This window comes from Lonchura striata, chromosome 2 (genome assembly GCF_046129695.1).
Source record: "Lonchura striata isolate bLonStr1 chromosome 2, bLonStr1.mat, whole genome shotgun sequence".
NCBI classification, from domain to species: domain Eukaryota; kingdom Metazoa; phylum Chordata; class Aves; order Passeriformes; family Estrildidae; genus Lonchura; species Lonchura striata.
In genome coordinates this window covers 91,758,563-91,902,741 of record NC_134604.1, presented here as the reverse complement: position 1 = coordinate 91,902,741, position 144,179 = coordinate 91,758,563, and the positions used below count along the sequence as shown (strand labels likewise).

The window sequence follows — 144,179 nt, the reverse complement described above, 5'->3', positions numbered from 1 at the left end:
TTTTTTCTCCTAGATGAACAAATTTCACAAGTCCATGAGAACACATGATACTGTCAAGCATGCCAGAAGAACTAAGTCAAATCAAGAAGGCACAATGTCCCCCTTGGGAGAACAAGAGGAGGTATGCAGGACACCTGCTTTCACTGCTGTGGTGCATGAGAGCCTGAAGTTGAGGCGATGACCTTTGGGACACCCTGCAAGGTTCAGCTGCTTACCCAGCTCTTCTCTGCAGGTGTGAGGAAGGGTCGTACGAGTTATTGCACGTGTTTTGTTGAAGTTGGTGATTTTTTGGTGTGTGTAGTTCACTCTTTGCTTTCAGATTACAGGTTTCATCATTTATAGCAATTTTTTTTTTCCGTAAGGATAAAAACCAGAAGTATGTTTTATAACTTTTTGACTATTATTCAAAAATTTCTTTTTGTACATACTTCTTAGAAACATGAATAAACTTTTAGAAAAATCTTGATAATATATTGGCATGTAATTTGTAAAATCATAATTAAATTGATATATTTATATTTTTACTAATAACAGAAGTGATTTTAAATAAAAAATAGAGAATTCATTTGTCTGCTATGACTTACACTAATCCATAAGTATTCAAAAATGTCCATAAATTGCAGAAAAATCACAAAGCTTAATAAAAATAAAGACATTAATACAAGTAGTCTAACATAAAAAATGCATTATTTGCTATACACTATATTTTTCCTGGTTTTAAAACATACCATTCAGTCAAGAAGCAAAGTGCATAGTTTAGATGATTAGTTACATACACCAGAGAATGAATATCAAGGTAGAGGGTAAAAGAATATTCATATACTGAATGCTGTTTGGTAGAGAAAACAAAACACAAATGTGTTTGATATTATGGCAAGCTGTTCAGGAGCCTCCAGAGCTCATTACAAGAATGCACTAAACAATAGTTAGCTTCATTTACTCAACAAAACAGAAAACTGACATTAATTTTGGATAGATATTTCTCACTTATACACTTTCATTATTCACTCAACCAGATCATGAATTTTTGAAGGCACAAGCAGATTTAACTTGAACATTTCAAACAGAATTAAATATAGGTGTCACTTAAAGAGTCCTTAAAACATCTTACATCAGTGTAACTGAGATCAATTTTAGGTACAGCTGTCAGCTAAATAAAGGAAACAAAATTATTGAGAGTTTACTTTGTAATTCAGATTCATTTTCTGTTTTGTTGTCATCTGTGCATGATTGCTGCTTCTCTTTTCCAGAATAGTACTGTTCTGTTCCAACATCTTTTGTGCTCTAAGATGCCAACATAGAGCTTCAGAATTTGTTCCAGTAAACAGATTCCTCCAGCTCAATAACACTTCTCTTGGTTTGTTTGATGAGGCCGAGGTCAGGAAACAAAAGGATTTTGTTCTCCAGATACTGGATATTGCGTTGCTAGAGTTGCTTTCAGCAGTCTATCGTGTTCTCCTATTTCAAACTTAGATGAAATAAAAACACTCCCACTGTTGTTCACAGTCACGTCCTCCTCACTTGTGTTCTACAGCACTATTCCCCATAAAATATATTCTTCCTCAATATCACTTTCCAGAAGCTCAGTTTGAGTTTAATAATATTTGAAATAGGATCTATCTGGCCTGTACCAGAGGGGGGAACATAGGTTGTGCACAACTTCAGACCTCGTTTGGTTTTCAGTTGCTTCCTCCCTTTTGTCTAGTGACACACATTTCACAAAGGAATTCAGACACCTCAGACACCTTTTCCACCTGCAGCCTATGAAATTTTAAAGGCACTTTTAGGCTCTTTACTTCCCCTTATCATGGAAATACAAGCCCTCAGGAAAAAAAGAGGAACAGACATACAGGGGGAGAAACTATTTAGCTATCTTACTATAATCTGCCCACATCCAGTGGTATCTGAACTCAGAGTTCCACAGTATGGGCACGTTTCTGATACAGCCCAGACCACACCATGAAGAACCCCCAGTATGTACTTGTTATCTAACTCTTTGTGATGCCTGGTTTACCAAGCTCTTTTTAAAAAAGTATATATCCAGAAGCAATTATTTTAATGCCCTAAGTCTTTACCAAAAGACTGTTGGTATAGATAGAATCACATTTTCATCACAGTGATGCACAAAATTGAACCTATAATAATTTAAAGCAATGTTTTAATAATATTTTCTATACTTAAAAAACATAGCTTAATGATAGCTGAAAAAAACCTACAAAAACACAGTCAAAGGCAACACCACCAATCAAAGCATTTGTACTTTAATTTTTTAAACATTTGACAATGAAGAAACATCACAATTTAATACATAGTTTCTCTTCACAAATACCACCTTCTTTTCCCATTACAGTTGCACAATGGATTACCTGCCTTCTGCAAGTAATCATTTATTTTATTCTTATATCTTTCCTTAAAATTCTTGACAGGAATTCTGTCCAAAGAAGCCTCTGTAGCAATGATGTCAGGTGTAGCTCCGTGCTGAGAGAACTGTGCAGAGAATGCATTGCCATGCACTGAGAGACAGCTGCGTGGGGTTCTCACAGGGGTGGGGCTGCTCTGTCTCTGGACAGGACAGGAGTTATCCCAGGAAGCTTCAGCAGCAGCACTCCCCCTTGCCACAGGCTGCTCACATCCCAAACTGTCAACAGAGCTGAGGACTCTGGACAGCACACTTCCTTCATATTCAACAAGCCTGTCATATATTTGGACAATCTGCTGTGTGTATGTTTCTGCTGCAATTTTCTGTTGTTCATGATGTCATGATAAAACAAATTTAAATGGATAGTTACAATAATCCATTACCATTTATTTCCAGAAATTTTAGCAAATGCATGTTTTTTGCATAGGCTGTTCATAACAAAACAGATTTGTAATCTTCTATTCCCCTGCAGGCACAGACTTTCTGGCTGAAAAACATCTCTGGCTTCCAATTGGAGAAGCAGGCAGAAAAGAGAGGATCATTTTAATTCCCTTTTGTAAAATACTGTGTCCTTGTCTTAGTTTGAGATTGGCAAGATACTTGGGGAATATATCCTTTTAGACATTCATCAGCTTCTCTATCACAAGATTTATGGTCTCTCTTCTTAATCTCTACAATTGAGGTATGTTAATCTTTTACAAAAATCAGTATATAAAAGTGTGGATTGATTAATCAATTAATTTTTCAGAAATCAAAAACCACTACGACAGCTATTTGTCTTTCCCAGACCTTTCTTTTGACACACATGCTAACCCATAGCATAAATCTGTGATCATTCCACATCACTAGAAATGTACCTCTTCTCTTGTGAATTTTCAGACTGTTGTGCTGAATAACATAGGTGTAATGTTATTTTAAGGTCTGAAATTTTCATGTTCTGAATAGCCATTGTGTGCATGCAGGAGAAAAAGCAAAAATACTTACCAGTAAAAATACATTTCATGTAAAAGTTCAGGAGGGAATTATTTCTTCAGATTCTCCCTGTAAAAATAGGAATACATTTTTCTGGATGTGTGTTACTCTATTATTTTAACTATTTGTATATACTTGTTATGTTTCACTATGGACAAAAAATTGAAAGACCTTTAATTACAGACAAACCAGTTTTGATGACTCAGGCACAAGATGAGCAAGTTTATTTACTGCTTGGAGAGCTCCTCATCTGATTCACATAGTTAAGAGCCATCTTTATATAAAGTCCTTGGCCATTTTCCTGGGAATGTACAACTGCTGCCACAAAGACTCTAGCTACATACCACAGAAGTTGATTTTAACATTTTATGGCACTGGGACTCTACCTCATGTTGTTTCACAGTCTACATATAATCCTGAATCAATTCTATGTGCTTCAGCATAGTTTTTATCCCTTATGCAAAGGATGGATATGGGACATTTTGTCTGATTAAAATTCTTCTGTGAACTAGTCCTCCTGAAAGGAATACCTCTTAAGATAGACAAGTGTCCTGGAGTCTCCCCTTGCATTCCTGTCATTACAGATGTTTCTCTTCTGTGGCTTGGCCCTTGCTGCTCACTGACAGTCCTGATTAGGGGCTGGTAGAACAACACCAGACTTGCTCCAAGGACAGCAAAAATGCTTGCAAAACTGATTGTGAATTATATGCTTCCATTTGCAGGGAATTCTTTAGAAAATAACCTTGGAACAAGACATCCAGCATAGTGAAAACAACAACACACAAGTCAAACACATATAAATGTATTTCTGGGATTCTTACAAACTGCTTAGCTGGTAAACTAGTCATGCTTTTGTCTTTTCAGAGCTAAGACAAGATTGGGTGAATACCATTAGGTTTTAACTGAAAAATTAAAAATATTTGAGTAAATCAAGGCATTGCTATGGGTAGACTTTAACTGTCATGAAATGTTGTACAAGTATTTTTTTCCACCATCATGATGAAGGCTGGTGGTGCTAATGGGGTAGGCTATGAGAAGAAAGATTTTAAAGTCCTGTAGCCCATCCCAATAAATCTACCTCTGGCAGATATGAACAGACAATCTCTAACTTAAAGAATTAATAAAGCATGCTGTAAAAATGCATGTGTATTTAAATGCATTCGTTTGCATCTACAAATTGACTAAAGTCAAATAATGATTCGAACTGCCAACAGAAGAACCTTTGCTCAAGTCTCATTTTCAAATACATCTGAAAACAGTCAGTACCAGTTAGGATTTCTTAACTGCCAGGGGTGACAGGTATCTATTATTGATGGAAAAGATGAGCTGCAGCAGAACCATCTCTTAATATGGAAACACTGATCCTCATTCCATTCATTTAGAATGAGAATTGCTCATACAAAATGAAAAGATCCTGCTCCAGCTTCTACAAGTCTGAACTGAATAAAAAGATATTGCACTAAATTAATTTTGAACACCTTCTCATTACTATCATGATAGGATTTTGAAAGAACATATATCTATCCTATGTATTTTGGAAGACAACATATTAAATCCTCTTCTGAACTAAGGATTCCTTCTCATCTTGGCCACATGAACACACACACCCACACTACTCTAGGGCAGTTACATTACTCAGAAATACTTACCTCAGTCTAAAAATACTCACAACAAGCCTATCAGTGAGAATAACTGTATTTTATTACTAGACCCTAGAGGAAAATATAATGCATCTTACACAGTTCTTCTAATCTACCAGTGATTTTAGTTTTCTGTCGTAAAATGTAAGCTAACAATAATTGTTAAATTTGCAATATTTAAGTATTGTACTTCATCAAGGTTAACTCAGCTTAACACCAATACCAATACCTGAATGACCTTATTTAATGTCACTAAATGTGGTGAAAAAAGTTGTCAACTCAGCACAGATTACTTGTAAGACAAGGTGGAAATTCCTCAAAGGACCAGGTTGTTCTTTTCCACTAAAGGAAAAATTCTATCATGGGAGTCAGTACGTACAGGAGTTTCCCCAGGTTAAATACTTCCTACCTTTTTCTGAAGGAAAGCAGAACTGCAGGTTCTAGCTCTCAGTTTCCACAGGAGTCTGTGGAACCCCAGCAAGATTTTATAAGAGCTGGATGTCTTCTTGTTGCTCATCTACTCCTACCTAGAAACATAGTTAAAAGTACTAGCTGTTCACTTTAGATATCTGCATAACTGCATGCCTTTAAAAACTTCTCAGTGTGGAAAATATTTCTAAGGAAAAAAATACCATCATGTAGCAATTTTATAGACTGCTGCCCACTCTGTACCAGGGATAATGTAAAACATATTCTATTTTTCCTTTAAAATCATATTCAAATGATAAAAGTTTAGCCAAATACTGATTAATTCAAGGAGATAATCTGTACTTTGAAAAGCTACATTTAATCACTTGTGCAAATCTTGTCCAGTTGGCCCATCATAGTGTCTTGAGATTCAGTTCTTTATCTAGGATGTGTCAATATATGAGTAGCAAAGCATCCATGCTTCAAAAAAGAAAATCCACATATTCATCTTATAGGATTGTTTGATAGTCTTACAATTCCATATCAGCAAACAGAATGCACATCACTGAATTTACTGAACTGAAATAAAGGGGACCATAGGTGTTACTATGGTAACTCTTGCACTTAAAATTTCTAACAAAGAGGAGAAAACCTCTTCTGGCCCTGTTGTCATAGAAAGTCAACATTTCTTGCACAGGGCTTCTGATCCTGAAAAGTGCTATTTGAGTGCTCAAATTATGTTAATCAAATTTATTCATGTACTAAACAGAGAAAATGTGTAAGAAGGGAAAAGGGAACCATATAATGTGAATATAAAATAATTAACAAGATTAGTGGTGGCTGTCATTAGTAGCAGGTGTTAAATGGTTTCAAGCAGAGCTACATCTTGAACATTTAATTTAATTCCTTCTCTACCTTATATCTATGGTTTCCTATTCACCTTCACTCAAAGGCATTACAAAAGTCAGTACAGATACTTCTGTGATATGGGGTGTATAGAATAGGTATGCTGTTATAACTCTAGCATGATCTGTATTCAACTTTAAATCAAGCTTGCAATCACTTGCACTTAAAGGCCATGTAGATGCGGTGCTTAGGTACATGGTTTAGTCAGGAACTCGGCAGTGCTGAGTTAATGGTTGAAATCCATGAATGTTTTAAAGTGTCCTTTCCAGCCTAAAAGATTCGATGATTCTGTGGCTTGATTACAGCTAGCAGCATTCCAGAGTAGCACAGTCTGACCTCTAAGAGGTGCAAGGATTTACAGAAATTTTCTTGGATTGTGTTACTGTTTAAAATGAGAGAGATTGGAAGAGTTTCTCAGTGCAAGGAAATAAAAGTCACCCTGAGATGTCATGAAGGTGAACTAACTCACAGCATATGTAGAATGCCTGAAATCAGGGAGTAACTTGAAGAGGTGTAAACCAACTTTATGTATGTGACATACAAATATCTACATCATAAACCTGTATGATTTTATGCAGCTCGACACACAACATATATCTGCATGATGCACAGGTAAACAAAATTTATATTAGGAAAGAAGCTAAAGTGGTAAATACCAGCTAAAACAACGGGCAATACACTGACATTTAGCATAACTTAAAATGCAAGACGAAAAAATCTACTTAAAAGGCAGTTAAAGCAGAGCAAATATTTGAAGTTCTGTTCTATACCGTAGTTTCCTTTAAAGGCTTAAATGGATAGTCATATGAATTAGTAGTAAAAATGAGTACTTAGTTAAAATGCACAGTCAAATTTTCTGTTGTCATTGCATCATTATATAAAATGAATTAGCAGGCTCCAAAAGTTTCACAATTTTGGCATAGCTTTCATAATTCCTAGATATTTTTAACTGACACAGATGTCTAGGAAATATTATTTATGCTAGGCAGCAGTTTATTAACTGTAGTGGACAGAATAAAAAACTTGAATAATTTTATTAAAGTTAATTTTTATATTAAAGTATTATTTTTGTTGTCTTTGCCATTGTGTTGTCTTTTCAATATCAAGTTCTAAAAAATATATCCTAAAAAAGAAAAATTTTCTTGTGGATGAGGAATTCAGTCTTTTTATGTTACTAAAAACAATATTCCAAATAACCATGTTTATTTGTCCTTAAAAACCCCACCATTCTCTCAAATGTCAGCATATATTTGATAGTACAGGACTGATCTGACTTTATTGAATAATTGTATTTGATATTAGATACAAAACTTGTTGATATTATTTAACAATAGATGTGATTATTTCTATCTGTTACATATAACATTATATTTTTTCAAATGATAATAATTTTCAAATATTAAGAAAATAACCTTATCCATCTGAACTATGGTTGGTTTCAGCCTTTATAATGGCCCAGATTACACATTCCTATAGGAAGAATATAAATATTCTCTAGTAAAAAAATCACAGTTAATATAAAAGATAAAATCAAGATGCCTTAGTTTAAGAGTCTTTGGGAATTCCCTGTTATGCATATTATAGAGCTCCTACCACATGAAACTGACTTTAAATACAATCTTCAGTGATCTAAATATCTATTGACTTCTTAAGTAAGTAGAAAAATCAGTGCCGACAGCATGAAGTTACTTTGAAAATGGCTTTAACCTATACTTACCCTGGAGGCTTATACCCCTTTGGGATTCAGCTTCTTCTGAAGTAATGCCAGGAATGCAAATATCATAGACTTGGTCTTCTAATATCAGACAGGCAAACAACCCAGGGAATAACAGATTTTTACATATTCCATAAATACATCTCTTCCATAACTGAAGACAGGGAACTCCATGTCCGAGTGTTAAATTAAGACAGTTTCTTCTCCTGTACCAAAATCTGTTAGACTTGATTGTGAGAGCAGGGATGCATTTATGTAAAGGTGGAAAAAATAAAAGTATATTATGAAGGGTTTAAAAGTAACATTTTTCGCTCTCAAAAATTATGGCATCAATAACATCAATATCAACATCAATATCATTAAATGCATTGAGATCAAAGAATGTTGGCCTAAAAAGCTCTGACCAAGGTTACATTTGTTGCACTGAGGAGAGAAGAGGAAAAAAGAGTGTGGCATTCACATACCCTCTGAACAGAGAGACAGCTTTCTCAGGATTTCTCCTGAGAGAAGCAGAGAGAAGAGAATCAAAACAATTCTTATCTCATTTGCTGCTCCCTGTTTGTGCCCATGTAGAATGTGGTATGGAGATTGTTTACCCAAGGTGATTACTTAATTAAATTCTAGTGATACTTGTTTAGATTCATAGACCAATTAGGTCCAACAGCTGTGTCAGGACTCTCAGTAGAGAGTCACGAGTTTTCTAGTTAACTAGTCAGTGATAGTTCTTGTTAGTATAATATAGTATATAAAGAAATTCATTAACTTTCTGAAATCGTTGATGTTCAGAACTCATTCTTCCCAGGCACTGGGGGTCGCTTTTACGATAAAAGAGGAAAAAAAAGCAGCCAGCTGAGGAGCGGAGGGATGTCAGATCATCCGACGTCCCCTGGGCAGCTGGTACGGCCCCCATCCCGCTTTCCCTGCGGGGACCCCCGGCTGCCCTCGGGAGCTGCCCCAGGCCCCGAGACATTCGGTGCTTCTGAGGGCAATGGCAGGCTGCAGGGAGCGCTGAGAGCTCTGTGCGCTCCGCCGTGGGTCCCCTCGGGTCCGCGGACACCGCAGCTGAGGGGAGAGAGCGGAGAGGGCAGGGTCAGTCCGGCCACTGCTGGTCACTCCTCAGGAGAGCCACCACCGCCACAGCCTGCTGGGGTGAGGCTGGGGGAAAGCAGCGTGACAGCAACCAGGTGGGGCCAGAAAGGAAAAGGAAAAGGAAAAGGAAAAGGAAAAGGAAAAGGAAAAGGAAAAGGAAAAGGACTGAGGCTGTGGGACAGCCCAGGACAGGAGCACCCAGCTGGGAGGAAAGGCAGCATCCAACAGGGCCAACAGAAGACCCTCAGTAACAGAGAGGGGAAGGTACCCAAGGTGCTGTGCAACACTGGGGAACACAGATTATGTAAAATAACAGTCTATCTACATATTGCTGCACATTCTAAAGCTTTTTTTTTTTTTTTTTTTGCATTCACCTTACATGATATAAGATATATAAACTAAACTTCATAAAACACCTGTATCATCCTTGATGCACGGAATGCACACATTCCATCACAGTCATCTTTCCATACCCCTCCCAGCCTAAGTCAGAGGCATACCCTCTTTCTGTCTATCTCTGCTAAAACCAGCATAGAATATGTTGGCTGTTTTTCCTGGCCTGAGCAAATTTAGCACCTTTGCTCAGAGGCACAAAGTACATGTAACACCACTCTGTCTCCTCTTTTGTGACACGTCAGTGTTCCTTAATAAAACGGAAGAATTCAAAATAATTTCTGGTTCAATGAAAACAGATGTAAGGAGTTAACAGCCAGTTCAAATGTATTGCTGTATCTCATAGAAGTGTTTTAAATTAATGTACTTCAGAAAAATAAAAAATAATTATGAGTTACTTCAAGATGGATTATTTAAGTGTAAAACATTGGCCTAAGATTGGGCATGACACAGTTTATTTATAATCTGCCTCAAAGACTTCCTCTATAACCTGTAATAATTCATGTAGAGACAAAATCTCAAAGGAGCTCACTGCCTGACTCCCATGGGATCTGGTCTGAATCATACTGCTTATATCTATATTATCCCATAGCACAGAGGGTGGGATAACAGCAAGAATATTTCCTGACAGACTTTTGTTCCCTATTTGCCTCACTCAATAGCTGGTCCATGGCCACCTTGATCAAAGGATGAGGCTGCATGGGCTCCAGAGACGTACAGACCCCAGGTGCCTGTGTGTGCCACATGGGATATAGGGCCACTGCAACTTCCACACCAGTCTCACTCTCCTTGGCTGTCATGTCCATTCTCCATCAGCCACGGGGGACACCCTGTGAGAAGGGCTGTTGCTGAATATTGTCACGGACTCAGCCAGGATGCAGAGGTATCAGCACATCCAGCTGCACTTGGAGTTATGCAGCACTTGGGGTTCCTTCGGTAGGTGTCTACAGTGGAAATGTCTGCATATAGACATGTGTCTACAGGGAAACATGTCAGCCTCCCTGAGCTCTCTGTCTGCAGTGGTTAGGTCTTCATTGATTACAACAGGGTTGATTACAGCACTTTTACACTGTTTTACACTTTGTTTTACACTTAAATAATCCACCTTGAAGTGTCTCATGATTATGTTCACTTTGTTCAGGTGTAGACACTGAAACATAGGTCAAATCATACACCTAGATTTCTTGCCATGGTGTACACTTGCATTTGGAAAATCTGAACTAGAATTGAGACATAAAATAACACACAAAATGCACCACAGATGTGTGTTCTCAGTTCCCTTTGGCAAGCGAGGAGAAAGTACTTCTGCCTCACAGTGCTGTTTTATGACAAAAAAGACAAAATATATTACAGGTGGTAGTACAAAAAAAAAGTGAACTATTAAACTTCCTCCTTATAGATAGAAGGGACAAATATTTTAGGAAGGCATTGAAATTTGTAGCATATTTTCTTAGTCCTTGCACGTTATGTAAAAATTTATATAATGCAGATTTGGATGAAAACTACTGGTTACCATTTATTGATTTTTCCAGTAAAAGCCTATTCTTAGACAGCTGCAGTAGAGCTTGATACAACAGAATCACAGAGTTACAGAATGGGTTTGGTTAGAAGGGACCATAGTGATCAACTGGTCCAACCTCCCTGTTCCAGAAGGATCATCCCAGAGCACATTGTACAGGATTGTGTCCAGGCAGTTATTGAATATTTCCAGTGAGGGAGACTCCATACCTTCTCTGGGCAATCTGTTCCAGTGTTCAGTCACCAGCACAATAAGGAAGTTCCTCCTCATGATCAGGTGGAACTTCTTGTGCCTCAGTTTCTGCCCATTGCCTCTTGTCCCATTGCTTGATAGAAGAGCCTGGTCCATCCTCTTGGCACCCTCCCTTCAGATACTGACAGGCACTGACAAAGTCCCCTCTCAGTCACCTCTTCTCAAGGCTGAACAGTTCCGATGCTCTTCTTGACACTGCTAAGAGAGAAAAAGCTAAGCAGGCTAGCCAGTTTCCATGCATTCTTGATGGTATTTTTAGTATGAGATCATGTGTTAATGCTGGTTAAACCTTTAATTACATCCTTTGGCCCATTTGCTTGTAACAAGATACTGAAGAGAAAGCACTTTTTGTCTATTGTTTTCTTATTTAACACCCACTGGAAGACTCTGAGGTTTAGCATATAGGGTTTTAGGATTTAATGCTTTAAGGTCTTACTTACCCTGTTAGAAATTTAGTGCTGTTTCACTCTTGAAACTGTTCTACCTGTAAACCCGAGAGTATGATCCAAGTTTTTTTCTCAAGACAATGTTTATTAGAAAACTGAAAATCTTGTTAGTTTAGAGGAAACAGTAAGCAAAATACACTATTCTGAGCCCCATATCCCTTGAGGAGGTAGCAAAAAAATGGATATTCTATTACACAGAAATATTTATCTTACTTCTCTGGCTCTTTCTCTTGATGGGCTATCAATTTTATAAAACAGTCTTTAAGGGAATTTTCAGACTTAGTATTCAGATTCCCTAGGACTTCTAGTCTCAACCAAAGGAAAAAGCCTGTGGCCTATAGTATTCAAAGGCCCTTTTATCCCAGTCCTTTATACTCTGAATAATTTTGAAGGTGAATTGTAAAAGACCTCATCACCATATCAAAGATGCCAATCAGAGATTGTTCAGAATTTCACTAATGCAATGTTGACCAAGAGATATCATTTGGGTGAGGAAAAAGTTGTCTGTATTTTTTTAATCACTGTCTTTTGCAGTTTTGCCCATGTCTCCACTTAGGGTCCTCTCTGCCTTTCTGTAAGCTCCAGACAAATCCCCCAGTTTCCCTTCAATAAATGCAAAGGTTTTAGGGGTCCCTTTGATCTTGTCATCACCTGGCTGAACATAAAACAGTGAATGCTTTGGATCCTAATTTACATGTCAGCTATTCTGGCTTGACATACCAGGTAGTATCAAGCTCACTCTGCCTTTGAAGCAGCAGCATTTGATTTTTTTTTTTCATAGTTTAACTAGATATGAACTGACAGATTAAACTTAGCCACAGAAGGGCAATGGCTAGGATATAAATACTTTAGACCTCCTCTGCTTGGTGGAGTGTCTGGTTGATTTGCTTTAAATATTTCTTCAAATGGGACTTGAATTAGTGTGCAGAGGTGTGTCTGGTTTCTTTCTGTGTTATGTTGGTACTTTGCAGGAAATAGAAGATCCTGGTCCTGCTTGTTCAGGCAATCATTTACAGAATTATTCCTTCTGAATTGTCTGTAAGTGAACAGATAAAGAAAAGGAGATATTCTGGCTCTCCTGAGTACTAGGTTAAATACAACTCTACCTCTCCTGAGTACCTGTAGCCTTCACTGGCTACAGTCCATGATTCTCCCTCTGTGTCACACTTCTTCAGGCTGCTGTTCTCACACTCAATCTCAGTGGCTCAGCCTCTCTGTACGTATGTCATTCCTCCAGTTCCCTTTGCTTTGGGTGACAACACAGCAGTGCACACCACCTTCAGCATTTATAAGTAATAGAGCATGGTGGGCAAAGAAGTATGTAACAGAGACAGAATTTAAACTAATGAAGATTTTGCACAGGTCATAGGCATTTTCCCATGTGGGGATCCTTCTGGTCTACATTTTTTCTACCTCTTTCAGACTCTCCTCCTGCTCTGCCTGGGAATCATAATCAGCTTTCTTAGCACATAAACCAATTACCTCCCTATCAATGGAAACCAACAAGCCACTGGAAGAGCATTAACCCACAGTGAGGCTAGTAATTGCATTAGTAGTTTTTTTGGTTTTATTTATTTAAACCAGACATATTTAGTTATGGTAAAGAATACTTGTTAAATTGTTACTCGTTTAGGCCAAACTGCAAAGAGACATAAAAATCTCACGAAATTCCAGGCAGAGATTGTCACCCTGACTTTCTTGAAGACTTTCTGTCCTGTATGATATCAATGGAAAACTATAAAATCATACCCAACGGAGAGAGAAATGATGTCAAAAAGTCACAAAAGTTTAAATTACAGGAAAAAAAAAAAAAAAAAAAAGGAAAACCTCAGTACTATGCAGAACAGTGAAGATACCCTCATTTTGATGGTACTACAAGCATATTTTTAAATTGGTTTCATTAAACTGCAGTTTGTGTGAACAGGCAGAAATTTCTGAACTGAATTCAATGACCTAATTTCAGTCAAATATAGCTGTAACTATATACATGGAGCATAAGCAAAATTTGTGGGTTTGATACATCTGGACTTGTGGACTGAACATGAAACACTACAAAATGCTACCTTGAAGAAAACAGTCCCTTAATAATTATAGAATCATAGAGTCATTTAGGTTGGAAAATACCTTTAAGATCCTTGAGTCCAACCATTAACACACCACTGCCAACTTCACCACTAAGCCATGTCCCAAGTGCCACATCTATATGTCTTTTGAACACCCTGAGCAGCCTGTTCCAGTGCTTGACAACCCTTTTAGTGAAATAATTTTTTCTAACATGCAATCTAAACCCCACACTGGTGCAACTTGAGGGCATTTCCTCTTGTCCTGTCACTGGATGCCTGGCTACAGCCTCCTTTCAGGCATTTGAAGAGAGCAATAATGCTCCCTTCCTGGAGCTTTTTTTTTTCCAGCCAGCTCTCCAAGATGCTCCTCATCAGCCTTGTGTTCCAGACCCTTCCCCCGCTCTGTTGCCCTTCTCTGGACAGGCTCCAGCCCCTCAGTGTCTTTCTTGCAGTGAGTGGCCCAGAACTGAACACAGGATTTGAGGTGTGGCCTCATTGGTGCTGAGCACAGAGGGACAATCACTGCCCAGGTCCTGCTGGACACACTATTGTTGATACAGGCCAGGATGCCTCTGGCCTTCTTGGCCACCTGGGCACTGCTGGCTCATGTTCAGCTGCTGCCACCAGCACCCCCAGGTCCTTTTTCCCTGGGCAGCTTCCCAGGCATGATCTTTTTGTACTGGCAGCAACATGCAGGATTAATAAAATTCCATCAGTATTCCCAGAATATTATCATAGAGCTGACTCTTTCATTTTTTATTTTCCCCAATATATAGATTCATTTTGGCCTCTTCCTTTCACATGAGAATCTTTAGTATCAGATTTTCCAGCACAATCAATCATGACAGCATCCCATAAATCATACTAACACAAAGAATGATTTTTCCAGGGACTGAAGTGCCTACTAGATGCCAGAAAAGTGTTCTTCCCTTCTTATTGTTTCCTTTCATCAGAGATTTACATTTGGTAAGTGATTCTGTAAATCTGGCCAAAAGTTCATTGAGCTTGCATTCCTGGCTCTGTAATGCTCTGTGGAGACAAATTTTTGTTTACAGTCTTTTTCCACAAACAGGACCAAATGGTGTTTTGAGGCATTTCTAGGGTCTCCTTTCTTGTTACTTAACATCCCAGATTATTTTGCTGTTACAAAAGATGACTTTACTGGACAGACTTAGAGAAAACAAGCAATTTTGACATATCTGATTGCCCCTTACTTCCTCTCCCCCTCCCATTTCATTTTACCATTGTAGTTTAGGACAGTCTAAAAATTTCTTCAACTGTTGAACACAAGCTAACAAATAATTAGCATGGTATTTGACATATTCTGCAGCTGCTACAACTGGAGTCCCCTACCTCACCCTTGTCAGGTTGGTGCTGAATCCTACTCTGGAGCAGATCACAACAAAAGTAATCCTGACATCAAATCATGATATTGTTGATACCTACCTATCACAAAGAACACATGTTCTAAATATGACATATAAGTAAAAAGTAAAAAAAAAAAAGTGAAAAATTATGCTGCTTTACAGCTTCTTACCCCTTATCACTAAACCAATGCTAAGTAGCTAAAGTCTGCAAGGATGCACCTCCTGTTTGCAATGTGCTGTGCAGTTCCAGGCTGGGTTTATTTTTAAGATATAATTGTCAAGGGCACAAAAAACTCAAGCATGATAAATCGATTGCCTCATATGTGCCTGCATCAGATGCATGAACAATCCACTCAGGTCTGAGGAGAAAACATGCCAAATTTTCCAGCTTTTAATAAAAGCCTTGGCAGCCTACCAGCATAGGAAGAGTAACATTTAAGCTTATTGAAAAGGGAAAGTATATTTCATCAGAAAGCACGTTTTTAACTTTAGTGGAAAGTTCATTGTCTTCTCCTTTTCCTGACCAACATAACAGGCTACATAAAAAAGAGACATGTTAGGTTTTGTCAGCAGTGACTGAAAGACGTGGAAACCCTGTACAGTGCAGAACATTATGCAGAACCATATCATTAAATCACAAAAGGAAAATTGCTGGAAAAAAGGAAGCACAATTATTTTTTCTCTGCAAAAATAATACTTGAGTAAAAGATGCAATAAGTAGTATCTATTTCAAGTAATGTTTGTGCATTGGAATAAGAGCATCTTTGAATGCGTAATGGAAGTAAGGAGGGTCTCACTATCTGCTCTTTCACATTTTTCCTCCAATTAATATTAAATAAACATCCAGGCTTCTAGACAACGCTTTCTAGTGCATTTCTAAAACATTATATGCATATGCAGCACCTCAGTAGTTCTTTAGGTCTTTGAAGATGACAATAGTTTTATTACTAAATGTTCCTTTCTTGTATTATTTAGTAAAGTTATTTTATAGCATTTTGTTTATGTAATGAACACAAGAATAAACCAAGTCAATACTCATATTTCAAGCAGTTTCCGGTTTCATGCAGTAAAAATGCTCAACCATGCTTTCACTGTAAGAGAGTTTCTTAAAAAAATCCCATCAGAGTACTTCACTGATTCTGACTGAAGTCCAATTACCTATTTACTTTCTGTACAAACACAGCTATATATATCCTGATACCAGAAGATGCACAATTGTGAGATAAAATGTTGTTTGTTTGCTTTTAAAATTTTTCAATGTGTAACATAGTATTCCCACAGCCTTCTTTTTCTCGCTGGGTATGAGACTGAACAGAAAGTCTATGACTTAACAAATGCTTTTATTATCCAGGGTTTCAGTGCCATTAAGAGCTTTTCTAAAAACTACAGAGCTGTAATGGGGCCATCCAAATTCTCTTTAGGCTCACTAGCATAAAGCATACTGGCAGCAGTCTACTCATGGAACTCAGACAACATACGCTGCTTCTTGACTAAAATTAGCTTTTATGTCCCGTAATTGTAACACTTAAGGGATATGTAATACACTGTAGTAATACAGTTTCAGCTTCTGTATTCCAATTCTTTTTTAGCAGCAAGTTCATCTCTACAAATAGTGTGATTCATATGTATCTGCATTGCATCATTCTATATATGTGCTATATATACAAATATGTAATGCATCAGATACCTGGCTATGCATTATTAGAAAGGTGCCATGCCATGATTTTGTATTTCTCTATGTGTGTGTGTGTCTACTCCCTTCACTTCATCCCTCTTCTCTCTGGCTAGCAGTTGCCCAAGACTTGGTCAAATTTTTCATAAGACTTTGTTTGTCTCTTCACTGTCACCACCCCTCAAACTCAAAGCAGCTCTACAGAACTGCAAGAAGCCATTCAGATTCATTCAGTGTGATGCAAATTCATCTGTTAGGAGCAAATTCATCTGTTACTCATGTGCCAGCCCACCAACATCAATGCGACTGCACAGTAGTAAGCAAAGATGGGAAGGCAGCCTAAAGGGTTTCAAGTTTCAAGGAAGGAACCCCTGACTCGTGACCTTAAAAGCATGGAAGCCTTCATAAATCTCTTATCCCTTTACTGGGTTCTTAATATCTTGCCTTTGATGATTAACCTGAACCGTTTTCTCTTTCCAAAGGGGGAGGAAGGGCATAGCAAGGAAGAGTAGAAAAACTGACATTTCCCTTACTCCCCTCTCTAAGCAATATGGAAAACGAAGGCAAAAATTTGAAATTCCTCTTTGCTCATGTGCTTCTCTGTATAGAGAAGGCAAAGTAGTTGCTAATTGTAGAACTCAATTTCAACAGCACTATGAAAACATGAACAAACCCTCCCACATCCAGCTATAAATCAATACCCATTATAGGAATTCATTCTAGAAATGTCACACAGGCACATGCACTCCCCAGTTCAGATGCATCACGGCAGGCCTGTGCCTCCCGGGACAGAACTCCTACTTTATTTGGCTTTCAATCACAGCTCCATCTCCATGTATAGGAAAATTCAGCCACATTGATCTTTCTGCAGTAACACTGAAGATCTTTTGTAATGGTGGCCTAATTTTAGGCAGTAAACTGCCAGTAAACAATTATTTTAGGAAGCAAAGGAAAGAGGAATACTCAAAAAGTCAAATAGTTTTTATTCTCTCCTTTCACCTGGGGATGTTAAAGCACTAGTTGTAGAAGATACCAACCATGCACTTATCACAGCCTGGCCCTTCCTTTCCAGCACCAGCCAGCTTTGCAGAAGCTGTAGCAGCAAAATGGGGCAAAGCAACAGCAGCCTTAACTGTCTTAAAATCAGTCAGGCCGCTGCAGGACTGCCCTAGTTGACATATCTATTTATAGAGTACCAAATAGTGTTGGTGGCACTTACTCATAGTACTTAGCTTACCTCTGATACATCCCTCTTAAATGGTTTCTGGTTGTATTATCTATCTATCTAGTAAGTTCACTACTACTAAACATCAGTTTCCCTGGATTAATTCCTAGCTAAGGATATTTTTTTATGTCCCACATTTCTGGACACAAGAAAGTCAAACCCCCTGTTAGCAGCTTCTGCCTGGGTCCAGCAGAGGCTTTCACCTGTTGACAAGGTGGTAACTGATGTCCCTTGCCAGGACAGCCTACTCCAGCAAACAGGCTTTTCAGGTTAGAACACAAAGCCAGGAAGAGCTTTGGTTTGCCTAACCAGAATTTAGGACCAGTTACATGGAGACATGAGCTTCCTCAGAACAAGCCACCTCAGTCTGCACAGTCTGAACATCTCAGGAAACACTACTGCTTTGCAAACTACAGCCTCTTGGTAAATTCTTTTCCACACCAGCCTTTTCACCCTGTGTAGATGTTGATTCCCTTTCTGCTGTAACTCAGGTGGGCTTGATTTCCCTACTGTGCTGTAAGTCAGGAGGGCTTTCTTTCAGAACTGACAGCATTGGGAAGCATCATAACAAGGCATGGTGCCATCACTACTGTTTATTACTCCTTTTCTATTTAGCACACAATCCTTATTCCCATTACGTGACATAAAGGAAAACACAGAAAAAACCAAACCTGCAGTAGAGCAAAAGTACATTGAGTGTCAGTGGGCAAGCTACTTTCATAGTCACAAAAATCTACCTCCACACTCTCAGCAAGCTACACAAATTTTGTCATGCTTACAAAATTTATGCAGACCAGAGCTAGATGTGCCAATTTCTACATCTGTCTACAGAGAATACCAGCCTCTATAAAATCTGGCTCCCCTTCCTGCTCCCCTCTAGAGGATTTAAATGTGTGGAATGTTAAAGGAGAATACGGAATTGAAACATCTGTAATTACATAAATATAGACATATTTTACAATATGCTGTGCTCTGGAAAAATAAGACAATGAAAATGCTAATACAAGTGTTCTTTTTGCCCTCTTATGCAACAAATTTATATCTTTATGAGGCCTTTTGTAAAGATGTAAAAGTTTGGAATAATACATCTCTGCCAGAAGGAAACATTCTTCTTGGAATTATTGCCTACCAAACTAAAGCAGTTTTTCTTAATATACAAATGTCAATTGTAACAAACTTGTAACAGCAACTGTATTAAAATTACAGGCAAAATCTTACATGAAAAAAGGAGCAATGGCTGTAGCCATTGCATGTTTCACAGCAAGTGACATGATGGAATTGAATGTTGTCAAGGTTGAGAGCTTTTGGGGATCTCACACGCTTCATTGAATCCATCTACAAAATTCTAAGTCTCAGTATGTTCCCTCACAGCAAGATTCCCAGTCCACAAAATGCTCATCATGCCCAGCCTCTGCAGTGCTCAAGGAGATGAAACAGAGCTGCAGTAAGGGAAAACATAGCAGCATCTTATAGAACTACTTCTCAATTGAATAAACTGTCACCATAAAAGCATGGTATATGCTCCTGGCAGATGAAAAAAAACATATATAGATCATTAATACTGAACACAGGGCAAGAAATTACTTTGAAAAAATATATAGGAATACTGATTTTTTTTTCTTTTTTTTTTCTTTTTTTTTTTTTCTTTTTTTTTCTTTTTTTTTTTCTAATCTGAGAGGAAATGGTAATGCTTTTTGGACAATGGAAATGAAAATGAAAGAGGTGCACTCTCTGTCACCTGGGATTTACCTACAGGAAAATAATGGACTATAGCCATCCTACTTCCATCCCTACTGACTGGGGGGTCACCAGGAGGCATGAAGGGGTGAAGAAAGAACCCTATTTTGGATATTCTCCTGCCACCACCACTCCTTTACCACTCCCAGCCCTTGAGCATGCACTTCCAAGAACAACAAAGAGGCAAGGGAAGACAGAACAATGCAAAGGTACACGGGCAGTGGGACAAGTCAGACCTTAGGCTGCAGTGCTGTGTCCCTTTCTTAGGAATTTGTCCTCTAGCTAGCAGTAACTCTCAAACTGGAAAATCTGATGACTGTATGACTGCATCATTGTTATCTAAGTGAAAGGCTCATTTTTGTAGTGTTTAATATTTCTGGTACTTTATGTATTGATTTGCAGTTACTCATGCTTCCTAAATAAACAGTTATAAAACAAATTGAACACAGTCAGGAGAAAAAGCAGATATTCTTGAGAAACCTGAACCACAGCTTTTTTGAAGCCCAGAATGCTGATATTGCTATATTTAGTGTCTTATTTGGTGGGAAAGAGCAAACCACTAAACGATTTCTTCCAGCTTCGATTGAATGCTACATCAAAACAGAAGTAATTTTACAGATGACATTAAAGTAGCCAGAAAGTGATATTGTTATTATTTACTACCCTTTTGGAGAATCAGCTGCTTGCTTTTATGGCTATAAAGTATTTTCAAAAAGTATTTTCTAACCTGGAAGTGCATTATGATAAATGCTAGTTGTACTAACTAGTAATTATCATGGAAAATGACAGGAATTTTCACTTTAAAAAAACTTATCTCTTTTTTTCTTGATACTTGGCGAGGGGTGGGGGGGAGCAGCCTCAAGACATGCAATTTATTTGTAATTTGAGTTTCCTAATGTAGGACTACTATACAGTTAGACTGTCTGATCAGAAATGTGTAAAAGGTGAAACAAAAATGTATGTAAAGGTGGGAACAAGACCTGTGAAGTGCTACCAAAATAAGATTGCAAAATAATGTGCTTGTCCCCTTAAGATACCAAAAATAAACCACAATATTTTGCTTATCTAAATCCTGATGCTGCACTCAGCTCTACAGTCACAGGAGTCTGACTGTGGGGAGTTCTTTGCCGGATCGAAGCACTGAGGTGTAAAATAGAGACATAAGGCAAGACTAACGTTAATGCAAATCCAAAGTGAAGAGAACACAAAGTTCACAAAGCAGCAAGGACAGAATATTATTTACAATACCCATACATTCCAGCACTTTCCTTTCTTCTGTTTATTTGCTGATCATTTGTATATTTTTTCTCTTTGATTGTGCATGGCTGCTGCTAATGAGGTTTGTCACTATTCCAACAACAAATATCTTTGGAGGTACTTGTGTGTGGTGTTTGAATGAGAAAGCAGGTGAGTGAACAAGGAAGCAAATGGGAAATCACATTAGTAACCATAGCAGCCAACAGCAAGACTCTTCTCTTCCCAGGAGAAGCTTTCTCTGGTGGAGGCTGGGCTTCCTGTTAATGAGTTTCATACACTGTTTCACAATGATGGGGCAAGTCTTCCAAGTGGTCCATGCGACTGTTCTGTGTCAGTAGCAAGACCTTCCTGACTCCTGTGCCTTTCCTGATGAGGAGGATTGCTTTGCAGCAGCCAGGAACTGGATCTCTTGCATCAGGTAAAGCAGATGAACAAATCTTGGTTGTAATTGCAGTTGACTGCCTGAGCTGGCAGAAGATGGCAGCCAAATTATTTTAACAGATGTGCATTTGTTTGATTGCATCTGTTTAGAAGGCTCTGTTCTTTTAGAGGATTTTGTTAAGAAACTATTTAACAAAGGTCACCTTTGTTAGCAAGGATGTGGGAATTATATGTTGTCATAATGACAGTGCATTTAACTTTTGACTATAAGAGAAGTTATGCATTATTGCTAGAGGTTAGAAACAGATAGGTCAAAGAGCCAGAAATGTGTCTCTTTTTCACATATATGTTTTCTGGAAAAAAACCCCAAAAACAAAAACCTAGGAGATCTAGACAAAGTCAAGCAAGAGTGATCTTTAATGTCCAGTGTTTATTTGAGTCTCCCTCTGTCCTTTGGGCTACTCTACTTCTACTACAATCATCATCAGAGCAGTTTGATGCTGATCAATTTACTTGCTTTGTCTTCACCTTCAATTTTTTATCTGTCCTGGGCAGGTAAGTTGTCAGAGTACCACTGTAACTGTTAATTATATTATTCTTCAAATTAAGTACATCTGTCAAAAACTCCAGGCAGTGAAATGTTTTCAACATAAAGCATATTTCAGAATTATTGTTGGTATTTCTTTTCACAAACAATATTCAGAAGGATCTGAAAAATTACTATTTCAATAGATCAAAACACAAATATCTGTTCACTAAGGGAATAATTTATCTTTTTAGTACCAATTAACTAATTTAAATATATAGTGACTCAAGAATTAGAAGTTGTTCTTTTCATTATCTTTTCAGAAATATAACAGAGGGAGAGACACAATCAAGAAGTGATATAGGGGAAAAGCCAGGAACACTGCGGGATAAATGATTTCACTCAGAGCACATAGCAGTTTCTCAAGCAGATAAGCTCTACACAATTAACAGCTTTTCAATCTCTGTCATTTCTCACTCCTCACATTATTCTCACACATGCCCAAGTCAACTGTTATCACCTACATATAGTTTTTCCAGGAAGTATTAAATAACTTTGGCCAGAACTACTAGAGGTAAATAGCCACTACCATAATAGAAAGCAGGAATCTAAACAGATGTTAAACAAAAATCTAGAACAAAAACCCTAAAGTCTACCATGTTGTCCAGTTATATTGTATCACCAGCAAGCTTGTGAGAACTTTGGAGCCCAGCTTTAAACTCTGCCTTCCACCCTCCAAAGTCAAGGTGGACTGAACTGCAAAATATCTGTTATTGCCTCAAGAAGAGAATCCAGCATGTAGTGAACTGCTGCCCTTGGATCAGTCTCAACATTTGCACTGCAATGATGAAATCAAGTAACTTAATAAGGGTTGAAAAGTAATAGAAAATACATCTGTACATAAGAAAAGTACATCTTTTGCACACTAACATATTCACCTTGATTTTTAATGCTATTATAGAATGAGTGAGATGTTTCAAGCAGAACTGTACTGACACAGTAAGTAAATCAGGAGGGGTGTGAGATTCTGTGGTAAGTAGTAAGATATAGAGAATGTGGTAATTCAGCTGGGCAGGTAGGAGTATCCTGAAAGGTCAGTAATGGATCACAAGGAATCAATCAGAAGAACAGGAAGGAGAAACAGAGAGCAATGGAACAGGAGGTCAAATCTGCAGTCAGAAAAGACACAAGAAATTTAGAAAATACAGCATACAGGTAATTTTAGGAATTTTTAAAATGAGAAAGGAGGAGTGAAATAAATGTGATGGCATAACTAAAGACAAAGATGATTAGTTTAATAAATTGCTTAAAAGTGAAACATTGCATAATAGGCAGAACAGATCCATGACCAATAAGATCAAGGCTCCTCATCTGGCTTGACTGCTAAGTCACAACGTGACCTTCAGCAGGTCACTTTAGGATAGATCCAATAAAGGACTCAGGCACCTTAAGCCTGACTTAGGCAGATTTGATGTACCTAAGTCAGAAGTGTGACCTCAACACCCTGCTCAGTTGCACACTGACCCTGGAGAAGCTTGTCACTCCAAAAGTCAAATATGTGTGCTGTGCACAAACATGGCTCGGTTGGCAAGGTCCTGTGCTAACCTTCAGTGTCCTACCAGCGCTATCTTCTGCGTTGCACTATTAGGTGCCCTTTTTGTGGAAATATGGGCACAAAGGGCTAATGTAGCATGGGATTTCACCTCAGTATGTGCCCAGAACCCAACCGTGCTCATTTTCTCTCTTTTTCCTGGCAGTGTAGGGAAGGGCAGAAAAATGGCTCAGCACTGCTTGAGCAGCAGCCTGGAAATGGCTGTATCTGTGTGTCCTCTTGCCCTGGACTGAAAGAGTCAGTGAGGACAGGAGCTTTTTGGTCCCCTTTTCACCTCAGGGAATGCAGCCAATGTACACCTATGAAATTTTCCAGGCTCTGGATCTGAGGAAAATACTTCTTGCAGCCTCACTCTGGTTACCTAAGCTGAGGAGACAGCAAGGATTTCAGCAGTATCTCCATGATGGTCATGCTTAGAACTGAACTGTTGTTAACTGTTCCCAGCCCAGCAGGTGAACTTCCTTCCCTTCAGAGATGCTCCATGAGGTGCACCAAGTAATGTGGGCATGGCACAGGGACAACCAATGAAGTGAAAAAACAGACTGCGGCATCTGGATGAAAGAAACTACTGAAAGTATTAAAAGAAAGAAAACTTTAGAAAGCAACTTTCTGCATAATTTGAAAATTTGCTTTCACTCCAAACCCAGGTAAGAAGCAATGCCATTAAAAAGATTGAATAGTGGTACTGTTTGAATAAAAGCTGAATAACTTGAAAAAATATTACAAAATACGAATATTCCCTAAATTCTTTGAAATTAGAATAGCTAGACAGAGAGGTATGCTAAAATGCAATGGAAATAATTTCCTGTTACAGCTTTGCAATCTGTTTGTTTTGAAACAATCATTTTGTGTTCATGAAGTTCTTCCGTAGTTTTTTCTTGATAATAAACTAGTTTCCTGAAGACTGATGACATGCACACATATTATTTTAATATGTAACTGTTCTTGTAAATAAACAGAAAATAAGGAAGTTTTGTGTTAACTCATGCAGAATTGCTAATTTTGAGAAAAAATCCTGTTGTTTCATGGATTTTTTTTTTTTATTTTCACCTTTCAATTTCAGTGATGATTTCTTGAAGCTGAAATGCAAGTATAGAAACCTATGTCACAGAAGTGTTAGGTCTGTAAATAGGAACATGAAAATGGGAGGTGCTGCAAAATGAATATAAATTATTAGTCGTAACAAAGATGAAAACTGATGTTTAGACCAACATCCCTTTAGAGTTTGAACAGCAACATTAGCTTGACCACAGTGCACTTAGTGTGCATTAAATTATACATTTTGCAATCTAACCAGCAATAAAAACTGCTGAATTTATAAAATGCACCTACATTAAAGGTGACCTGTAAAGAAACAGTCATATGTTCTTTCTCTTAGTATTTATGGAATGATCTCAAATAGTTCAATTTCTATTTTTTCTACGTGTTTGTTCTACTAGAAATTTGTGTGTTCTTTGTGGTACAGTATTTGGTGTCCAGAGAGCTATGTAATTGTGACAAAAAAAAAAAAGCCAAAATAAGCAAAATCTTCATTGGTTTAGCCATGAACTAGAAAATAAGGTATAGCTAATGTGATTGCTGCTAAGGAGGGAATGGATTTTCATAAACATCCAATTCAGATTTTGTTAAAATCGACTTTTTTAGTAAAATATTGAATTTTATAAAATTAATAATTTTCAGTTGATTTTGGAGAAAGTATTTGGTTGAGAGCTTTCATTTTATATGAAGTTGTAGAAAGTAACCTGAGACTAGGTAAAAGATTCCTGCAAACTTGAGCGAGTTCCTCGGTGTGAAAAAACAACAGCTGCAGAAAACAAAGGCCTAAATACCTAAAAGGTGTTGTTTTAGGCATCTAGGGGAAAAAAAAAAAGGGGGGGGAACTAATGATGCACTTCTACTTGTCCTTCGTGCGCATTTTTGCCGAGTTCTGCTTATCCCTTCATCACCACGTAATTTCTACTGTTTGCGGGCTGCGATGTTCGGGCTTGTCCCCGCACGGAGGCTTCCCGAGCCGCTCCTGCCGCGCTCCGCGGGCGGGGTCGGTCCCGCCGGTCCCCGCGGCGCTGCGCCCCAGCGCCGCCGCTCCTCGCCGCGGGCCGGGCGGAGCGGGGCTCGCCTCGGCGCAGCCCGTCCGCGGCCGGGCGCAGGAGGCACGCCGGACCGGCACGGCGGGGCAGCGTGCCCGGGAGGCGCCGGGGCGGGCGGGGGTCGGCGCCGTCCCGCCGCGGGCCCCTCCGCCCCGGAAGGGCGCGGCGGCCGGTCCGTCCGCCCGGGGCGCGGCGCAGGTGAGGGCGGGCCGCGGGGATTAGCCGCTACCGCCGCCCGTCGCTGCTCAGCGCTCCCCGTGCCCGCCCAGTGTCGTTCATTGCATCCCTCCATCGCTCCCAGTTTCCTCCCAGTACTCTCAGTATCACTTCGCGGCTCGCCCTAGTGATCCCAGCAACGTTGCCTAGCTCCACCCCCGTCCCCCCACGGTCCCCGCGCCCACAGCGAGGGGGTTAGACCATGATCCATCTTTAAGGTCCCTTCCAACCCAAGCCAATCCATTCTGTAGTTATGAGTACTCGCAGCATCATTCACGGACTCCCCTTAGTGTTCCCAGTTTACTCCCTGGCTTCCACTCCGTGTTCTCCTGCCATCCCAGTTCTCCCAGTATCGGCTCGTGGCTACCCTCAGTGCTCCCACTACCCCCAGTGCCACTCCCTGGCTCTCCACCAGCGCTCCCAGCTCCCTCCCAACGCACCCAGTTTTACTCTCCGGCTTCTCCCTAAGTTTTCCCTTCCCTCCCAGTTTCACTCGCTCCAGTGCTCCCGGCACAATGCGCCGGCTCACGCCGGTGTTCCCAGCCCATTCCCCGCACGGGCAGGTTTCCCGTCCCCTCCCGCCGGGAGCCGGTACCGGCCGCTCCGGGAGCCGCGCGCGGGACGTGCCCGCCCCGCGTGACGTGCGCGCCGCCGGGGCCGCCCGGCGCGATCGGAGCGGCGCGCGCCGGGCGGGGGCCGGGCCGGTACCGGGCGGGCCCGCGCGCGCGCGCGCCGGGAGCGGGGAAGGGCGGGGGGAGCGGCGCGGGGGCGGCCCCGGCCCCGCCCGCCGGATAAAGCCCTGGGCGGCGCGCGCGGCGGGCAGAGCGCTCCCGGCGGCACCGGCCCTCCGCCTGCCCTCGGCGGGACTGCGGTGGCGGCGGCGGTGGTAGCGGCGGGGGGCATGCGGGGCCGTGGGGCGACGCGCCGCAGCGGCGGCGGCGAGCACATGGCATAGCCGGGGGACGGCGGCGAGCGCCGGGCCGGCGTCACAGCCGTCCGGCGGGGCGAGCGCGGCTCTCTGCATGTGGCAAGCGAGGAGGCGAGCCAGGGAGCCCGGCGGCACCGGCGAGCACCAGGCGGCGCGGTCCTGAGCCGCCCGGCCGCCCGCCATGGATTGCAGCCTCCTGCGGACCCTTGTGAGCCGATACGTGAGTACCGCCGGTGCCGCTCGACCCCGGGCGCGGGGGCAGCCGCCGCCGTGGCCTCGGGCTCGCGGGAAGGGCTCGGTCAGGAGTCGGGCGGTCCCGTGACCGGCTCGGCGGCCGGGGAGCCTCGGGGCCGCCGCACGTGATGCCCGGTGCAAGCGGGGATGCAGCGGGAGCGGCGCTGGGTGCCGTGCGCTCCCCGCGGCCCGCCCGCCCCGCGGGACTGCCCTTCGCTGAACCTCGGCGGCTTGACCTGAGTTCAGGGCACTGTAACTCACAGCGTACTGCGATGCCTGGTTAGCAGGGCAGAGAAACCCTCCAGCTCTCCAGGTTTTTTATGGTTTTTTTTTTTTTTTTTTTTAACATATATCTGTTTGCTTTTGGTTTGTTTGTTCCCTTTCTCTTCCCCATGTTGTTTCAGCCAAGCGACTTTTTTTTTTTTTTTTTTTTTTTTGTGGAATTGTCCAGTTTAAGTATACTGACGAATGGTCGGGACGGTCCCAAGTTTTTGTAGGTGTGCGTAGTAAGAATCACACGCCAGGCTTGAGAGTGCCCCGGGAAAAGAGGGCAGACGTGGCTTGTTGGTCAGCGTGTGGAAACCCATCCGCACCGCCCGAGAGAGCAACTCGGCAGCGTTTTACATAGAGTGGGGTACAGGTGTTGGCTGAGGTGTGTCAGCTCCAGTTCCACGGAACCCCTAATAAATGCTCAGGATAATGGTATAAGTAGATCAGCTGGATTCCTGTAAGTGTGGGGACCACCAATACTAGGAAATGGCAGATTTCTGCTTTTGGGCATAGAAATAATTTTTAAAAGATAATGAGAGATAATAGGAATTATCAAATACAAATAGCTTTTCTTCCTATGCAGGAAGTACTTTTGCCTTGGTCAGAGCACTCACGTTTTCTCACTTACAGTAAATACACTTAGTTTTGTGTGTGCGCCAAGAGCTGTGTCCACATAATACAGGCTGAAGTTTGTCTTTTTAAAGTATAAATGAAGAAAAGTAGCAGAGATGAAAATCCATACTGTTTTTTTTCTTCTGATTTACAATGGAGTAGATGTGGGATGAGGGGAGAGTAGAGAGGTGAGTATTAAAAACAGCTATGTGTGTATGGATCTTTAGAAAGTGGTCCTAAGAAAAGGAGTACTCTAAATATTAATGTGTGGCAACAATAATAATGAGTTATAAGAGAAGCAATGGTCTCTATGGATGTAAAGACCAGGTGAGTTGTGGTGAGGTCTCTTTGGAAGGAGGTAGATCACTTTGGGTGCAGAGATCTGTCAGTGCTGGTCTAACTGTTGGGTTTAGTTTAAGATTTCTTTATCTGTATGTGCTCACACCTGGAGCCTGTACAAATGAGTGTTCATTTTGCACAGAGCGAGCACACTTTTAAATTGCTTGTGCATAACATTGTTGATGACCTCTTCCAAGGTAGGCTTAGGCATCAAATATGAAGGAAGTGGGCTTGAGAGCAGCTGCAGTAAAGATACATGAGAAGACAGTATGTTAAAAGCAAGGTGCTTGAGTTGTTGACTGTCACCACCCTCCTGCACTGCTGATAAGACTAACGCAGCAGTCTAAAAGATAAGTGAAATATTATTATATCCCACGTAAAGAAAGCTTCCTATTGCCTTCTGTATTGTGTAGTATGCCGATAGGCTATGCCTAGGTAATTGCCTAGGATGGTCCATACTGCCTTGTGTATTTTCACCTGTTGCTTCTTATTTTGCTTTGCTCAGTGTCTTAACTTTGAAAACTTTGTTCCAGGGAAACGTAATTTTAAGGAAAAAGTGCTGTAAGTAAATTTGTGTTCATTTTAGTGGAGAACATTGAGGTCTGGCAGCCTTACATTTGTGCTGCATGTTTTTTCTTGTCTCTTTCTCTTTTGTATCTCCATGGTTCAACTACTTCTGTACATCTGCAGCAGTGAAAATAAAAAGTACTAGTTTGACTGCTGGGCCTGAAACTGACTGCTCTGCATGAGTAGCAGATGTGTGTGTCAGGTACATCACTCCAGAGTTGTTCACCAAAGCTCTGTGTGCACCAGCCAGGCACACAGATGTAGATGCACTTACCACTTTCCAAACTGCTTTTAATAAGGGAGACAAGGCAGCAATTCTTCTGTGGGAGAGCTGGAGTGGATAGTTACATCTTGTGTTTATTTCAAAGTAAACTCAAGCTTGGGTTTAGTTAAAGTCAATACAAAAACTGTTTTATGATCAGGGTCTTAGAACTGTGAATTTTTGTTCTGTAAGTCTTCTGGACTTGTTCAGTTGAAGGTACTTCCTAGAGGAAGATTATGCTGGATTATGCTGAAAACCTTGGCTGCTGCATCTGGAAATGCTGGGTTAGCTCAGAGCTCTTATGTTATGATCTCAATAAAACAAACAGTTGGGAGTTGTATTAATGGAGACTTCTAATAGGGTAGTTTCTAACAGTTGTAGGGCATAAAGGCATAAATTAAATACTAAATACAAATAAATACAAATTGTTGTGATTGGGAAGTTCCTTCCCATTTCTCTTTGCTGGACAGTTTCTGTCCTGAAGCAGTGCAAAATCAGTGCACATATTTCCAAGGCCCTGTGGAAGACTGTGGAAGAATAGCAGTGACTGGCTGCTGTCAGCTTCCTTCTTAGCACTTTCAGATGTTTTCTGTTTCACCTGCATTGTGTGTCCTTTTTATATCTTTGAGGCATTGAAGAGTTTAGTGATGTGGGTTGAATAAAATATATGTTCAACATACTAGTCATACTGTACTTCATATCTCTTCACCAAGAGATGTTGTAGTCTCTTAGTAAGACAGAGGGAATTGTCTTTATCTTACAGAATTTTTAAATTGACATTCTTTTGTTCTGTCTCTTAAGATCATCCTGCAAATTTTGGGTTCTTTTCACTTTACCTCTTGTTTCCTGTAACCATTCCTGCAGCCATACTCAATTTACAGGACTGATGATGAAAAATAGCTCTTTTACAGAAAAAGTGTTTGTTTCACTGCAATATAGCTGACATGAAGTTTGGTTTTCTAAATCCCTTGGAAGCTGATAAGCAGCATTGTAATTTTCTTATTTGTGTCTATTGAGGTTAATCTCTGTTTTACTGCTTTAGAATGTGTATGATCTATATTCAAGGCATCTTTAAGTAACAAAGTAGAAACACCCTAATATACAGCTTTGCTTCTACATGGAATCAGAGGAACTGGCTAAGTCTTCTACATAAAGATAAATAAGAAATTTTGACACAAAAAATTCATTATTTCCAAATTAATGGAAATAATGGCTGTGTGTGGGTAGTATGAACATTGCTAGGTGAGACTATAGTTTTTGTCACATACCTTATAAAAATAGAACCTTTTTTATAGATGTTACTTTTGCATCAGACAAAATGCTTCGCTGCCTTCTCCTTGGATTCCCCAGAGGATATGCCCTACCCCAGGGAGGGCAGCTGCACAGCCAGAGAATACAAAATTAGCATGGGGTATCCTGTAAGTGTCATGCAGAACCTGCTTAGTAACAAGATAAACTTGTTAGTTTAATATTAAGCAGTACACTATTTAGGGGAAAAAACAAGCATATGATGGCAATTAAAACTGCCTCCATACCAGATTAGCTTCTGTTTTGTAGTTAAATTATTTGAGACACTGTGGATATCATTAGGTGATCTGTTCTGCCTGTAATGCAGCTGCTTTTATCTTCTCTGATCACTTTTTTGCTGGTGATATGACTTCTGAAGTCTGTCCTCATCACAGTTGAAAGTTGGTTAATAATATTTAAGCACATTTTGGTGACATGTTTCACCAAATGAACACTTTCCTTAATAAAACATGGTCATATGTCTTTTGTAGCTGTTCATGGCTGAACATGGATTTGGATATTCCTGAATATTGATGATTTGACTATATCTGGGCAAAGTGGGAAGATGTTGCTCTTCAGCACATGCCTGTTTGGACATTAAATGGTTACTGAACATCTTGCTGCCTATGGTGACAGTCTCTTCTGTGTTTGTAAGACAGCTGGCCCTGGTCACTAAAAGCTCCTGCCCAAGTTGATGGCTTTAGGTTGTACAGTAAATGCTACTGGGTCAGAGGTCTGTATTACTGAAGAGTTTTGCCTTTGTTACGTAGTATATTTAGAGATCTTGCTACTTTACTGCTTCTCCTCTTTCAGGTTCTCTTGTTACTCTAGGATTACAAATCTGCATCTTCAGTATTTATTACCTGCGTAAGTATCTCTAAATGAACGTAGTAGCAGGTAAGATGTGTTTCTAGAAGGAGCAGTGATTTACTACAGCTTTGGTCTCTGGGGAGCTGCTGGCCTATTAGTTGTGCAGGTATTCCTGAAAAATCTCTTTTTTTGGGAGGCTGGAATAAATTGAATTTACAAATGGATGCTCTATTTTTCACATTTGTAGAAATAAGTCAACTTTAATTGTAGTTTGAAAAGACATTTGACTAGCCTAACCAGGAAGTTATGGTAGGGATTTTTAGGAAGTTCCTAACTAAGTTTTGTGACAATCTGTGACTTTTTGTCATTGACTTCGATGACTGTTGCTTTTGATTGGCATTATAATTCTAAACCTGTTTTCTAATTAGATTTCCTAAGTATGTTACTTGTGTATGTAGTCTTAGTAGAAATAAATTAATACTGAACTTGAGTTTATTTATCTAACTTTGATGTAGTAGAGGTTGATAACTGCTTTGATCTGAAAGTTGGTGAAATTGTAAGCCTTGGTACCTTATAGTCCTTTGTGTCTTAAAGGACAATCCATTTGTCAAGTGTTTCAGATCACCTATTGTTTTTAATCTAAATTTAGTTTATTAATTTGAGGTGCTTGGGTCTTGTTTTTGCTTCTGAATTTATTCAGCCTCCTTTGCAGTCTTGCAGATGAATATTAAACTGGTGCTATCTGTTTCTTAGTCAGTGTTCCTGTTAAACAGTTCTTCCTAGGCAAGTAAGTCAAAAGCGTTGTTTTGTTCCTAAGTTCAGAGGTATAATTTAACAAAATCTGAAGCTGTTTTAAGCTGTATATAAACACATTTATATGGCAGTTTGATGGTTGTGTTGAGTGTACAAAAGATGCTCTCTGTAGGATCTGTACATGTATTCATGGCTCAACAATTAGTAACTTGCAGCTCCTAAGGGTTCGTGTCTATTCCTGGTATGTAATCCATTTTTGTTATCTCTTGTGCAAGTCTGTGTGTCATAATGTTGTTTTGAAACTTGAGATGCTTCCCATCTCTCAGCTCTGCTTCACTGCAGGTACCAGTTCTTCCTGCTGTGGAAGGTTCAACAGAGGGCATCAAACAGCACAAGTAACTTTTGAATTCCTGTTTCCCTAAGCACCATTGCTTTGTTATTTGTCTAATTGCCTTTTTCTCTTATTTTTTGGGGGGTGGTTATCTGTATTGGAGTGCTTCCTGCTGACTTTTCAGCAAGTTATTTTAAAAAGGCTAAGTTTCAAAGCTTTACAGAAGTTAATTCTGTTGAATGTGGCTGACAGAATTTGGCACTCCTGCAAATTTAGCTCTTCATACTGGTAGTGAGTCTTGTGTTCACTCTGGTTTGTAATGTACCCTAAGATATTTCAGTATTATCTGATGCTCAAAAAGTGCCCAGATATTCTCCCTTCCCCCCCTTCCCCCATCAATTATTTATTGCTGAAGGGCAATAAACAAGGAGAATTTATTGAGCTCTGATTTTTTCCCCTCCCCCCCACTCCATCAATTAATTAATTTACACAAGAAAAACACAATTTCCTTCTTCTTTTGAGAATAAACAAATGAAAATAGGACATTGCATATGTAAAACAGTTAACTTACAGGAAGTCACTGTACATATGACATGCTGGTTGCTATTGACTACAAAATATTACTCATTTGCACTCATCAGATGTTCTATGATAGTAGAAAACATTGCTTTCGGAGCATCTAAATTGTAGAACTGTTTCAGTGACTGAAAATAGATCAAGAAGCTTTGATCTTTTTTTAGCACCAAAAATCCTGAGATGAGAACTGTCTAACTGCTTTTGTCTCTTGATAACATGTTGTTTGATTTAAAAAAAAGTTTGATATTGTTCTGCTTTTATGCATTTTCTCAAGCACCGAGTATCAGTTCTGCAAGCAGGAAGCCTTTTGAAAATTATTTTTGGGAATGGAAGAGGACGAAGGCCTACATAGCATGTTTATAGCTTAACATCTCTGATCACCATTTCTCATTGATTCTTTTTCTTCTGTCATACAGTACTCAGAAAATGGTGACTGGGCTGGCAAGTGAAGTATTCCACAAACACCATGGCTACTGTTTGTGGTGTTGAGACGGATATAATAAAATTTAGTCCATTTAACTAGGTTTAAGTGTGACTAGAAACCCATTGTGGTTGCTGAGGCGCTGCAGCGGGATTTACGATGGGATGCCTGCTGCATGCCATGTGCATCAGGGAGCAGAAACAAGAGAACTGTTGCAGAGAAGACTGAGCAGATGTTTTAGAACCTGTTATGCAACTGGATTCAACTTTATTGGGTTCTTTGTTTTTTTTCTTAGGCTTTTTTTGGTTGTTGGTGTTTGAGCAAAATATCATGCCTCTCCTCCTAGTCTTTTAAGACAGATGATATTTTTTCCAGAATAATTCTGCTTATTCTAGTGGCTTACCATTACACAGGATAATGTATTATTTTTGTAATTGTTGAGGGACATTTCAGCAGAAGTTCATCCTGAGCTGTGAAGCAAGATGACACTGGAATGCTATTATCTTCTCTGCTATAATTACCATGGCAACAGCTGCAGGTAGACAAGGCAAACCAGGGATTCTTATCCTATATCATATGTACACAAGCTGTTTTTCTTCCCTCTCAGTAATGACTCTGAGAAGCCTGTGGCACAGACTCTTGAGTCATCATTAGAAGTGTTTTATTTTTTTTTTTTAATTTAACTTTGATTTTAATTTTGAAAGTATTGAGTAATTGTGATACTATATTAAAAAGTGCACTCTTTTTAGGAAGAAACTGGCAGGCTAGCTTGGATTGTTCTAGGAGACTGAGGACATGGGCCAGTGGCCCAGTAATTTCTTTTGTTTGGAAGATCACAGAAGACCATAGGCTGATGAATCACCTAGGTACCTATGTGGATCTGGATGTTAATTTCAATGTGCATTCATTCTTTCTTGGGACAGGGATGAGAGTATAGCCCACCTTTCCCATAGCAAGAAGTTGTACTTTAATGCTTCCAGGTAACAAAATTACTGTGTCAGAGGAAGAAAACTGGGTGTGAACAGAAGCTTGTAATGACTGTGTTGTGGGGTTGGTTTTTTTCTCGTTACCTAAGTGTTCTGCATTGCTTCTCCAGATACCACCTATTTCCCTCTTTGTTTCTCTATCTGCATCTATATCCATTCATGTGCAGATGGGTGCACATGTGCTTCCCTAAATTGTGTGCTATTTATTTAGCAATGTTAAAAAATATGCCAAGATTTACCAGGGATACAGATGTGTATTGGTATTAAAAAAAAAAAGGCACTTCATATGAGTTTTTTCTGATTACTAAGGCATATTGGGAAAGTGTGTTTTGGTGTGCTTCTTATTTACATCATCCTTGTTGTTACTACTAGTATGGAAGCTTAAAATTTTGGAGATTTCACAGAAGCATTTTACAATTTTTTTTTTGCCTTTCCCTGTAGACTAATTTCCCTTTTTGAAATAGGAGAATGTTTCCTTCATTAATCATTAAGCTTATCTAGATACAGGTCATGATGAGGGGGGGAATAATGGTTCTTTTTCCTGGTGACACTCGCTAATCTCTTTGCTTCAGTCCAAAGAGGATTTCATCTAACCTATTTTGAATAGAGGATTAAGGACAATTAGGCTCTTCCTCTGCTTCACCATTAAGATGGGATGTTGTGAAATCCTCTGAAAAGAACATCTGCTGATGTGCCATTAAAGTTTTGCAAAATTAATGTTAATAATCAAAATAGTTGTATGCAGAAAACAAACCTTCTGTGTGAAATACTTGTCTGGACATAATTGTATGAATGGACTGGGAAGAGGGAAGGAATACTGAGCTGTTTGCCCAGTAGTTTGTTTTGTTTGTTTGTTTTTTGTCTCTAATGCTTTGAATTTACACTTTGGATTAGACATGCAGATGAACCAAAACAGATTTTTTTTTTTATTTGGATGACATCAGTTACTTGCAGTTCATGCTTAGCATTTTACATAGTTCTTCACTTCTTTTCAAAGTCCTATTAATGAGCTGTTTACACAAATTATTTATGCTAGTTATATTCATTGTAAGTAGCATCTCTTTAGATGAATCTGAATCAGCACTGGCATTTGATGGATAACATGAAACTTCTGTATTTGTTGAGAGGTCATTAGAAAATAAAACTGGAAAATGCTACTGGAACACATACGATGTGCTTAAAACACTATCAGGATTAATGTGAAGGAAAAATGGCTGTGTGTATTTTTTGAGAAGTCTGGCTTACGATTTTATACTGTAAATGATAGAAGTGGTTGCCTTCCATGAAGCATGGATAATACCCTGTGAAGCTACAAAGAAGGTAGAGTGACACTTGCCTCTGAGAAATAGCACTTGCAGTCTTAATTTCATTAATAGCAGTTGTAGGTAGGCTACTGAAACTCATAGATTCTTTAGGTTTATTTCCTGCAGAACACTAGAGAGTTGCATCTAATCCTGGTTTTTGGGATGGTAATATACGTGAAGAAGAGTTGTCGAGAAACTGAAGTCTACTTATTCTTGAGGTGACTATGAGTGGAATAAACTAATTTCTCAGGCTGGTATTATCCATGGTTCAAGAATGAGAGGTGTGTTTGGCTCTGGGATCCCAAAGCTCACTTCAAGAACTGGGTTTCTATTAAAATGTATCTTGTGTCTTTGCCCATGGCTTGGGCTTGAGGTTATAGTAATAGAGGGCATGCCCATTACTGGATGAGTTTTGGGAATGTGGAGGAAATATTGTTGGGAAATTTGACATCTACTTATTCAGTGATTACTTTTTCAGAGGGGGAAAACATTTTTTTAAATTTAACTGCATGAAAGTTCTTAAAAACCAGGCAAGATCAAATGGAAGCTATAAAATGTGCCTGTGTAGGTACACACTTTTATTATGTGAAATACAATATGGATGAAAGAGGCGTATGTATGTACATATTATACATACAATATGTACGTACATGTAGGCTTAAAGCAGTTTATTGAGTGAATCATGGCTAAAGTAAATTTTTATGCTGATATTTATGCAGTAGTGTAGTGTAAGTAAGTTCAGGCTAGATCTTTTGCTTTGGTTGAAAGGCCTCCTTATTATACTCTAAGCAGATTTTGATAGATTAATGTTAGTCCTTTAGTTTAATGCTTAACATTTTTTTCTGTAAACCTAGAATACACTGACATGCTGTTATTTATTGGTGTGTTACAGAACAGCTGTAAATGTCTTTCTATTAAATTGTGTAGTTCCTTTTTCTTTGATTTTTTTTTTTTTGGTGGAATTACACTAACAGTAACCATTATGTTTAGAGTTACCTTAATATTTCATATTCTAGTCTCCTCACCATCAGTATGAACTTTGGAAAGCTTAACTCTGATAAATCAAACTTTTTGCTCACTTAGGCCAAGAAAAAAATAATAAAGTAACCTTAAGTATTAAAAACAATATCAAGTTAATTTAATGTTTAAAATCCAGTATATACATTTAAAAATGTCTTATACTGTTTCTTTTTAATTTAGATTTTAAAATGTCTTATACTGTGTCTTTTTAATTTATATTTAGTGTTTTTTGTCCTTTTTAACCAGAAATTTTTATCAGATTTTCAATTCCTTACTACCTTAAACAAGCAGTTTTCAGAGTTCCCCTTTATTTTTGACTTTACGGTCTTTTTATATTGTTGGTACAACAGATACATAGCTAATTGAATATATGATTGTTGTTAATATCATAGTGGGGTGGATGAGGACACGTGAGTTAAAGCTAGGCTAAGAAATTTATTTAATGATAATTATTGAGCACAACTACTCAATTTTTTCACCTTCTAAGATGAAAAAAAGCAAAACAAAACAAAAAGACAGCACAAAACTAACCCATTGGGTTATTGTAACTTCACCTGCAAATGCTGTGGAATTGTTAATATCTTGAACAATGTTAACTGACTGCTTGCTATTTACAGCTGTCAAGTGACCAGATGGCCTAATTTGGTAGGAGGTGCCTGTGTATTGGGGCTGAGAGGGAAGAAATGAAAAGTGGGAAAAAGCTCTTTGCTTAGTCCAGAATGGCATGATTGCTTTAAGCTGATTCATGAATATGAATGTGTTGACTTCTTGATGCTGTAAGCTTTTCTCTGACATAAGGAGGTTATGTTTCCATACTGGTTGGCTGTAATGATACAGAAGCAATAGGAAAGCTTCGCATGCTTTTGTGAAGCACAGTGAACACGGGCAGGTAAAAAGATATGTTTATAAAGGGCAGTCTGGATTGTGGTTTTGCATGTCCTGCTTCTTTGAGCCCAGGAGGTCTCAAATTTAAAAGGCTTACCTTTTTGTCTTAAAGGAAGGTTCTTAAGCCTCTGACTTATTCCTAAGAAGTGAAGAGGTCACCTTGAGCATTTTTACACGGTTAGTGGTATTTGCTGAAACTTGTTTAAAGACATTTTACGGCAGCAGATATATGAAATAATTTTTTTAAAAAATTACTTGAGGCTAAATTTCTGCTGGGCATGTAGAGTGAAAATATCAGTAGTCCTTTGCTATTTTCTTGCAAATGATAATGTTTTTATGCAGGCATTTGCTTTCTTAAATGTTAAAAATTGTGACAAAAGCCAAACAAAGTTTGCTTGAATTGTGGTAATAGTTGAGTCATTGAGAGAACTGTAAATACTTGCAAACCTTTAAGGCTAGTAAGGCAGTAGTGTTGGCTTTTCTTGCTTTCTCCCTCTGCCCACAGGGCACTTAATTCTGCTTATAATGACTATTTCTTGCAGCAGAATAGCAGCTGCTTGACTATGTGGCTTGTAGCTGATCTTTGACAGTATATGGTAAAGGGGAGAAGTGCTACTGCACTGTCAAATTCATAGTTGTATCTTGGCCATGTGGAGTGGAAAAGGTCTTTCCACTTGGGAAAGGCTACTGTGGACTGGAGCACAGGGAGCTTCCCACCTGGTGCTGGGCACTTAGGTTAGTGCAGGAGTGAAAAAGCGTGCTTGTGGGGCTGCTGGCTGCAGGCAGCTGCATCTTGCCACTTCTTCCTTAAACTGATTAAAGGTGTGATTCCCTTCAGTTTCCTGCAGTATGTGGAAAAGACCAAAGCAGCAGTGGCATATAGCTTCTGGAGTCTTGCTAGAGCTGTCAGAAGGAACGCTGGCTGCACAGACAGGTTTGTGCTTTCTTTTTTCCTCTTGGGATGTGCTGTTGGCTCGTTCATAGAGACATCTGTTTCACTTTGCTGAGTGACAAACCACTGGGCCGCGACTGTGTGTGGGTGCGTTCCTGGAGAGGCGCCTCTGTTCCTCTGGGTTGGAAGCCGAAATGGGTGAAGCAGGAGCAAGTTTTGCTGTGAGGGAAGGAGTGCTGCCAAATGCCAGAGCTGTAGTAGTGCTTCTGACTGGGTGACACCCCCGAGTGCTGACTGATGAGTCAGGGCTGATTTGGCGAGATGCTGACATCCATGGAACACTGCCTTGTTTTGTGAGTAGCAGCTGGCATCAGAAAAGAAGTAATTGGGAGAGGGGTGGGAGCTAACAGTTTGTGTAAATGTCAAGAAGCTTGATGACTTATAGAATGAGGAGAAGTATGTGGGGGACTACATAGTGGAGGGAATGTTACTTAAAATTAAACGATCTGGGAAATAATTCCACCTTTTTCTACCCAGACTAACTCTCTGATGTGCATGCTCTGGCAACACTTGTCATGTGGCTTGACCTTCCTTAAGTTCTAAGTGCAGTGAAAACATAATGATGTGTGGGGGAAATGGAACAGCCCTTAAATGCCTATTGTTTCCTTCTGTGTTTATGAGGACATGTTCTATAGAAAGAAGGATGCCAGTGCAGGAATACTTCAAGATTATGAAAGTCTATAGCACAGGCAGCTGTAGGAAACTGGTATCTTTGGCTTAATGTGAAGACCAGTGTCAAATCCTTAAATCAAGGTTTTCTTTGCATGAAGACAAGGTGCACACAATCTATTTCACTAATGATATTTGGAATGAATTAATTCTGAAAATAATTACTTAAACTCAGCATTGCTAAAACAAGCAACAAAAAAAAAGTTAATATCAGGCTAGTCTGAAAAAGCTTCATGCTTTTAACACTTTCAATAAAAAGTGACAAGATAATGTGGGGAGATCCCTTCTAATCTGCATTGCTCTAATTCTGAAATAAGAACCTAGTGACTTTTGCCTAATTTAAAGGGAAAAATACTCTTGCCTCTTTTGCAGCCATCTTGGTTTTAATCTCTGCATCTATGGTAGGAATAAGACCCTAAAGTTTAAAACTGGCTTTGTGGATAAAGTTGCATAACACCCTTAAGTGATAACCCAGAGGCTCCATAGCACCAATTGGACTGTGTGGTCCATTTGTTAATTTGTGCTTCAAGATCACTACAGCAGAGGTTCACAACAACTTCCCTGTGTTTATCTGCTCAGTGAAAACTACTGTAGGTGGAACTGAGGCTTTCACAGCTGTGCACCTGAGCAGGCTAAAGTATTTCTCCTGGTTCCTATTTTTCTAGTTTAAGAAAAATTATTGCAGTCAGCCTATAGATGATTATTATTATTATCCTTCCCTACTCTCTTTAACCCATGTGCCTATTACAAATCCTTTTTCCTTCAAAAATGGATTTTTCTCAAAGTAGTAAGTGCTAAGCTGTCTGATTCATGTACCTTAATTCAGATGTTCATAATATCTAAGGAAGTCCTAGCCTGAAAAAGGATGGTGGTGAGTAGTTAGGTGGAGAGGGAGCTGTGGATAGGAAACTCTTGGAGAGCTACATGCCTATGACTTAATTTGGAAGCTGCTGTTGTGTAAGTGTGACCTGAGAGGCTGGAAAAGAAAAGCTACTAGACTTTAATTAGTAACAAATAGTGTGAAAATGCTTGTGCCCTTGAGACTTAAGCTGGTCTGTCTCAGCTTTCATGACAAGATCGTTGTCACCATAGAGCACTGATGGGTGCATGTGCTCTGAGGAGTTACTGTGGAGCTCCATTTAGGTGCTGAAGCTACATGTGTTTCATTTTGGGAGTGTGGGAATGGTAAAAAGAAGATAGAAAATAGCATCAGCTCTAGACCCTGTTATAGAGTTAGTTATGCATGCCATTAATGTAGAAGAAATATTGGATCATGGTAATGGGCATGTAGCAGTAAGCTGTTCTTGGATGACTTCTTCCTGGTTTAAGAGATTACAAGTTTTGGAAAGGATCTCAGGCCTTAAATTGAGGAAGAGGTGGTGAAGAGTATTTGACTGTTAGGAAGGAAAATGTGAAAGTAAAACCTCCTTGATCTCAGTGCAGTTGACATATTCTCTTAAAATAATTTGGGTTAATGCAATGGGTTTCTATGCCTGTTTTAAAATATTAGAAGAATGGTAAAAGAATATTCCATGGAAGAGTAGGAGTCCTTGACTGAAAGAGAAACTTGAGCATCCTGACATGATATCATGTGCTTGAAGTCACGTGTTGTAATGTGTCCTTCTGTGGTTTCTGAGCTGGTGGCTGACGGAGAGCAGGCTATAAATACTTCCCTGTTCTCCACTTATGTGGTCAGTTGAAGCTTGATTGAACTTTTATTTAGAACTTGACCACTAAATTGGCAAATTAAGCCAGCTTTCCTGCTTCTGATTGAGTTTTACTCTTAAAAAAAAAAAAAGGCAAAGTGACCCTACCTGCTCCTGCTAAGTGTTTTAAATTGGGATGCACTCTTAGGAGGCACGTTCTAAAAGAGGATCTGAAAGTTCTGTTAGACTATTGCAGGAACAAGGTTTTTCTTCCTCTCTTTGGAAGTAGACTTTGGAAGAATCAATGATATTCCTTTGGAAAGGCTGACCCCAGTACCATCCATTTACATAATGCTTATTTTTATTAGCAAATGTGTTAAAACATCTGGTCTTATTTTGCAGTGTTCATGGATGTTTCCATTAACCTTTAAAATACTAGAGGCATTCCTGAAAAGGGTTAATTCTGAGCCTAAGCTCAGATTAGATCCCAGAAAGTATACAACCCTTGTCTGGAGGGCATCTAACAGCCTCACTTGGCTTGCTAAAGCTCTGTTTGTCCAGTTTTTCTTCCTCTGCAGATGGTTCAGGATGCTGTTTCTCCATGCACTGTGTCAAAATAATGAATTAATCTTTGTCCAGATGCATCCTAGTCTAGTACCTCAATTTCCTTTTGGGGCTGCCTCAGGTAATCTTACTATGGTTCCTGCTTCTTCTGTAAAGGCTTTCTTGAAGGTCTTTTTCTGCTCAGATTTCCTGGTTCATTGTTCCACAGTTATCCTCCTTGAGCCCAGATTGTGCCAGGAGGGTCTCTCTGCAGTTCTTGGCCCACCTTGTCTGTCTCCTTGCATGCATTCCTGTTGAGAAGCTAAAGGAAGGAGCGCAGTGAACTCCAGATGAGTGCTCGTGGCCTCCCCCTTCCACAGTCTGCTCTGGGTCATCTGATCCCCAGCTGACCAGATCAGCTGCTGCACTGTGGGGCCTTACACAGGAAGGATAAGTTGACCCTTGCTTCCTTTGAAGATCCCACTGCTTTGGGCGTTTGGAAAACTACAGCCAACAAAGCCTGCTTTTATCTCCCTCAAACTGAGCTGAAATGTATGACTGAAAGGATTATGCCACACTAGGTTACCAAATATATTTTTGCGTGACACTCTTCCACTAAAAAGAAAAACACAATGATAGCTATCTCCAGTAATGACAGGAGTACCTTCTTTAGTGGACATCAGTGCCAGAACTTTATTTTAGTGCCTTCGAAGTCATTAGTACAGAAAACTGCTGCAGCTGTCTTGGCAGGCTGTGGTAGGAAGAAGTGCAGTTCCTAATTTAGTGTGTATCTGATTGATGCATTTGAAAGTGGCAATTCAGCCTGGCAGTAAAAGAGGATTGAAAGCTGGTGCTGAGCACAGTGGGCTTATGGTAGCTCAGGGCTACTTCATTTTGTACAAAGGGGAAATGTTAGGGTGTTCACCTTGTGCCCTCAGAGAAATGGATTGCAGGATGGTCAGTGTTGCAGCCTGGCTGCTTGTTGCAAGGAGGAGTTGGAAAATAAAGGTATATTTTGAAATAGGTGCCTTGCTGTCTTGAGGCTTTGGAACTTTGACTGTCTTCCTAGCTGTGAAACAAGTTCTGTACCTGGGAGAAACACGTGAAAATGTTCCCAACCACCATTATTTTGATCTGTCCAGGCTGGTTTACATTTTGGGTTATCTAAATAATGATCTGATGCTTAGGCTGGGAAGTTTTTGTGAGGATACTGGTTGATATTGGGTCACTTCAAATAAAATCTGGAAGCTTCTTGTTACAGGCACATGGTTTGCAGGAGCAGTGATACATAAAGCTGTCTGGTAGCAGTTTTATAGAGACAGCAAAAGCCTGAGGGAAGCATGTTCCTTTGGCCTCTTACTAGAGACTCACAGGGAAGAACGGTTGCATTGCAATGTGTGCTGAGGCCTGCCAAACCCCAGGAATTGTGGTTATTGCTGCAGTGCAAGATGCATCTCCTTGATTGCAGTGCATCTGGAAGTCTCAGTGGGATTGCCGAGTCTGATTATTATTCTGTGTGCCTGTTGCCTTGACACATGTCTGTATGGCTATGACCAAGGCAATGGTGAAAAAACTGATTCCATGTAAGCTGAAACCTTCCTTGGGTGACAGGGGATGGACTATTGAGGGAAGTGTTACGTTAAGGCTCCTGCATTCTTCATCTTGGGTTTTTTTTTTTGTAGATGTAACACACCTAGTTCGGGTTGTTAGGTTTGCTACTCTGAACATAGAACTGTTGCTGGCAGAGGAGGATAGATACTTTCATTGCATGCATGGAGTTGGTAAACACTTGTGACCTTTCTAGGTTTGTAATATACACCAGTGGAAAGCTTGGGAAAGCATTGGCTGTCTTATTGCTTCACTAGGAATGTTTTCTTAATTTTTTTTTTTTTCAAACAATGACAAATGTCCATTTTGTGAAAAACTGCTTTAAGGTCAACAATGCATATTGACCTTAAAGCAAAGGGTTAAGCTGTCTCACGAGGCTACTTTTTGTCCTGGAAAGAATCAGCAGTGAAAGTTAGGCTGCCAGCTTTGTTTGCATTTCCCAACTACTGTGCACTTGCCAGCATCTTTTAAATGTTTAAATGTTTTGTATTTTTCTAATGCATAACATTTGTATGCAGTGGTTTTTGTAAGGATGCCAGAACAGCCATATAGTAAATATTTAATAAGAATAGTAAAGATTTCTTGTTCTCAGTGGGCTAAGTTCTGACTAAAGGAAGTGAAATTGCCATTTTAAATTATTTATGAAATACTGAACATAAGGAGATAGGGTTTGTTTGCTTTATTATACGTAGATGGGAGGAGTAAAGGTCTCAGTTTAGTTAAGATATAAATGATGTGGGTGGGTTTTAGGCATGATAAAAACCTAAGTAATCCTACTTTTGTGGCTGTGAGGGATATATTCTCATCCAAGATGGTAGCTGTACAACAGGTTGGATGATAGGAATTCTCCTGTCATTCCATACTTCAGCTAACTCAATTTTTGGAGATCACGCTTTCTAACCCTTTATCTGAAAAGCATGAACTGTTTGTTTGAAAGTCTTAATAATGGAGCTGTCACTTGTGCTAAAAAATTATTTAAGATGGCAGACATGTCTATGAACTCTCATGGGAACATGAATTTCCCTTGTGTTTTACTAGTATTATAAAAGAAATTATTATTGGTGTGTCTGTAACTTCAGTGTAAGAGGAAAGGAAGTGAAGCTTTGAGCATCTAAGGAAACATGCAAGAAGTATTCGTTCCTCTTGTTAAAATGCAAAAGTGACTGGGGAAGAAGTGAAAAGAAGTAGTGAGTTGTTGAAGGTAAAGGAGACTGAAGTAGTTACACAAGGGAAAAAAAAAAAGAAACCAGTGTGGGTATCCCTTCATGCTGAGACATAAGGCTTCACGTGCAAGTCCTTTAGTGTTTAGTCAGTTGAGACACCCTGTATCTATCCCTTCTCCCCTCCCTCATTATCACTGATTTCTGATGTGTGGAATGAGGAATGTTAAAATGGAGAATAAATGTGCAAGTTTCTGAAGATTCTGAAGTGGGCTTTCTTTCAGCATTATCATTTTCACAAGTGTTTGGTTTAATTGTGAATATTTGGTTGTTGGGTTTTTTGTTTGTTTTCCCTGGGGACCACAGCTCTTTTCAGGGATAATAAATATTTATTTCAAAACTGAGTCTGTGCTAATGATGGGAGACATGCACTGAGATGGCCTTTACCCAGCTCACTGCAGACCTTTAAATGTAATGCTGATCTGGTGAGAAGCTCCTGTAGTTTTTAGAGCATTAAAAAAAAAGAATGAGCAAGATTGCCTGGCAAACAAATAAGGGCTGTACATGAGAGGATAATACTTTAAAGTGGAAAGCTCAAATGTGCTTTTTAACATACCTCAACTTTGCAGTTTACTATTGATGTTGGGATTTTTTTACTTCCTATTATTAATTTTATTTTTTGCTTATTATGCCCCAAACAAGAATCTAAGTTGTTTTTTATAAGTTTGAGTGTATCTGTATATAACACATTGTTATATTTAAAAACACATGAGTATGTTTTGCAACTTTGAATATAAATTATCCAAACACATTTCTTTGCAAATGAGGAGATTCAAAGTAGAACCCAAGCTCCATAAAAAACTCAAGTTCCTGTTTTTATTGCATCTTGGTGGGTTTGCAGTTCAGTTCTCTTCCTCTGTTTTCTGCTAAAGTAAACCATTCTGAAGCCCTTAGTGTGTGCTTATATCTGGCTAGCTGTTTTCCACTTCTGTAAAAGGTGAGCTTTCAAAATAGTAGTTCAAGGCACAAACATATTTATGTTAAAATAATGCCACCTCTGAAAAGTTTGATAACTGATTACTCTGTTTTCAGAGCATGTTATTTTTTTAGTTTGGGCAAGATAGAGTAAATCCTTGCTATTGAGAGATGTATTTTTTTAATTTTAGATTATAAGGTGGTCATTATAAATCTTTATAAACATTTATAAATGCTATCAAATATGCTGTTGTAACATTAAAAAGGCTTTAATGATTGGGGTTTTTAAATCAGTAGTGTTTGGCTTAAATCTACTGTGGTTTGCTTTAAAATGTCTTGATATCTTTGGTGGGGGTTGAAGTAGAGCCTGTGGGTTAACTTTCTGCAGTTGTTGTGCATGCTGTATCTTTAATGAAAGACATGCTAGTAGACATGTGCATGTTAATACTAGTGGACCTGGAGACAGTTAATGGGCTTTTTGTGTTCCAAAACATTCTATGAATTAGACATGACAATTTATTTTAAGCTGATTCCTTTTGGGGCAGTAAAGATGTATTTGTATGCTGTGAGTTCATGTATGTGTATACAAACATGGAACTTTTTGTGGGAAAAAAATTGCATACTGTAGATACCAATGATGTAGGTGTTCAGAGGAGAATGTGAGAGCTGTTCAAAGTCTCCATATTCCTCTTCTCAGTAGCCCTTTCCATTTCTCTTATTTGAATTGACCAGTTTTGCTCTGAAATAATTTCTCAGTTTCCCAAATGTTAAAATATTTGGTTTTGTTTTGCATGCATTTTTTAATGTCGCTTCCCATGTCTACTGCAGAAAAAGTAAATGGCTTTAACAAAAGAAACAGCTGGTTTCTCACTCGCATCTGGTTAAATCTACATTTGGGCTTTTCTGCTTCTGTGTCTGTGCTTCTGAGGAACCTGTTTCTTTCCTGGGTTTTGTGCTCAAGAGTCTTTTATAGGCAAATGTTTGCAGTTCTCTGAATTTTGAGACCTTTCCCTGGCTTTTAGCATGCTCTATTAGCTTGGTGCTTTTGTAGCAAGGCTCGTTATTTCCTCCAGTTTGGAGGTAGAGCCTATCTCTTCTGGAGGAGCCTTTCTGGTCAGGACTGCCTCAAAGCCTATTTATCACCTGGTAAACTAACAGCAGAATTAAGCAGAAATTATCTGATTTAAGGTCTTAAGTGGGTTGTTTTTGTGAAAAACATAACTTTGTGTATGCTTGTGATTTTTCAAATTGCCAAAATGAGTTTGCTTGTAGAGAATGAAGTGTTGAAACACTCATGGATGTTGAGCCAAACACAAATCCCACTAGTTTTTATACTTATATGCAGAATAACTTCAGAATATGCTCTTCTTTCAGTGGAAACTTTGGGGGGTTTTTGTTGGGTGTTTGCTTTTTTGTCTGATTGTGATTTTTGTTAGTATGGGTTTTTATGGGTTTTCTTGTGTAAGGAAATGGTAAGAAAAATACAGTGAAATAAAGTACTGTTCTTGTTATGTTTCCCCTCTTCTTATTTTAAGGAGTTAAAATTACCAGCTTAGATAGCTTTCTGATTTAAAAAAGTGTCCTAGAAAGGATAATAAAGTAGATTGTTCCAAAATGGTTACTAATCAGGAAGCCATGCTTTCAAGCTATAAACAGTATTGTCCATTTAGCAAATGCTTTTCTTGTATGTCTTGGTACTCTTGAATATTTTTCTTTGACTAGTTGCAGATGCATGCAGGCTTGTGTTGTCCTTGAGAACTCTGTGTGCTTTCTGTGTTCTAATGTGGGTCATGCATTTACCAGTTCTGACAGAATAAAAACAGTTGTTGTGGAAAAGTAGTAGGTAAGTGAAAACTTACACTTGAGTATGGAAGGGAGCAGGGAGGGAGCCAAACATTAAAAATGGTTCAAAAGAGTAATTTACCAGAGCATATCATGTCATGGTCTTTGACTTCAATTTCATAGTTCACCTATTTAAAATGTTGGAAGAATTAAATACTTGGCAGTGTTAATCAGCTTAAGTGGACATTTAAGAATTAAACCTGAGAGAATGCCCAGTGTCATGGGTTGTTTGTTAGGACCCGTAGTGAGAGGACCTGTTCCCTACATGAAGGGAACTCTTTCTGAAACTCAGGAGTCAGGAGAGTATTGGGGCATCAGGAAGTGTGAGAAACTAAGTGAAGTAAGGATTGTTTTTCTGGTTGTTTCTGCAGAAGTCCCTGAAGGCTTCTGTTGCAGCACAGTTAGTTTGAAGGATGCCTCCCTGATGTAAAGTGTGTTTTGTTCTCTTGATTAGCAATATTGCCATTTACCGCAGTGCTAACATTAGACTCCTCTACTACTACAGCGATATATGATAAAAGCCCAATCAGTAGAAGCAACTGCTCAGATAGTAATGACTCCTTCCTACAGTGCCATATTTATAACATTGATGACCTGGAGTAATGTGATTCTTGGACTGATATATTGCTGCAGTAGAGATGGATGTAAATGAGAAAGGAAGGAAGTGTTGCCTGCATAAAGAAAATATTTTCTAAAATCAATACAAGGTTTCCACTCCTTTGTATTTTCTGAATCTGATTGCATTGTGAACTACTATGTCATTTATTAAGAGGTGTACAGTTGCTGAAGTATGATTCAATAAATTATTTGAGCTTAGAATGGAGCTTTGGTACTTTTCTTGGCAGTTACCGCCCTTTATTGCACTTATGAAAAAAGCCCCCATGTTTTAATCCCTCAAAATGTATTGTGATGGTACATATACATGTTACCCTACTTCTGTGTATTTAAAAAGAAAAAAATCCCTTTTTACTTTTGAGATTTCAGGATGTGCCTCTGATGTAATGTCTGCTTCTTGTGTGTGCATGTTTGAATCGTTCATATTGTAAAGCATCCTATGTACTGCTGTTATGCATTGTGTAAAGCAGCTTCACTCTCTCCATTACTGAGACAGCTTTCTAATGTCCTATGGAATGGCCTTGTCTTTGTGCTCTAGCAGCAATGCTGTCTGTCTGTGAAGCATCCTTCCTTTTAACTGGTGTTACACACTAGCTGAGTCTGCTTCAAGGGAAAAGTGTTGCTCTCATTTCTCCAGTCATTAGGTCTGTTACTGAGAAAGTGGAACTTGACAATCATCTCCCAGTGGCAAGTAAACATTTGTTCTTCGAAATTTCTAGGTCTGTATCTGAGTTGTTCTTTAATTTTGATTTATTTTTTTAGTCTAAGACAAATCTAAGATATCAAAAATTAAGGAAGGATGTTCTGTGGGGTCTAGCATAAGGGTTATATTTCTCAAGAACAGATTTATACTGGTTTAAATTTTGAAAGTAAATGGTAAATCAAAGCTTGAGTTGTTACATGAGGTCATCTGGGCATCTTAGAGATGAAAATGGCATGCAACTAATAGCATACCTTTACTTTCCTACGAGACCTTGAAGAATAGAGTAACTACAAGAATAAAATTGTTAGGTATTTAGGTAGCAATTGTAATTTTGTTACAAAACAAGATCATTAATCTTTATTTTGGCATTCTGATGTGTCAAAATCATAGTCTAAATTGTAAGAAGGCAGCTATTTAGATTTCATGCTGGGTTTGTAGGAGGACCAGCCATTATGTATACAGTTAATATCAGATGAATTAAAGCTTTGTGGAAACAGGCGCTTGGTGCCCCACCCCAGTTCAATATGTAAGCCATTTAATATATTCAAAAATTCTTGTAATTTTGACCATGGGAGATTAGCTAGGTCAATACTGGGCATGCTTGACGACGTAGCAAGGAAGTAAATGCTAGTGGATTGCTTTCTCTGTTTCCAGATCTGGTTGAGCTAGAGGAGTTTCTTTCATATGCAGTGGGTACAGAGTCCTAGATAGGATAAACAACCTAGCTAGGGTCCCAGTGAAAACTAGAATTTGTCTAGTGAATGCTCTCAGTAAGACTAGGCATTCTGATAGAACTGCTAACCTAAAATGGAGGTTTTAATCTTTGAGCACCATCTGTTGTGCAGGGCAGCAGCAGGTGGTCTGTCTATGGAGAGGACTGGTAGAAGTGGCTGGGTGTGCTGCAGGGTGGGTGGAGCTCTGGTGGCAGTGAAAGCACTGTGCAGTTATTTGCCTGCTACCACTTTCTCCCTACCTGATTTCCATTCAGCAGTTATCCAATGTTGGCTTTGAGAAGTCTGTACTTAGAAGACAAGTTAAGAAAAGACATATCTTTGCCTAATGTTGTAAAATTACTTAGTATGTTTAGGCTGAGATCTCAGATCAGTTGCAAGTATCCTCATTTCTCATGTTTGCTACTGTCACTTTCTTTCAAAGGCTCAGACAAGTAACACAGTTTAGGCATAGGATGTCTAACTTTGACTCCCAAGGTTTGCAAAGGTAAGTGATGTGGTACTCTGCTTATTGCACTTGCATCAATGTATTAAAGTTAGTACACCACTCTAATCTCACACATTGTCTGTCTTCAACTGTACTCAGAAACCTGCATGTGATACCTCTTGTGGTTGGTGAGAAGGTAATGCACAGCTTGATTGTAAAGTCATGTGAGAAAAAACTGGTGAAAGCACAGAATGCTTGTATGGAAACTAACTAAGTTCTCCCTTCTTCAAAATCAGGTAGTTGATTTTAACTAACAAATAAAAGCAAATTCAAGCTACTACTTTTTAGCTGTTTTTATTTGGGGGAGCAGCATATCTTTGGGCTTCTGGATTTCCTTAAGACACCTCATGGCTAGGTGAGCACCTGAGTCATCTTATTTGTTGTTTTGATTGTATTGCCTACAGTAAAGGAGACTGCACTGGATGGGGAGCAGTCCTCTGCTTCTTCTGTGTGGGTATTGTGAGTGGTACTCACAGGGCTGGTGAGCAGTCTCTGGCTTTACTTACCTTTTAGATAGTTCTAGACAGACTTTGCTTTTTTTCTTGTGACTGTTCATGATTTCACTAGTTCAAATGGAGGTTTTACGTGTTGGGGCATGCTGGAGTGTGTGTATCACCAGCTATGCTTACAAAGGTGTTTTTCCCATAGAAGAGAGGAGTGAAGACATTGCTTTGAGCAAAGCAGAAACTGGCAGGGTTGAACAGTGTCAGCATAGCAATGAAACTTGTCTAATGTTGAGATTGAGGGTTCTGTTTGATTTTCTTTCTTTACCTTTAGATATTCTAGTATTTATTCTAATTGTAAGAGAGTTGAAATAGAACAAAAATGAAAAACTGTGAAAAAAATACTTCTCTTTAACAGCATATTTATTAAAAGTGGTTTGCTAGTCATGATGATTTTGAAAACAATAATACCAAGAAGTCTCTGAACTCTTGGAATAATTATCATGCTTAAAAAACTAGATAAAGACTCTAATTCTCTGTTCTCCTAGGAGCAATGACTATATAATCTGGCAAAAAATGAGCATACTGTAATCTAATATGTCATTTTTTGGTGTAATAAGAAAGCTATTCCATGCTCTACTTCCTTTCATGCTATTAATAAGAGGCTGCCACATTATATTACTTTGTTTTTAGGCTATGACTTAAATTTTTCACCCTTCAAGCAGGCTAAATTCAGTGATCTGATGCCCACTACATTTGTTTCATACACAAAGTCAGATGAAGTGACAGAATAGCTGCAGGTTATGAAACTTTGACATTTCAAGAGGAGGTAACAAAAGGCATCAGACTTTGACAGCTAGTGAGCTACATCAGAAATGTCTAACAGACTGTAAAGGTTGCACTGTAGTTCAATTTGATGTGTTAATAAATGGAATGCCATTTAATTTGCTGTGTGCTAACATTTTTAATGGAAGCAAATATCTAAATATGTAGAAAGTGTATCCCACCCAGAGAGTATCTGAGCCCAAATCAGGTTGAGACCCTAAGTGAGGATTGCCAGCTGCCATATTCTTGCTGAGCTTTGGGCATTTGTTAGCACCTACTGTCAGTGTAGGTAGCTTTGTCTGCTGTTTTGTTTCAACCAAGTCTGGTTTTCTCAGGACTATTATGATAAGATGTGAGATGATAGCATCATTTAGGCTGGAAAAGATTAGAGTCCAGTGATTGAGTTTACACTGCCAGATCCACTGCTGAACTGTAGTAGTCAGGTTGTATTATTGCCAAGCTGCTAGTAATTTCCAGAGCCCAAGAAGTTCATATAGACCAGTGTGCAGACAGGGTTTCAGTTTGCCAGTGAGAAGGGTTAAGTGATGATAGAACAGGGGAGTTGAAAGAAGTCAATACTGAGCAAAAGACATACTTCACGTGAGCAGCAAACTTTTTAGGCATTCAAATTGTCAGTCTAGTAGTGTCAGAAAAGATGAATGCAGAGTGCTTGGGTATAATGAGCTGGTGGTGATGCTGCAATGGTTCATGAAACGTGTGGCCAAGAAGGGGCTGTCTTAGGGCAGCATTTGAGAAGCAGGATTGCTGTATGATGATGGTGAGCTGTTAGTCCTCCTAGGAACTGGTGAAGAGGCTAAAAGGTTTTTCAGTGGAGAACTACTGGAAAGCATAGGAATGAGCAGTGAATGGGGAGGTGAATTAAAAATGCAATGATTGCCTTTTAGTCCCTGGGATTGGAGATGCACTCTGCCTGTTGTCAAAATCTGTAATGAAATTTAAAAACTGTCCTAGCTTTATTGAAATTAATTTTTTATCATTCCTTAAAATGAAAGCTGTAGAAGAAAAGGGTTTTTTTGATATTATTTCACTGAATGATCAAAGGCCAAGGAAAATACTTCTGTCCCTTTTTTCTTCTTGCCTCTTTTCTGAATTTTAATTGTCAAATTAAGTCCACTTGAGTGGTATAAAAATGGTGTCTAAAACCAAACAAATCAATAAAGCATGGCATCTTGTATGCCTTTTTCAAAAGGCACACAGCATTTTAGTAAAGGTAATAGACTGAAATAACTATTTTAAAATGAGCTTGCTCATAGTAGAAGTGTTTTGAGACCTTTGATGGAAGAGATAAGAAAAGAGACTACAGTATCTGGGTGTGAATATGTAGGAATTGAATTAGATTAGTTGCTTTAGTAGAAAGATGCTGTATGATTAAGGAAAATGGGACAAAAGATAGATTAGTTTAAATGGATTGAAATATGTGTTAAGATGAGAAGGGGGTTAATATGTTTGCTATTTTGTTGACTGATAGTGTAGCTGTGCTGTTTAGGCACATACTCAGAACACTGACAATTAGAAAAATGCTGGAAGGCATGAAAAAAGAACAAAAGGAAGAAGTTTTGGTAAAAGTAGTACAGCTGAATTACTTAGGAGGAGGAACAAATCTTACTACTGAATGTAATGGAGACAACACTTATTTCAGCTGTCAAGGATGGCTTTTGATCATCTACCTTGATGTGCAAAGAGGAAATGTTTATCTTAGGCAATGCAGGAAGTCCGATTTGAGATGTTACTTGGCAGTTACCTTGAAAAAATTACCTGTGTTGTACTGGTATATGGCATTCCCGTATGAACAAAAATACTCCCAAATTTTTAATAAGCCTTATTCTTCTTTTTCCCAAAACCTAAGTCAAAGCTCATTGTCAGTGAGGCCAAGTAAGAAGAAATGAAGAGGTGAGCTGTGAAGGTAAGTCTTGCATGTAAAGACAACAGATTGGAGACTTGGAAGTTACACATGAAGAAATAAAAAAAACCTAAACCCAACAGGCTAAATAAAATGAAAAAAGACCTGATGGTGGTAATCTTTCAAAGAGAAGAACTGTTTGAAAAATGACAGGTTTAAAATTAAAACCCAAGATAATTACTGACATCACAGACAATGGGCAGAATGTGAAGAAGGCTGTGGTCTGTTCAGTGGCCAGCACATCAGGGAATTCTTACAGAAGGTGCTATTAGAGCAGACAAGCCACAGGAGTTTTTTGCAGAAGTATTCATTGTTAGAAGACTGTACATGAATTCTCAGACTGAAGAATTTCTTACAGATCTTTTTAATTAATGTGTTGAGTGGAAATCAGTATAAATTTATAGGACATAATGCAAAACAGTTAAAATTTACTCAAGGTGTAAAATACCTCAGACATGTGTCTAGTTTTTTTTGTCAGAAGTATGTAGTCTATGAGTTACAACAGGCTGTGTGTACCAGAGGAATGGAAGCTGCAAATGTGATACCACAGTGACCTAGGAAAGAAGTAGAACTGAGTGCTTCAAGAAGGTAGAATACCATAAAAAAAAATTTAACACAGCAAGTTAAAAAAAATATGGCCTTTTTTAGGTAGAAGTCATATATCATGAAGCAGTTAGAATCCTTGGAGGGTGCAGGGAGGGAGAGGAATAAGTATGTGGCTGGTATAATGCACTTCGATTTATAAAAAGCATTTGACAAGACCTCCTGCCAAAGGCTTTTAAAGGAAATCAGCTTCTGTGGATTAAGAGGAACCACCTCCTGTTGTATTAATAACTGGCCAGAAGATGAGAAAAATGTAAGACTAAATGATCAATTTCCACAGAAGTCTTTCCAATGGGATCTTCAAGGATATGTGCCCTCAGCAAATTCATGAATATTCTAGACAAAAGAACAAAGTGTCCTGACATTCAGCTAGGAATGCAAAATCACACAATCTGAATCTCGCAAAATTAATTGTGAGATGCTCCAGAAGAATTTCAAAATAGACAGATAGTGAACAATAAATAGCTGCTGGGGTTCCATATCTGCTAATTGTAATGTGATGTCTACTGCAGGAGGAAGATGAAAACAATTCTGTTTTCATGTCTGCTTTAACAGAATCCTAGTTAGTTGTCAGCCTTTGGCAGAAATGTTATTGGGTTTTGGGCAATTCTTTCAAGATACAAACAGTGAAGGCAGAAGGGTTTAGGAAAGGAATAGGAAGTAGAACAGAAAAGATAATTATTGTTCTTCCTTGGTGTGCTGTATGCTGTTTCAATCTTTGGTTCCTGTCCATGAGTAAAACTAGTAATGGTGATTGGGGTAATCACTGTGGCCTGGCTTCTGTTTGAGCGAAGGCTAAACAGGATTGAGCAGTAAAAGGAAAGTTTGTGGCTTAAAATTAAGCATGAGGTTCTTCTGGGAAAAGGGACCCAAAGTATATGTAGGATATGTCTCTGCTTTTTTTTTTTTTTTCCTTTCTCTAGAAAGAGTCCCATGACTTTATTGCAAGATAGTTTCCATTATATGGATTACTGTATGATACTAAAAGATGCTTTGCGGGAGATTTTATAGAGAAGGTCACAGAAGACCTTAGACAAGAGTCTTGATCAGTTTAAGAATGAATGCTAAATATAAAAAAATCAGCGCAAATATAGCTGACTTTTCAAGGCTGTCATGTAGAGTGTCTGTATTTCTGCTGTCTGAGTGATTGTGTCCTGTGTAAAACTTAGGAAATTTGGGTTTCTATTAACTACCTATGGGAATACAAATGTGGACTAACTTGGGCACGTGAACTTTGCAACCAGAAAACCAAGATTCTTAATAGAGTTATTAATCACCTATAGCCCTGATTATCTACTTCAGGAGAAACAGTAGTGAAAATTCTTTAAAACAAGAGCAACTTTAATTTAGACACCTTCCTCCAGGCCCAAAGTAGCAGCTCTGGTCTCCTCTTCGGAGACCTTGGTGAGTGTTTCTGGGTCAGGTTGATGGCTAAAGCACTGCTGTTTTGTGAAGAATGCAGGTGTTACAAATTCAGTTGCGAAAATATTCCTGTGTGTCACCCTGAGTGAGTCACCTAATGGACTAGCAGAATAGTTGCCTCCCTGTCATCTGTGGTGGTTGATGACCACCTACTTAAATTGCTGTCAGGTATTATGGGTTATGGGTAGTAGAAGAAAACAGCTGATCATCCAATGTAAGCTGCCAGGACTAATTTTCATTTTAAATTTGATGTGAAGGACTGAGGTTATTAACCCTTCCTTTAATTTCCCCAAATTGCTAATAGAAATTTCTGAACAGTTTTTAATGAAGTGTATAAAGGGAGATAAAATGGGAGTCACTTTTAAGTGGGGGGAAAAAAAAATGCTCTGAACTAAGTTTTGCTTTGTCAGAAAGTCTGGCTAAAACATGATACTGGTTTTGCACAGGAGTAGTTGGTGATGGGTTTTTTGGTTGCTAAAATTTATGCTGAGATGCATACTACAGAATTGCAAATGGAAATTGATACAAATTGAGATTTTATTTAAATTTCTGAGCTATAAATTGTATCACAAGAGAACTGCTTTTGAAAGATTGTGAGTTTTATCCTCAAAATCTGTGGGGAAAAAAAAATAGTAGCTGAGACTTCCGGTATGCTTGAATCTACTAGAACTGAAGATCATCTGAAATTCCATATAGAATAAATCACTTAGCAATAAAACATGGATTTTTGATTTTACATTTTTAAAAAAAAGTATATTTTTTTGACGTCATTAAATCGGATGTCTGTTTAATGCTGCAAGCCTGTTTTTTTTCTCTTAAATTTTTTGTTGAACACAGGGAATAGTCAAATTTTTTATATGGAGATGAGAATTGACTATCTTCTCCTCTTAATGACTGATGCACTGGACTCTATATCTTAATAGTGGAAGTCACCTAAATATTAAACAAGCTAAAAATACAGCTGTCTCAAGTAAAATTTTTTTTGTGAACTCTTGAAGATTTTTCTATATAAAGAAAGCAGCTTTTATAAAAGCCTATCAAATATTTCCTGTTGGTAGTCATGATTGGACTTTGGGGGCATTTTGAAGAATAGTACTGCCACAGCACTGCTCTTAAGCCTTTGAATGTATAGCATTTCTTCAAGGCTTTCTGTAGAAAGGAATTTTTAAACTCCAGTTTAAAACAGTCTAGTCCATACCAGATCCAGATTTTTTTGGAAAAAAATGAAGTTTTGCATTCTTAGTCCTGGTTGTTTTTATAGCGTAAAAGATTTATGTGATTTCCAGGTGTAAGTTCAAGAGCTCATTGTTATTCTGCAGTTACAACTTCAAAAATTATTCTTATTGGAAGATTTTATCAGTTTGTGCAAGAATTCATTTGGAAATAAGCTATGACAGGATTAGGTCTGCAGCAGGAAGGAACAGGTTCTCCTTTAGGGACTATGACTGTTGGAGATAATATCTCTAAAGATAAAAATATTTGACTTCATTTGCAATTTGTATGCACATGCCAGTCTTGTCTCTAGGCAAAATACTTCATGTAATCAACCCCTGATAATTCTTCATTTTTTGGAAATGCCCAAATCTGTTTAAATACTTAGAATTCATATTGTTTTATTTGCTAAGCTGACAGTATACTGAAACATGACCACTAAATTACTTCTGTTCATTTTGTCTATCTTTTTTTTTTGTGGTTTACCATTTACACACTAAGCTACTTAAGCCCTTTTTATATTTAAGTATTGTTAAACCAGTTAATGCTGTTTAATGTGGGTCACCCAGCTAAAATGATGTATACTACTCAATTATCTGAACAGAAGGAATAATATGAAGAGGAGAAGACTGATAAGCTTCCTGAAAAGTAGGGGTTTGCCAGTTTTTCTTTTCCCAATATTTGGGATTTTTTTTCCTGAAGACGTTGCATACATTGAACAGTTGAGATTTAAACCTAAAATATCTTCCTGAAAGGACAAGGTTCAGACTTGTCTCTTTTTCTTTTCATGACTAAGTCTTGATGATTCTGTCAAGTTTAGGTGGCTCTATTATTAGAGGAAGGAGATTTGTGTGATGTTTTGCTCATTCCAGTGCAGCAGAAATTGTCTGGAGAATTGTGTAGTTCATTGAAGGATTAGTATTTCCCAGTTAGAGAATATTGTCTTAAAGCTAAAATCACTATTCTCTAAGGTGTGGAAAGAACATAGTTTCAGATTATTTGGGGAACTTCTAGGGCCTATTTTTAAAATTAAGATACAGAAACACATCTGTGTGAGTGGATTGCAGTATTTGTATCAGTGCTTATGAAAGAAAAAGCTCTTCAATTGCAGTAAAAATCATGTTGCATGCTTTTTTCCACAAAACAGAAAATGTGTGTGGAAAATGACAGATAATCTTAGATGCTTGTGAAGTATGAAATAAATACCTTATATGTGTATTGAGTGTCAATGCTGCTTAGTAATTTGCTAGTAGAGCACATCTTTCTGAAATGTATTTCTGTCAGGAATAGAATGGCTTCTCTATTTGTGTTGTGTATGCTCCCTTTTGAATGTGGAATCATATTTACCAGGAACTTCATTTTAGTGACATTGAAGTGTGTCAGATTTATTTCAGAAGAAACATGTTTCTTCATAAGACTTCTGCCTATTTGCTGTTTTCATTTTCATGACTCCTCTTTTCCTTCAGTAATTTTTCCCCCTCTTCATTCCAGCCTACCTTGCTTCTTGTACTCAGTTATATGGTGCTGTCTTGCAGGTATTACTGTAGTCTGGAAGGGCTCAGGAATTGCATCGAAAATGAGAATATACTGATCTGCTCAGGGCACACTTCACCTCTTGAGATTATTCTCTTCTTTGATATTAATTCTTTTGTCTTTCTACACATGATGCATTTTTGTTCCTGTGCCTGTGCTAGCCTAGTTTTTTTGCTCAGAATGTATTTTGTTGAAAGTGAATTTGAATGTCACATCTATTTCTTCTTGTTTCAGAAGAGTGAAATTCTTGCCTCTGCCTATCTCTGGTGAACAGTCATGTCTGAAGAGTGTTTTACAGTGCTAATAATATCAGGCAGGATTTCCTGAACTTTGTCTCAGTTGAGTACTAAATCAAGTTCTGTAGAAATGTGTTGAGATAATTTTTATATTTATTGCCATGTCCTCACAGTAAATTGTGTGGTTTTGCTGTCTTCCCAGCTGCTTTTGTCATGTGTTAGTACTATGTCAGGAGTCTGGGTGCCTTACACACAGGTGTTTGTGTTTGCAGTTCAGATAGAGTTTAAAACCTCATTTATTCTTAAAGACAAATTCTGACACATCTGCTTTACAGAAACAGTGTACAGTCAACCTCATGTTGGGTAATCCTTTGGTGTAAACTCATATTTCTTCATCTTCTGTCTCTTTGGTCCCCTCATTTCTGATGACCCAAGAGTTGTCTGCCTTTCAGTGCTGAACACAGTTCAGCTTTGGCAGTATGGGGCTCATTATGCCCAGGGAGCCATCAAGGATGCCTACCTGTGATTCTGTTAGCAATAACCAAGTATGGTTCTGAAGTTTAGGGATCACTGATATGATCCCTAAACTTCAGCTCTTGCTGCTTGCAGCCACTAGATAGCTGGTGTTTGGTCTGTGAGTCAAATACTGTTAGAAGCCCTGAAACAACTCAGTGTGGTATTTAGTGCTGTGGTTTGGTTGACAAGATGGTGATCAAAGGTTCTCGATTTTGATCTTGGACATCCTTTCCAGCCATATGGATTCTGTTATTCAAAACCAGCTGTAAGTATTTCTAGCACATTGGTTATATCTCTTGCTTACAGTTAGGCCATTATTATAGTGGGGACTTTTGTGGGAAGTTGAATATGTTAATATTGCATGACAACTCCACAGAATAATATTTATGGGTCTTTCCAAGGCTAAAGTAGATGGCTTTCCATTAGCCATAGCTTAAAAAGTTTAGACAGCTGTGCCAGTTTTTTTGCTGAGGTTTCCTTCACCAGAATGACCTGTTATACTTAAAAAATTCAGTTAGTGCAGCACATACAAAGTGCCTCCAAGAAGTACCATCACCTTCTGAGACAGAAGATACTTCTATGGAATTGCTCTCAGCTGCTTCTTCCTTATCTGTATCTTCAGGCAGCAGCTGTGTAGTCAGAAGCAAGATCCCTTTGTCTGTGCTGACACTATGACATAATGTTGACTTGATCATACTGAAGTGAGGACAGAAATTGCTTCATTTACCTGTGTTGCAGGCTATGAATGCTGTTAACAGGAAATTAGGAGGGAAGAACAGGTTGCCTTACAGACAGTGATTGATTGCATGTTGCTTTTAGTTTGTCACCTTTTTAGACCTAAATATGTTTTGTAGAAATCTTATTGCAAAACTAAGGTAATTACAGTGTAAGTGTAATTATGGAAGATGTTTATGAGACTTCTGACATAAGTCATTCCCATATAATACTATGGGGATACTCCCAGTTTCAGGCATTGTTTTCTTGGGCAGGTACCTTATGGACAGGTTTTTGTTTAAGCAAACAACAGCCATGCCACTTGGACTTGATTTTTTAACTTTGGGCTCTGTTGTTCGGTTAAATGCTGCCTCTTATCCAGGAATGTAATATCTATAAAAAGGTTAAATTTAACTGTGGTGGCTCTTATCCCAATGGAGTATTCTCAATGGTAGGCAGTGATATTTTAATGATTGTAGTTATTGTGCTGCAGGTTGAAGGCTTGAACATTTTAGGATTGTACTATTCTCTTAATGTATTTTGCTGGTTTTCTTTTCAAAGCTGATCCATAGCAATTAGAACAGGTTATCCTATTTCTTAGTGTTGAGGTTTTGTTAATGTACGTATAGTGATCTTCAGCTTTGAGACTACAGTCTGCTGGCCTTAGATAATTGAAATAAGCAGTCTGAGTTTCTTCCATTTGTTTGACACCTGCATTAGTTTTCAGTTCTGACTGTTGCCAGTTCTGTTGACTGCATAATACATATATCCAATAAATACACATGTATAGTAGTAATCTGTCTTGTCATGTTTGCCAGCAGAAAGGTTTCTGCGGTAGAAGAACATTTTAAATATACACTAGATAAGCAATTGTTATGGTTGTTAGAAGCTTTCTAGTAGAAGAGACAATGTTTTTCTAAGCCCTGTAAATACTCTGTATAGACTTAGTAAAATAAAGTCTCATTATTTCAAGTGAGTATGTTTCTGTAGTGAAAAATATTTTAGGACTTAACATTTTTCAGTAGCATGTTAACACATTTAACAGAGGAAGAAATATGCAGATTGGTGGTGACTTAAAAAAATTCTCAGTGAGAGATCATGTTTTTGTGAGCAAATGATGAGCAGTACCTTCCCTCTCCCAGATGACTTTTGGCTTTTATTATTTCATATAAAATTTCATACTCCAGGCAGCATTTGTTATCAATTTACCAAGCTGAAGAGTTGTTAGAACTTTACACGTTGGGAAGTTTTTCTTACCCCTCTTCCAAAAATGCCCTCTACAAACAACCAAAATTCCACTACTTTGTAATCTTCATTTTCAGTCAAACTTTACAGACAATTGGTGCATATCTCTTCATAAACCAATCATTTGTTTAGTACTGATTCCTTTTTATTAATGTGTATTTTAGAGGAAAACACTTTTCACACTTAAATGCCATGGATTCCTAGGTTTTCCTAGACAAAGTTAGTTTCTTCTCATCACAAAGACTCTCTGATTATTGACATAGACCTGCTGTGTGCCTGGTTTGATTTAGATTGATCTTTTTTAAAAGGAAGGACAGAACAGTACTTTTTTTTTTTAGATGCCATCCATGCCCTGTAAAATATTATCAGTACACTTCTTTCTTTACAGGCCCATCTTCTGGCCCTCTCCCAGCTGATGAGCTGCCAGTTTATAGCCACAGCTTTTGCTTTTAGTCCTTAGAAGTGCTTCAGCTTATACTCTGTATGATTAAATTTTACTGCTTTATTTATTACAGTTTTCAAGGTGTTTTAGTACAATACCTCAGTCCTCTTTTGGTGTCCATCTTTGTGTTGTCATCAAAATTTACCACTGTTCTGTAAAACATTCTTGTGGTTGTTTCTGTGCAATGGTGTGGGTGATCCTCACTTCACCCAGGCCTTAGTCCTGTTTAGCACCGAGCTGTAGGTGTGCCAGGCTGCCTGCTTGCTGTGCTGTGTCATCCAGACACATTGCAGCTTCCATGCTTTCATTATCTGGCACTTCCCCACAAAAAAGCAGATTTGTTGTTCTACTCTGAATTTTATTTGGTTCTCTATAGTACTGTGCAGGGCAATGGAATCATAAAATGGTTTAGGTTGAAAATGACATCTAAGATCGTAAAATCCAACACTAACCCAGCACTGCATGATATTGTATATATGTCTTTCTTTTGTTCTGGTTCAAAGAAAAAGATAACAGACTTGAGAATCTCTGTTTGAGGAATATAAACACCACCCTGCCTGCACACACACATTCCCCTACACACCAGCCCATGTAACATGCTTAATCATTTTTTGGGGGACTGTTAGAGAAGTAACACATTGAGCTGCAGTGCTGTGTGTAGTCCTGCTGGGCTGGTCTTGGACCTAGCTCATGATTGTGATATTCTTTAATAAAGAATAGCCTAAAAGCTACTTTTGTCTTGACTTGCACTGATCTCAGTTGGGAAGGTTCTCAAGGTAAGGTGTGTTTATGACCAGACTTTTTTGCTCTTTCTGTTAGAATTGCATGTCAGCAAAGAACAGGATGAGCCAGCTTACTTTCAAGAGCACAGTGTGAGACTTGATTTTTTCAGTGGAAGACTTTTGTCAGTATGAATGCAAGACAATAGAAAGCAACTTTTCATAGCTGAAGTGGGTAATATAAGTAGTGGAATAGTAGAGAAGGATCTTGTTAAAATGTTGATACATTGAAGGGGAAAAGACTTCTCATGTGTGGCAGCCTTGAGAGAACAAAACTTAGAGATGGAACTACAAGAAGTGTTTAACTATCTTGTCATATGTCTTACAAAAGAAGCTGTTTTTCTGTTAGATTATGGTGTTAACTTTATTTCCCCCTACCATGTATCCAGGCTATGGCAATGTAAACTGTGTTAAAGGTGGAACAAGAGACACATTGCATAAGAGGATGCTGCTTGTTATATTATGTCTGGGTGACTTAACAGCTTATGCTACGACTTACTTTTCCTTCATGGAAGAGGAACCATTTTAATTAATCAAAGCATTTTCTTCTAGAATAATTCTGCATAATTCCCACCATAGTTGTTTAGATCATGTTATTTTGAATACAGTTAAGAATAAAGCTATACAGGGAATTCAAACCCTGATTTTTTTTAACTTGACAGTGTGTAGCACTATATTTAATATGATACTCTGATTCAAGTTGTCCTTTGTGATGCCTAGAGTAAAACCTACAGTATTAGCAGTTTGCAGATCAGTAGATTGCTTTTTTCTTTTTGCAGATTTTTTTAAGGCTTTCATATTAGTGGCTATTAGTTGATATCTTGTTTGTTCCAGCAAGTAAATCTTATTTCTGTAACATTTGGTGCATTGTTAACTTCTAATCTCTTATTAGCAGAACACAGAAACTGAAGTTTAATTCCCAGTACTTTGCTTTCCCAAGAAGAAAAAAGCCAGCATAGTCCCATAGCAAAGCATTTTTATTTTGTTCATGTCAACATAGAGTGAAGGGGTAGAAACGTTTTTAGTTTTTGAAATGGAGCAATATTTAGGAAATACTATATACACAATAAATTAACACTGCATGTATCTTGAAATAGGAAGTCTCGTGCCTTTTGGACTCCTAAGGCAAGCTACAGTGTTGTGAGTGAAGGATGGTAGGGCATTGGATGGTAGCAAAGCTTCTCAGAAAGAACGTTGCTTTTTTTATAGTATCATTGCAAATATATGAAAGTTAATTGCTGCAGTGTAAAAAGTTTTGGTTATGGGCTATGTCTTTACTGCTTCAGAGTTAGTAGTTTAGCTGTTGAGGGAGGGAGGAATTTATTCATGTATATAGAAAGAAAAATATCTGAGATGCAGATTGCTTTATATCGGTATGGGTAGGGAGGGCTAGGCACAAGAGAATCTTACAGGTTTTTTTTTTTTGCTTGTTTATGCCATGTTTAAATGAAGATTGTTATAGTTAGGAGTAACCATGTGTTATGTAGAGAGAAGTAATGACGAAGGGAAGTTAATGTGGTAATTGTTTATTTTACGTAAGCAAATTGAGATGAGTAAGATTTCTGAAGGCCTTAAGTACCTGACTTTGAGAGTGAAGTAGTTTTGCTGATTGGTATGTGTCCTAGATAAAAGGAAGTGGTAAAATAAAGTGGTTGTCAAGTCACTGTTTATCCTAAAATTACTTGATTGTTGTCTGTTTAGCTTATTGACTTAGATGTGGCATGAAAAACATATCAGTTACATGGATTGTTTTATGCCTTTGATGTGCAGTGGAGTTGCCTTTGCAGATTTGATTTGTGGAAATGGTATTACATAGGTAAGTCATTCTCATGACTTCTGATCCAGGGGGGAATGAGAAATAATATTGTCATGAACTGGCTTTATAATAATTTTCACTGAAGAACAGTATCAGATTTAATTTTGTCAGTAGTATATAGATTCCTAGTAGGAATCCTAGGAGTCAGAAGTGATGCTGATAAGTGGAAGGTAAACATTTCTTCTGTGCTTGAGGCTTTTTGTGCCTTGGGCTTTGTTGTTGCTCTTTTTCAGCTTACAGGAACAAGCCAAATGCAAGGACTTGGGGAAGCATGACCTAACATGCCCTTCCACCTATGTATGGTAGGTCTTTATTCTCAATGGGTCATGAAGAAGATTACCCACATTTTGTCAACTTCAAATGTGTTCGTTATGCCTAATGTGTTCAGAACATTCAAGCCTTTACATAAAAATAGATGCATTGAGCAGACAGGATTTACCAGGCAGCATAAGACATAGCTTAACAAAATCCATCACCCTTCTGAATTTACAAGGTTAGCAGTGTTTTTGTAGAAATCTGTGACCACATGATCTTTCCCCCTTTGCCTTTTTCTGATGGATTTCTGTTTATGCTTGAAAGGTGGATATTGAAGGTCTTCTGACCTTGGAAACTGATCTACTTGAATTCTTTAGAGCCTGAACTCAGGAACGTTTAGATCCTGCTCTGAGGTTTACTTTTGCAGCATGTGTAGTTCTTTTACTGTTTGTTTTTTTTTTTTTTTTAACTTTTCATTTCGCTTCAGTTGATTGTTTGGTTTTATATTGAAGGAAGCATTTGTAATAGGCTGAGCTGAACAAGTTATTTTTTGTTTTAAATGCCAGAAACTGACATGCAGTCTTGGTTCTTGGCTGTGTCTGGGAGTGGGAGAAACACAGGAAAGTTCACTTTGGCAGATCTAAGTGATGATGAAATTGATGAATTTTTTCCTAGGATTAAAGCAAGGTACTATATGTTTGCCACTCCCACAGCTCAGAATTGATGTTTAAATGATTGTAGAAAACACCTGTAAAGAATTACCTTGTGTACTGGTGTCATTTTTAGCAAACTGAAATACCTTATAGTGCCTTTTTTTCTGAAAGGAAAAAGCAACAGCTTGCATGTGAAAGCACCTTTGTTATCGCATTTGGCCCACAAGACACAGTGCTGACGTGTAATCCTGGGATATTGGTATTGAATGTCATTCTAGGGATGTTTAAAGAAAAAGCTGAACATTTTTAGAGAGCTGGAACAATGCAAGTGTCAGGACAGGATGTGAGTTTTAAAATGTTGCAAAATAGAAGTCTCCTAATTGATATTTCAATTTTGGGTCTTGGAAAAGTAGTAATAATCTCTTTAAAACAACCTCACATAACTTCAATTTGATCTGATTGGCATCACTGGAAGTAATGGTAACTAGAGCTGTGATCTGCTCTCTTACTGACATACAGGAGAATGGGAAAAATAAAGTAATAGATTTGATGTGTATTGACGTACTACTTGCTGTAACTTGAAGGAAAAGTATGGGCCTTGTCATTTATTTATCAATTCCAAGGAATCGCCAGGGTTATTTCTTTTCTTAGTCTAAGCCTTGTTCTATAACCTAGAGAATTTTTGAACTAAGATGATGGGACAATCCAATACATTACATCATTTGACTGAATTTAATGTGAGCTCCCTGGAGTGGAGCTTCTTAAATCAATAGCATTAGAGCCACTCATTTTTAAAGGAAATGGCACGAACCAATAATGACAAGCTAGCAATAAAAGTGGAATAGCCTTTTTGGAGGCATTTCAAAAGAATAAGCATGTTCTTAGATCTTCTGATGTGTGATAATTTCATAGACACTGCAACTACTTATCTAATGTTGAAGAGACCAAATCAGAAAGCTGTCCGTATGTTGGCTCTGTATAAAATGGGAGAGATACAAGATTCTTGCAATATGATCAAAGATGCTATCCACAGTGAGATGCATAGTACTTTAAAGTAACATGCAGTTCCAGACCACCTTCAAGCCTTAATCAATGACGTTCATTAGCTTGTGGAAATTAGAGTACCAGTACAAACAAAAAATGTAGTTGAAGACTAGTGTAAAGAAGTTTTAAAAGGCTGTGAGTACAGGTTAAATGTATTGCTTTAAAAATATAAACCAAATTGTACAGTTGTCAGTTGACTTAACTGTGACTCTTCTTAAAGGAAAGGACTTTTGAAGTATAGTAGTTTCTGATTTTTCCCCAGTTTTATGATAGAAAATAAAAAATGGTTAAATCAATGCAACTGCTAGTATTGGCATTGTCTTTTTCAAGTGCTGAGAAGGGGCTGCATCTTTTTACAGGACTGATAGTTTAACTGATGCAGCGGTGTGAACTAATCCACAGTATCAAAAAGCTTGGAACCGAAAACACTAATAGGAGGTTAACAACATAGCAGTAAGGGCATAGATTGCGTTTTGTCTACCCTGTGTAACTTTGTATAAACTCAGTTTTAACAAAATGCATAATTTAGAGCAAATAGGGTTCCAGAGATTGTCATACTAGGAATTATATGTGGGAAAATACCTGTCTTCAGAACAGAAGATCAGAATAGCAAAGGAGAAGATACTTCTGTGTCTTTCAGCAGCAAGAGGTTGATGTGGCAATCATTCTACAAGAGTGCATTCCCAGTGCAAATCAGTATTTTTTGTACAGGTTGTCTCACTGGGATTTTTTTGGTGCTTCTCTAAATGAGATGTTCTCAGGTAGATGACTATCTCCATGCCTATAAATAAAGTTTGAAATTAATTCTCTTCAGTGGTATTTTTTTTTAGAAATTCTTTGTTTGCTTTCACAGCTTCTTATGGAGATGTGGCAAAGAAGCTTTCTTCTTGATATTAAGCTTAATCTTACAAAGTATGGAATAAGCAGCTTGATTTGTGTTGCTCAACCCTTCTGGTGGTGATGGCAGCACCATGTGGGTATTAGCTACAGAAGGGCCACTAAGATGGCTCTACTGTAACAGGCATTTGTGCTGAAGATGGAGTTTTTCCATTTATTTTATTTTTCCCTGTAAGACTTTATGAAATGAATGTGCCTGTACACACTGGCGTCTGTCACATGTTTGAAACAATGGTGACTAAGTTACTCATGTGCTTGGGGCTGCCAAACAAGGATTAGATCCTCTGTAAGTGGGGTCAAGGCCAGGGTTTCAGCAGACTCTGCCAAGTCATGGCATTCTGGCACTGTAAAGCAGTGACCATTGTGGTGGCCCTGGGGACTGGAAACTTCAGTGATGTTCCATTTTTGTCTGTCAGGCCAGACTTTAGGGGCACTTGCGTTGCTAAACAGGGCCACTGTGTGAGTATGGCAGGGTTTGTTTTGCTATAGACTTTCAAAATAAGTTGTTTAGAAAAATATGTTCAGCATAAGGAAATTGAGTATCATATGAATCAAATTCCTTCAACCTCATGTGTACACTTGAAAAGCTTCTGTCAGTGGTGCGTGAATGCTTAGAGGGTGCGGATGGTCCCTTGTGAGTGGGCCTTGAGCGGGGGCTGCGCAGCCATTGCGGACGAGCCATAGCCGCTGTGTCCGCAGGCAGCGCTGGTGCTGGGCACAGCCTGGCCGCTCCCGGCCGCGGCCGGCCCCGGGAGCCTCCTGCGCAGGGCCGGGCAGGGCCGGGGCTCCGGCACTGCGTTTCCAGCGCGGCTCTGCCTTCCCTGGTGCTGCCGCGGGGCCGGGCCTTGCGGGGCGCCGAGGGCCGGCCGCCCCGCCATGGCCGGCGGGCCCCGCCGAGCCCCGTGCCTGGAGCTCCATCCCCAGGTGCGTGCATCCCGCTCCCGGCCTCCCTCCGCCAGTGCCCCAGGGTGGTCCTTGTTCCCGCTCCTTTGGCCTGTACGGACCTCGTGCTCCTTCCCGTTTTACAGTTCTCTTTCCTTAACAGCCCCTGTCATCTGGAATTATTTTAATTTTAGGTTGTAAGTACAATAGAGCATTATGGAGTTCAGTGTCTTTACAAATTGCAAAGGTTTTCCCCCTCTTAAGTAAGTCTAACCCCTTTGGTATATACCCCTCTTGCTGGCTATTCACCTATTTTACCAGACCAGTCTTCAGTGTAATTTGCTTAATAAATCCCATTGTGAATAAGTAAGAAAGAAATAGGAAGTGTAGGTATTTCCTGGAGGGCCGGACAGGGTCATGATGTGGCCCTTGGTGTCCTTTCCTCTCTAGGATCTATCTGAGGTACACCAAGCTTGTACCTCATAAGACATCAGGACAAAACCATATTTTTTTCATGAGTATTCCTAACTATTAAATATTTCCTAAATATAATGCTCTATTAAGCTTTATAATATTTAAAAATGCCTAGACTTTCACAGTGGAGACATCAATGATGATGTTGATACTAAGGTGAGGGATTAAAAGGAAACAAAACCGAAACAGAATTATTTAAGAGGTGGAATTTGGTTGTGTTTTACCTATAAGGTTTCCAGGCAACATGACATTTGAGGAAAATCCTTTTTTATGTGTCCAGTTTCATATCTGTGGGGATGTAGAAACAAAGCACAAAAATATTTATAAGTAATGTTTCACTTACTACAAATAAGTATGTAAAATTAAAATGGAAACATTAGGAGTAGGCAGATTACTATACACCACTAAGAACAAAACTAGTATGCTATTTATTTCTTTTTCTGGTATTGTAAGACATTGTAAGAAATCTGGCTTTTTATTGCTCTCTCTCCAACACTGAAACAGTGTCTAAGAATTAGAAGAATTACCTTATACTGATTAAATTGACAGAAGCATAGAAATGAGTATTTCTTGCCACAGAACCATAGTCAGCTGAAGCAATGCACATTCCATATAACGGATAACCAAAAGCAAGTTGCTTCACAGTGTTGACACTAGTAAAGTTCATATGCCGTCTCCAAATCTAGATCTGATTTTTAGACATGTTCTGTGTTTCTGTATTATGTTAAAAAACGACCTTCAAAGTATTTGTTCTCTTCACTCCAAAGAGTGAATTTGAATATAATTGTTGCTGTGTATTAAATCTGATTGTCACTCTTGTGACCAGTGACAGGACTCGAGGAAAGAGTATGAAGCTGAGTCAAGGGAGGCTTAGGTTGGATATCGGGAAAAGGTTCTTCATCCAGAACATGGTTGGGCACTAAAATAGGCTCCCCAGGGAAGTGGTCACAACATCAAGCATTACAGAGTTCAAGAAGTGTTTGGACAATGCTCTCAGGCACAGGATGAGACTGTTGGGGTGACCTGACCAGGGCCAGGAGTTGGACTCCATCCTGATGGGTCCTTTCTAACTTGATGTATTCAATGATTCTGTGATTCTGCTAGTATTTAAAGTATGGAGACCTTTAAAATGGTCAGCTGCATATAGCAACAAGGAGTGGGAGAATTGCTTGCTTAAGCATTAATTGGAAGGAATAAGTACTTCTTAGATGATGGAAGTTTTCCAGCAAAAGTTGCTTTATGGCTCCTTGTCCCTCCCATCTCCATGGTCTAGCTCACTTCCCTTTGCACACACACACAAAAACACTTTCTAAAGTTCATTGTGTTTCAGTTCTGTGAGCAAATGCAGAACAGTTCTCAGAGTGTGATACTGTAGGGTTTTTTTCTGCAATAAGGCAAAGTAGAAAATGTGATTGTAATCTCTGTGCTCTCAGTAGAGCTGAAGCAAGCAGCTTCATAAGTTGGACACAAGGCTGTTGTAAAGACACTGTATTATTTTGGAATAGTCTTGAGTGAAACACTAATTAATTACCAAATACTGAAATCAAGATTTTCTAAACCAGCTAAGTTTGTTACTAAATTTACAGACTTATAGCAAGGTGTCTTGTGAAAATAATTACTATTAAGGAAATCCTAAGCAGCTTACAAAGAATATTACTACTGTTCTTACAGGGACACTAGATCACTGTAACTTTTATATTTGTGAGTTAGCAAGCCTTTCTTTTCACAATAGCTTCATTGGAATGAGGGAAAACATGCAATTTATTGTTTTGTTTTTCTTCCCCATTAACACTGCAATGTTAGCATTACTTGTTACAAGGACACACTTTTGGTTTTATGTAGAGCTGAGGCATCATTTTATGGTCTTTTTATAGAGGATATGGGAGAGATGATATAGGTTCCAGTACAGATGATTTAACATAAGTACTCAGGTTTTATAGTACTTGCTTTGTTTTTACTCAAGATTTCAACTAATACATACAAATAAAATGGTTTTGGCTGTTTGTACCTTTGGATTAGAGCTTAGTACTATGGGTCAAGAGAGGATGCTGTGTATGTGCAAATGAAATCTGAATTTGTTTCTGGGAAGTATTTTTCTAGCATTTTAAGATTATTTGGAGGTGTAGTTTTCTGACAGGACTTTTTTGTAAGACTTCAACTCTTTTCATTTGAAAGGATTTATGTTAGGTGCAAATATATTTCAACATAGCTTCTATGCTTGTACTCTTTCTGTAAATATCAAAATTTACCCAAATTGCAAATTAAACCATTATCTGTTTAATAGCTTCCTGCTAGTGTCCTTGCAAAAGCATCTGGAGGTTTTATTTCTAGAAGCTTGCAATAGAATTCAGTTTTCTTCCTTCTGTAGTGTTATATCTTCACTGAAAAAAAGAAACCCAAACAACAAAGATAACACAAACAACAAAACCCCCTCATTTAAACCCCAGTGTCCTGGACTATTTGAATATTGTTCATAATAAGTTTCCTTAAAATTTATAAGCTTTCTTAACAATAGCAGATTGAACTCACTTGTGATGAATCTGGTGAATAATATCCTTACTCCTTGCATGTGCTAGAACTTGTGTGAACATTGCTTTCCTTCTAATGGTGGGTCCAGTGCCATTTCCACCTCACAGTGATGAGAGATGGCTCAGCTGAAGCAAAATGTTCCAGCTGCCACCAGATAGCCTCTTGCATAAGCACATAATCAACTTACATTAAGAAACAAAGTAAGTCATTATCTTCTCTTATCAGAACACTTGCTCCATTTGAATTCAATGTACAGTGTATAATTGACCTCTTGGGAGCCATTTGTACTAGGAAAAAGACTAACAGATTAACTAGTAGACTCACAATCTTGCTCTGCACTAGATCTGCAACAGCTGTTTGCTTTCTGGGGTGTTCTTGTTAGATATAGCAGCTGATGCGGCTACTGTGGCAAGGCCTCAGATGCAGTCATATTCTAAATGTAAAATAAATGTGAAAATATTTTCTGCTTTCCTTCATTTTAGTCATAGCTGCTTATTTATAAGAAAAAATGTTGAGTTTACATTTCTGTTTGTACTGTGATGATTCAAGTGGGGGTCTATGGCTGGTATTCCCTCTGTCTTTATTAAATGTGGTTCTGTTTTATTTCTAAGGAATTGTCTAATAGAATGCCTCCTAAAAACAAGAATGATTAATTATTTCTAGATGGCAAAAGTAAATTACTTTCCCCTCCTGAAATTCTCTTACTTAGGGATTGTATCTTCTTACATTTAGAGGAGGGGGGAAAGTAGGAAAGTATTAGGAAGTAGACAGAAATAACTCGTGTAAGACATTGTACTACCAGGGCACTGCCAAGGATTACTTACCTCATTTGTAGTAATACTCCTTGGGCTATTACCTGAAGTTTTATTTTTGGTACTATCCTTTTGGTATCTTGCCTACAGGACAGCTGATCCTGCCTGTAGGATAAATGTTCTGAAGAGTGCCCCATGTCATGAGAACACGTTTGGAAATGTGGATTTTACAAAACTGGTCATGTTCTGTTTTGCAGAGATCAAACATGCCTCATTCTTAGGAGTCTGTATTTCTCTCTATGGGTGAAGTAGGATTTCTAGAATCCTGTTATTTTACTGCATTTTGAGGGGGGAATAAAGAAGTTAATCTAGAACAAGGATTTCTGATTTGATTTAGGGATTGCCTTTGGCTTTCAACATTTTTAAAGGTTTAAGGTAAATTGCCTAATAGAATAAATTCTTGAATGATTAGACTTTTGTTTACAAGCACAGTTGTGACTGAAATTGGCCTGGTAATCGATAAACTCATGTTAGCTGGTTTAGAGATTAAAATCACTGAATTCTAGGCATTTGTCTTTCAGTTTATGCAACATGTGGAAGTCGTTTCATTTAAACCTCTGCTCAGAATATGTGCAATTTCATGGTTCATTGAACTTTGAAGTCAGTCAAATCTGATTCAGACTTCCTTATTTGTAGATAATATCAAATTATTACAAATTACAGAACTGCTGTGTACTTTTGAAAGAAGCAATATTTGGAATATATGTTCCAGTATAATAACAGTATTGTTATTATAGTATAGTATTGGATATTCACTTTATAATTTATTCTTATTTCTTCCACACAGATGTAGAAAACCCTGACAAGTTAGTTCAATAGTCCTTTTCCTAACCCAATTTTGCAGCAACTGAGAATTTTCAGTTTGGGGTTTTTTTCACTTGGACTGATTACAGAAATTTCTAGTCCAACAGGAAAAGACAGATGAAGGGCCATGCTGTTTTCTGGGAATGAGTTTTATTAAGCATGAAAGCTGAAACTTTAAAAGAACATTTGTCTATTGGACTGTTTTCAAAAAGAGAACAAGGGGAAATCTATTAAAAATATTTTCTTTGCTGTTGTAGTAATTCCATTCCTTAAGTATATTTGAAACAAAAAACATTGTTAGCAATGTGCTTTTTATGATTATCTAGTTATTTCACTTCACAGGTTCTGCCTGTCATACACAGCAGATGAAGATAGATAATCCTGATTATTCTGGTTCAGTAGTTTTTTCATACTTGTTCAGTTGAAATAATGTCTCTCAGGTGTTAGTTTTCTATTAAAAGGTGAATTGTTAATTTCTTGTTTTTTTCCCCCTAAGATAATCTGTCATACAGGCTATCTAGAAGCTGGGTATATTCACCTTGGTTTCTGAAGGAGCTGTAGTGCCTGTGATGCCCTTAGGTATCTGTATGCTTTTTTAAACTTGCTAAATAGAGGTCTTTCCTGTCAGCCTGTACTGGGAGTTTATCTCTGTTTGCATTTCCCAAAATGTGGGGTATAGAGATTCCTTTTATTGAGGAGAAAATGCAGTTAGGTTCTTTTCTTGTTTTGTTTTCCTTTGTTTATTATTGCAAAGAGAAGGAATGGCAGATCCACCTTTGAAGTCTGAGAAACATTTATTAAGGAAGATTATTAAAGATGTAAGCTGATGTTGTGGAGTATGTTTCTCTAGGGAAAAAAAAATATTTTTTTTTTCTTAGGTTCTAGAATCCTGAGAGAATTTTATGGCAAAAAGCAACTATCCCATCACGAGTTGTTTTTAGGGGTTTGATGTATTGTAACCACTTGCCTCCATCCCTCCCCACACCAAAGAAGTCACAGCAGTAAATCAAAGCCTAAATGTCAGTGACTTCTCTTACATTTTTATGTATGCCTTTGCTGCTGCATAGAAACCACTATCATCAAAAGGTTGTTAAACCTCTTCTCTGTATCACTGAATGACAGACATGTGGAGGTTGAGATTACACTTATCATCTCATCCCAGACAAACCTGCATAACCTCCTTTGCCTTTATTATCAAAATCATTGCTAGTCAGAATATATTAATCTCAGCCTACAGTACAGTTCTAGACTTGATAGAAAAATCATTATTTAAAAATATCTTTCCTTTTCTGCATGAAGGACACAGAACAGTTTTGATATGTTGAAGTGCAACGTGTGCATTTTGCCTACCACATATAAATAAAAGGGGTGTTGATCACTGAAAACTTACAATAACGTCCCCACAGATTGTATAATTATACTCATACAAGTCTCATAGTAACATTTTAAAGTAGTAAATAGCTACAGTTCTGCTAAAATAAAACAATTTGAACCATCTTTGCTTCTGACCAAGAGATGGTCTTTCATACTGTGCTTAGTATACTGGAGCTTGACTTAGATGTGTTGGGTGTAGTGTGTTGACCTTGTTTTGAGTTCTCTGGCTATTATTAATGCTTTTATTAGTAGTATTTTACAAGTATGAAATGTTTACTCAGGGTGGCTGTTCATTGTAGATCAATTTGTAGTACCTTACAGGTGACTGGCTATATGCTGAAAAAGTGTTTTATTTAAATGTTCCTCACCTTTGCTGTATCACAAATTTCATCTGAATTATTAATTATATCTTGGATTAAAATTCACTGTCTCCACTGAACTGTTTTAGATGATAAAAACTGAAAGTCTGTCCTTGAGTTCTGGTGTCCTGCCTGTTCAGGGATTAATTAGATACTGGAGTTTTTCTGACTTCAGTTCCCGAAGGGTTTAGTTACAAATATTCATTTTCACTGTTTTAAATGCTAAACATTCACTATTTTGATTTCTCAAGTTTGTGTTTTAATTGTTTGTGTAACTGAATTCTAGGCTTTTTATATATTTTTTTACTAGTAATTGGCAACTAGCTTCTAACTAAGCAGCCAGTATTGTAATATTTTTTTAAATGTTATGTATATCTTATTCTGTATGTGACTATAACAAAGGGGAATAGCTCTAATGTAAAATAATGGTTTTGTATGAATATCTAACTTCTAAAACACAGAACACTAATAGCAAATGCTAATAAAGTTTATTTTTTGTAAATATTTGACTGATTACTGTAGAAGTTCTTAAAGTCTTTTGATGTTTGTAAAAGTACAGAGTTGTGAAATATTTATTGTACTTTAGATTGTTCAGTTGCCAGTCTTTAAATCCATTCTTTGAGAGTAAAAGTAAATGTTAAAAAGCTCACTGCATCAAAAGAGTTGTAAAGAAATGTTTAATCTTAATGGAATTCACATTCTTTAAGTGCAGTGAAAACAAAAGGGGTTCTAAAATCTTGTGGTTATTGGTGTCATAAACTTCTTACGCATCATAAGTAGATCTACTCATTCTCCTGATATGAACACTCAAAGCTACTGAATGTACTTTGTCATTTTATAAGTTTAAAATTCTTGTCTTTCACCAAGACAAGAAATCAGAAGTCAGTAGCTTTATCTGAAGTCATATTTATGATCCTGATGCCTGCTAATTTTGGAAAATGTAAAAGATCTTCACTATTACACATGAAGATTGAATGTGGCATTTCATCAGCAACACCTATGTGTTAGTAGGTAAAACTGTAAAATAGAGTTGGTGACCTCTAACCTGAATCAACATACGGCTTTTTCACCTGAAATGCTTCCACATGTTGCATTGCTTTGCAATATAGGAAGAAGTAATAGCTTAAAATTTTATATTTCTTGAATGTTTCAGAGCTGTACTTGAATACTAGTGTGTATGAAAGAATTAGGAGTATGTCGAATGTGTTTCAAATAGCTCCAAATAAATGTTTCATCAGCCTTATAGCCATTTGTAATTAGGATCCTTCCTTCTATCAAAGTATCTGTGTGTTCACCAAGCTGAATTTGCATAATACCAGATTTAGTGCTGATGTGTAACAAAAAGCATGGAAATGAAGGAAAATGCTAGGTAATACTACATAGTTAGTCCCATTATGCTGAACACCCAAGTTATTTTTGAACTTTAAGTTCAAGAATTCTTTAAGTTCAAGAATTCTTCAAGATGAAGTATAGGGGTGCTGGGGTTATATTGTGATTCTTCAAATAGTGCTCAAAACCAATTGCATGCGAGAGAGAGAATTGCATGTTTCACTGCACAGGGAGCATGGCAAAATATAATTACTCAAAGTAGGAAATCTGGCTATTAGTATTGTCATTTTTACTTATTCCAGGCCTTCCAGGCTGTTGATAAATTTACCAGTAATGCAGGCAATTGTACTGTACCTGTTTACTTCTATAGATAGTTCTGTAGACTAATGTAGTCTGACCTTTGGGGGAGTAAGTTCAGGACCAACTTACATGAGCAAGACCTTTGAAAAGTGGGCAGAACATTACACCTGTCAATTTTACTGAGGATTTAGGTTTCTCCTTATAAATGTGGAAAACTAACAGGTAGCAATTGCTTTAGTAGTACAGCGTTCAATAGCACCCACGTGGTAGTTTTTTGTTCTCAGTTTTGTCTTGGATTATTTGCTTCTGATAAGGTTGCAGCCTTACCTCAAGTATGTGTGGTAGCATAGCTACAGATATAAACCAGGGTACCTTTTTTTTAAAGTAGTCTTTGTGTAGCAAAGACAACCCCAAAAAGGTGTTAGTCATTGTTCGTTGAGAAACTGTAGTTGAGTATCAAATAAGTATAAATAATTAGATATGTAAAAGCATATAGAGATAGGAGTTTACAGTAAATATTTTGCTGATTCTCCAGTATAAATATGTAACAAGCTTTAGGTTGTTATGGATGGAACAGTTTGTGTAATAACATTTGGACATTCTTCGGTCACTGACTTGGTGGCCTGCAAGAGCAGCATCTTACAAGCTGTTCGTTTTGTGGCATTGTCTTGGTTTGAAAAGATGGGCCTCTGCTGAGGAAGTCAGGAGCTGCAAATATATAGGAATAGGAAATAGGAATAACAGTTCTTTACTAGGAAAATTAAAAATACAAATGCAATAGTACAAAAAAAAGAAAACAAACCACTGACAGAGTCAGAATATGACCTGACGCCATGTGGGTCAGGGTGTTGGTAGCAGTCCCAATTCAATGGTGGCTGCAGTCCTCCTGCAGTGACAGGTGTGGTTCTGTGGTCTGTTTTTCCTCTGAATGTCCAGTGGTGGTGTAGGTGGGCCTGGTCTTCCCCTGGGAATCCAGTGGGAAAAGGCTGCTGTGGTGTTCCACATGACACATTATATCCAGCTAGGAATGCTTGGCTTCTCTCCCTGGATGGAGCATCTCTCAATGGGATGATGTAATTTTATCAGTAGTGCATGATGCTCAGTGGCCCTTTAACAGGTATCTCCTGGAGGAGGAGGATTGGTTTGTGGGAGATAAAGAAAACTGCCCAATTAACAGAACTGCCCCACCTCCAACAGATGGCAAATAGAATACACACATCTTACAACCCAGGACACACATCATTATATAATACAAGAAGATTGCCCCACCTTCTGTCTGCTAGAATCATAGCTTCACTAGATCAGTATCCACTTAGGAATGAAAATAATTTTGGAGTCTGGCAGGCACTGACCATTTAGATAGATAGTAGTTGCTACTTGGCAGTGAACTTGTTTTACAGATTTAATGTGATGATAAGGGTTAATAATGGGGGGAGGTATTTTCTTGACATCAAAACTACTTTATGTTTTTGTAGTAAAAGTAGGAATAGAGGTCTGTTGCTCAGCTGTGTGTCATTAGACCCCAGAGTGCAATAGCTAACTATACTTTTCATTATTTCACTCAATTTTTATTTGAACAATTTAAAGATCAGCAAACATGTAGATGAGGCATTTTCACAGCCCTTGTACTAAGTATAAAGAAGAATGCAGAAGTCCATATATTTTAATTATCTTTGTCCTGGAATTCAGATGGCAAATTTGACACTTCCCCTTTTGTTTGCTAAAATCCTAGTGGAAGGTGCTGTTACTCTGGCCAGTTCTGATCATGTCTGATGGTGGTTTACTTTTCTAAATATAAAGCATATTTTTAGGATACATTCACTTTTGAATAATCTGAAGCTCCTGTAAGAATACTGTTTAGGAATGGATTTTGTTGCATCTAATCTTGTAAATCTTGCTAATGCATACTGCATATGTTATTCCTTGGAAAAAATTCATAACAGGTATTCTTGCTTGATTTTTCTTAATAATTTAGTTACTGAATTTAAAAGAAGAGTTATTTTTAAACGACATAACTAGTGTGGCATATCTATAGATTTATTACTTAATTTTAAATGAATGAAAATAATCTGCTGCTTGCTTCCGTCCATCCTCCTGTTTCTTTAGAATCTGTAAATATAATGTAAAAAAAAATTCCTTTTCCTGCCCTGAAAATTTTGATAGCTTTAGATTCTTTTTCTTGTTGAATTACTGGAAACAGAAGTAATTGGCAACTAAGAATAAGAAAAATCTCTGCCTTCTAAAGTACCTGTACAATTCTTTTGGAAATATCTTTGTGGATACTCTGAGTGAGTGGCACTGCATATAGATCTTGGTGTACTTCGGTTGCCTTAAAAAAATGAAATTGCTCTTCTTTTACAGCTTTTCTTGGCACCTAAGGAAGCTGTAAATTTCCTCTGCAAACCTCAATTTCAGCTGTTGGTCTGGAGCTACATAGGAATAAACTTGATTTTTATTTAAGTGCTAAGGCTGTGAAATATCCTGTGTCTTATGTGACACTTTCCCTTCTAGTTTCTCTTACCACTGCACTTTACAGTGTAGGTTTTTTCCTCATTTGCCTTTCTAATTGCAAGTGAGACCCTTGAAAGGATTTCCATGTAGAGGCAGTCCTTGACTGGATGTGGGCAGAGGAGCAGGAGGCACACGGTGTCCCTGTCCCACTAGCAACAAGGGCAGAATGTTTCAAAAATGCTACATTGACAGGAAGGAAAAGTGTAGCAAAAAGCATTCCAGATGCCCAGTAATTCACATACATCACAGATCTACTTTCTTACCATTGTTGCAGTGATTCCATTAAACTACATGAAGATTGCATATAAGGATGGAATAGGGGGCTTTTCTTTCTACCAGTTTTATTGTTACTTTTCATGGAAATAAACAGGGAAGCTAAAGATTCCCTTGAAGAGAAAACACACACATGAGAAATAGCTATACCTAACTGGCCAGCTCATGTGATACAACTGGAATATAGTTTTATTAGGATAGCTTCAGAAATGTTTTACACTAAGTATGATGCTTAGGCATGAACTGGAAGGCTGAAATAAAATTTGTATTAAAGACACGTAGAAGTGTTTGGTGTTTTACAGAAACTGTAACATTTGCTGTTGTGACAATGTCCATTCTTACAGCTGTGAATTACAGAACTTTGCTTCATTTTGTCATCATACTTTCCCATTTCCTCTTCAAAAATGTCACAAAATATTTTTTCAGGCTACTGCTATAAACCATTTCCCCTTCTGTCTGCGTGCACAAGACCCTTGCAGGAGGTGGAAAGATCGATCAGAAAACCAGGATGCACCAAGTAGTAAAGAATATGGCTTGGTTGGGAAACTTGTGGGCCTGGCACCATTTTCTGTAATGAAGAGGTACCTGTCTTTGCTTCTAATCACACCTTTCCCTGAGAGTCATAAATAAAATAATCTATTTGCTGGTAAAGAATGTTAATACCTTTCTTTTCCTTCTGCATACACTTACATCCAATACTCTGACTTGTAGGCAATTGATTGGAGAGAGTTTTGATTTCAAATAGTGTTTCTGACAAATACCATCAACCAAGGATTTAAAATTCATTTGCTGAAATGAAATGCAGTAATATTCTGTGGCAACAGATCCCATTATGTTTGACCCATAGGAAGTGTGTTAATTAGTCATAGAAGTTTCTGGGAGAGAGTAGTTCTGGGGCTTTTTTTGTTTGGGTTGTTTTTTTTGTTGTTTGTTTGTTTGGGTTTTTTGTTTTTGTTTGGTTTTTGTGGTTGCATCTGAAGAGCTGCAATTTGGTATTCCATTAAATTAGTTCTTTAATGGCATATGTCCATGACTTGTAGGTTGATGAAGTAATTTACTTTCTGTTTACAATGTCTCATATTGAGGTAGTCCTTTTTCAGAATATAAAACCTGATAGGGTATTTACCTGGTAATTATATGAATTTTTATTTGTGCTATTCTATATTCCTACAAAACATAACCTGAACAGCTTTCAATTTTATAGTCTTCATTCTGAGCTTGGCAAATTCATACGAAGGGCTGGTATAATGCTGTGCACAAAATGTAGAGCTTAAGTGCTCTCGCTATAGGTATTTGTGAGTTGGCCTATCATTTGAAATCTAAGATCCTCTAAATGGATGAGAATACATACTTACAAGTTAGAGATTTTTTTTTTTTGCAAAAGTGGACTATTTAAAAGATTAATTTATTTTACTGGTTTTCAACTTTAGGAAATGCAGATTAGTTAAAAATTATTATTTCTTTAGATGGCTTTTTGTTATCTGTAGATCAGCTTGGCCCTTAAAAGGTGTGGATTTGGAAAGATGTAAAAGTCTGCACTCTGCCATTGTTTGCAAAAGGAGATGGCTGCACCTATTCCTGCAGAATGGTGTCAAGTGTAAAAGAGCAGATACTCAGAACATTTCAAACGAAGACAAAAGATGTGATTATATGATTTCATGGTTTGGTAAACAGTCCATTTTAAGGATGGTTTCCTTACAGTATTAGAAAGGAAAACAACTTTTTTTTCTCTGAAGTGAATTACAGCTTTGAGATACTGAAGTTGCTTTTCTTCACTGAATGAAAAATTGGAAACTGAGAGCCTTTAGTGCAGAGTTGTTGTAATGCGTGAATGTTTTTTTCACACTGTACACTATTAGCTCTTCCTGTAGATTCTGAGTGATAATGGCTTGTCAGTATCTGTTATCCTAAAATTCCAAAGTGGTTGAGCAGCTGTATGTTCGGTGTGCAGTTTTAACAGTGGTGCTAATTGCTTAATTGGCATCAAATATTCGTGATTCAGTAAAACACCAGGCTGTTAGGAAAGCCTGCCTCTATTGGTGTAAAATACTTCTGTGTGGAGGAAAGGAGTCACAGCCTGGGTGAACAAGACTATCTGATGCTGAGAATTTGTTGCTGTCGAATCTGTGGTTAGAGTGAACTATCCCTTTTAATCAAAAAGCATTTAGAAAAAAGTGGAAGATATTTTTCAATGAAATGTACTTTGAACTTGGCCGGGGCAGATTGACTGAGTTTTAAGCTGTGCCTAGTGCATATTAACTTATTTGAGTAGTGTTTGTATTTATATTATTTGGAGGGAAAATAAAATATTGAACTGAAGATTGTTGCTGGTAATTATGCCTGAGTTAATAGTTCAAGTGGAAGTCAAGAAATGTCATTCAGTGTTTCCGCTGATTTCAAAATCGTACATTAAATCTCTTTACTAAACACATGTGGAAAGACTTGGAATCTTTTCAAAGTCAGTTACTTTTCCAGCAATTAGCTATCATCCTTTTGCTGTCACCCCTTGAATACCAAGCCCCTTGTCTTTTCAGGCAATACATTTGTTTAAATTAAATCTAGATAAAAATTACCAAAGTAGCATGAAGGTGAAGCTCATGCTAGTTTGTTTGATCTTTTTAAATCAGAAAAAAATAAGCTACAGAAATACTTAAACTCTTAAGGTAAAGTCCTATTAACTGTCTCTGTCTCTATGCCTTCGTCTTGCTGGTCTTTGCTTTCATGGTTGCTGACACTGCTTGAAAGAGTAAAAGCTATGTAACATTTCATTGATGTGCCAATAAAACTAGGTCTCAGTACACTGAACTTTACACTATAGATAGAAGCAGATAATGCTAAGGTATATTTATGGTTTCTTGGACATATTCTTAATGGGCTCAAGCAATGGAATTTAAAAGAAGTTTTCATTGTTCTGGCAGTGGCATCAGACTGCTTATTTCAGTGACTCTGATGTCATTCTGTAAGTAGCAATACCAGAACACTAAAAGAACTTTCAGATCAGGGTGTTTGGCTTTGGAGGTTGGCATTACAGGACATTCAGTTGCTGTAGTTTTTCTCTACGTAGCCCATGTCCTGACTTAGAGTGCTGATTTTCTAAAAGTATCTTTTTCTGTTTCACACAAGTGTTGCCATATTGAGCAGTGCATGTGACTATGTGCGTTGCGCCTCACTGGCAAAGAGAGCCTTACTCTCTTCCATGCTTAGTTTTTTTACTCTGAGCAGTTCTTGAATTAGGTTGGTGAAGTGCATTTATTTTCTATAACCTATTAACATAGTGAAAAATAAAAAATGTTCCGTGCTAGCAGATATTTTAAGTTAGATGTGGTTTTATAAATTTGTGGTAAATTTATCAATCTGTGATAAAAACAGATTAAATTAAGCTAATAGAAGAGATTGCCATTGTTTTATATTCATGCTTAAAGCAATGCCTTGCTTTAGGGACACAAATTCCAGAGTGTTTGACTTACTTAGCGTTGACACAGTACTCCAGGGCTATCAGACCTGTAAATACTGGCAGTAATGGCAGGAGAGTGCTGTTTAGAGCTCTATCTTCCCAGGTTCAGTTCATAGGTAATTTTGGAGGCCTGTTTTGACTGAATTGTGATGAGGACTCAATGTATCCAGTAAAGCTTCGAAAAGTGCTTTTTTGAGCTAAAAGTGTTATCAAGCTGACTTGGACTGGTTCATAATAATTGTGAGATAAATTGTCAAGTTGGGCCTCTGCAGAGGAAAGTAGAAGCTGATGGATTTCATCTTGGTTTTTAAAGTTTATGTGGCATTCCCATTAGCTGTTTAGGTAATAATCTCTGAACTTAGCCACTTCACTTATCAGGAGTAATCTTTGTGCTGCATTTATGTCTGGAATGCATTCATGTCCCTCACAATGAAAAATGAAAAAATATTGTACAATTTGATCTATTATACAGGAATAGCTCACATTCCCTTGTATTTCTATGAGTATTAAGTGGCGCAAGTGTCAGTAGATAATTTGTGTGCATTGTACATTTAGTGTACTGACAAGATAAAAGAAGTATTATGTACTGATAAAATGGTAAAAGATACCATGTTTTGTTATTGGCATAGAAGTAAGGTGGAGTATGGAAACATTGTCATGCTTTACTTCCTTCCAAAATGTTTGGCTTGCTCAAAGAATGTTACCTGGCCTTCAGGAGTGGGCTGAATGACACTTGAGTTTTTGACAAGTCCACTTGGTGGTAAGGGAGAAGTTGTCTGACTGGAAAATCAATGCAATTTTTATAGCAACCTATGTCCTAGTTTCGAGTCCGTGCTAGCTGCGGCATGGGAGAAATGTCTGTGCACTCCCACTGAGGCAGGGGCAGGTGCAGGGCTTAGCATAAGCCCTGACTGGACTATTGGTGTGTCTTATGAAGGGCTGTCATTTTTACTTCCTTTATGAACAACTTCATATAATGTATTAAGTGACTCTTTCCAATTATTGCAAGTTGAATAAAACATAAGCAAGATGTGGGGTTTACTTTTGGCTTTAGTTTTATGCCTAGTATTACAGTTTTGTCCTTCGGTATCTTCTGAACATAATACCTTCATTTTTCTGTCATGTGTAAGAATCAAGTAATGATTTTGGGTCCTTTGTGTCTGCTTCTAGTATCTACTTCAGGGACGGCAGAAGTTGCTTTTCTTTAATCCTCTACTTCACTTTACATTTTACTTGATGACTTCTACTCAGCTATTTTGTGGTTAATAGTCTGTGTCCAATAGATTTTCTTTTTATATTTTTGATGTTCTCTCCAATCTCGAGAAAGTCATGCACATCACAGAGATAATTGTTTTATTAGCTTAACTGCTTCAAAACTGCAGAGTATTGCAAGATTTTGTATGTCTATTCCCAATAAATTATGTAGAAAGTGATCTTTGGCTGTGTTGCACTTAAGGGCAGTGGAAAAATCACTTAGATGTGAATTGATGAAGAAAGTGTTGGGGTACATGTTTTTTAAGTTTGAGAACTAAATTTTGTTTTAGGCTTAATAGCCAAATGTGTACTAGTAAAGTAAATGGACCTATAACTATTGGCATTAAGACTAGCTAGAAAAGAAGGAACCATGTCTTTATGATAAAATTCTGTCAAGAACTGCGCAGGTACATCCAGCTGCTATGGGGAATGATGCTTTGGCTGTGGGTACTACCAAAGTCACACTATTTGTTTGGTGTTAGTTTGCTCAGTGTCAGTCTTACAGTTCACCTCTAGAGGCAGACAAGCACCGGTGCCCAGGAGCACTTTCAGGACATACTTAATGTACTAAATACATGTAGCTGTTGAGGATGCAGAAAAGAAGCTTCTGCCTAATATGCTTAATGAAAGAATTTATAAATGCATCAGTGCAATATAAAGCAGAGGTTTTGAAACTTATGACGTATTTAAATTAATCCAGATTTGACCATATGATGATGTTTAAGTTGCTGATGCGTGGGCTTCTACAAGTTTTAGGAATGTATTCTGTGCTTCAAAAATGTTTTTCATAAGGTAGGTGTGAACTAGACTGTTGATTAAAGGATGGTCATTTTATAATCCATGCCCTCCCCCAAATTACTACTTATAAATTTAAAAAATTGGTTATTTTGGTTTCGTGTAAATACTTTTTTGTGATGATTTGTACTATTTTACAGTTAAAAGAACACAGAAATAGTAATTTTGGGGAGGCTATAGATGTGGTGGAGTTTGATGCAAATGCGAAAGTTTAGCACACCTACTTTTTTTCCTGCAGTTTTCATAGAAGAGGAAGTGCTCTGAGTTGACAAGCTGAGGTCTTTTTCTGGCAACCAAAGAGTCTCTTAAGCTTGTTCATGTGTGGAGAAATGATTTCTATTAGTATTTCAGGAGAACAAAGTTTCATTTTGCTGCAAATGAAGTTTTGACTCATGGCTGGCTAGTCTCAAAAATGTGAAGAATTTGTCATATATTAAAATTTTGTAATTAGCACAGATTTTTATTAGTGGGGAAAAGAGTAACAGACATGAATATGTACTACATACGTGATTTGACTGAGAGTCTTAAACCATTCACCCTTTCTTTAAGTTATAAACAAAAAAGAGCAGTGATTTTCATGGATGCTCTTTCATTGTGTTGTGGGAAAGTGATGTGCAGTTAAAACAGTTTTCACATTTGGCTTTAGATGTTTTGGTGATCTTGAGCTGATACAGAAAAGTGTGAGGGGTCACGTGCTGCTGGCTGTGTATGTGTTGATGGTCAGGCATGTGATTAGTTAATTCAGTGTGTGACTCATGTTACTGCAGAAATACTGAGTGAACTGACACAATAACTCTTTTTTTCTCCTGTAGTGTGCTGGAGAAGAGAATTGGGTGGACAGTCGGACTATTTATGTTGGGCATCGTGAACCACCTCCGGGTGCCGAAGCATACATTCCACAGAGATTTCCAGATAATAGAATAGTCTCATCAAAGGTATCAATACTTTCTTTCATTCATTTAGATAAATCAGCTGAAGTTATTATTTGTTTATTTTTTTCAAGATTTTCCCTAGGCTTCCTGTATATTTTTCCTTTCTACAACCAGTAAAGGTAAAATGAAGGTATCTCAGATTTCCTCTAGAGAAACTTAATTGCTAATTTGTCTCTAAAATGAATAGAAATAGAAAAATTTCTCCCATGTTTACTGTAGTACCTAGTATTGTACAGTCTTTGAGTAATAATGAGCTTTTCAACAAAGAAAAAAACAATTTTCATTTGAGGCAATCCTGGAGAAAATAAAATCTTCCTAAAGAAAGATTGCATTCTTTGTACTCGAAAACAATACCTCAAAGTACTAGAGATAATTTAATTAGTTGAGCACTTAAATTCATCATACTCTCTCTACCCAAAGTGTCATTCCCTTCAAAAGCTTCTGCTGTTCCTGTGGGATTTTGTCAACAATCTTCGTTATTCACATGAAAGTGCATCACAGTCTTTGTAGTGTAATAAAGTTGTGCTGTTCAGAAATCTTCTAGTTGTCCTTTACATCAACTAGTAAGTTTTGACTTCCATAAGCTCCAGCAGCTTTTTGTGAGCAGTTGGGATGTTGGTGCTTTCTAGCTGGCTTTCTTTAGCCAAAGGCTTTTACTGTGGTGGCATGGAAATTTGAATGCTTTGCAGCTGATATATGGCTAGTAACTCAAGAATTCCCAAGTTTGCAATATACATAGATTTTAATCTTCATGAGCTCACACCTTTAGCTAATACAAAATAATCAATTGAAAATATCTCTTCTACTGAGAATTTATTTTTGATTAGTGTCTCAAATCCTCAGCCATTTTAAGAGCCTTTGTAGCATTGTGATCTCAAGGAACTGAGTGATTACCCTCATGGACCTGAACACTTGCCAGCCATTAATATAATGAAAGCCAGACTTTTCACAAATGGTGTGTCGGCTCTCATGTGAGATTTTCTATTTGCTACCTTCTTACCATACTTCATTCAAAGAAAGTGTACTAAGAAGCAGCATAGTATTTAAGCATATTTTATTAGATAGAATACTTGAAAGGTCAGCATTATGTACAAATGAAGTACAGTCAGACTGGTACAGTGCAAAATCCTATGCTCTATGCATTGCTTTGTATTGCCTTTTGAATTATGGAAGAGTAAACATATTTAATGCAAGTTTTTGTACTTCTGTGACTTTTTTAAAAATCTCATTTGAGATGTATGTAAATAAAGCCATTGAAGTTACTGCTGATAGTTTTATTGAAATAAAAACATCCTGTTCAACCATGTTGTGGCATATTAAATTGGTGGAAGTTACCAGCTGCTTTGCTTTGCAGAGGGAGATTTTTAAAGTATGACTTAAACATGTGTTGAACTAGGGAATCCCTGCCAGCAATTAGTAAACATATATGACTTCAACCAGTTCAGGACACAGACTTTGCTATCTTTTTATTTGGATATAAGGTATATTCAGTTAAATATTTTAAATGTTAAACTATTTAGCTGTGAACTGTACCTGTAAATAGCCTTTCATAAAAAAAAAAGTATTAGTGGAAATACGTATTATATATACAAGATGTTTCTCAGTTTTTCTGTTCATTGGTGAAAATCAAATTTCACAAAGTTGTTTATCTCATTTAAAAAATAAAATGTAGGTTGTCTTTGTGGAAGTAAATACAGTAGTATTTCAGGAGGGAACAGAATTCATGTAAATGCTTTATAATATTAAACAGTTCCTTATACTGCTGAAAGCTGTCTTGATGACTACTGCCTGTATATGAGAACTTCCTATGCTGTCCCTTTCAAATGAACTCTCCTATTCCCACGCTCCATCCCAGACAGCCTGAATAAGCACCATTGTGATTTGACTAGCATTCATTCTGGTTCTGTATGCTGCTTCCTCTTACCCTTTCACCCATCCTTGTCCCTTTCTTGCTTATGTACCTCTGAGGTGCACTATTACAGTGTAGGGAATGCAAACATTTAATTCCTACTAAATGCTCAAATGTGCAAAATTAAGATGGCAAATCCGTAATTGTTAGAGTAGAGTAAAGGTACGTGCTCACAAGCTCACTATATAATGTTACCTCAACCGTAAAGGATACTTCCTTCGTGTTTCATCAGCAAGACAGACAGTAACTTTCAGCTGGGCTTTTATAGGTGTTTAGTGCTTATGTAAGAAGATACATGATTGTTCTTCAAGGATGAGGAACTCTACACTTCCAAGTACAGACTTTACTAATTTAAGACAAACTGAGTTTCTAAAAAGGGTAGTTGAAAAGCATGAGAAAATGGCATCAATTTGTCTGTGTGCTGCTTTAATAAAAATGTCATGTCATAATGTCCTGAAAAAGACATCACCTTGCAGTAATGTGAACTTTAGACTTTACTGGTCCTTCCAAAGGTACACTTTGCTATGCTTCACCAGAGGATTCCTGGTGTCAGCAAGGTAATACTTTGATTCAAGTGCAGAGGGACAGTTCATGTACATTGCAGTGTAACTGTGGAATGTGGTTAATGCTCTCTGTCTGCTTAATGATACATTCCTGATTGTGAAAAGTGATACGGGGACAGACCTTGGCTAGACAAAAGTGTTCTATTTGATGTGTTAATTCAATTATGATATTAACAATATATTGCAAAAGGTATGTTGAAGTAGTAAAAGAAAGAAACTCATGTCTTTCGGATTGTGTGTGAAGTTCCTTTTACCTTCTAGAGACAGTGACCTTTATAACATGTATCCTTTTCTTGATTTAACTTTTAGCTAATTCAGCTGCCTTGGGTGTTGGCCTTTGAAATGACTGTTATGTGCCCTTGATTGAATTTATCACGACAGTGCTGTGGCATGGAAAAATATCAGCTGGTAGAAAAATCCCAGTGTTTCAAATGTGGAAGAAAGAAAATAATTGACTGAGCAGGGAGGTGGCTTGCCTTTTCCTGAAAAAAATTATACGCCTTTTGATACTATTTACTTTTTGGTGGAACTTCCAAATTAAAAGGAAACTAAGTTAAACTAGGCAGCCACAGCAGCTATCAAATCTTAGTGAGAAACCTCTTTTCCTTCTGAAACAGGATTTTGCTTTTTGAAAAGACTGATAATTATAAAATAACTTTTTAGTACAAAACTTCAACTTCCTTACTGGGTATATAATTTTGTATTTAGTAGTCTTTGATGAATTTCTCCTTTGTGAATTCCTTCAATACCTTTTAAGCCCATGTAAATTTTAGAATAAAGAACAAGTTCAACTGTAGAAATATTTGCCAAAAGAAATGATGAGCCTTTATTTTAAAAGTTCCTGCTAATTTAAGTTAGTCATTGTCAGATTCAAGGATTCAGAATACAGTTATCCCCTGTTTATGATTGTATTTCTGTTGGTAGTCTTCCACCATATTTCCTTTCCAGGAGGAATAGCCTGAACCTGTCCAGTAATTGTTTATGTGAAAGATGCTTCATGCCTTTGCTCAGGTTTGGTCTGTCCCTTTTCCCAAACCATTGGAACCATACACAGATCATCCTGTACATAGGAAACTATGGATTTATGTAGTGGTATGATGATGTTTTTATCTTGTTATTCATTTAACATTTTTCAATATCCAAATTCCCTTTTCCTGAAGTTAATGTAATACTTTCCTAGAATTGCTGTACTTCAAGGAGCTAATTTGTTGACAAAGTAGGGATTTGCACTGTTCTACTGGAATACTGGAATCAATGAATTGAAGACTGATTTGATGTGCATGTTTCTCTTGAACAGAGGGGAAAGTTGTACTGAAAATAACATCTTTTTTTGAAGCAACAACATGGAGTTCATAGGAACATGTTTAAAAAAAAATGCCCCCCCCCCCCAAAAAAAAAAAAAAAAAAAAAAAAAAAAAAAGGAAAAAAAAACCATAAAGAACCACAAGAAAGAGCCGAAGATTTCAAAAATTCCTGGATAGGAGTAACCTGATTAATGAGAGCCAAGAGAATTTCCTGTGGGTCAGAGACACCTGGCAAAATTAGAAAATTCACTAAGTTTAGGCAGGAGAATAGATTTCCCTCTCCTCCCCATCCCCATATCACCCATAGGGGAAGTTGGGTTAAGGACACTTACAAAGGCTTTTAGCCTTCATTTCAGTCTGTAGGTAATCAACACACAGTATTTTGCTTCGGTGGTCCTGTCCAGCTGCAGACTTTTACTGTCATAATTTAATAAAGAGAAATTTTACAGCTACAGAACTCACTTATGCCTGGGTCACCAACATAGCTGGAGGCAGCAGGGCTTATGCTCCTGTTGGATGATACTGAAGGGTAGTGGGGATGACTCTGCTGTGAAATGGAAGATTGACTCTACAGTGGATGCTGAACTATTACTTGAAGAATTTGCCCTAAAGAGGTGCCGCTCTAATTAAATTATACATGAAATTACAAAGTGCTGATTTGTGCTGTAGCTTTATTTCCTGTTCTTATAGAAAAGGAATCAGATGAACTCAGGTGGAAGAACAGGACCACTGTTATTTCCTACTTTGTAATTCTGTGTGCTATATTCATGGATCAAAAGTGATCCTGGTTTTGTTGCACAAATAATGCAGTCTTCAGTGGTTTGTTTCTTTAGGATTTTTCATTAAATGCTAACCCAAACATTGATTTCTGTGATAATGGCCTGAGACAATAATGCTGTGTGTTGGGAATCCTATACATTGCAAGGGAAACCTTAGCTACCTTCAGTGCAAATCTGATTGAGATGACTCACAATTAATTGTAGTGACTAATAGTTTAATAAAGTTAGGTAATTCTGACATGTTTCAGTGGATGTTGTTGAAATATTCCTTTCTTTCAGCAGAAATTCATGCCCACGTGCTGTACCTCTTTCCTGCGGCACTCGCTTATAGTGCTATTATAGACTCACAAAGACTGGGTCTGCTCTGATTTCTCATTTTGTTGCTGCATTTAGAAAAAATGTTAATCCTGAAGCTTAAGGAAATATTAAACCACCTCTATCAAGATAAGCCACTTGGAACCCAGCAGAAACCTAGGGTGTCCCACACTTTCCAAGGTGATGCTTTATAACTGGAAGCCTTTGGCCTCTCTAAGGTCCATGACATAGCAGTTTCAAAATGAGGAGTTCAAAGACAGCCCTGAGCAATGATAGTTGAAAGCCAGAAAAGTATCTAAAGCCCGTAGTGGAAAGAGGCATAATCATGTGTTTGTGAAGTTGATAAATGATTGTGTAGCATACCCTGGGAAAGCAGAGAGGGTGGGTAGACAGAAATGTGTATGGGACAGGGACATGTTGTGTGTGCAGCTGTAGCACAGAGCTCTCAATTTCTGCCTGGGTAATCCCCTGACTCCCAGCTACACTGGGGGAAGCAGGAGGTCAGATCCCACGTTGCAAGGGCTAAAGGGTCAGGTGTGCCCAGCCCTGCCAAACACTGAGCAGGGCAGGAGCTGTTAGAGATGAAAAGAGTAAATGAACTTGGCTGGCAGTAAAGCTTAAATGCCTCTGAATCAATTGGACTCTCCACGAGGCCAGTTGAGGGATCTCAGAACCTGAGCTGTGATGGGAGTGAATGAGTGTACACTTCTCACTTCTTCCAGGCACAATAATACAATTTCCTTCTGTGCCTATAGAGAGCAAGGAAAAGCTCTTCTTTGCTCTTGATGATCCTGCTCAGCGTGGGATTTCCAGGTCAGAGGTTCTCTGCAACCTCCCTTGTGTTCCCAGGAGAAGCCATTTACCCTTCTCATGACTCAGTCCAGAGTTATTAGCAGTATTTTATCTTCTGCTGGTACTGCCCCTAACAGAGCTTTTTAAGTTTTTGTATCCGTGTGGAGTGTTCATGTAGCAAAAGAGAAGCAGAAGAAGGAAGGAAAACTACAGGTCCAAACCTCACACCAAGGAAGACAGGTGTAATTCTTCTCTTTACAAGTGAGAAAGTGAAGCTTGCTTGCTCTCACATGCTCTTCTGTTTCCCTTGTATTCTCTGTACTTCTGACTTCAGTCAGGCATCCTTGCTGTAAGGTTTTTATTTTTTAAAATTATAATTACATAATTACAGATGGTGGGGGATTTCTTTGTCAGAGGAGTTCCTGGAGTTAATAGCCTCTATTTGATAAGTCTGAAAGTTGCTGAAGAGAGACTACTAAAGATACACTTTTTTGTAATAATAGAAATCCTGTTTTTTCAGCAACTGTTTTTAAGGAATCCTATGCCAAAATATGTATGTTCATTCATCAAGTGTGCCATTTGATCTAACTTCCCCAAATCAGTTTCATTTTTGCTCTTTCTCTGAACGTACTGGTGGTTATTACTCACTTGTAAAAGCTCTACATGTAGCTGAGCTTTCACTGATCCTTGTGTTGTGAATAACATTGTAATATGGAGAAACTGGAGTCCCTCCTGCAGTGGAGTGATAAACACTGTGCAGCTGGTGCATATGTTAATACTAATGTTAAAATATTATTGTCTCTTTCTGCATTCATTCCATATTGTCATAAATATGGCACAACACTTTTCAAAATGTTCCAGTTCTGTTGAGTAGCATATAAGCACAGAAGTCTGATTTTTTTTTTTGCTTCAAGTCAAAGTCTTCATATTAGTTTCATACATTAAAGAACATAGATCAGTTCTGCTATAAACTTCCTCTATGTTTATAAGCAAGTCACTTGAGTTAGACAAGGCATACTCTCAATTCACTTCTTAGTATTTCAGATAATTACCGATTTCCTATTTTTTATACCCATTTTTATACCAGTTTTTATACCCAGTAATTTTCTGTACCAATTCTCTATATAGATAAACAAATCATGTTTAAAAAAGGTAATATTTTTATAAATAAAATTAGCTTTAAAGAAACTGTGAAACTTTTGATCAGACCTTTTCCAGTTTTTCTATTGAAGAGGGCTACCTATATATATAGAATATATGTGATATTTATGTCATTTTAGTAACATAATACTTTATAAGGTGGTGTTATATGTAAAGTGTTATGTTCAGTACCTCAAAGGAGAAGGTACAAAAAAGCTGGAGAGGGACTTTTTACAAGGGTGTTAAGTGAAAGGACGAGGGAGAAGGGCTTGAAGCTTAATAGAGGGTTGGTTTAGATTTCCCTTGAGGATGGTGAGGCACTGGAACAGGTGATCCAGAGAAGTTGTAGATGCTGCATCTCTGGAATTGTTCAAGGTTGGTTTGGATGGGGCTTGGAGCAACCTGGTCAAGTGGCAGGTGTCCCTGCCCATGGCAGGGTGGTTAGGACTAGGTACTTGAGAAGATCTTGAATGTCCTTTTCCACCCAAACCATCCTATGGTATGCACATGTGCCTGCAATCTAGTTTGCAGCTTTAAGAATGCATTGTTTCTTGGTAATTGATATAAAAATGCATTCATTAAAAATACTGACGTAACCAGGGACAGAAATGAATGCAAAATCAGCTTTTTTCTATACTACTCTGATTTTCTTGTCCTTGGGATGGATTTTGTTTTGTGGAAAGGATGAGACTCACTGTAGGAAGATGTGTATGAAGGAGGGCTAAACCAATATAGTAGCTGTTTTTATTGTAGTAGTTCTAAATATTTACAAGAAACAGTCAAAAAGCTTGAGTGAAAAGAGTGAAGTTAGGGTGTGTTAGAAGAGAGGTGGTGACTATTTAAAACAAATAATTTGTAAGAAACTGAGGTGTTGACAAAACTCAGTACAAAGTGTTTTTTCTTACAGCTTCAGCTTTTGATGTAGAGTGATTACTTAAGAAACTTGTTTTACTTAAGAAAATACCTACCTCTTAGGGTGGAAAGAGAAGCTTGAAATATGAGCCAAAATTCTGGCATGTGGATACCAAATGAAAAGGTCAAAATTCAGTGTCAAGAACACTATATTTTACATTTTAGAATTTGTGTGACTGGCTTTGGAGGTGTTGTAGCTGAAAGCAAGATGGTATCAGTAAAGAGCAAGAGGGAGCCAGGGGCATGGGCGGGAATACTGTGGACTTGCTCATGAGTGCAGAAATACACCAGCACTGCAGGTGCTACTGCATGATGCTGTTGAGGCAGGACAGGAGCAAAAAGACTCTGACTCCAAAGGCTGTGAGAGTAAAACTCCGATTTTATTCAAAAATGCATCTCTCTTTATACAGAGCTTCGTGCAGACCAACTCCATTGGTCCTGAAGTGAAAACAACCACACCATTGGTGCAGAGTGCTTGACGCACAGTGATAGAACTTAACTATAAACAATGTGAAGACGAGAGATAAAAGATTATTTATGTTCTTCTCCAACTCTTTCCCAGGCTTCTGCCTGGTTAGAAACTCTCCGTTTCTCTCTTTGACTGAATCTTAGACCCATAACTGCAATTATAAATGGGAAGAAAATCTACTTGAGTGATGCTGTTTTGAGGCCAAGTTTATCTTACAGACTTTTGCACAGTGTTTCAGATGCATCTGTTGGGTCTATGTGTTGTTCTTTTGGCTGGATGCATAATTACTACTACTTTGTGTCTGATGTGTTACCTCCCATATGCAAAAAGCACCCTCGTGCTCTGGCCTCTAGGTCTTTTGTGGCATTTGGAAAAGATGAATTAATTAATCTCCAACTTGAAAGCTTATCTAAATAGTGTGTAACTGGATAAACTTATATCCTTCAAGTGAATTATAGCGAAAAAAAAAGGTTGTTAAATATATGTAAGCTACTTTTCAAGAGTTTACAAAGAGTATGACTAGAAATTATCTGAAGAAGAGAGATGATAGTACTAACTCTCAGCACAGTAATTCAGTGAATTTAATATGGTCAATTTTAATGACTTTCCTTTAAAAATTTTTGTTCTACTCCTGTCTAACCAGGGTAGAGAAACTGCCTTGAATGCAGCATCATGAGATAAATCTTGTTCTGAGTGGCAGCCCCTTGGTTGCTTCTCTGAGGAGTGATTATGTTGATTAAACATTACTTGCCCATTTGTAGATACTGCTCTGAGCTACTGATGGCTTGGGTAGGGGAAGGTCTGTCTAGACATCTTAGTGTTCTTTCTTGCCTAAACTGCAAAAATCATTACTTCTCTCTTAAAGATGAATAGGCAGTATAAAGACATACTTAATATGCTTGAAATGAAGAGTTGTAAAGTGCTAAAAATTAGTCAGATTGAAAATAAAGTTTTAAGGAGTAGTCTGTATTAAATAAACATCCATTTAATGAAGCACTTTTCAACCATAAAAGTGATTTGTTCCCATGTTATTCACTTTTTATTCACCTAAGAGAGTTGCTGATCAAAGGTAGAGCTGTGGTAGACCACAGCTTGGCAGGGAAAGGAGTGAACTAAGGCTGGAATATGAGGAGGATTGGATACTAAGGGTAAAGGTGAGCAGCCTTTTTGTGGATTGTTGTTTTTATTGATTTATTTGATTCCTCAATCAGATATTTTAGGTATCTAGTCCAACAATAAAATGCTCTTACCAGGCATTTAGTCAAAGAACCCTCTAGGAGATTTAAAGTAGAAGTTATTACATAAGAGATTACATGTTTATTTAATGTATGGTGATCTGGGGGGCTTGTGTAAATCATTGAACCTTTAATGGTCAGCCCTTTACCATGGAAAAAATAGTATTTCTATCAAAAGAGCTAAAAAGAAAAATGGAAACAAATGTTTTTCACTTTCCTTTCCCAGCAGGCAGAGAGTCTTAAAAAATAAATGGATAAAATTAGAAAATAAAGATAACTTACCTGATAATGATGAAAATATGCAATTATTGTAATTGAATAGAATCCGTATGGTTGTCTATCATAATAGCAGTTTTGAATGATCAGCATTGTTGTACAAGGAAAAATAACCAAGTGTAAGTCATTCTCTTTGAAAATTCCACGTAGCTGGATAATGAGTAGCATTCCTGTCTGATGAAAAGTGTTCTGATTGCAAGACTCAAACACTTGATTTTCTAGCTGTTGCATGTCTGCCTGCCTGAGTTTTGGCTTTCTCACAGATGATTTAATACTGAACTAGCTATTATGCAGGATTAAGTGGTAGCTTGGGGCATATTGAGGATAGGTATTGATTTTTGGCACATGACAGAAGAAGAACATTTCGTACCTACACATGTTCAGGCTTTAACACCCAGGAAGTACAATGATTGCTCTATGTAACAGGGTTTCATACACATTTAAAGCATAGTTCTCATGGATACTTTTTGTCTCCAGATGTAATAGGAGTGCTTTCCTTCTGGAGCTCTGTCTTTGCCTTCAGGGCCAAATTCAGAAGATGTCTAGCTCTTGGAATAATTTGGTTATCAGCATGTATAAGTGCAATCTGCCAAGAGGAGACAAGGCACATTTGTAACAGAGCAAATAAATTTGGATAAGCTTCTTTCCCCATCTTGTTAGAAATGAAGGTTTTATTGGACTTGTCATTTTATTATGTGTCAAGGGATAATTTGGATAATAAGATGATACAGTGTTAGTTTTCTCAAGTTATTTTTCAAACTTTTTTACACAATTTTAGCTGACATTTTTTTACATGTGTTCCAATAAGCAATCCTGGCAAAGTTTTGCTGGAGCTATGGAGTGAGCTGTGTAAAAAGAGTGCAGGGCAGGGGATGGGGATTAGATGATGTTAAGGTCCTTTATCACTTTTACATGACTTTTTAAATTTGAAGTTTTTACATTTTCTATTTGCAGCTTTATGTACAGTTTCTTATGTCATTTTACAATACTTACGGTAATTTGTAAGATCAGTGCAGAAATATGCAGTCACTTACTCTTACTCACCACTGTAGTTTATCTTGAGGAATATTTTTGTGTCCCTGCCAAGGAACAAAAGAGCTGACAGCATTTATTTGGTTGTCTTGCTATTACTGTGTAGTTAACTCTGCCTGCCACCTATCTCGAGTTATGAACACAACATAAAAGTGAATTAAAAGTGCTCTTTGAAATTACTAAGGTGCTTTTAAAATCCATTAACAGCTTTAAATAAACCATTCCATAACTAACGAACTCTGGATGCTAACTCTGGACAAGCATTGGTACTAGATAAAAATTATTACAGTCTCTAGTACAAAGATTATTGCAGTTCAGGAAAACAATACTATTCTAAGAATACATGGTTGTCAATTAAGATTCAAATTCAGTAAGTTACTAAACTAAGTAACAAAAACACTGCTACTTCTTGTTTAGTTTAATCTTGAAATATGAATTATAAAATTGAATGTGAATAGTATTTTCTTCATAAACGCTCATAATCTGTGCATTTGTTTTCAGTACACGTTTTGGAACTTTATACCAAAAAATTTGTTTGAGCAATTCAGAAGAATAGCTAACTTCTATTTTCTCATCATTTTCCTTGTTCAGGTAAGCTATCCCCATTTCCCAGATAGTTCTGTGCTCTTTCTGAAATAGGGAGAAGTTGAAAAAGGTTTTAAAATTACCTGATTTTGATGACCATGGAGGTAAATGGTTGTGCCTAGAAACCTTTTTTACACTGATGATGTGATAAAAGAGGTTTTATTTAATTTCCAGGTTGTCAGTGTGAATTTAATGTGAAGAGAATTTGACAGCTGCACTAGTTGCACATCAAAACCTATGTCTTGAAAAAATTTTAAAGAATGTCTGTAATTTTTATTTTGTAATAAACATCCAGATCAGTAAAACTGTTACTATAAATTGTGTTGATGACAAAGTTTTCTTTGTTTTGCAAAAATTTGATATTTTATAACAATATAACGTCTCGATCACAGTTGTCCAACTATACTGTGATCAAAGCCTATGAGAACTGAAATAATAGGTACTGATATGATGCTTGCTTAGTGAGATACACAAATACTTGTTTTTGAAATGAGTTCCACAAATACCTAGTGTGCTGCTTTATAGGTGTCTTAGTTCTGAACCTGTCACAGTCACTTATTGTGTTAAATAATACAAATTTTACTAAGTGAAAAGCTGCATTACTTTGCAGACCAGATTCTGTAGAAGAAAAGCAATGCAGATTCCCAGCACAACTTAGATTTTGTCATTTGCACTCCCTCCGTGAATTCTGCCTCTTTGTTTATATTTGCAGAAGCCCCACTTCAATAATTCGGAATTTACTCTTTGTGTGCAAAAGAACAGCTCTATTTTATAACATGTAAAGCCAGTGCCATGCTAATTTCTAGTGGTGCTCCATAATTTTGCTTCTGAAGCTGCAGCTTTCCAGTCTAATACTGCCTTGAAGTCTTGCACGCAAATATTTTTACAAGGCATTAACATCTGATATTAATGTGATCTAACTACAATATTTTATCTTCTTATAGAATCCAGTTTTCAAATTTTTATCAGTATAGTACACATTCTTAAAGTTGTATTGAAATACTGTTTTTTTCAATTAAAATTCTTTGATGTCCTGTAACACATTCATGAAATTGCTTGAAAGATCTTACTTGAAAGATTGACTGCTTACATTCACAAAAATATAACCAGAAAATACTCATTCTTTTTGTTGCAGTTAATTATTGATACACCTACTAGTCCAGTTACAAGTGGACTTCCACTTCTGTTTGTTATTACTGTCACAGCTATCAAACAGGTGAGTAATGTAATGAGCAGAAGTAAAACTAAAGAGAGAGTTGGGTCAGTTTGGGTTTGCTGTCCAAGCAATGCCCCCTCCCGGCCTCTTACCCACCACAGCCTGCTGGTCTGCTGTGGGAGAAGGTTGAAGAGAAAGCCTTGATGCTGACACTCTTCAGTAGTAGCCAAAACACTGGGGTGTAACCAAGACTGGTTTAGCCCCAAGTACAAAGCATAGCGGCACGGGACTGTTCTGAAGAAAGTTAACTCCACCCCAGATGGACACAGAACAGATTTGGTTGTCCCTTAACAGATACCTTTCTACCTTCACAGTCTTTATGCTAAATGCAGACTCCATGAGTCTTCAAAGAAGCTATGGAGAGTTGCATTTCTCTTTCTTTACAATTATGAATAGTGGTAACTGTTCATAATTGAGTATATTCTATGCTTAAATTCAGCACTTCTTGGCGAGCAAAAATTGTGATACATGCAAGAGCTAGTATTTTAGTGTGGCTTTCCCACTCTTAAGATCTTAAATGTTACACTTAGCAGTCCTACTGTTAATAGTGACCTACCAAAGCTGGAGTTTATATGTCTGGTACTACAGTTCTGTGTAATTCCTTGATTTTTCTTCCCAACAACTTGCGTACATTTTGGGACCTTCTTGAGGAGCTGTACCAACCCCTGCAATTATATTACACTAAAGTTATAAAGTCTCTGTGAGTTCCCAGATTATTTTTGAGAGCATCCATGGTAGTGATGCTTTTGTTCCGCATTGAATTTTCAAATGCACTCAAGAGAGTTAGATCTAAAAATGCTTCCGACTACAAATCCATATTTTCCTTCTCTTAACCACTGATTGCTTTGTCAGTCCCAAACTTCGTCTTATGGCTGGGCCTTTTCAAAAGAAAGTTGTAGATTGCCTATCCTTTAGTTTGTCTACTTGTATAAACCACAAATTCCATAGGGTAATTGAGCACTAACAATAGGGTACTCTGCAAAGTTTACTGAAACAAAATTCTTCACAATATTCTTCTATATTGTATATAGAGTTAAAAGATTTGGCTTAATTGTATGACAGTCATCAAATATGGCAACATTTTGTCATGTCATATCTGCCATCTTACAGGATAAAGTCCCATTCTTCCAAAATATATTGCCTACACTACCACTTTCTTGACAACTGCTTTTATAAGTACTGTGCACTTACTCGAGTCAATAGAGCATGAACAAGAGATGATCACTTAAATACCAGAAGCTGTTTTGCACTTTTGAAGCCCTTATTTATCCAAATAAGGGTTTTTTTGACTAATTGTAATAATGAATGCTCTTTTTCATAGATATACAGTACAACTCTAGTGCTAACATGGATCACATTTTCACTTGTTCTAGTGAGAATATTTTTCCCTTACAATGATCCAAGGATAATTCTTAAAATTCTTCTTACAAGCTAGAGATATTCTGTGTCTTTGTAACCAAACGTGCACCATTGCATTTCACTCTTTTCTAGGGCTATGAAGATTGGCTGCGACATAAAGCCGACAATGCAATAAATCAATGCCCTGTTCATTTCATTCAGCATGGTAAACTGGTTAGAAAGCAAAGCCGAAAATTAAGAGTAAGTAACTATGACTTAACAGATTTTGAGAGTCAGACTTTACTTCACCCTTCTTGTACACTTCACATTTGCTATTTCAAGAAGTTATACAGAAATGTAGTAGGATGATATAGCATTTATTGCATTTAATGATTAGATCTACTGTATACTAATTTTTCATTTTATGTCTCTGAATAAAATACTTCTATAAAATTAAACTCCTAATGAGTTATACTGTCTAATGAGATTAGATAAATCTCATTTATTAACATCATTCTAAAATTTTATTTTTAGATGTTACAACTGCTGTTTTTTATCAGGCTGTTTTGCTTAACTGGAATTAACTAACTCCTTCTGTAAATGTTAATTTCATTTTCTGTTTTTAACTTGGAATTTTTGTCATGACTTATCTTTTCTCTATTTTCTGTCCACTATGATTATCACAGAATCATAGGATGCTTTGGGCTGGTAGGGACCTTAAAGATCACCTGCCATAGGCAGGGACACCTTGCACTAGACCAGGTTGTTCAGGGCCTTATTTAACCAGGCCTTGAATGCTCTCTGGGAAGGGGTATAATTACTATTATGCACATTAATAATTTACTTAAGCCAGATTGTGACAGTCAGTGCTATGTATAGAGACACATGCATACATAAAGACAAAATACATTCTAAATATTTTCTCAAAACCCATCAAATCACAATAGCTTCATCAACCTTGTGGGTGCTGCTACATTCCCTTTTTGGTGTATTTTCAGAAAATTATTTTTTCTTGCTTTTGTTTTTTTTTGTTTTTGTTTTTTTTGTGAGCAGATTAACTTCTTAACATTATTTTCTTTAGAACTCAGAAAATTTGATAGATATTTGTTTGGATTTTTTTTAGTTTCAGTATATTTGTTTGGATGTCTTTTTCTGCTCTGCTGTTTTTGGGCATAAGTATATGAACAGTGTTCACAGCCTTTCTGCTGTGACCTTCCATTTGCATGAGATAGCTTCTGCCTAGGGCTTCCTGGTAATAAAAAAAATTAGGACATCACATGCTTGAGAATGCCAGGTGTATTAACTAACCAGTTAAATATTCCAAAGAAAAATATTCAAGTACCATGTAACTGGATTTTGAATTTTATTGGTTAATCTGTCCCTCCTATTTTCTTAATTTCTCCCCTGTTTATTGTATTTCAGAAGGTCTATAGAAGGGGTATCTGTGTGTATTTATAAATGGGTGAAATTCTCAGATCTATTATATGAGAAAACAGACTAGGTTTTAAAAAGTAGACCCCTCTGCACCTAAAGCTTGAGAACGCTTTATTAAACAAGGAAAAAAATAATTGCTAAAAAATGGAGTTCTTTTTCACACAATCAGAGAATGGTGGAGGTTGGCACTGACAGTGGTGTTACTTTATTTTACTGGAGGATTTCTGCTCCAGCCCCCAGCTTCAGCAGGGCCACCAAGAGCTGTTTGCTCAGGACCCTGTCTAGACATGTTTCAAGTCTCTCCAAGGATGGGGACTCCACTGCCTTCCTTGGGCAGCTTTCCCAGTGCTCAGTCAGCAGCGCGATGAAAATGAGCTGGAGCCTCCCACATTTCAAGGTTGTGCCTACTGCCTCAGGTCCTGTCACTTTCCAGCAGAAAGAACTTGTCTCTGTCCCCTTTGCATCCTTAGCTGACATAGTGGCAAATACTGGAACAGCTTTTAAATTGTATTAAGATGCTATGTACTAGTACTTTGGTTTGGATTGAGGAAAATGAGAATTTCATACCTGATTGTTGCAGATATGCTTAGAGTTTGTGTTCTCCTGTGCCATGTGTACAATCTGCACTTTTTCATTGCTACTGGTTAAGAAAAAAAAGCCTTTTTCATATCTACAATTAAATAAATCTCTTTTTAAATAATTACTCTAAAATTTTATTTTTAGATGTTACTATTGCGATTTTTATCAGGCTGTTTTGCCTAACTGCAATTAAATGACTCCTGCGAACTGCTAAAGATAGTGGAATTTATCTTTATAAGGCTATCACAAGCAATGATTAAGCTGAGTCCTATTATAAGAAATTATGACATAAAAGTACATTGAACAGGTATTGACCTACATGAAAAATTGCAAAAAATATGTATTTTCGATGAGATTTTTATTAAAACCCTAATACTCATAGAACATGGAGTATGTCTTTGCCACTTGTTAAATCTTCAAAAATGTAGGAAACCTAATTTTTCTTGAATATTTTGAATTTGTAATTGGTTGGCTGTTCTGTAGCAACATTCTAACATGCTGGAAAATATCATCTGTGTTTCCATGAATAAAAATTATTTTACTCACCTTGAAACATGGATAAAAATAGGATGGACTTCTAGTCAAAAATTCTGCTAATAATGTATCCTGTTTTCATCAGCAGATTAAATTGTTGGCTTTTTCAGCTGTGTCTAAGGGCAGCTCATATCTCCTGGTGTTTTTGAAACAGTTTTGTTCTATTTAGTTTTAAAACAAGTAAAATATTTTCCATCTCTCAAATAATGTTGGAAAACTTAATAAGACAGTACCTGTAGGGTGGTTGTCCTGAGGGGAAAGCCAGAAGCAGTTGATCTCGTTCATTCCACAAAGTATAATTCAGTTTTCCAGAGATATCTCCATAGTTTCTTACTCTTGTGATAAAATCCTAGTGTAAATAAAAATTACTGAATTTTCAAAATAGTTGTATTAATAAATCTGAAATTCTGGCTGCTACATATGTGCATTTTATTTTCCTGTGTTTTTTTCTTAGGTTGGAGATATTGTAATGGTAAAAGAAGATGAAAAATTCCCATGTGATTTAATATTCCTATCAAGTAGTAGAGGAGATGGAACATGTTTTGTTACAACAACTAGTTTGGATGGTGAATCCAGTCACAAAGTAATTAAATGTTCTACATTTTTATTCTAAGGCAAAGTTTGCTTTTAATTTTATATGCAGATCGCAATATGATTTCATGCCTGTATGTGTAACCAAGTATACTAATTTGTGTGATTCATATTTCACCATCTGACTTAATTTCTCTAAAAGCAATATTATTTTATGAGAAGTTTTAAGACATTTATTTATGATTTTGTTTGTGTCCACTATAGGCATGCAGATTACATTGGTAATACACAAATGTTTTGTATGTATATGGTTTCATGGTGACCTGATTTATGAGTACAATGCAAGGTACTTCCACATAAGTGTAGAATCATTTAAAAAAATGGTTGAAAAGGACAATGTAAGAAGATGCCCAAATAGGAGCATTTATAGATGCTTCTTAGTTAAATTATGAGCTCTTACATAAAAGTTAGTAAATTTCATGCTGAACTGCATTGTATGTACAGCTTAATGTCTTGTGTATCTGTTATTTATTTTATTTACATGTTTTTATTGATTTCAGACTTACTATGCTGTTCAAGACACAAAGGCATTTCACAATGAGCAGGAAATCGATGCACTACATGCTACCATTGAATGTGAACAACCTCAGCCTGACCTTTATAAGTAAGACAATAATTCTTACCTGTTTCATTTAAGGTACCTGAGCAATAAATAAAAAAAAAATCATAATGAAAGGATACTGGCTGCATCTTTCTGGTTAGAGTGAGCCCCAGAGTGAGCTTGAAGTCAGGTAGGTCTTCCATCCATACTCCTTTAGTGCAGGTAGCTCCCCAGGTGTGCTCTGGGGTAGTGATTTCCAAAGGGAGATGATACAAAGCAGTCCACTGAGGAACATGGTGAAAATTTTAAAACTTAATTTTCTTTTTTTTTTTTTAATACAAAAGTAAGAAAGAAGTTAAGATCTACTAATACCTAGTATACTTCTTGATATTGGCACCCATACCCTCTCTGTATGTCACATACAATTTGTGAGGTTCTCCAGAGGAAGAGTGTGTTCTACATTATGGAGAAATTGCCTGTGGCACTCAGTCCTTTGCTTTCAGCATATTGCAAAGTATTGTCATTTATGTGTATCCAGTTAAATGGATTTACAAATTATATTATCTAGTTTTAAGTAAAATAACACTCACACAATGCTGAAGTGGCTTAAAAAGACTCTTGCAAAGATATTGCAAATTGAAGATAATCGTAACATTCTAGCACAAATGAACAGTAAGTAAATGGCAAGCACTTCTAGTCCTGGTAAAGGACTTCATCAGTCACATTACAAAGTAAAACCACTGTCTATCTGATCAGATCTGACAGGATGTCAGCCAGAAAAAAATTCAATTTTGTCAAGACTATTTGAAATACAGATTTTCGTCTGCTGTTGTTAACTGCGAGCCTCATATCATAGGCTTTGAAATACCAGCTAATGGCAGCATGAAGTCACCATGATTAGGAAAACACTTTAATGCAGAACATGAAGAAAAATGTTTACAATTGTATAAAGTCATACAATACTCAGTATTTTACAAAAGAGCTGTACATAATTCCACTAAACCTAATGAGAAATGCTGAGAAGCCCCTTTTGAGGATTCTTTCTTAATAGTAATATAAGAAGTCCTATACCATTAAGAGAACACTTGTTTTTTCTGCCACACTAAAAAAAAAAAGCTGAAATAATACACTGAAAACAATATGATGTTAAGCTAAAATGCACTCTTTTGAGAGCAAATACTGTTGGAAGATGCAGAAGAAACATTGCTTGTTTCTGAGGTGTGAAGGCATCTCTTTTCTGTGATCTTGGTGATTAAGAAGCTGGTTAGAAATCTGCTTGAGAACAGGTTCTTTAGAGTATCAAGTCCATCACTTGCTTGATCCTTCTTTTAAATACTTGTGAATATTTAAAATATTCTCTAAGTGAATGACTGCAGGTTGAAACTCATGCTATTATAGATGGTGAAATTCTTTGGGACAGCTCTTGAGACAATGAAAATGTTTATTGGTAGTCAGCTTGTATCTCTGCTGATTCTTACTTAAAACTTTACTTTTCAACAAAATCTTTTTTTCTAAAGGCACAAGGTTATTTTGAATCATGATGCATCATAACCAACTGTACATTCTTGTCTTCAGATGTGGCCCTACCATGTTGTATGTTCTCTAAGCAGACAGGTTACCACTCCTATGAGCCTCAGAGGTTCCATTTTGGGGTAACAGGCCCACCAGCTCCCCAGTTTCCTCTGAGAACCCTAATGTCCAGCTTAATCCCCCTTGCATTAAATTGTCCACTTGGACTGTTGTATTGCAAATACAGTGTACTGAGTCTGGCTGGAATGAAGTCAGTTCTCTTCATAGCAGCCAGTGTAGTGTTGTTGCTCTGAGACTAAAACAGCATTAATTACACACCATGGTTTTAGCTATTGTTGCCAAATGTTGACAGTGTCAAACTTTTTGTTCCTCATTTTGCCCCTCCAGCAAATGCGCTGGGGATTGGCAAGAGGCTTGGGATGGACACAGCAAGGATGGCTGACCTCTGTTGACCAGAGGGTCTGTGCCATATAGTGTCATGCTCAGCAATAGAACCAGGGGCAGGGGCAGTCTTACAAAGCAGCTGTTGCTTGGAGACTGGCTGGACATTGGCAGGCTCATGGGAGGTGGGGAGTGATTGCCGTTGTGTCACTTGTTTTTTTCCCTTCACTTACTAAACTGTCAAGATCTTGCTTTTGCTCTTCTAGTTCTCTTCCCTGTCCTGCTGGGGAGGGAAGGAGCCAGGGGCTGATGGCTTAGCTGCTATCCAGGGTCAAGCCACCATATACAGATAAAATGTACTGACAGATACTAAGAGGAAGAATTACTTACTGGCTCTCTGCTTTGGTTTGCTTTGGTTTTAATTTAGCTGTAGGCTTTAGATGTTGTAAAAGATAGTAATTGCACTGACTTACCTCAGGTAGTTTAGGGAATAAGACTTTTTATTTCTTGTTCATGGGTTTACTTAGAAGATTTATCCCTAATTTTTACACTTCTTTATTTGCAAAATTTTTGTCAAGTTACCATTCTGTGTATTTTTGTATTTACATGTTTTAAGTGTATATCTATATGTATCTCTTATGTTCTTTTTCATGTTCTGGATAATTGGAGCCTGATCAGTATGTATCTCTGTGATACATACTTTCCAGAAAATATTTCTTAAATAATCTATTAGCAGTATTGTTAAACTACTTGTATATTTCCCTTTCAGATTTGTTGGTCGAATAAATGTTTACCATGATAGGAATGAGCCTATTGCAAGGTGGGGAAATCCAGAGTTTCTACACATTTAAATATTTCACAGTTCAATAAGTATTAATAATGAGAATTACCTTTAGGTTTGCCAACATTGTGCTGCTATGTTTTAATGATAAAATACTTTTCTCTTAGAAAATTCCAGACTGCTATTTCATAAATAATTGATATTTCATCTTACTCATATTTCTCTGTAGTGTTTTAATGTCTTTATTCAACTTTATTCAAAATTTTATCTGCAATGTATTTAGTTTGTAAATGATATTGCTAGGATTTTGACAGCACTTGTACAATACTGCCCCATTAGTTGGAGATCTTGGTAGTGCACTAAACAATATAAACAGTATCACTTGTGTATTTCATTTTTCTTAAATTTTGAAGGGTTTGAAAATGTCAGATAATTTTTTAAATAAATTTTCAAAGTATGTTTTGTATTTCTGTGTAAAATGTCCATAGTGCTGTGTGTTCAAGGAAGGCAACATCAAATTTGCTGTACCTGATTTTGTTCCGATTCTTGCCACAAAGAGGCAAAGCAATAGGAGGAAAAAGCTGCTTGCTGAGGGGATATCCGAGGTCCCAGCACGTGGGGAGTTAGGCAGGGCAGTGCTGGCTAAGTGCCTTCCTGACCTCAGTGTGTCTGTAGATACATTATTTTCTGTCACCATCTGCTATGAAAACTGTCGATTGATTTGGGTCATTTGTGTAACACTGTTCCACTAGTCTTGAAAGTAGTTTTGAGTTTTACATCAGAATTGTGGCCCTGTTTATTTGGAGTTTCTTGATTTTTTTGGTTTTTTTTTTTTTTTTGTTTGGTTTTGTTTTTTTTTTTTTGGAGTTTCATACCACAAGTGCACTTGGAATAACATTGGAAAACTCTGAATGTACCTCTTGATTTGATTTTTAATTGCTGTATGGATAGAATCTGACAATTCTGCATGTGGTCTCTGTAAAGTAGTCCTTGGCTTTGAACTTATATGATGATTAGTGTACATTTCATGTTCCTAAATATTATTTAAACTTCATTGAGGTCCTTACATTAATTCCTGTACCCTTCAATAAATTATTTTACCTATATTTATTAGCATTTAAAAAATGTTTACAGCACGTATCAAGAATATCTTGTATGCCATTCAAAATAAAATGGAGGAGTATATTGTCCTTAAGAAGTTCTATTGTACAGGACACTATAGTTTATATAAGCCTAAAAAATAACAGAATTAATATTTCTAAAAATAAGTACTGTGCAAATAGGATGTTGAGTCTTTATTTGGGTACCTACATATGTGGGGTTTAGGTGCATTGGTTTAAGACTTGAATTGTGAGATTGTGAGCTTAATTTTAGGCATCTGTTTATCTATTTTTAATTTTCACTTTAAAATTTTAAATATGCCTTGTAATTTGTTAAAATAAAAGCATTTTAGTAAAACTAATTTCCTGTTTTATGTGACTTCCACTAAGGTCTGATGGTTTCCTCTAAATGTTTAAATTTTGTAATACTTACCTTTTGCAGGCCGTTAGGATCTGAAAATCTGCTTCTTAGAGGAGCCACTTTAAAGAACACAGAAAAAATCTTTGGTAAATATTTCTATTGACTATTTTAATGGAACCTGAAATAATAAGCAAGCATCAAACAAGGTTACAAGCTCACAGTTACTACTGGGCTTATGATTTCTACTAAGTCACTTGTTTTACAACTTTTTAATGATGTTTAAAATTGTTACATAGAAACACTTTAGCAATTGGAAACTGTGACTGGAATGGAATGTAAATGCTGCTTAAAATTTCAAAGTACCAAGATAATAAAGCCATTTCTAATTTTGGGTTGTCATCCAAACCTGTGGTTTCTTTCTTCAGACTAAAGAATTAAAGAAATGACAGAATATAATAATCTAATGAATTGTGCTCTTTTAAAGTTAACTGCACTGTGCAACCTTTAGTAAAACAAGTTGTCTAATTTCAGGTGTTGCTATCTACACTGGCATGGAAACTAAGATGGCATTAAATTACCAGTCAAAATCACAGAAGCGATCTGCTGTAGAGAAGTAAAATTTATAATACTTATTTTGGGGTTTGAAAGCTCAGATTTAAATGGTGCAAATCAGGTGGTTTTTTTTTGTCTCTGAAAGTGGATGTTTCATTGATTTAAATGAAAGAAAATAGGTACAGGGACTTAAAATTTGCTTATTTTAAAATAATATTTTACTTATAATGCAAGTCATATAACACCATATAAGTGAGGTTCTTAATACCAAAGTATTCCTGTTAGATGTTCAAAAAATAAAGCCATTTTGATTTTATGCTTAGCTCTTTAATATATGGTGTTTTGTTGTTCCGTAAGACTTTTCTTTCACTGTTTAGAGTACATTTATTGACAGTTTTCCAAGGCTGTGTTTTTTATTATCCTCGACTTCAATGCTTTTAATTGCAATTAAGTTTTGAATTCAGTAAAAATAACTTCTCTAATGCACTTCACTTTGGATCAGCTGCTTGTAACAGTGCTTGTCTGTGGCACGTTTTCCATGGTTTAGCTAAAATTAACAAGTTCCATACAGATACATATGATGGGAAAGTGTGACAATGCTATCCTTACTATTCTCTATCCCTACTCTGCTATCTGAAATCATCAGCTCTGAGTTGGGTGTCCAGCCTTGTGAAAAACAAGATGTCATGGTCTGAGGCAAGAGGCACTGACCAGCTGACAGCCTTTCTCTTACACAGTGACTGAGCAATGATGATGTGTCCCTTTCTATTGTTATTGGTGTATAACCCATGGCTTTTCGTTCATGCTCATCATTAATGAAAATAGAATCTTAAATGCAAAGTGTTCTTGCTCTTTTTTTAGATCTGCCTAGAGTTAAAACATAAAAGCGACGTAGCAAAATGTTTGGTTTTGCTTTTTTCTTTCTATGAAAGTACTTCTGTGAGTGAACTTACAATGATTCAGCAAAGTGGCATGAAAAGGTCTGCAGATTAAAGCCCCGTTATTCTGTTACGATTCTATCTGTACTGTTGTTTTCACTAATATATTATTTTTGGTTATTTGTCACACACATTTTGGAAACAACTATAAAAACAGAAAAATAGAAATTAAAAAAAGGAAATAATGTCCGTAATTTTTTTTCCTAATTGGAAAAGCACTTTGGAAGAGTTATTTAACATCTTAGCACTCGTAGCAAGTACCAGACTGATGTATAACACTGAGTATAACATTTTCTAATAAACTCTGTAGTTTATATGCTAATGGAATTCTTTTTTTGCCCTTTTTTTTTTTTTTTTTAGATCAATGAATGTATTTCTTGTTGTATACCTCTGTATTCTCGTCAGTAAAGCACTAATAAATACTGTTCTGAAGTATGCCTGGCAGAGTGAACCATTTCGTGATGAGCCATGGTACAATCAGAAAACAGAGCCTGAAAAGAAAAGAAATTTGGTATGGAAATAAATTATAATACCAAGAAAGTTTCCCTAAACCCTTAATCTGTAGAGATTCTGCTGAAAAGTGTATACAGCCTGCTTACGTACCAGTCGTGTTTTTTTGCTGACAGTGGTGATAGTGTATTTGTAGAAAGCTTGTATGTTACATTTTTGCCTTTTAAGTTGTACGTGTGAATTTAACTGATGAGAAAATGTCTGGTTTAATATAAAAAGCTTCATGAAAGTGTTGTGGAGCTGCCTATTATTTATATAAATTGCTAAAGAATTGACCTCTTGCTGAGAAATACAAGGGCTGGAAGGAATCCCACAGCTATTGGCAGTCCTGTAAGAGACATCTTCAAAATAATCTGCTGTGGGAATCTCCATAAACATGTCCCTCAAAGCTTAGCTTCATATTTCTCTGTTATGAGCACTCAAGGCATCAGAGAGCATCAGTCACCAATGCCAGATGTTCTTACAGGAACACGGACATTGTCCTGAATGGATACCCAGAGGATCCAAAGCAGTGAGCTGAGCCCTCCCCTACAGAAAGCACAACATTTATTTCACTAAATCCTCCTAGTCAGACTAGGGGAAAATTTGCTTCCTTACCCTAAATGCATGAGGAGCACATGCTAGGCAGGCATTCTAGGATTCTCATTACCACCAGTAGCACTGTCTCAACCTCCTCAGTGGGTTGACTGTAGCTCCACCTAGTCTCCACCACTGAAAAATTGAGCCAGGTTATGTGCACATATTCTGCTTATGCTGAGAGAGGGAAAGGAAACCCTTTATTTATTTATGAAATGCTGCCTGAAAGTTACGTAATTTGATAATCCTTAAAAGAGTTGCTGTGGAACAATTTTTAGTAATTTTTGAGTGTACATGTTAATGTTTTCCTTGTTCCCCAAAAAGTCTTCACCATGCTCATTAGTTGCTCTAGAACTTTACAACAATGCTATGTAACAGTATTCTACACCTGTATAACTTTAAAGAAAAATGCAAATTTCAAAGGAAAAGCTCTATTTCATGCTATTTGTGATGTTATAAATCATGAAGGTTTATATCCTCTGCTGAGCTATGAAAGGTGTTGCTTACTGTTCAAAAGTTATTTGACAAAAACCAACTTATAAATACTTGTAGTGATCATGCACTCTTTAATGGTACATGAAAAATTAATATTTCCATCTTGTTTCTTTGTCAGTTTCTTCAAGCTTTTACAGACTTCCTTGCATTCATGGTTCTTTTCAACTACATTATTCCTGTATCCATGTATGTCACTGTGGAAATGCAGAAATTTCTTGGTTCTTATTTCATTGCATGGGATGAGGAAATGTTTGATGAGGGTACTGGTGAAGGACCACTGGTGAACACTTCTGATCTCAATGAGGAGTTGGGACAGGTAAATTTCATTGAATTATACTTTTTTTCCAACTGTTTCTACTGTAAGTTTTTATTTTTAAATTGTTACTTCAAGGTTTTTTAGTTTTGTTTTATTTTGGAGATTTTTGCAGCTACATGTGCATTTTCTTTAGTGCTAATTAATTTTAAAAATAAAATGAGATACTTTTATTTTCAGAATCAAAAATTCTGATTTCATACCCAGTCAGTGAAATTCAATTAGTACTACTGTAGTATTAAGGGATAAACGCTTCCTCTCTATTGATTATAGAGGGAAATATATAAACATCTAGCTTCCTTAGATTAAAATTTAGATGCAAAAAAACCCAAACCCTTCTTGTTAGTCTCCAGACACAAGTTTCATCCATTAAAATGATCAGTTGTCATCTGTTCTGTGTTAGGAAAATTATCGCCTTGAGACAGGTACAGATAAATTTTGTTTGAGAAAATACTTAAGATCTCAGTTAAAATGTTTTCGTAGGTTTTTCAAATAAATATGATGCTGTATTTCTCTCTTTTTTTAGTCAGACTTGGAATAAATGTTTTAAGGATTCATATCTATTTGGATTAAGGGTGGTACCAGGTAGTTCATTATTATGGCAAAGAATTGACATTGTCTCCAAGAATTACAGTGAATTACAGCCTGGGTGAGCAGACAGTGAGGTAGATTGAACAGGGGGTGAACAGCTGGGCTCAGAGGGTGGTGGTCAGCAGTGCACACTGGGGGTCAGTACCGCCTCCCATCCTGATCAGGAATGATTTGGATGGCTGGGGGCCATCCAGCTGGAAAACCTACGAGTCCTGATGGAAATCAAGTTCAACATGAGGCAGCTGTGTGTCCTTATGGCAAAGAGGACCAGGGGTATCTTGGGCTGCTTTAGGCAAAGTGTTGCCAAGAGGTCAGGGGAGGTGATCCTAGCCCTCTCCAGGCCTCACCTGGAGTGCTGTGTCCAGCTCTGGGCTCCCCAGTACTGCCACATGGGCATACTGGAGGGAGCCCAGTGAATGGGTGCAAAGACAGCTTAGGGATATGGCTCATGCAGAGACAGGTAGAGGCAGCTGGGCCTGTCCTGCCTGGAGGAAAGAAGGTTCAGAGAAGATCTTACCAATGTATACAAATATTGAACAGGAGAGTACTAAGAGGATAGAGCCAAGATTTTCTCAGTGGTGACCAGAGACAGTGGACGCAACCTGAAACTGGAGGGTCTGTCTGAACATGAGGAAACACTGTGACAAAGCAACACACTGAATGACTTGATTGATAGCATTTTGTAAATTTTATGATGAAACCGAATGTAGGGGTTGAGATGAAAAGAATCTTGGAAAGTTTATTGCAGATAAAAAGCCACGGGAAAATTTGGCATTTGCCTTTTCAGATTAGTGCAGATGATAAAAGTCAGTCTCAGTGGAAAGTGTGCATAATTAATGATGTTTTTGAAGACTGAGCAAAAATATATTTGGTTTTTGTTTTGCACAGTGTACTACAAAAATGGCAAAGTTTGATAAACAATCTGATGGAGTCTAAATAATAGCTTTATTTTCAGTGTTTACTTCCTTAAGTTACTTCATTTTCTTAGTTTATCAAATATGATATGCAGTATGTATACAATACCTATATCCAGGATCCAAAATTGAGCCAATCTAGTTCTTCTAGTTGATAGTTCAGATTTTGGTTTTAGTTTTAATGTTGTTAGACTTAAGCACTGGGGCTCATTGTAAAAGATAAAGTTAATGAAAAGTTCAATATTGAGACAAAATGAGTGTTTCCAGGGCAATTATGGTGCCCAGGCGTATAACTGTATGTGTCCACAATCCTGATTTAAACTAAGGTTATTGTAGTGGGGAATTCTGATACTACCCTAAAGACTGTTCTGATAGTAACTGATCCACATCCAAGCATGTGCATTAAATAATAATCTCTTGGAAATGAAATTTGTATGCATTTTGTTTCTATAAATACCTGTCTTGCAGCAAGAAAGACATTAAGAACTTAGAGAAGAGTGGAAGTAGGTTAAACACATCATTTACATGCATTATGAGGCTAAAGATCACATTATTTGATACTCTTGTAGGATAAAATCTTTCTATGAAGATAACTGCCAAAAGAAAGTGTTGTCATCCTTTTCTGAAAGAGCATCAGGATTTTCAAAGGAAGGTGTAGCCCACTAATAAACTGAGTTTTGTTCAGAGATGTTGGAAAATCTCTTTTCACATTCCTGCTGTTTTTATTTTGTGCTCATTTGCAGATTGAGTATGTCTTCACAGATAAAACAGGAACATTAACTGAGAATAATATGGAATTTGTAGAATGTTGCATTGAAGGGCATGTTTATATACCACATGTTATCTGCAATGGACAAATCCTCCACGATTGTACAGGCATTGATATGATTGATTCATCTCCAGGAGGTAGTGGAAAGGTATGCTAACTCTTTCTGTGTTCTTGGTTTTTTACAGTGAAATGTGAAAATTGAGCTGTACTGATGAAGGGAATATTTGAAATTCAACATTATTGAATTTTACTAAATAAAGTAGATAACTGCATAGACATTTTCATTTCCTAGTTAAGAGTGAGATTTAAAGGCTTAATGGGTAGTTTCTCATTTTAATGCAGTTGCAAAGCTGAGTTGAACACTAAATATAGAAGTTTCTCTGGTTAATAGCTATATAGAGAGATAACTGGTTTCCATTTACCTTTAGCTACACCAGAGAAAGCAAGACAAGAAAATCCTCAAAGGGGAAAATAGGGCCTAGTGCTATCACTTATTTAGTCATCACTGAGTGAAAATGTGGCCAGAGAATGGTTTATGATCAAATTAAATTACCTTAAAATGTGACTTAATTTAGCCACATCTGAAGTGTGCTACCTACAGCATGTATGTATGGTGGATATTTGAAAGTTGAAAATTAGTTGAAAGTTTGGGAGTCTTCCCATGCCAACAGGTGAACAGAGTGTATATGGGCAGGATAATCACAGCCAAAGTACAATGTATTTTTTATTACATCATTATAGTATCATATTCACACTCACCTCACGGTGACAAAATGAGGTCTCTTAAAATATGTTGGTGTAATTCAGCAGCCTTATGTCTCTCACCCGTGGCCCTCAAAATGTGGTCCTGCAGTATGCCGAGTTTTTATCTTGGAATCACAATGGCGTAGACAGTTTGTATGTAACAGCACAGAAGAATAGGTTTCAGGCACAAAGATAAAGATATAACACAGAGAGGTATCCATGAAATAGAAATCTCTTTCTGGTGCCAGGAGCTGTCATTACCATACCATCTGAAATTTTATAGGAAGTGGTTGGCTGGAGCTGCCAAAGTATGTACCCTTCAGTAATTTATTTAGTTCCGAGGGGTGTTCAAGCTGCTCAAGAGATTGAAATCTGTAAGCCCTGCTAAGACCTGTGTTCCAGGTACTACATCCTTCTGTCTGAACTCAGGACTTCTAAATGATATCTGAGCTAGTATTTAATGAATGCAAATTGTTAAAGTTTAAGCAAAAGTAAAGAAAAAACACCTTGAGCTGCATCTAGGCATCCATAGAAGATGGGCTGGGGTTTTTTTGCATCATTAGCTTGACTGAGAATGCAATCCTAAGGGTACAAACAGCTGTGACACAATTGTGTGGTTACTACAGGGAAAGACCTGGCTCCCCCTCAAGGAGCCTGCATTTGTCTGATTAATAATCAGCAGTAATCAGTGATATTGATCACCTCCCAGAAGAAGAGTTTTCAAGTGATAGCATGTAATGACAACCATTCCTTTTATTTTTCAGGAGAGAGAGGAACTGTTTTTCCGAGCTATTTGTCTTTGCCACACTGTTCAGGTAAAGGATGATGATAGCGTAGATGGTTTGAAGAAAAACCAGGTACCAAGAAGACCTTGTATATATATATCATCATCACCTGATGAAGTTGCTTTAGTCGAAGGAATACAGAGGTATGTGTGTACTTAGGTATTATATTTTTCTAAACTACAGATATAATCACTAAAACTCAAATTTGTTTTCAGAACAAAAATTGTTATAGCAAACAGCAAGTAGTCTACAGCTGATCGCTTTATTAACATGAATTCATCAATATTCATAGCCTAAAATCAACTAAAAACAGTTTGAGATTTTGGTGTTCATTTGTTGTGGGCTCAGTCTTAAATCCTTATGACAGTGCTTAGACTGGATGATTATATATTTGTTGCATTCATTCTCTTATTCTGTGTTTCATTTTACAGACTTGGTTACACCTATTTAAGGCTGAAAGACAATTATATGGAGATCTTAAATCGGGAAAATAACATAGAAAAGTGAGTGGTTAAAATATAGCAAAATAGACTGAGTTTTTGTTCATGTGCTTAATAAACCATTGTTTCCCTACAGATGAATTTTTAAGTCAGGAAAGCTAGGAACCTTGTGTTTTAGTAAGAAATAAAGAAAATATAGTAACTTTAATTACTTTCACTTTTTTTCACATTATATGCAGTATAAAATACTGATATGACAATGAAGGTGTGGTGTGGGATTTATGACCTAATCTAATAGCTCCTGATGGTTTTATATATTCTTAATAGAAATTGCTGTGTACCCAATTTGCTGTTCACAGATAATCCATGGAATTTAGAGGAGGGTAATATCTGTAGAATAAATTTGGTCAATAATATGAGTCAAAATTTCAGTAATACTGAAATAGTACACTGTTCTGGGGTATGTACATACCCTTGAAAATTTACCTTACATTTCTCTATGTATCTGCTGTTAAAGTCTGTGGTATAACCATATCTTCCTGCTTGGGTTCTCTGCTAACTGTATAGGGACTCTTAGACACAAATATAGGAACCCTGGTGTTACTTTACCCCCTTTAGGATAATATGGAGACTTTTTAGGCTCATCTCATAAGAACTGGAGTCAGTATTGTTTGGTGACTCAGAAGAAATCACTGTAATCACTGAGAATTTTCTCCCAAATGCGTCACAGTTTGTAGACATGGGCCTGATGCAGCTTTGCACAGTTCTGACATCTAGGGTGTTAAAAGGACTTAGGACTGAAGGATCTAATTAAACAAGCAGATTTGGACGGAGACAAATCCTGAAAAAGTTGGGATTAATGATTTGGATAGCTTACATTTGCACTGGAAAAGAGAGGCTCTCTTAAATTAATGGAAATAGATAAGAGAGTAAATGATAGAAGTATACAAACTGATGAAACCAAAACTGCAACAAGAGCTTGTGCTCATTTTTCCTCTTAAAAAGGAAAGGAACATGTGATAAAATCAAATAATAGAAATAATAGCAAGTGTAAAACCAGTATAAAGAAATATTTTTCCTTTTATTTGAATAAAGCATCTATCAACATTTGAGCAAGACTATGGAATTAGATCATCACTTTTGGTAGATTAGGAATGATAAAAACTAGAAAAATATAGAATAACGACGAGTATAAGCATGCTTTTCAAGTTCTAAGGCTATGTCTAAGTATTATACATAGAAAATTTATAATCAGTACAGTGCTCTCCTGCAAGGTTTCTAGTCTTCTACTTAAATTAGAGTGACTATGTCTGAAGATACAAGTTCTGTTTCAAGTAACTAGGAGCTAAGGGCTTTCCTTTCTTATTATTTGCAACCTGCTGTTTCATTCTGTGCTAGTTCCATATTCCATGGAACTCAACATAATCTTCCATGTTAGAAGAAATGTTTAATTTATATGCTTGAAGTCACAATAACCAATGTAGGAATCAGAAAAAAACAGAGTTGTGTAAAAAATAGTTTTGTTTTTGTTTCAGATTTGAATTATTGGAGGTTCTCAGTTTTAATTCTGTGTTCTATTTCTGTTTCAGGTTTGAATTATTAGAGGTTTTCAGTTTTGATTCTGTGAGACGGCGAATGAGTGTAATTGTTAAATCTTCAGCAGGTAAGGCTGTCGCATTCTGTTCAATTTTTTTGTCTCACTTGAATTTGTTTCAGATTTATCAGAGTTAAGCATTAAACCCAGTCTGTATGCCTTTCTTTATAAAATAAGGGACCAGGTACTAGCATGAGTACAAATACTACAAAAAAGTTGGAAGAAAACATTTAGAAGACTTATTAATTTGGATGTTTTTTGAAGAAAGTATATTTAGTTATTTTGAATTCCATATGTTGTCTCTTTTAGGGGATATATTTCTGTTTTGTAAGGGAGCAGATTCCTCCATATTTCCTAGAGTTAAAGAAGGTAAAATTGAGCAAGTACGATCCCGAGTACAGCGCAATGCAGTGGTAAGATTCCATTTTATTGATCTGTTCACATGATATCAGTGTCCAAAAGAAATTAAGTGTTCTGACCTCCTGCTTTTTCTGCTAACAGATATGTTTTTATAGGCACCAAGGTTATTCTATGTCAAGGTTCACTCAGGCTTTGTGACTAGCAGGCTGTGTAACTCCCTTACTTGCATCTGTCTTCCATCTCATCCTCCAAATGTCAGTTGTGGTGCAGTATGAATACATTAGATGTGCACAACTGTATGCTAAACCAGAGGTCATCAGTTAGCTCATTAGCAGGCAATTTCACAAGTGTGGTTTGAATTAATTTTTGAATAGAAGAAAAGTGAAAAAGAGTAAATCTCTGTAAAAACTATAGCTAGTTTCATACCCCAGCCTTAGCAACTGTGATTTGCTACATTTGCTGTACAAGTTTTGGGGAGACAGTGCAGTGATCAGCAATATCTTATATTTTTTGCTTGCTAAAAATCAGCTATGTAACTGGCTGATAATCTTCAAAAGAAATTTAGAACTTAGTTTTACCTGAAGGTAGTATTTGGAGTGGTCAATTATTGAATTTTGTTGTATCTGAAAATATGCAGAACTCATTGCAATGCAGGACAACTGCCAGTCTTACATAGAATATAATTTGCCGGCATCCAGTACTCAAACTGAAAACAAAGTGTTATTACAGATATGTGAGAAAAAAACCCTACAGTGTCACCTGCTTTTTTTTTGAAGCAAAAAGCTCTCAAAGTGCTTTACTAAGCTTCATTATATGGAACTATCTGATTACAAGTGAAAGAGGCTAATGAAATTGAAAAATATTTGCATATCAAATCCATTCAGTATCTGTCAAGGAAAAAAATCCAGACCAGCACCTATTTATTAATCCTGCATAATTGGAAATAAGACTGGCTCCTACACACAGAAGCCTCTCAAAGAAAATGCTTGGCACCTGCTTTTATAAATTTCAAGAGGCAGGGAGATATTTTAATAATTGTCCTTCTTGGTTTGGTAATAAGTAACTATACAAAGACCTACTGCATAAATTAAAGTTAAGGAAGCTGAAGTGCCAGTTAAATGGTGTTGTGAGAAGCAATATATAACTGAGGTGGCAAAACTTTACTGTGTTTTTTCCCACCTTACACAATCTATATACTCCCTTTCTTATTCATCACTCAGTCCAGAAGTTTGATGCAGTCTGAAACACCCACAGCTAAATTCTAGTTTTCACTTGACTGAAATGGTACAGTTGGATTTTCACTTTCAGTTCTGTTTGTGACGTTTGGTCACAGTCTGTGGATCTGTTGCAACACAGCATCAAAATCAGACTGTGTAGAGCTACTATTTATATTACTATTATTTATTCTGACTCATCCTGCCTAATTGTACACATAGGGAAGGAAACCTTTACCTTGACTTTGCCTTCTCTTGTAATCTCATATATCCAGTTGAATCACTAAGCTGTTTATCTTCTGGGAGATTGAGATTGGTCCATCAGGTTGTAACTGCTTTTAGAGTAAAACATAATTAAGCTGAACCATATCCTAGTCAATACTATACTATATTAGTTTATACTTATTCACTTCATGATGTTCCTTTTTCAAATCCTCCAGCATAAACACCAGAAAGAAGTCTAAGAAGAGTTTTGTAAAATGCATTTTATTTCTTTAGGAGGGACTGCGAACGTTGTGTGTTGCATATAAGAAGCTCACAGCAGAAGAATATAGCAATGTACAGAAGCTGCTTCAGAGTGCAAAGTTGGCCCTTCAGGAGCGGGATAAGAAATTGGCAGAAGTGTATGAGAAGATAGAAAGAGATTTTATATTACTTGGTGCTACAGCTGTTGAAGATCGGTTAGTTAGTACATTTCTTAGTTTCTTTTCTTCAGTGATGATGATAAACTAATTGAAGACTTCCTCTGCATTAGAGATTTTTTTGGGAAACCCCTTATTTTAATTGATTCCACACCCTTGGCTTACTAAAATTACACATGGTAACTTTATAACTTAGTAAGCAAGTAATAATAGTTACGTGTACAAAATCATTGTATTTGAACCATGTAATTTCTTGATCAAGATACAGGCAAAAGTTTCAGAGGAAAGGACTACAAAATGGGTATTGAGGAAATGAAGGAAGAACCTTTAGGTCTTGAAAAGATTCAAAAACATATACTAGTCCCCTAAACATTTTTGGAGTCATACTTAGGGGAAAATTTTTAGATCTGATAACTTCTATTGAAACTTTTTATTTGTTTATGAAAATCTTGCAATAAAGACCTTTCTCATTCCCAAGCAATCCATAAATGTATATTGTCAATTGACTTCACAGACTACAAGAAAAAGCTGCTGACACTATTGAAGCACTCCAGAAAGCAGGAATTAAAGTTTGGGTTCTGACAGGAGACAAAATGGAGACTGCTGCTGCTACTTGCTACGCTTGTAAACTTTTCCGAAGAAATACACAAATACTTGAGCTAACCACAAAGAAAATTGAGGAACAGAGTTTACACGATGTGCTTTTTGACCTAAACAAAACTGTCATAAGACAAAATGGCAGCTTAACCAGGGATACCTTCTCAGGGTAAGGAAAAAGTTGGATTTTCAGGCCAGAAATGGGCTTCTGGGCATTTTGCAAACAGTGAAATTACGACCAATTACCTTAAAAACAGCAGTGTATTTCAGCTTCTGTTGCTAACATGTAAATTATTGTATGGAAATTAAGTATACACTTGTTTAGATAAATTTAGGGTTTCAGTCATGGTTCTTTATCTCACTTCTGGTACTAGTTTTACTTTTAAAAGAATAATCCCATCTGATACTGTAATAATTTTTGCACCGTAAAACCATTCGCAATGACTTAACAAGCATTTGTGATACTACTGTAGCAGAAATTTTCTATAACTCTCTCTTACAGCTTAAATCTCTGAAACAGATAATTTTGCATAGCTCTCCTTACAATTTATACCCCACTGGTCTAATCAAGAACATTTGTATATTCATTTAAATAAGTAATTTTTCTCCATGTCATCTGTACTATTTTGTTTAAGTACCACAGGCCTTAGAAGGTGTGGTCAAACATGTTTGCTTAACTTTTTGTGCAATGGCAATTTTCTACATGTTAAAACTCTTAGGATTTTTTTTGCCTTTATCTCGAGAGCTAGAGAATGGTACTAAGATAGTAAAAGCAGGAACCTGCCTGTATGTTCAAATAATTCAGGCTAAAAATATTTCACTATAATGCACCAAATATTCAGAACCAAAATTCATTGTTTGAACTTTGTAATGATACTTTTTCATTTGATATCATTGTACACCAGTGGCATTGCCCTATTTTTGCCAATGCTAACAAAGTGGAGAAAATATCTGGGAGCTGTTACTAAATGTAGTTTACAGAATTTTACTTGTCAAAAATATCTTCTGTTCTAGTAAAAAATGATGGAGATGCTTCAAATACATAATAATAAATATGGTGGTTTTCTCACAAACACTGGTCTTGGAGAAACCATGGTTGTTCAAACACTATGCACAGTAGTGTGTAACCTTGGAACACTGCAAAGAGAGTAAAAATAAACCTCAGTGTACATTTATACAACATTCAGTGCTTGACCAGGAGCCTGAGGCTGCTGTGAAATGCAGGCAGATGCAAGGAATAACTTGTCTGGATGCTGCAGAAAATGGTTCTTGCAGTCCAGACCATCTTATCTTCCCCATTATTCAGTGTATGATAAAGAATAAATTACTTTCTGTAGCTGTGGTTACACTTCTAGCAATGCTCAAATTACTACATGTATACTGCTAATAGATTTTTATGTGCGAGAATATATTGTAATATTATAGGAAACATAAATAATGATTTTTAATTTAGTATTATAAATAAACCAATATTTGACTTAGGCACTACTCTAAAGGCAAATACCCATACTCTAGATGTAGACAATGGCTTTTGCCATGTGGGAAAACAGGTTTCTTTCAGGCATTTCCTTCAATGCACAATATACTTCTGTAAAAATAAAACTAATTCCTCATCAGAGTACCAAAGGCCTTTCCCTTTAACTTATTTTTCCTCTGTGTTATGGAATGTGCTGCAAAATTAACTTTATTCCTGCCACTTGGTTTACCTCACTGCACTTCTTGGAACCTTTTCAAACCAAACTGAAAATTCATTAATTACAGACTCATACATACCAGTGAAGTCACTGAGGTATCAGATTTATGTATTCAAACTGGTGAAGTACTGAATTTTCAACATAATCCAGAATTTTAAGATGTTGTAAATACTAGTTTGATACAAGGAATTTCTTAATGTATTATCTTTACAGTATTCTATACTTATTATTTTTTCATTAATTTATTTTCACATAACTCTTATTGCCAGATTTAAACGTGTCTGAGAATTTTATAGTGACACTTAGTTTATATTTTATCCCTGAACAGACTTTCATCTGATACGCAAGATTATGGTTTAATTATTGATGGAGCAGCATTATCATTAATAATGAAACCAAGACATGATGGGAGCTCTGGTAACTACAGAGACATCTTTCTTAATATTTGCAGAAACTGCACTGCAGTGTTATGCTGTCGAATGGCACCTCTGCAAAAAGCACAGGTTTGTGTTTAGTTTCATAATGACTTGCTAGCTATGCACATATGTAAATATTGAAGGTTAATCCTCTATATGACTTACTATGATAACTTAAGATGCTACCATTCACTTTTTTATCTTCTAAAATGGAGAAAGTAAAAAAAAAAAAATGAAAGGAGAGGGGAGACTTTCTGCTGGTAAGCAATTTAGATAATGGTATTGCTAAAACAGGATCCAGCTGTGCACCTGAATTTGGTTTAGGTACATACTATTCAAATTTTATGGTTGGTATATGCTAACATGAACTTGTTTAATAAATGAACTAACTGCTCTCTTTTTTACCTAACAAGCTTTGTATGGTCTACTCTTTTAACACTACAAGAACCTGTGTTACATATTACTGCAGAGTGATAGTTTTTCTCTGTTTTTAACATAAGTGGAAAGCCAAGAAGGATCCAGACAAAAAGTGTGTGCATTACCATTTTTAAGTATACTTGACTGTTGCATTTGTTGCTTGTGTCAAGTGAAAATAGATCCTTTCATTACTGAAGCCTCTCAAGATACCTGAAGAACTTTTAAAGGAAGTACTGGAATATGCATTCCTTTTTTCTTTCAGTTTGTCATGTCTTTTTCTCAGTGTCGTAGGTACAGCATATGTAACCCTTATTCACATTAACAGTTGTATTTAGCCAGCACTATAACTATCTGGAAGTGTGTAGAAGTTTTTAGTTGCAGCTGACTCAGTTACCATATTTACAGAGGTGATAATTTGTAATGGAGAGATTTGAAGTCAAATTTTTGGGCAGTTTATATGTCAATAGATTTATAGGTATACAGAGTCCAATATATTTTCTTAAACATAGGAAAAAAGTTCAACACAGATAAGAAAGCAGAAGTTTTAATCTTTCATTTCAGGATTTCTTTGAAATGGTGCATTCTGTCTCTGGAACCCTCTTAATTTATTGATGCACTGACACGGCATTAAGCAATCTCAACATCTTCCATTATTCAGCTCTTCCTTCTTCCTGTCTCATCTCTCTCAAAGTAGTTCAGAAGTATTTTAAAAATGTTTGGAACAAATACTTTGTAGCATGAAGGAACTGTGATCTTTATGCATAGTTGTTACATTGAGAAATGTTGCTTTTGTGTTCCTTCAGAGAATTTCTTATAAAACTGTCCTGGTAAATCTTTTTTCCAGATTGTAAAGTTGATTAAATTATCAAAAGAACATCCTATCACATTAGCAATTGGTGATGGAGCAAATGATGTCAGTATGATTCTAGAAGCACATGTTGGTATAGGTAAGTCTGCTCCTTAGTATATTATTTCAAGTGAAATGACAAAACCCATATATTTCTTAAAAATAGGCAATCTCAAAGAATCAGGTTATATGTATTATAAATGACTTTTAGTGTATTTAGCCTAGGAATTGTATGAGATATAGTTGTGATCTCCCATTACCTCAGTATCATTGCATTATTATATAATTTGGTAATTAATTATATCTTTTTAATAGTTCTTTAGTTATTAAATAGCTTCATCTCTTTTGTTTTTTAAAGGAATCATTGGCAGAGAAGGTCGCCAAGCAGCAAGAAACAGTGACTATGCAATACCTAAATTTAAACATTTGAAAAAAATGTTGCTTGTTCATGGGCATTTTTATTACATTAGGATATCTGAACTTGTGCAATACTTCTTTTATAAGGTAGGATAATGCTTATTCCAATTACATAAACCTCAAAAACTTAAATGGTAATATCTGACTATATACAATTTCTGCAGCTAATGGTACAAACCAGCAACAATTCCATAAAGAGATTTTCTTGAATACCAGATGCAGTGCTGAAATGGGATTATTCATTTTATTCTGAACATGAAGTGAAATAGCTTTTATATAGATAGATTCTGTAATAGATGTTACATTTAAAACCAAAAATTGTAACTTATTTTTTCATATCCTATAAATTCTGGCTCAGACTGGTCTATTTCCAGTATCTTCCAGGTTGTCTCTATAGTGAACTTCTAAATCACATTGATAATGGTATTTGAGAACTTAGACATCACTGCAAATTAAGTTATGCTAAATTCATTAGGATAGTGTAGGTGGAGAAAGTTCATAGTTTTGTTCTTTATAAGTGTTGGCACCCAATCCAAGTTCTTTTGCTAAGCAATGGAAGATTATAGAAAGGAGCTGTCGCAGGGTAATTCAGGGTTCTAGTGTTCAACTATAGGTATAATTGGGAGAGGATGGCATTTGGGGTTACAACTGGAAACATCTTACAGCTGCTTTGCTGGAAGCCATGCTAACCAGAGTATCCATGCTTGCTTATCATGGTTTATCTCCTCCTTTGGATTGTCCCTTTTTTGCTTTGCTTTAACTGAACTGTATTCCTGGATCCCAAATTTCACTGCCCTTGAATTTTCAAACTATAGCCTTATATGATTGTTTTGAAAATATTTTAAGTGGGCTTTTTTCTAACAGTACTACTACAAGATGTGACTATTGGGGTTTAATATATGTAGTTTTATCTATTGTTCCTGCAATGCTCACTATTGTTAGTGATACAAAACTGTGATATACATATCTATAGCATTGTATATAAATTAGTGCATTTTGCTTGACAACAGTGACTTTGTTTTTCAGAATGTCTGCTTCATTTTTCCTCAGTTTTTATATCAGTTCTTCTGTGGGTTTTCTCAACAGGTTAGTTGTTCTTCATCAATATCATGTTATCTATTTTGCTTTTTTTGTAACAAAAATAAATGATCTTTCTGAGAATTTAGTGTTAATTTACAAAGAGGAACATCACTTTTGGTTCATATGGTATTAAGTGGCAATTATATTTAAGTTACAGAAGTTAGTTTTATGAATTATCACAAAAGCAATGTTAAAGTCAAGGAATACAGAAATACAATATTTGGAAATGGCAGTGCAAAGTGAAATGTCTGTGGGAAGCATACAGTCAGTCAGATTTAGGCCTTCTGGACATTAAGCAACGAAATCCTGAAAAATGAGTAATTGAAACAGTTGTTCATTTTTAGAATCAAGAATGAAAATGAGAAAATAAACTAGCCTTCTCTAGCATGAACAGCTATGAATTACAAATTTCAAATGAATAGCAGCATTCAATTAGTTGAAAAGAAAATATAAAAACTAAAAAATAGAGAAAAAGTGAACTGTTGGTCAGCAGAGAAGTGCTGTCACTCAGGAGATGACCCAGTATTTGCCTTCCTTAATTTTTCTTTATTTTCTCTTCTCCCTTGCTCTCATCTAATTTGTGTCAAAAAGATCTACCTCTTCTTGCTTCTGAATGAGGGTGCAAAAAACAAAGGAATGAATGACTGAATTTAGACAAAAAGGATTTATGTTTTCAGTATTAAATTAAGTAAGAGTTGGATTTAATTGGGAGAAAATAGTACTATTGCTTTGAATTTGTTGAAAGAAAGCCCCGGTACACTGATGATACATATGTGAAAAAGCATCTCAGTGAGAAGAAGAATCAAAGACACATTGGGATGTTTCATCTTTGCTTTTTTCGTAACAAAGAAAGGATCTTCCTGAGCTTGGGAAGCTCATTGCAGTCATACACAGCTGAAAAACCTCTGGAGGGGTCTTGCTTCTTCTCTGAATATCTCCATATTTTATAGACAGTGAGGAAATAAAAGGGAAGTGAGATACATGGATGTTGTGTCAGAGAAGAATTTCTTCTTCCAAAGGAATGCACTCTTCAGTTTGGGTACTTTGGAGTTGGTATTACAGCTGAAACAATAGGTGGGGCCAGTATGTGGACCAGACTGGTCCATGAAATGGATTTTTCTGCTGATCTTTTTCCTCCAGGTAAATGTAATACAAGTGGAAAGTTGTGTCCTGTATCAGTTAGCAGCTGTTCAGGGGTATTTGCTTCCATTCTGAAGGAATATAACTTTGGTTGCCTGCAGGAGTTCATGTATTCATTTTAAATCAAGTCTCGTGCAGAGGATTTAATTTGAAAGTAAGGTTTAATTTAAAATTAAAAGTAGTTGATCTAATTCTTTTCCATCTACAGACTTTATATGATACTGCGTATCTAACACTGTACAATATCAGCTTCACCTCCCTTCCTATCCTCGTGTATGGTCTAATGGAACAACATGTCAGTCCAGACACACTCAAGAGAGAGCCTTCCCTGTACAGGTAAAATTAAAACACTGTACCCCAAGTTTGACTGTTCAGTTGTGGGATCTGTGTCTGTTACAGTGGAAGTCCTCAGGATTTCTGTACCACAAGGATACATCAACATCAGATACACTGCAACTGAAGGGCTGAAGACCATGTGCATGGCCTACAAAGTACAGTAGATAAACATGTATTTTTATATGCACATTTACAAACCACACCATGCATTTGCTGCAAAGGGAGTGAGAGCAAAATAGAAATTACTGTTTAGAAAAATCACATTAGGAGATTTATTTTAGTACTCTCTGTTTCCTCCAACCATGGGGAAGAAACATGGGGAACCAAAGTATTTTTTAAAAAGAACGCATGCTGGTTTTTTCTATATGCATGTTTTATTCTGAAAGAAAAGATGACTGAGTGTTAAGAGAGTATCAGAGGATATATTCTGTGTGGTGTCCAGCATTGTCCTCTGCATTGTTGACTCACTTCTGTGCATTGGAATTGACTTCTTTAGGTTTTTAGCCATTTGAAATACAGTTCATGCCAATTAACTGCATTTGGCCATCTAAATTAGGACCAGTGTCCAGTTTAGATCCTTGTAGCTGCAAAGCCAGTACATTTCAGGGAGGGATAACAGTAGATAATCAAAGGAAAAACATTCTTTGAAAGAAGTAATACTAGCTGCCCAAATGTTAATCAATGTAGTGGTATGTTTTTACCAGTAAATTGAAGAAGAATACAAGAGATTAATGTTGAGTTTTAACAGTAATATTTTTATTTTCTCTTTGATGTTTTGAATGTTTTTGATTTAGAAATGGTAATTCAGAAGCCTTTTTTTGGTTTATGAACGCTAGCAGAGCTTATTTGTCAGAAACTTCTGGGTTTTGATACCTAACAGAGCTTATTGCTAAGCTGTTTTGGGCAATAGTAATTGTCCTGGGCCAGGTGAGGCTATTGTTGACCACATATGGGTTTGCAGTCTGAATTGTTAATCTCTGGGGAGAAATTACTTCATATGGTCATCAGACAGTCTTTATAAAATTAATATGGTGGAAGCACTGGTTGATAGTAAATGTTTCTGTAACTCAGGGTTTTCATTTAGCCGTGTCCTGATTTACTCTGCGTTCTGTACTCTATGCCAAGTTGATACATACTCATTCTGTGGAGAAAAACTCAAGCTGTAACATTTAAATTTTTTTTGTAGTAAGAAAATACATGTTAGTAAGGAGTTCTGTTGTTGACAAATCCCTGTATGTGTGGAAAAACATTCAAGAAACTGTATTTGACCTGAAGCTTCAAGCCAAGTGCAAACCCCTTGTTTCACATTCCACATAAAATTCATGTTTTATTTTGTTGCAGTAGTCTGTATATAAGTATCCTAGGAGAAATAAAGCAATGTCTCCAGAGACCTCTAGTGTTTCCATTTAATATCTGCAGTGGATCATGACATACACAGCAAGCACTGGAAAAGAGATACCTTCTCTAAAAAGATTGAAAACTAAGTGGGTACAGCAAAGCCATTGTTGAAATAAGCAGAATTACAGGGAGCAGTAAAAAGGGTTTAGTAAGAATTAAATAAAAATACATAAAGAGGGCATTTTGAGGAAAAAGTTAGATTTTAAGTGGTAGGCAGTTGAAATGTGGTGGCTTTCAGGAAACAATATGAATTATCTCATTTATCTGGGATGTTCAAACCTGCTGATAACAAGTATACGTTTCTTGTTTCACACAGAGATGTTGCCAAGAATGCTTTGCTGCGCTGGCGTGCATTTATTTATTGGACATTCCTAGGAGTGTTTGATGCTGTGGTATTTTTCTTTGGTGCCTATTTATTGTTAGACAACACAGTTGTGACCAGCAATGGACAGGTTAGTGTTGGATTTCATCAGTCAGTGGTAATTTTTTTTTTAATGCCAATTGCAAAATTAACATTTTCACATTTAAAATTAAAAAATTTGTTTTCTTCAATATTTCATGCAAGATGATAACTTTTTTATGAGTTACTGTGAGATAGATGGGTTATCTGTTTAATAAAATCTGAACTATGCAATAAAACATACTGTGTATTAGTAAGCAGAGACATAGGATTGGACACTAATTAGTTTTTATATTTCATCTTTTTGTCACAAAATTAAATTTAGCATTTATATAATGCAGAACTGTATTTTAAACACATCATAATTGCTAACTAGAGTGATCATCTCTTCTATCAATATATAGCATAGATTCCATGTATTACTTCTGAATTTATACAGTAACTTTTCAGTTTCATACTTAACATGCATCTGATGAATATCTGTTTAACATATCAAAAGACTCTCAGTAGAGTCATTATGAATGATCATAAAAGATCTTAAATATAACAAGCTTTTTCATAGTTTAATTATTTTTTACATATAGCAGCTTAAAATAATTTCTCTCTACTTGCTTTGCAGTCACATGAATGCAAATTTTATGAACTTTTGCATTTTATTTATTTTATCCATTGATATTTTGGTCTATTTTATTTGTGTGCTTTTTTTCTTTTTGCTACTTGCTTCTCTTCCTATCCTCAGCTAATGACAACCAGCACTCACATGGTAAGACTATTGTGGATTTGTCATGATATCCATTTCATCTTTCACTGTTCTTAAATTAAACTGTTAAAGAGCAGTAAAAATATCATTTAAGCCTACAGGTAGAAATGTTCTTTATAGCTAGTCTCTAAGTACTTAAAAGGAACATTATACAAAGTATATTGAGGTATATGAGGTGTGGTAAAGAGCCATGAACTTTAAAAAAGCTTTTTGCTTCCTTGCATTTTGTTACTCTGTTGTATGCTTTTCTGTAACCTACATTTTTGTTGCTGACTCTGCTACGGAAATTTTTTACAGAAGTTTATGCTATAATATGCTTTAATGGTTTTAGAAAACGTCCTCAAAGTGAGAGAGAAAATAAACACAAACACAATTTTGTTGCCTGTATGCAGCATGCACATTTGCTAGAAATGCAGTGTTCACATATAATTAAAAACCACTTTTGTGACATCTGTCAAGGAAATGACCTTCTAGTGTGAGAGAGAACTCTAGTTAAAAAGTGTTTTTCCTAAGAACACAGTGAACTTCCACTAGACAGAACTGTACACTGCACTATAGCTTTTTTTGGTACCATTGTGCTCTCTGTTGGATGTCCAAAATTCTTCATCACCATATACTTTTGGTGCTGATAATTAGAGTTACCATACCTTTACCAATTTTGTAAACCGTTTCTATTGCAAATATTCTGACTCAGTTCCTTTCTGAAATTCTAGTCATCTTCCATTGCACACATTCAATCTAATTCTAAGGCTCTAAAGCCAGATTAATGTCTAATTCTTAAAATTTCAGATGTTGAAGTCTACAACTAGATACCCATGTTAACACTTAAAGATAATATGTTGCTTGAGGGGACATTCTGAGTCTTGAATATCTGTGATAGAAAATTTGTTACTATTTTGAGGTGCATACCTATGTTTATGTATAAAACTTGAGAGATATTAAGCTGCAATTTTAGATTTAAAGGCTTGAAAATTTCAAGTGTTCAGGAACAGTCAGAGACACTTACATGAGTTTATACACACATGAATGCTAATAGGTGTTGATAGTTATTTCCCAGTTATTTTCCCTTTTATCTGGAAAAAGTTAGTGAAGTATTTGAAGGTTTGAAAGGTTTGCTACTGCAAGATGTTATTATTGAACAGGTGAAAGGTAGAAAGCAGTAAAAAAACATAAAAGAGCTGACAGTGACACTAATGCCATGAGTGATACGTAGTAATACAAGTCAGGTTCCAGATTGTTAAAATGGGTACTGAAGCAAAAATTTGATTTTTTTCCCCCACAAATGAACTAATCGCTATAATTGCAAAACTAATAAAAAATTGCCAAAGTCAAGATCTTTCCCATACATTGATGCCTATCAGACTAAAATGATTGTACCATTAAGCTTGCTTCCAAACACAATTTCCCCCCAAAATGTTTTGCAGTATTTAGAAATTAGTTTGAAACTATTTGCTTCCTGTTGTGTGATATTACTAGAATAATGGAAAAAATGTACTTCTAGTTATTGAGATCTACTTCATAAATGCCTCCCTTACTCATTTTCTGGTAAGCAAAACTAAGATGCCAAAGATTTATCTCCTATAAATTTTTATTAATTTGTGATAATGATTTGTGTGTAAGATGTTCCACTATGGATAGGACATCATGCTCGGTTGCAAAAACATGCAGTTAGAAATCAGATAAAGAAGAAAGGGAGGCATTGTAGAAGTCACTGCAAATTGCAAATATCATCTTAATTTACCCATATAATAAAATGTACTTCCTGGGTGATTTTCTATTTTTTTTTTTCTTCACATTTGATACAGAGTATATTAAATGCAATTAATTTAATATAGTTGACAGAGACTAAGTTAAAAGGAATAACTGAGTGAGAAATACAAAACACAGGAAGGAAGATAGGTGAGCAGAATGCTGAACAGGAGCATGGAAGATCAACAAATACAGTCACAGTAGGAGGAAGGAAAGTCTTGGATAGTCTAGGAGTGGAACATAGAAAAAATACTTACAAAACTAGATGTTAACAAACAGACTTACAAAAGAATGATTCATTGCCTGAAGGCATGAGTAGTATCTTGAGACATTCAAACCTAAAAAGACATCGGGAATTTTTGTAACTCACACCTTCCTATACTACTTTGCTTACTTTTCTCTGTGCCAAAGTAGCAGCTTTATGGATCTTGTCCCTGTGCTGGAACCTTACTTTCTGAGTCAGTAAGATAGGTGGATAAGGGGTTTGGTTGCAGACCAATGCTTTCTATCTAGCCTAACAAACAGATAGGGGAAGGTTGTTTCAAATTCTTTATTTCATCTAGCAGCTTTTATTGCAAATATGGATAAATTGTTCAGTGTGCAGAAACTTAAACTGACAGTAGGCTCTCTGAGACATGCTACATATGACATGAGAATATTGTAAAATTTATCTGCAAGAAGAAAGCTGGTAAACGGCATGATTAGAAGTTGCTGATCCAGATTCCTGTCTGGTGTTAACTGCACAGGTTTTTATAGAGCACAGAAAATATAATGACGGCATGAGCCTGTATTACATATCAAAGTAAAAGATCAAAATGCTAAAGGTTTTCTAGATTTTATCTAGTATTCAATAGACTCACAGTAAGTAGTTTTAAAATAGTGAAATAATTACTGAGAATAATGAATCTTTTGGCCAGTCATCTGTTTATTATAATTTTTTTCCATTCCCAGTTGATTGCATTATCTTAGCCTAGCTTCCTACTGATTTATGTCCTGTGTCTGGCTGTGGTCTTCACTCTGAATTTTTCACACAGAGCATATTTGATCGTCTTTCCACATGGATACACTGCCATGTAATACTGGATGAGCTCATACGGAAAAGTATAGAGTGGACATAATCCACTTCAACTCACTGCTCTGTGCAGGGATAATTCAAATCAATTTGCTGAAGGCTTTGTCTAGTCTTTTTCAGTTTTTCAGTATTTCTGAAGATGCAGATTCCATTCCAGGGCAACCTATTCCAGTGTTCTTCTGTCTTCATGGTGGAAAAAATTATCACAATACCTAAGCAGAATATTTATTCTTGTTGAAGAGGAATTTGTTCCTGTTCTTCATCTTTATAGTTCTTCAGACATTTGTGGGAAGCTGCTAGATTGTTTCTCAACCTTCCCTTCACCAGATTAAACTCCTCCACCCCTCTTTGCAGAAGAGCTATAGGCTGCTAAACACATTGGTTGCCTGTCACCGATCATTTCCTATTTTTTTCACATCACTTATGAACTGAGGGGCCCAAAACTGAGCACAGTGTTCCAGGTTCAACCTCACTGTAGCTGAGTAGGTGGTAATAATAAACTTTCTTCAGTGGCCATGTTCCTTCCAGTTGCTGTGCAGTTTACCTTATGTATAGAGAGAGCACAGTATAGGCTTGTATTCAGCCTGTAGTCCACATAACCCCACTGTAACTTCCTTTTCAGCACGGCCATTGCACAGCCAGTTACTACTCTATCTTAGGTGCAAATCTTTGTACTTCTCCTTATTTAATTCCATAAGGTATCTGTTGGCCTGCTTCTCAAATCAGCAGAGGTCTCTCTGGATTGAAACTGTCATTCATTATTGCGCTGTTCTCTATTTTTATACCACCTGGTAGTTTGCTCATGATATTCTGTCACCATCCAGCTACTGACAGGTATATTCTACTATTTCCAGCCCAGTCACTGTTCCTAGTGTGGTTGACTGATTACCAGAAACCAAACATCCATCAAGGACTTTTGAGTCCAGTGATTCAACCTGTTTTGAACTCTAGTAATAGTCCATTTAGCCAACCCCTGCTTTGTTATTGTCCAAGTGTCAAATAACTTGTTAAATTCAAAATATATTGTACCCACTGCTTTTCCTTCTTAAAAACAACTCAAGCTGTTGAGTTGCCTGAGGTCCCACACTGTTGCCTGCTCCTTTCCTTCCCAAGCTTTGCTGCTAAGTGCAAGGAGCAGGTTTGTTAGTGAAGACTATTATCCAGAGTATTGAGTAATTGAGCATTTTCTTTGAAACCTTCCACTAGATTGTCTTACCACTCCATCGGCAGACTTGCATTCTTTCTTTGAAGCAAGGATAGCTGTAAATATCTTTTTTGTTTCCCTCTACTCTTGATTTTTATTAGGAAATATATGTGTGAACTTGAAGTTCAGAACAGAGCATTGGTTGTGGTCTTTTTCTATCTGAAATCTGAGGTGTGTACACACAGCAAGAAACCAGAGCACTGTGCACTGGATAGATCATGTAGGAATTCAGTTTTTGCTCAAGTGTCAGATCATGATACAAAGCAATACTAAGTTTTAAGATGTTTACTCTGAACAATTCACAACATAGTGGACAGTATTGCCTACAACTGCTTTGGACCATTTTTTCTAGGTATTTGGAACTTGGACCTTTGGAACAGTGGTGTTTACTGTGCTTGTATTCACTGTTACATTTAAGGTAAGGTATGCTGTATTTTATCCACTGAAACGTTCTTAAAACTTGTTTTTTAATTGTTGCTTATTTATATTTGTTTCTTTATATCGCCATGCATTATTTTATTACTTAAAATAGAGAGTTTTCTATCTGTGCCTTCTTAACTGTGCTCAAACATGAAAGATGTTTTTAACTACTTCTATGTAGAATTCTTTCCTATTTTCAAATGTTATAATTCTGTTTTATCTCCTGTGGGAATTCCTGTTGCAGCTAGATAGTAATAACATCATATAATATTTTTTTTTTCAGCTTGCAATAGATACACACTATTGGACGTGGATAAATCACTTTGTGATCTGGGGATCATTGGTATTCTACATTGTCTTTTCTCTGCTCTGGGGAGGAATTATTTGGTATGAACCCTAGTATTAATTGCATTGCAGAAGTTGTTTCAGAAACATAAAGTTTTTATATTGCATCTTTTTGTCACAAAATTAATTTTAGCATTTATATAATGCAGAACTCTATTTTAAACACATCATAATTGCTAACTAGAGTGATCATCTCTTCTATCAATGAATGTCTGCTCAAATCTTCTTGAAGAATGCAAGGAGAATATCAGACCCCAGGCTACCACTGGGTTTTGTCTTGGTAGTGTCAGTTAAAAGCAGCCCAAGGGTTGGTTCAAGGATCTGGCATTGTCTTTCTCAGTCAAAATGTCACAGAATAGGTCATGTCTGTGTAATAGCTGACTGTCCACCTATCTGCTGGGCTTGTGTTGGAAGCTATTTGTAGCAGTCAGAGCTAGAGACAGGGAGCAGAACTCAATATCAAATTCATCTGGATATCCAAGAGTCCTTTGTTTGAGCTCATTGTTTTGCCTCCTTACTTAGCAAAGTGGAGTTACTGTAGGTGTCTGATGACCTACATGTTGGTAAGAAGCTTTGTAGGAATTAGTGTAATTCTTGTGCATAGCCAATTTAAAGTGTTGACGGGAATTGCTGTTAAAAATTCTGTGTACTTGAAACCGAAATTTTTGGAAAGGAAATCAAGTTGGAACAAGTTCAGTTCCTTACTGCGCCTGATTGCCCTCAGGAGCTAGAAATTTTGTTTCACACTTGCAGAGATCTCAGTTACAAGGCCATCTTTTTAACTACTGCTGGAGCCATTCTACTTTGCATTCACAATATTTTGAGAGATTAAGAAGGAGGGGGCTAACTATTGGTTGGTGATTAAGATGCCATTTAATTTAGAGAAAGGATTTGTATTTAGCATGTCTTTTGCACATGAGTAACTACCTCTGAACTGCTTGGATATTATGCTGCCTCTTCTTTTTTCTAGTAAGATCAGATCTCAGTTTCTTCAGCATCAGTTTGCAGAAGTGACATTTTCCCAGATAATGTTTTCAAACCAGCCTTGCTGTGTATTAGAGATGTGACTGTGTGATTATAAAAATGTATTTCAGCTTAGTTACCTTTTTAGTATGCAAATACTATCAAATTTTGAAAACTGTCAGGAAACTGCCCTACTGGTTTTACACTGCAGTGTTGCTGCAAACTGTCCTTTGATCTTGTCTCTCAGTGATTATGGCCTCTGGTTCCCAGTACCATACAATGGTGGCATTTTCATGTCATCCAACTGCATGGGATGCAGGGAAATCAGGAAGAGAAGGTATTAATAGTATGGTTAGATAAGTATGTGGTGAATAGGATGGGGAGCATAACATGAAAGTATTAGAGATACTTATGGGAGCCTGAGAGGTATGGAAATAAGTGTGATTAACAAGCATTAGTCTGAGGATACATACAAAGGACTGTGTCTTAGCAAAGACCAGGGGAATGGTGGGTGGGACAGTAAGAAGAAAGATGGAAAATACCTGGGGCAAGATAAGGTTGGAAGAGCATAAACACATTAAGAATGAACTTAATTTATGTTTGCAAGGGGGAGACACTATGGCAGGGAGGGGACAGCATGATCTTTCCTGCAGTCTGGAAGACAAAAGGAAGGTAGTTATCTCCAGATGGTGCATGGTTAGCACCAGCTCCATTTGAGAACACTGGGATGGATGAACCCCCACAAACTGGGAAACAGAACCTGAAGTATTTCACCATTGGCATAATTCTTGTATTTAATACTATCAGCCTTTTCTTTTGTGTATTGAAGTGGAATAATTGTTTTATCTTTTTTTCCTCCCAGGCCTTTTCTCAATTATCAGAGGATGTATTATGTGTTCATGCAAATGCTGTCCAGTGGTCCTGCGTGGCTGGGTATAATTCTGCTCATAACTGTCAGCCTTCTTCCAGATGTTCTGAAGAAGGTCTTATGCAGGGAGTTGTGGCCTACAGCAACAGAAAGAATCCAGGTAAATAATCTTTTTCATTGTGAAGTTTAGGTTTTCTTTGTATTACAAGTGTCTAATCACCTAGGCCAAGGTCAGAGATGAGATTAAACCAGAAGTTCCTCAGGTGAAAGATGCTGCCTGTTATTTACATGGTGGCATTAACCTGAATCCTGGGGCATCACTTGTGCCTCCATACTAGCAGCCACAGGGAAGTCAGCTGATGAGGGTGGTGGGAGACAGTTACATGGCTCAACATGATTTCTGATTTGAGGAGATAAGAAGGGCAAGGGGATTGGGATCTCCATAAGGGTAGATAAGAGGCATTTACATCTGATAACATGCTGATGCCTGTTACGGAAACACATGTATTAAATCTTACTTATATCCTATTAATAATTTTTTCTATTTTATATTTTGACTTATATTTTGCCTGTTCTGATCCATTATTTATACATAAATGTTCCTTTCTGTGCCCTTGGGAAGAGGATTTTAAAATTCATTCTCTCCTTTCATCTGATAAGGAGAAATGACTGTGTAAATACAGGCCAGCTCTTCTAAGGCTGAAGAGGAAGCCATGTTCTGTGGGAACCATGGTGCTATGCTGGGGACATGAACAGAAAATGTTTTCTGTATTTTAATCCAAATAAACTTTTATATATTATGTATGTTAGATGCGAAGGAGAATAGAGGTGTGCTGAATTTTAAACTTAATGTTACTGCCCTTGCCCTTTTCAGCCCATGAGCTGCCACCAGTAGGTTAAAATAATGAGTTATTAACAACAAAATGGACTAGGTAGCTTTTTGATCTTTAATTGTTAAGGTACTTTGCATTAAGAGGAAAGGAATAAAGGAACTTTGCTACCAAGGAAAATAAAATATTCCTGTGGCAAATGTAAAACCCTCTGCCACTGTTTTGTATTCCTACAATGTATGGGTGTAATAATGCCTTACTTCAGGAAAGAATAAAGAATAGCAGGAAAGCATTCCCTAGCAGATCAGTACTTAACATTTTTTCATTCAGAGATCTTAGATGTCATATGTACTACTTGTAAAAGGAGTTTACCTCAGTATAGATGCTGAATAGTTAATTTAAAAGTCTAAAGAGAGAGAATGAGCAAGGGTTAAGGTTAAGAAACAAGCTAGTAAATAAAAACACCTAACAAAGGTTTTATAGCATTTCTTACAGACATTGTGCATTAGTACTGGAAAATGAATCAGTAGTAAAGCAGACTTTGGGCTTAACACTGACGATATTAATTTTTAATATTTAGTCAAAGATCTGTGATTTTTAACCAGTTAAATTGCTTGTGTTTCTTCTTCCCTCTCTTTGTTTCTTCCTGTCTTCCAATCCCTTTGTCTAAATAACTGCTACCTTACTTTAAACATAAATGATGTGCTCGGTTGCTTCCTACAATCTTCTGGGGAAATCAGACTAAACATCAGTGCCTTTCTGTTGAGCAGTCCACCATCTTTATGCTTTCTCAGACTTCAAGCAGTCTAAGTTTCTAATGGAACAAAAGGTGACCTTTTTTCTGCCTTTCTGCATGCTTGGCCATTTCATTCAAAGGACTTCATAAAGTTTATCATCAGAAGTTATTTACCATACTCATTATCTCCATTTGTGATTCATATCAACTGTATTTTGAGGAATACTATTTAGTACCATTTTTTTCCTTCTATGTATCTCAAAGATTGTATGAATTGTTGTCATAGTCCATCACTGTCACTATCAATTTTTGTCACTGTTCTTGTTGCGTTTCACAGAATGTTTTTGCCTCGGGATTCTACAATTCTTATATCCCTGTTTTAATCATTGGTCTTGTCTTTAAACGAATGCATGTTATGTTTCCATTGTACCTAAATAAGTAGGATAGTGGCCACACAAACAAGTGATAATTCTAATTAGGCTGATGTTGCTAGTATCATACAGAAAATGTGGTACTGGAAAACACTTTAGCAGTCTTTGGAATATATTAATGTATCTTCATCTTTTTTCTTTTTCAAGCATGCATTTTGAAACTGAGCTTTCCGTATGTTCCCTTTTATGAAATTGTGTGCTCTTTCCAGAAAGAAAACAATACAAGGTCTTAAAGTTTGACATTATTTAATGTAAAAGTAGAAGAAATGATAGTAAATCTTGTTTCCCCTACAGTCTGAAAGAAAGCTGTTTTTTACTTAATATTCAGAGACACTTGGTTTCCATTTCAGATTTTATATCTTTTTTTCTTAAGTGGTTAAGTTAAAATATGTATTTCCTCGTTCATTCCCCCTCAGAAATCCATAGTCAATAAAATTTACTGTAATCAGAGGGAAAATAGTTTTTTTCACTATCAACAGTTGTGACTAAAATTGTGTCTTAGTGTCTTAGGATTGGTTTGAACTGAGCTTATAAGTACTTTTCAATGCATTGCATTCCTAAAAGTGATACTGCTTTCTTTATAACAAAAGGGCTTTGAGAACAATTGAAAAGATTAACACAGGACTAGGGACCACTTCCCAAGTTACTAATTTAGTTCTACTCAGGCAATAAGAATGCATAAAGCCTTTGAAGCAGCTCTTATACTTCTAATTTTTTCAGTTATTTGAGATTCACTCCAGTGTGTGGTGAGTGATTGTTTACCATCATTAACATTTGGATGTTTTTCAACGTATCACATATAGCGCTGGGGTTTTTTCAGAGCGTTTTTCCATGATACATATATACACACAAACAGACATATATGTGTATACAGATACATCATATGTGCATACACATATATGAATATATATGTGCATGTATATTGCTATAAATATATATACATAGGAACTGTTGTCTTTCTTGGGCTAAAACATTTCTTCTGCAAAAGCTTTGGAGGAATCTATTGCGTTTTGGTAATTTCAGTCAAAATCTGCTTATTTCTTATACATGTAGTCTCTGCAACTCTGGCTCAATGGCACAAACTGAATTTTGTCCTTTAACTGGTGACTGTGCAGCTGCAAGGTTTTCTTTCAGCTTTTACTTTTTAAAAGCAATAGGGTATTTTTTAAAAATATATCCAATCTATACTGATTATTTTTTCTTTATTCTTCTTTTATTAGTAGCAGAATTTCAGCCACTCTGTTAGGGAAAATGTAAATTAAATTTAAATTATCCTGTTTCCATTTTTATAATTTTCACTTTGATTGACAGTGTTTCAGCAATTCCAAGTATTTGGTAGCTGAAATACTAGGTGTTTAGTTTCTAAGCTGTAAATTACTTCTGTACTTCCATCCCTTTTTATGAAATATTTTTCCTTTTCTCTTTGTTCTGACTGATTTTTTACTTTGCTTTCACTCAGTCATAAGCTTGAGCCATCAGCCATATTATGAGATCTTTACCCTTTGCTGCACCTGAGGAAACCCAAAGTGGTCCTTTTGCCTGGGGAAGCTTCTCTGGGGACTCGTCATTCTTCTGTTTCTCAGTGGGCTTAGCTGCTGTTGAACAACTGCCCTGGGTGCTCAGACAAACACTCACCCGCAAACTTGTCAGGCTCCTCCTCTGTGGAAACAAAGCAATGGATCTTGCTGTTACAATATTTGAATGCTGTGTAAGAAGTTTCCTTGGCAACTCCCTGGCCCTCTCTGCCCATAGAGTAATGAGGAAGCTGTAAGTCAGCCTTCATTAGCACCACCCCATCACCTCTCTGTGGGGTACTCCCTTCAGTGTGCCAGCTGTTCTGGGGAGTAGGGAAATGGGATGTCCACTCCTTAATGTAGGATCAATTTGGCCTCCTCGTACCACAGGCACCTCTCCCCTTCAGTGCAGGTTATTGATAGAGGGGCAGGACACACAGCCCACAGTACTTAGTCAGTTTAGTGCTTTTGAGAGTAATTTTTTAACAAAATTTTAAATGGAATTAAAAATGCCCTCAAATGATTAATCACAGGATCCAGAAATAGAAACCTCGTTTTACACTGGATAACCTTTCCTTTTTTAGTCTCTCAGAAAATCCATCACTTTTACAGGACTTTGCTATAACAGTTACCAAATGGTACAATTCATTCACATTTCTTGCATTCATCACGAGTCTCACTGTTTTTCCTCATCCTTGCAGAAGAGTATGAGACATAAAACAGGCCAAAATGCACTGGCGAGCTGCGATGGGCCACTTCTTGAAGGAAATCTTTCACCTTCCGAGCCATAATTAGATCAAAGCTAGGTAACAGTACTGTATGTGTTGCCAATTTGGATTAATTTCTATTGGTGCTATTTACAAATCAACTGTTTCCTCCAGAGTTTTTTATCTACTTTATCAGTATTGTTACAAAATCATTATGTTTTACTTGGAGAGCTTAGTTTTTGCTAGAGATGTTCCATGCCACAGGTAAGATTTTTTTTGTCTTGGAAACTTAATCATGTAAAGCAAACCAATAAATGGATATACCCATATTCCTGTCCTATAAATGCATTGTATTATGTATAGGTGTTCTGTGACATTTCTTCTATAAGAACTGCAGTCATTATTGCAGTGTGTACTCACATTACACCACAGTGTAGAATACATAAAGTAAGAGGTAGTTCTTACCCAGGAGCAATTTATTCATCATCTTTCATGTTCTCATATATAGACCAAATGCAGATGGTAACATATGAAGATCATCATAGCGAGTTACTTGTGAATAGGACCTTGGGTCAGAAAACTGGGACAGTGTCTGCCACAGTGCTGTGTTCTGTACAGACCAGGGCATTGCTGTGTTACTGCCTCAGATGAAGACTGAGGTGTGAATATCTGAGACAGCAGCATAAGCAATGAGCTAAATTCTCCAAACATAAGAAGAACCAGCAGAATGAAGTTCTCTGCTTTATGTCATCTCCTTGCTAATGCCACTGATTACACAAGAAGGTATCTCTTTACGTTAATGATGCCCACCTAGATGCCATGACCATTCCAGTCCCTTCATGCTCTTCTGACCCCAGAAGCAGCACTTGAGGAACTAAGTAAAGGTGCAAAGTTAGCAGTATGTGAAAAGGAATAATGTCATGTGCTCTGTGGTAGCTGAAGGTAGCTAAAGTAGCTGATTCGCTTTTAATGACTTTTGCTGATTTGCTTTTTAATGACCAGTAGTAGTAGAAAACACCAACTTCTTGATTAGCTTCAGGCTTGGTAAAGGCTCTTGTCTCACGTGTAGAAAAAAGCATTTTATTTTTAGAACTATCTATGGGAACTAAAATGCTTCACTTCATAGCTGAAATAATAGGAAAAATCAGTTACCAAACTGTATGACTACTCCGTCTTACATTTCCAAAGCAAATATGCTAATATGTTACCTGATTTTTATGTAATAATGTTGCTATTTGGTCTATATGTGTTTAAAAGAACCCAGACCTCACTGTGGTGTGCAGTTTTGGATAGTTTTGTGACCTTTGCAAGAATGTCTTTTTAAGAGAGCTTTCAGATTACTCTAGTTTATGCAAGAGTAGAGTTTCAACCTTGTGATTAGCATTAAAGTGTCATGTTACATTGCAGCCAAAGTTCTATAAGCTACATCATTAATATTTACTTTGTGATTTTGTCATTTTATTACTGTGTTCTGATTAACAGGGAAGAAGGGGATGATTAAGAATACAGGATTAACTGATTTATATAGTATTCATGGAGAGATAGATAAATAACATTTCTTTGAACCATGGTTATAATGCATTTTTATGTTAGATACCATCAAAAAACCACCATACCTCTATACCTGGAAATTATGTGTGCATTTAGTGAAAAGAATTTCATAAACTCATTGGGGAAAGGGCTGTGCTAATTCTATTTCAGTTTGTGCACACATCCAGGCTCTTGCCATGCAGCTGTGGTATTCTGTAGTCCTGAGCATTTCCTGAGTGGACGTGCCAATTCTGCCAGAGTGTGGTGGGATTATGTGAGAAAGATAAATTTTAATGGGCAATTAGACCAAGATAGTACTCAGATGTACAGTATAAATTGCCTGTATAGATGCTACATATAAACTAAGCAAGTCTAAAAGTTAGTATTGCTTAGAAGTACAAAGCAAGTGCTGGAACCCTGGAACCTTCATCTGTTAGCAAATATTGATTGTAAAGAATTTTCTCTATTTGGAACTAATGGGCAAGTACTTGAATTTGGCCTGTCTTAAAATTCCACATAAGAAGTTCAGGGATAAAGATGTACTGGGAGAAATTCCAAAATGAAACATAAGCTTGATTTAAAACACTTTCATTTGAAGGCAGGCCTCTGTGTCTTTATCTCTTTTCTGAAGAGCCAATTATCATGTTTACAAGTTAAGTGTAAAATCATGCCTGGTTCTGTAAGTCTTAGTATAAACTAATCATGTTGAAACTGGTTGATTGCAAAGTAACACGAGGGATTATACTTCCACGTGAAACAAATATCCAGAGTGGTGATCTAGGGAAAGGTATTACTATACCAATGGGACAGTGGTCCTATGAAAGAAAACAATTATATGCTTTAGGTTCCAAGATTGTCTATTTATTGTGTATTTGTTTCTTGTTTTCCCTTTAACAGAAGGCATCGAGGCACTGTCGGGAGCACATCTCAGAATTCACACCTCTTGCCTGTCTGAAAAGCCCAAGATACAGGAGCAGTGACTGCAGCAATTCCCCAGCAAGAAGGTCTAATTCTCATTCTAAAAAAGTGATGTTTACGCAGTGGAGAGGCATTGATTATTCAGTACTTCCATCTGTCTTTGGCTGTTCAAATAAGCATTGGAGTTCCAGTGCAGGCTACCACTACAGTGGGTCAGGTTTGGAAACATCCATATGACAGAACACCAAGTCAAGCCTTTAAAAACTGTGGTTTTGTTTATTTATTTTTTCAGAAGACAGACATGTCACAGAGACATATTAAACTATATGAGGTTTTTGCTGTCTGAGGTAGTGCTGATAAAACAGTATCGAGAGTTAGAAGTATGAATCCTTCCAGGCCAATAGGCCTCTTTTTATGTTTTGAACTACTGGAGTAATGAACAATCTTCACAGTCTGGTACTGTGAGACTGGTAGCACTAAAAATTCTCTTCATCCTGTGTCAAGACTTCTGTGTATTTACTACTTCTGTCATCTTTAGTGATTTTCTTTGTTACTTGAAGTGCATAGTTTTCAGTCAGTGACCTACATTTTGAGATCAACAGTTTTAATTTTCAGCCAGAAGCAATTGTCTCAGTTATCTCAAATTAAATTCTCCTAAAGCATATTTAACAACTGCTGTTTCTGATTTTCCTCTGTCCTTTTTTCTTTCTTTGCTCTTTCTGTAGAACAAACTGGTGTTTCCTCTGTGCAAATCTGCTTTCAAGAAACACTCTCTAATGTTCACTTCCTTGTAAGTGGCCAAATCAGGGCTATGTATGGTTTTGGTTAGTTTTCCCCTGTAGAAAGATAGGCAAAATAATCCTTGTGTAGAGTATGCACACACAATATGAAGTCAAGTTGGCTGTTAAACACGTAAATATCACCAGTGTTGATATCTACTTATAAACTGAATGTAAGCATTTTGCCTAAAACATCTTTGAATTTGTCAAAGATGCACATTACCTGGTGTTCTCACTTCCTGTCCCTATGATTGTAAAATATATATAGCAGAAAGCTTTTTTTTTGACACAGTTTGTTGGAGTTTTTTTTCTTAAAAGCTGTTTTTCTGGATGAGTATCTTGTACTATCTTGATTCATCCTCTTAATTTTGATTTTTTTTGTGTCTGTGTATGGTTAGATACTGGTTAATAGGCTTAGTAGATGTATTACAAAGCACACAACTATTAGCTTTTGCAAGCAAACCACGAGGTGGCACACAACTGTTGGCTAACAGTTGAACCACAGCTGGGATAGAGAAATTAATTTGACTGCAAGGTTTCTGTTTGAATTCCCTTAAGAATGACAGCCAACTTGCACTTCTGTTTTCTCTGCTGCATTTATGTTACCTTGCTATTCAACTGTTAGCTGCATCCTTGTGTTGTTTTTTTAGTCCGGTGTTTTATTTTGGGGTTCAAAAATATCTGAAGCAGTAATCCAATTTCAGTCAATTTCAGTTTGGTGATTATAGCTGGTTAATAGCCATCCTCATTCAATACCTTTGTGAGGACATTACCTAAAAATGTATTTCAGTGTGAAAACAAAGTATTTGGAATCAGACCTGCAGCATTTATTGGAAGACCTCGCCAAGACATTGTTAGTTGTCTTTCACATGGATAAGGGTGGCAGAGAAAAATTATTTCCCTTTCTGTGTTTTAACAAGAAAAAAACGGAGGCAAAAGAAGTTTACTTACTACTTTATTTTTTAATAAAAGAAAAATTAACTTAACTAGAAAAGTATTCATGTTAAACAAACAGTGATTTATTATTAAAATGCCCTGGCTCAAGCAGAGATTGTAAAGTGAGTTATAAAATCTTAAGTATACCAAAGATAACATAGTTTTACGAAGTCTAACAGTGAGCACCACAGATAAAGATTTTTAGCATTTAACATATAGCACTTTTAAGTTTCAAAGAATATCCTTACAGCAGTAGCATTTTGAAATGCATACACATGTGTGGGTGTGTGTACATATACTTGCCATTGCAGACTTGAATGTTCGTCAGTTAGAACTGTCCCCTACATAAAACACTGGTGTATATATTTTTAAGAAGTTAATATGGGTATACATTTTATACCAGTAGCAGTGACAAATTTCTTGTGTGTAGTTAACAAATTATTTGTAATGTATTTTTTAGAAATCTTAAAATTGCCTTTGCACTGAAATATTTTTCATACTGTAGCTATTTATAAATCTGTTTTACGCATACATTTGTTAACACACCATTTCTATTTTTTTTAAGTATATGTTTTGAAGGCTTTTTTTATAACTATAAGTTTTGGCCACTTAAATTTAGCTTAGAGTGGAGTTGTGGCTGAATGTTGAAATTCTAATGAATGTCAAATTAGAAATACAGGTCTGTTGCTCTATGAGTCTCACCCAAGTTATTGATGTTTTGTTGGGATTTGTGATAGCAGCAATTAGAGCGCTGTACTTGCAGTGCTATATTATAACTGCTAGCTTTTTTACTCTATAAAGCCTCCTGCTTTTTTACTTTGAGAGTTCTATCTTTTAGCCTTAAATAAGGAAATTTTTGCTTGATATTTTTGGAAATGCTGCATTCCTGTTCTGCCTACTAACAAAGCAGTTCATTGCAAACTTCATGTAGCCCTGCACTTAGATATTGTTGACAACATTGTTCAGGCTGAAACACCTGTATACATTTTAGAAATTTTAGTTAAATGTGTCGTTTTTTGGAGGAGAAAGAATGCTTGAATTTAAGTGGAAGTTTCTGCTTTGATTTAGCAATACTTTTACCTTTAAAAGTTGGTGCTGTTTGTTTGTTAAAATAGACTGTTTAATGAAATGAACATGAAACATCAACTTGGCTTCACTTGATGTGTTTTTGCTTCAGTCCCTGTTACTATTGCCATGTAAACTTAGTCCACTGCAGCAGGTGTTAACTTGGGAGTTTTACTGCAAAAGAGAAAAAAGATGAAAAAGTAGAAATTAGATCAAAGCGCATTAGAGTGTTTTATTATGGGTGGGAGAATTTCCTCACTGAAAGGAGACAAATTTTTATGTATGAAGAAAAAAAAAAAATAAAGAGGAAAGGTCTAAAAATCTATGTAACCTAACTTGCCTCATTTAAATTGTTGCAGCTTTAACAGCATAATGTCTCCATAACTGCTTCTATAAATGTCTTGAAACTGGTAAGCACTAACCAAATGTATGTGAAGACTTAGAAAGTATTTCAGGCTTTTTGGCCACAGAAGCTCATATATTCCTGCAGTGGCTTGTGGCAAAAGATCTTTTTTGTTTTACCATGTACAATAATTGTTTGTTCAGTCACTTAATGTAAAAGCTTACAGTTTACTTTCTTGCTCGCATTAGCCTGTGTGTCTTGAACTAACTGGCTTGCAAAAACAAGAGGAAAAAAATAGCATAATTGAGGAACTGCACTACTTTTCTTTTGGAAGCCAGTGGGATCCTTGTGCTCATGCTACTGTCTGTGTTAAAAAAGCTTTAATGGAAATTTGTGAAAGTATTACAAAAGTGAAAATGTACATGATTCTACTTTGCAGAATAATCAAAAAATCAGTTTATATAGCTTTAATTTTTTACCTTATGAAAATTCACTGGATTTCAATCTTCATTGTCTTTGACATAAATTCTGTGCTATGTACACTTTGCATTTTAGAGGTTCTTTCATGATCTAATGTAAAGTAGAATCTGTGAAAGTTGCTGTATGGGGCTGGGGTAGTTATCTGTGCTTTAAACATAAAGATGTCTGTAGTCATCAGCACCAAATACTGACACTTCTTTTTAATTGAACAATTTTAGGTGCATTTATTTGAAAATAAATCAGCCTTCAAATCTAATGTTCAGATTATCCTATACTACTTCATTTATTTGATTTGAAGAGTCAATGTGTGAATACATTACTGTAAAGTTTCTTTTCCAGTGCTATTTTTATTTCTGTAGACAACCAAATATAATTTGTTTATTTTCAGCCACATTTTGGATCCTTATGTAGAATATATAAGCAGGAGATACAAATCTGCTTGCAATAAATATAAACATTCAAGAATGGTTAAGTTTGCTCACAAGTAATTACAGTAATTCTAGTATGAATATGAGATGGTTTCATATTAGTCTGTAATAAAATGTAAGTATATAAAGAAAACAGAATGAGTGTTTGATTTGGTTATTGAATGTGTTTGT

General features: G+C 37.0%; 1 protein-coding gene across 1 annotated transcript; it reads left to right on the top strand.

Moving 5' to 3' along the window:
• The first annotated feature begins 26,849 nt into the window (after positions 1 to 26,849).
• Positions 26,850 to 137,735, top strand: ATP11A (ATPase phospholipid transporting 11A). The gene is made up of 29 exons (XM_077781577.1): positions 26,850 to 27,049; positions 83,936 to 84,058; positions 95,283 to 95,372; positions 96,502 to 96,582; positions 98,074 to 98,181; positions 100,922 to 101,050; positions 101,559 to 101,662; positions 104,280 to 104,330; positions 105,834 to 105,898; positions 106,284 to 106,365; positions 107,603 to 107,753; positions 108,942 to 109,139; positions 111,385 to 111,558; positions 112,919 to 113,082; positions 113,371 to 113,442; positions 114,969 to 115,042; positions 115,283 to 115,386; positions 117,046 to 117,227; positions 117,703 to 117,954; positions 119,808 to 119,982; positions 121,157 to 121,259; positions 121,518 to 121,663; positions 122,603 to 122,662; positions 124,005 to 124,132; positions 125,847 to 125,982; positions 131,068 to 131,133; positions 131,419 to 131,522; positions 133,306 to 133,471; positions 137,524 to 137,735. Exons 1-29 carry the CDS (start codon positions 27,011 to 27,013, stop codon positions 137,611 to 137,613), a joined length of 3,417 nt encoding a protein of 1,138 aa, XP_077637703.1. The 5' UTR covers positions 26,850 to 27,010; the 3' UTR covers positions 137,614 to 137,735.
• Positions 137,736 to 144,179: the final 6,444 nt, after the last annotated feature.

Coding starts and splice junctions, on each gene's coding strand:
- ATP11A (XM_077781577.1), top strand. CDS start 27,011: ATGGATTGCAGCCTCCTGCGGACCCTTGTGAGCCGATAC. Junction 27,050..83,935: donor GGACCCTTGTGAGCCGATAC/GTGAGTACCGCC, acceptor TTTCTCCTGTAG/TGTGCTGGAGAAGAGAATTG. Junction 95,373..96,501: donor TCATCATTTTCCTTGTTCAG/GTAAGCTATCCC, acceptor TTTTTGTTGCAG/TTAATTATTGATACACCTAC.